Source organism: Phocoena sinus, chromosome 4 (assembly GCF_008692025.1).
Source record: "Phocoena sinus isolate mPhoSin1 chromosome 4, mPhoSin1.pri, whole genome shotgun sequence".
In the NCBI taxonomy this organism is placed as follows: domain Eukaryota; kingdom Metazoa; phylum Chordata; class Mammalia; order Artiodactyla; family Phocoenidae; genus Phocoena; species Phocoena sinus.
In genome coordinates, this window is record NC_045766.1 from 19374627 (window position 1) to 19494243 (window position 119617).

Below are 119617 nucleotides of genomic sequence, written 5' to 3' on the forward strand. Positions count from 1 at the left end.
TTTCTATCTCCTGACCTTGACTAAGTGTATATTAAAAATTTTAAGATAACCAATAAAATAGAGTAACAATAGAAAAATCAACAGAGCTGAAATATAAAACTTCCAAATCAGTAGTGAAGAAGAAAAAAAAATAAAGAAATTCAATACCCCCCAAAAAAATAGGAAAGAAAAAAGTAGCATAGAAAAATATAATAGAAAATACAAAAGAAGATAGGCAAAAGACTTCTAAATATATTTGTAATCACAATAAACCCACTATTAAAACCTGCAAGGGGGTCAAATTCCATGAAAATAAAAAGTACAGCTATATGCTATTTACAAGAGGTTCACTTCAAACACACAGAAGTGTTGAAAATAAAAGGATGAAAAAGATATACTCAAGGGTAGTTTAGATTTGTTTATAGTAATGGTAGCAAACATCATATTTAATGGTGAAACATTAAATGCTTTCCTTTTGAAATCTGGAATAAGAAAGGGCTGCTTGCTATCACCACTTCTACTCAGCCCTGTATTGTGGCATATGTAGTTGGGCAAGAAAAAACAGGTATATCTGACCAAAACTGTTGTTATATACAAATGATATGATCATGAGCATAAAAATCCAAAATAATCTAAAGATATACTGCTAGAGTTAATCAGAGAGTTTCTAGCAAGACTGCTAACTGCAAAGTTAATATTTAAAAATCAACTGTAGTTCTCTGTTCCTGAAATAGTTGGAAAATGAAATTTTAAAAAGATAATTTATAAATGTATAAAAGATCAAATACTATGAATACATCCAACAATAATCCCTACAGGAAAATTATGAAACTTTATTAGAAATGTTAAAGGGAATCTAACCAGATGGAGAGCTATGTTGTATTTGGAGTTTGAAGACCCAACATTACAGATGCTGATTTTCCTCACTGATCGTATCTTTAATGAAAAAAAACCTCAATATGTAGTGTGTGTGCGTGTGTGTGTGTAACTTGATAATCTGATTCAACACACATGGAAACATAAAGGGTGGGAGGCCATCAACTGGATACCAAAGTTTATTTTAAAGTTAAAATAATGAAAACAGTGGGGTACTAGTGCAGGGAGCGACAACTGGACCAAAAGAATAGAAAAGAGAGTCCAGTAACAGACCCATTCACACACAGATATTCAATTCATGACAGAGGTAGCACTATGAGCAGAGGGGAAATCGATTTTTCAATAAATGGTGCTGAGATAACTGGGTATCTATGATGGAAAATGTAAAAATGGTCCTTTACTTATACCACATTCAAAAAATCAAACAACTGCAGGTATATTAGACTAAGTGTGAAAGGCAAAAGTGTACAGCTATAAGATAATATAAGAGAATAACTTTACACTTGTGACTAGAGAAAGGTTTCATAAGACACTTAGAGCACTAACTATAAATCTCTACATCTTTAACTATACTCTCTATATTAAAATTAAGTTTGTCAGTTCATAAAAAGAAACTAGAGGAAAATGGAAAGAGGACATAGAATGGAAGAAGACATTTGCAACACATATAACTGTCAAATGGCTCATGTCCAGAATATATAAATAACTCTTACAAGTCAGTAGGAAAAGACCGACTGTCCAATAGAAAAGTGAACCAAAGATACATACAAGCACTTCAAAAAATAAATACAAATGGCCAATAAACAAAGGAAAAGATGTTTAACTTCATTAGTAATCAGGAAAATAAACATTAAAACCACACTAAGAGCTCTACACACTATACTGGCAAAAATAAAAAATCTGACTTACCCAAAATTGGTCCAGATATGGAAAAATGGGAACTCTCATACATTAATGGTGGGAATATAAATTGGTACAACCACTTTGGAAAAGAGTTTGGCATTTTCTTCTAAAGTTGAAATATACATTCTCCATCAAAGTTGCACACTATACAACCCCAGAGGCTCCATTCACATGGTTAGATGTGTTTTACTCTAGGACCCAGCAATTTTATTTCTTGGATATTGCTTCTAGAAAACCTGCACACAAGCGAACGAGGATGCACATACAAGAATGTTCACAGGGGCTTCCCTGGTGGCGCAGTGGTTGAGAGTCCGCCTGCCGATGCAGGGGACGCGGGTTCGTTCCCTGGTCCGGGAGGATCCCACATGCTGCGGAGCGGCTGGGCCCGTGAGCCATGGCCGCTGAGCCTGCGCGTCCGGAGCCTGTGCTCCGCAATGGGAGAGACCACAACAGTGAGAGGCCTGCATACCGAAAAAAAAAAAAAAAAAAAGAATGTTCACAGCAGTAGCTCACAACAGCCAAGAACTAGAAACAACCTAAATGCCAATCTCTAGTAGAACAGACAAATGGATTATGGAACATTCATAGAGGAATACTAGACACCAATGAAAACAAATGACCTAGACCTACACACAACAACATAGATGAACAGTACAAACAATGTTGAACAAAAGAATTAAAAAGAACATATACAATATGATTCCATTTTTATAAAGTTCAAAAATAGGCAAAACTAAACTATCTTGGTTTAGGCGTACACACAAAACTGGCAAAACTATTTAAAAAAACAAGTAAGTGATTAACATAAGTCAGGCTAATGGGGGAAGACACATATGGTATGTGGGGGAGGCCTTTTGGAGTGCTGGTGAATGTTCTGTTTCTTGATTGTTGCATGGGTGTTCACTTTATAATCATTCATTATACTTGACATTTATGGTTTTTATCATACTTAGCATATGTGTTATATTTATAACACACAAAAAAGATTAGTGAAATAGGACTTCCCTGGTGGCACAGTGGTTAAGAATCATCCTGCCAATGCAGGGGACACGGGTTTGAGCCCTGGTCTGGGAGGATCCCACATGCCGCGGAGCAACTATACATGTATGTCAACTATACATAAATAAAACTGTAAATAATCAAGAGCTAAACAATGGTTGCAGTACTTATATTTTAAATAATTAAAACTGGATAAAAGTAGACCTGATAGAGAGGGCCTAATGTTCTTCCTACTAGCAGCACTGTCCCTTCTCAGTGGCCCTCCAAAAAAACTCCTAGGCCTCTGAGGAAGAGTTTGAAAACCTCTGTTTTAAACTAAGAGTTAACCACAGGCTCTTAAACTAGCTGACAAAATTTAGATGAACATAATTTTAAAATTATATTTCTTCCATGCAAATCAAAACTATAATGAGGTACCACCTCACACCAGTCAGAATGGCCACCATTAAAAAGTCTACAGGGCTTCCCTGGTGGCCCAGTGGCTGAGAGTCCACCTGCCGATGCAGGGGACGTGGGTTCATGTCCCGGTCCAGGAAGATCCTGCATGCCGTGGAGCGGCTGGGCCCGTTAGCCATGGCCACTGAGCCTACGCGTCCGGAGCCTGTGCTCCATAACGGGAGAGGCCACATCAGTGAGAGGCCCGTGTACCACAAAAAAAAAGTCTACAAATAACATGCTGGAGAGGGTGTGGAGAAAAGGGAACCCTCCTACACCGTTGGTGGGAATGTAAATTGGTGCAGCCACTATGGAGAACAGTATGGAGATTCCTTAAAAAACTAAAATTTTGCCATACGATCCAGCAATCCCACTCCTAGGCATATATACAGAGAAGATGATAATTCTAAAAGATACATGCACCCCAATGTTCATAGCAGCACTATCTACAATAGCCAAGACATGGAAGCAACCTAAGTGTCCACTGACAGATGAATGGGTAAAGAAGATGTTACATACACACACACACACACACACACACACACACACACACACACACACACAATGGAATACTACTCAGCCATAAAAAGAATGAAATAATGACATTTGCAGCAACATGGATAGACTTAGAGATTATCATATTAAGTGAAGTAAGTCAGACAAAGATAAATATGGCATCACTTATATGTGGAATCTAAAATATGACACAAATGAACTTATTAAAGAACAGACTCATAGACATAGAAAACAAACTTACAGTTACCAGAGGGGAAAGGGGGTAGGGGAGGGATAAGTTAAGAGTTTGAGATTAGCAGATACAAACTACTATATATAAAATAGATAAACAACAAGGTCTTACTGTATAGCACAAGGAACTATATTCAATGTCATATAATAAACCATAATGGAAAAGAATATGAAAAAGAATATGTGTGTGTGTATATGTGTATATATATATACACACACACATATATATATCTATAACTGAATCATTTTGCTGTACATCAGAAACTAACAAAACATTGTAAATTAACTATACTTCTATTAACTATTAACTATACTTGACATTTACTCTCTGCATTCCACTATGCTGCTTCTTGGAAATTCTTTCCAATATTCTACATGGCAATGAACAAGAATAACTGAGAAGTCTCCCAGGCCCGTTACTTATAAAAGTGGGGGGCTTCCCTGGTGGCGCAGTGGTTGAGAGTTCGCCTGCCGATGCAGGGGACACGGATTCGTGCCCCGGTCCGGGAAGATCCCACATGCCGCAGAGCGGCTGGGCCCGTGAGCCATGGCCACTGAGCCTGCCCGTCCAGAGCCCGTGCTCCGCAATGGGAGAGGCCACAACAGTGAGAGGCCTGCGTACCGCAAAAAAAAAAAAAAAAAAAAAAAAAAAGTGGGGGTAGGGGGTGAGGGAGCAGTAACCAAAAGTGGCCCGTACTCACGGATGTGAAGCCAAACACCTGTCCTTTAAGAAAATCAGAATGAATATGGAGAACAGAGGGTAAGTAGAAAGCATCAAGAAAGCTACTCTTATGTAAAACGCAGCAAAGGTGAACCAGGAAGGGTGCCCAAGGAAGGCTCAGCCTAGTAAGAGAATACGACTCATTATTGGTGAGGAATACAAGTAAGTCACTGAGAACATTTACGTTTGGAAATTCATTACAAAAATTTTATTTAAGATTTCATGCCCTTATAAAAAGTACATCACATCAAGATAGCAAAAAGGATACTTTATGAGAGACTCACATCCACTCATCTATTTTACCTCATAATTCATTTCCTACCCTAACACGATAAAAACTTTTTTCCTTCTTCCTTTTGTTCCTTCTGCTCTGAAAGGGCAAGTGTCATGAGGGATATCTTAATAGAATGTGCCATTTCCTTGCCAGGAAAGCAACAGCTTCCTGCTGGCTGGACTAAAGAGAGCCACTGGCATTCCTTGTTCCCAGGCCAAAAAACTCTGAACTTAAATGCAACGTTTCTATTACTTGCACTCTCTCCCTGAGTTTCTCTCTTACACACTGTACTTTAAAACAATCTTACATTTTAAGCACTCAAGAATTGCTTAAGAAATGATTAAAGGATCTAAAGTTAATTTAGTAATTAAACTTAGCAATGTTTTCTATAAAAGAATCTCAAAGTTAATAAAAATTATATGGATGGAGAAGGACCCAACAGAAAGAAGGGGGTGAATTCTGAGAGTATATACATTTTATAACCCTTGTCTAAGATCAATCCTACAAAATATTTAGAATGTTAAGAATGCAATTTACACAGTAAAAATGATTTGTTTTCAGGATGAAAGTATTTTTAATTTCCTTACTGCAGGTACAATGGCATCCAAGTCATCAATTTCTGTAATAGAAAAACAACAATAATAAAAGAATAGCTTTATCCACTGTTAGGCTCAGATGAAATGAGAATCTCTATTCAGAGGCAAACTTCAGACACAAAGGCAACATCACTAGTGCTTTCATGCACATGAAACTTTTCTCCAATAGTGGTGATGAGTGTATCACTGATTCAGACACAGATGCTTCACAGGGCAAAAAAAAGGGTAAAAGCTACCACACACCTACAAAAGCACCCTCTGACTCTGATATTAATCTCATTAGCAGTGTGCTCTTATTAACAGATCCTACCATCAACATTTATGATATTATGTTACTGCCTCTTTAACTACATGGGTGAGCCTACATGGTGAAATCCCCAGTAGAGGCACTCTCTCTCATGGGCCCCCATCTAAGGACTTAGGGATTTCTTCTCTTGGAACACAGTCCTGTCCTAAATCTATGATAAAGATTTCTCATTAGTAGGATGGCTCTTAGGTCTACCTTTTAGGATGAAGCCTATCTACCTAACAAAAGGTGTGAGGTGTCTCAGAGTAAAATCTCAGATGCAGTGTATTATAGAGCTTAGCCTGGTCCAGCCTACAAGATAGTTCAGGTTCTTCTCTGCCAGATTCCTTCCGAATTTGACTTCTCTTCCTAAGACTATCTTCTTCCAACCAGCCTAAGTTAGAATTCACCATCTGGAAGCTCCTAGCCACTAAGGAAGGTCCTTTCTCTGATTATGTAGACTCCAGCCCTACTTAAGGTAAGCCCCAGTGGCAGGTTCTCTAAATTCTCACCACTTTTTTCTAGATTATTCTGCTAGTTCACTGTTCATAAACTCACTTCCTTTACATAAAACATGATTCCTTGGATTCCCATCTCTCTCTCCCTCCATGTTTAGCTGGATTTTGATTGTTCTTCCTTTAGCCAAAACACATGACCCAAGCTGTTTAAGCTCCTGACTTCAGTCAGAATCCTTATCTGAATCCACTTATCAAAATATAGGAAAGGAAAAAAATATGAGCAAATCTACAGCAGAGAATTTGGTTCACATCTTACATTGTGGTAAGGTACAAAGGTCAAGTTATTCCCTGACCCGCATTCTAAAATCACACCTGTTGAATTGAAGCAAATGATCCTACATGAACCATGCTGAGTATCCTATCTGAGGGGAAGTTTCTATAGAAGGATTCTGAAATAAGTGTTGCTAGCACACCTATTAAAATGTTTATTAATGACAAGAAACTCATTGTTTAATTGCTACGCCAAAGCAAGTAAAATCATATTATTGCAGGAAACAAGGCTCTTTGAGATACAAGGCAACACATTTATACAATTCCACATCTCAAGTTAAACTTTCAAATTACATTTTCCCAAACAACAACAAAAAAAAAACAAAAACAAAAAAACACTTTCAATTTCAAATAAGCTATATGGAAAAAAAAAGAATTCATTAATAAATAAATCACTTTAACCTTTTTAAAAAGTGGGGGTTTTTTTGGCCACACTGCGCAGCTTGCGGGATTTTTGTTCCCCTGCCAGGGATTGAACTTGCACCCTCGGCAGTGAAAGCCCAGAGTCCTAATGACCACTGGACCGCCAGGGAATTCCCTAAACAGTGTTCTTAACAGTAAGATAAATTATTTTTATAGCCACATATAATCACACTTAAAGAGAACTGGGTTTCTATTTTGCCTATGATTCCTAAGCTAATTACATTTTTTTTCCCTTTAAGAGATATTACTACTGACGAATCCCTCAATCTGACCAAGAGTGTAAAATGTAACTTTTCCCTTCAACAGATTTATAAATTTATCTCCTTTCCACAGATGTTTACTTTATATTACTTCTCATCACCTTAGAAGGAAATTTAATTTGTATATCTAAAAAACACAGTAAGTAGGAACTATCTTTAAAAAAAAAGAGAGAGAAGAAAAAGAAGGAGAAGGAGGAAGAAGCAAAAATAAGACACCTTCCAAGATCATAAATTCTGAGGACATTTCTCATTAGCCAATGACAGAGTCAAGGTTACACTGGGCCTAGCCAGAGTAATGTCATTTCTCATTTTAAGGTCCTAAAACAAAGGCAGCCCCCAGCTCCTTAAAGGATATATGTTTCTCTGTTCTGCAGACTAATCCCAACCAACTTTAACTGCAAGTTAGAAGTTTGTTTCCAGAACTGTTAGTGGTTTCCAGACACTTTCTATAACTCTGGGTAAAAACACTAATACAGTGACTAAGGAGCACCGTTTCCTCAAACCCACTGACATCTTGAGACTCAAAATTTAACCACCAACAACAAAGATCTTACCTAAGATTTCAAGTAGATCATTAGTAAATGCCTGAAATGCTGGGAAGAATTCCTCATGTTCTTCCAATTTGTTGATAATGCTTTAAAAAAAAATGCAGTTTACACTGAATTTCCAACTTGCATCTCACTAGACATAGAACATTTCAAAATGGAAAGAAATTGTCCTGCTAATTTAAATATAAGTTTAATGATCATTTACTGCAATCCATTCTTTTTCAGCTCTTTGTTCATCTAGTAACACTTTTCTAAAAAAAAAATCTATTATCAGTGTAATCATCTGTTCTAAAGTTAAATCTATATAACATTCCTAATATAGGAATTTTCTATTTAGCTTGAGGATTCTTAAGAGACCATGCTTTTATAACGTTTTCTAAAAAGAATTGGCTTTTATATCCTGTATTCTATTAAACATTAAGAATAAGTATCAGTAATCAGTAAAACTGTGGGAAGGAGAAAAAGACCAATAGTGAGACATACATTCCTTTTAAAAGCATTAAGTATCAGAAAACTCAAGGGTCAGGTAAGGGTTCTTGGAAAACTTGCAGAACATATGTTGAAGTATAAAATCTGGGGAAGGAGGGAAGAAGAGTATAGCTATAACATTTTGATATTTTAAAAAAACATTAGGTTTTATGTCAGAGATGCCTAGCTTTTTAAAAAAATCCTTAACATCTTCTTATCAAATAATACACATACTCTTAGTGATTATTTAGTGATCAGTGATTGATGGTAATGTACTAAAAATTGGACTTATACATTCTGAATTCACATAAAGTTGCTAATAAAGTATGAATTTCTCCATATATAATTTGGAAACAAGCTTATAGCAATAATGCTGGAGTCCTGACCCACCCTATGTAAACCTATAGGCCCTAGAGTCTACTTTTATCTTGAAAATACTTGACATTCTCTCCATCCCTAAGGTGTGAGATTATTTTAGATTGTCAAGTTATTTTAAAAAATGCTATTCCAAACAGGAAAGGTAAATAACTTATGAAGTTTTGGAAGTCTTTAATTTTACCACTCCAAACATTCTGGATGGTACTTTGCAACCTTTTCAAAATAAATACCTTTGGAGGTCTTCAGGTCCCAATACCTGCATAACCTGTATATTCACATCTTCATTAACCAGCCTACACAATTTTCCAACTGTGCTCACCAGCACACACAATGAAGATGAACTATCTGCAAAAGAGAAATAAAAGGATAGGATATTTTAAAAGAGAGTTTTCAAAATCATTAAATCAAACACTTTATGCTTCAGTTAGCCTTGATTTTTTAACTACTTTTTGTTGATTTATTAAAAATAATTCTTAAATGGGGGGCCAAAAAACAAAGGGTCATCACCTAGTTCTAAGAGTTCCTGGAGGTTTCTCACAGCATTGTTCACTTCTCCAAGCCTAGTATAAACTTCATTCATTCGGGGATAGACTCCAGTTAAAGAAGGCACATCAAATAATTTTTGGAAGTGAGAAACAATAGCTCGCAAAATTTGAAAGTCTGGCATATTGCTGTCCTGCCCAAAAGAGAGGAAGAAAAAGATAGTTTACATCTTAAAATTATTCCAAATCTTTAATAAAAACTTTCAAAAGAGAAATAAAGTTCTAGTAGAATATCTATATCCATATTAGTTTCTAAGATAAAGAGTACATTAAAATGTGAACATTTATGTAAGTATTAGGTAGTATTACCTTTTCCTTATTTTCCACTTCTTCTAACATGGTATCTACTATAAACAACAGATCTTCAACTTTGACACCTTCATTTTCATCCTGCTTCTTTAAATTATGCCAAGGCACCAGTTCTGCAGATAGTATTTTCAAGGACTTATACAAATCCTTTACGAAAGAAACAATATGCTATTACTGATTTTTTAAGTTTTCATAATAATGCTAATAAAATATAATTATCCAAGCAGGTTTAATATATATATTAACCATCATCATTATTTTTTTAAAAAATACCATTATCAGTTTAGAAAAAGTCTGTTAAATTAGTTTTCTCCAGGCCTTACATATATATATATGTTGATTATCTGGAATCTGGATGTTTAAAGTAATTCACATACCATAAAATTCATCCTCTTTAAATGTGCAATTCAGTAGTTTCGACTTATTTACAGAGATGTGCAATCATCACCACTATCCAACTCTAGAACATTTTCATGACTCCAAAAAGAAACCCTGTATCCATTTACAGTCATTCCCCATTCTCTCCTGCTCTCAGCCCTTGGGTAACTACTAATCTACTTTCTGTTTCTATGGATTTGCCTATTCTGAGCATTTCATTAAAAAAAAATGGAATCATATAATAAGCGGCCTTTTGTGACAGGCTTTTTTCACTTAGGATATTTTCAAGATTCATCCATGTTATAGTATGTATCTCCAGGAAAGTTTTTAATTCGAAAGGACGCCTGAAGTAATTCGACTTGATTTTGATGACAGCCTACTTAGTTTTCCTGGCCTAGATATGTTGTCCTAATCTATTTAAAACTGTGCACAAGGGCTTCCCTGGTGGCGCAGTGGTTGGGAGTCCGCCTGCCGGTGCGGGGGACATGGGTTCGTGCCCCGGTCTGGGAGGATCCCACATGCCGCGGAGCGGCTGGGTCCGTGAGCCATGGCCGCTGAGCCTGCGCGTCCGGAGCCTGTGCTTCGCAACGGGAGAGGCCACAACAGTGAGAGGCCCGCCTACCGGAAAAAAAAAAAAACAAAAAACTGTGCACAAGAGGCCAGGCTCCTGGAATTTTAGAAGTCTAAGACTGGTCAATCTATAAACAAATATTTACTGAACATCTACTATGTGCACGGCACAGTGCTTGGCCCTTTAGAACAATGCCATCCAGAAGGAATGTAATGTGTGTCACAGTAATATTGTCTAGTAGCCACATTTAAAAAAGTAAAAAGAAGGAGGTGACAATTTTAATAATATATTTAACCCAATATATCCAAAATATTATCATTTAACAGATAATCAATATTTTAACTATTTTTCTCCATAAGTCTTCTAAATCCAGTGTGTATTTTTATACTTGCAGCACATCTCAGTTGGGACTAGTCACATTTCAAGAGATCAAAAGCTACTTGTGGCTTAGTGGTTATTGTATTAGACAGTGCAACTCTAGAATACAGAAAGAAATACAGGAAATTCTTACTTTTCTCAACTTCTTATTTTAGTCCTCCACTTATTTAACACTCTCCAATTAATACCCAGACCTCACATATTAATATCTTTAATCTTTCATTTGGTAAGAAGGCAGTTATCTATTTTAGCAATTCAAGGCAACACAATTCAGTGCCAAATAAATGTATTAAACAATAAGTGCCACCAGAATTTGAAAAAAAGTCAGGAAGTCAGAGCATAATGATACTTTCATTAACCAACGTAAGGTGCAATTATAAAGAAAAAGTCTATGGTAAAAGCACACCAAATATAAAACTTTGCTTGAGAATAGAAGTATATAAAGCCCATGGACTCCTACAGATTTTTAAAGCCTGTAAAGAATATTCAACCCCTTACCTTTAAGGAAGCCAGCTGATCTGCCCACATTTCTATTATAGGAACAAGATGCTCAAATCCACAATCTTGAACAAGATCTTTATTAAAATGTTGGGCTCCTCCTTTGCTCTGTTTATAAATTATTACTGGAGCTCTTGGATTGTGAATAATTGAATTGATGCTCCTTAATACCTTTAAAAAAGACAGTGTTTTTAGTTGAAATGTTTATCACAGTCCTATCAAAGTGATATATGTTAAAGGAGTGCTTTACATATCAATGTAACATCATTACCGAGTTAGAGATTCATTGGACAGGATTCACCAAAACAAGTGTCTTTCAAAGGACTGTACAGAACAAGTGAGTGAAAAATGCTGTGTTATTTTTCTTTTCTTCCCATAGAAAGCTACAGGTCTCCTGAGAATTTGATTTCTGATGCTTATTAACAAGCAGTTTTGTTGTTGCTGTTGTTTGGTTTAGAACATGCCTTTCAAAGTTTTGCTTCTATTATATTTAAACCCTACTTTGAATTCCATTTTAATGGAAAAAAATAATTAATTCGCCTTCATTAAATTATTAATGAGCACAGGAACATAGTCTTTCTTCTCCCTCTGCCTCACACCAAAGATTAAGGAGGGCAGCAGAATTCCTAAAAGAAATCAGGGAGCTGATATTAGCTGAGTGCCAGAAGGTCATAGCAGAATTCCCTTCCATGAGGGTGGCAGTGAACCAAGGGGGATTACATACATGTCTAGCAGTATGTATCCATACCTCGTAGTAGATTGTTAGCAAAAATTACTGCAATTATTACTCTTCCTTACATCCTCTCCCCTTGGCAGTATGACACTGCAGGTTCTCCCATCAAGAGGTAGAGTATTTCCTGCTCCTTGAATCTGGGGTAATCTTGGGCCTTGCTTTGGCATACAGAAAAGGAAGTTATGGTGTGCCAGCTTGAAGCCCAAGACTCAAGGGGCCTTGATTATTTCTGCTCTCTCCTGTTGAGCTCTGCTGCCACATGGACCAGCCCAGGCTAGATGGTGAATGATGAAAGACACATAACCCAGTCAACCCAATCACTCTAATACAACTCCAGAGCCACTTAGCTGACTTGTACCAGATTGCAGATGCATGAGGGAGCCCAGCTGCAATCAACAGAACTGCCCAGCTGTCCGAGCACCGTAATATTAAAGGGGTGTTATTTTAAGTCACTAAGTTTTAGAAAGGTTTGTTACACAGCAAAAATAAACTGATACGTATATAAAGTCAAAGATAGAATAGAGCAAGGAGAGGAGGCAGCAACAAGTCTGCCCTTTTACTTCTTCTGGTATGGTAAGAATATACCCTGTGACCTAGTGGACACTTTGGAAGACAGTCAAGCTTTGCTTTCATGGAAAAAAAAAAAAAAGCTACCTATAGCTGGAGGACCCTAAGGGAGTGTCACTTGAACAAGAGGAAGAGAGGAATTCATAAGAGATCAGCTGGAAAATGCATTGCCCACAGAATGAATGGTACATTGCCAAGGTCCCTAGTTGGTAGGGAGGAAATAACTGCACATACACACACACACACACACACACATTCCGTGATAGAGAAAAACAGGCAGTATTTGGTCATTAGCCACACAAAGGGTACCAGTGCTAGATTATACCAGCACCAGTCAAGAAAGATTCTACCCTTTTGCTTTGTGTTCTCACTCAACATTCACCCTCACTGACAACCTGGAAGAAGCTAGATATGCAGAGGACTAGGAGCGAAGGGGAGCAATGAGAATAAAGAAACAGATCACACCCACTTGCCACACTGCTTATTTGGAGAAGCATAGGTCAGACATGAGATAAAGTAAGCATAAGGTAGAAGCCTTGAACTGGATGAGAGACTGAAGTTTTGACTGAGATTTGAATGACATTTTCTCCCAATTTTTCAACAAGGAAATTTTGAAACATACAGAAAATAAAAAGAATATAAACAATAAATACTATATTATATAGTCAGTGTTCACCAGAAACAGAACCAATAGGATGTGTATGTGTGTGTGCAAATGTCTGTGTATTTATTTATTATAAGGAATTGGCTCACACAATTATAGGAGCTGACAAGTCCTGAGATCTGCAGTCAGCAATTGCTGAGATCTGCAGTCAGCAATGCAACAATGCTGCAGTTAGCCAATGGCATAGTTCTAGTCTGAATTCCCACAAGCTTGAGACCAAGGAAGAGCCAATGTTTCAGTTCAACATTTGAAAGCTGGAAAAAAAATTGATGTCCCAGCTCAAAGGCAGTCAGGCAGGCAGAAAGTTCCTTCTTCCTCAGCCTTTTTGGTCTACTCAGGCCTTCAGGTGACTTGATGAGACCCAGCCACCACGAGGAGGGCACTCTGCTTTACCCAGTCCACCATTTCAAATGTTACTCTCCTCCAGAAACACCCTCACAGACACACCCAGAACAAGGCTTGACCAAATTATCTGGGCACCCTCTGGCCTAGTCAAGCTGACACATAAAATTAACCATCACAAGTCTACCCCTTGTCAACTTGGCACCCATACACTTTGCCTTAAACTATACTTAATCTCCAAATAAAGACAATAACAAGATCATGGATCACCTAATATGATACAACTGTGCTGTGTACAACCAAAAATGTACTAACCCCTTTGCCAGAAGAGGAGGTAAAGTCCTAAAGTGAGGATTACTCTTCTCCTTGATATGCTGTAACTTAAAAACTATGATATAAAAATAACAATACTCAAATATGCTGACATAGTCATTATATGATAAGAGAATAAGAGCAGGAAAAGAACAAAGATATTTGCAATATATATATGTATTTACAAATATATACATACACCCATGTGAACATATTCATAACCAAATAAGGAGGAAATACACATGATAATTATAATCCTCATTTCTATAAGTCATCATATGGTCACAGCTGGTATTTATCACTACTTTCTTCCATTACCTTTTTTTTTTTATTATGTTTGCCTTCAGCAAGCACCTCAGCTGGTCCTGGTCCTTCACTTGCTGGGGTAATCCAAATCTTCATTCCTGAAGGGTCTGGGCCATTAGTAGTTCTGCCTAGACCAGGTTGTTGGAGTTTTCCATTGACCTTTATCACAAGGCATGGCAATACTAAGAGATGCCCTAAGGGATGGCCTGTATTCGAGACATTCTCTTCCTTTCCTTCCTTGTGGAGTGGTAGTACACTGCTCAAAGTTCTGCCCAGTGGGAGGATTTCCCTTCACTACTTTCCTTCAGGGATGTCCCAGACAGAAGCTGTAGTGTTGCAGTTGTCTACTTTAATGTGGTCCCTACAGATTATGCAGAGCCACCTGTAAATCAGGCCTAGGTCTCCCCTTCTTATGTCAATTGATCATAGGGAACTCCCCATGAGGCCACAGGTGCAGGCTGGGGGAGAGAAGGTAGTGCAGCAAGAGTGGGAAACCGCAGGCATTTGGCCACTGCTTCATGTAATTTATTGTGCCTTCAGGGCCCGCTCAGGCCCAATTTCACATGTACCACCTTCATTTGATGACAGAGTGCTGCTGTGCTCACCCAATTTTATGGCTTGGTGGGTCAGATGACACCCAGCTCATGACGGGTAATTCAGATCACATGGTAACTTTGTGGCCCACCGTTAAGCCTTCTACTCAGGCCCCGCAGCAGGCCAAGAGTTATTACTTAAAAGGAAAGTAGTTATTTGCAGAGGATGACAGGATTTTTCTCCAAAATCCTAAGAGCCTGACTTATGATTCACCTACAGCGGCCACCAAAGGCTCCAAGCAGCATCCCTACCTGCCATGACAGTCTAAGCCCCATCAGATCTGCTGGATCCTGTGGCCTGAAAGGCAGAGCAGCTTGCATGGCAGCCTGGACCGATGCAGAGCCTTCTCTTGTTCTGGGCCCCACTCAAAACTAGTGCCTTTTCAGATCACTCAGTAAATGGGTTGGAGTAACACATCACATGAGGAATATGTTACCTCCAAAATCCTAAGAGGCCTACTAGGTGCTGTGCCAGGTTTTTGGTTGTAAGAGGTGCCAGAGCAATAACTTATCCTTTACCTTAAAGGGAGATCTTGACATGCCCACACCACTTGAGCCCTAGAAGTTTCACTGAAGTAGAAGGCCCCTGAATTTTTGTTACATTTCTTTCCCATCCTTTAACATGCAAATGTCTTACCAATAAGTTGCTACTTCTTGCTCAGTAGGTCCAATCAGCATAACATCATCAATGTAATTGGCCAGTGTGATATCTTATAGAAGGGAAAGGTGAACAAGATCCTTGTCAACTAAATTATGATATAGGGCTGGAGAGCTGATATACCCCTAAGGCATGACAGTGAAGGTATATTATTGGCTTTGCCAGTTTAAGCAAACCACTAGTGGTGGTCCTTATTGACAGGTATGGAGAAAAAAGATTTTCTCATATCATTCAGAAACATTCTCAGAAAAACCCAGAATAATGTTTGACCAAATATCTGGGCACCCTGTAGCCCAGTCAAGTTGATACATAAAATGAACCATCACAAACACCCATATAATCACTACCTAGATTCAATAATTGTTAACATTTTGCCATATTTGCTCACTCTATCTATATTTTGAGCTGAACCATTTGAAGAAACTGCAGACATGATAACACTTCACTCTCATACATACTTAAGCATGCATCTCTTAAAAGTAGGCATATCCTTCTACAAAGTCATAATGCCATTATTATAAATAAGAAAATTAACAATAATTTCCCCCCACACACACCTACAGTCAGTATTTGACAAAGAAGGCAAAATACACAATGGAGGAAAAAAAGTCTCTTCAGCAAGTGGTGCTGGGAAAGCTGGACAGCTGCATGTAAATCAATGAAGTTAGAACACTCCATCATACCAGAAACAAAAAATAAACTCAAAGTGGCTTAAAGACTTAAATATAAGACAGGACACCATAAGACTCCTAGAAGAGAACATAGGCAAAACATTCTCTGACATAAATTGTAGCAATGTTTTATTAGGTCAGTCTCCCAAGGCAATAGAAAAATAAAAGCAAAAATTAACAAATGGGACCTAATCAACTTATAAGATTTTGCACAGCAAAAGAAACCATAAGCAAAATGTACAACCTATGTACTGAGGGAAAATATTTGCCAATAATGTGACCGACAAGGGCTTAATTTCCAAAATATACAAACAGCTCGTACAACTGAATAACAAAAAAGCAAACAACCCAATCAAAAAATGGGCAGAAGACCTAAATAGACATTTTTCCAAAGAAGACATACAGATGGCCAATAGGCACATGAAAAGATGCTCAATACTGCTAACTGTTAGAGAAATGCAAATCAAAACTACAATGAGTGCTCGCTTCGGCAGCACATATACTAAAACTGGAACGGCACAGAGAAGATTAGCATGGACCCTGTGCAAGGATGACAAGCAAATTCGTGAAGCGTTCCATATTTTTTTGTTATAAAGCAGAAACTAACACACCATTGTAAAGCAATTATACTCCAATAAAGATGTTTAAAAAAAAGAACTACAATAAGGTACCACCTCATGCTGGTCAGAATGGCCATCATTAAAATCTACAAATAACAAATGTTGGAGAGGGTATGGAGGAAAGGGAACCTTCCTACACTGTTGGTGGGAATGTAAGGTGGTGCAGCTACTGTGGAAAACAGTATGAAGGTTCCACAGAAAACTAAAAATAGAGTTACCACATGATCCAGCAATCCCACTCTTGGGCATATATCCTGAGAAAACTATAATTCAAAAAGACACAGGCACCCCAATGTTCACAGCAGCACTATTTACAACAGCCAAGACATGGAAACAACCTAAATGTCCATCGACAGGTGAATGGATAAAGAAGACATGGTACATATATATACACAATGGAATACTACTCAGCCATAAAAAAAGAATGAAATAATACCATTCGCAGCAACATGGATGGACCTAGAGATTATCATACTAAGTGAAGTAAGTCAGACAGAAAAGACAAATATCATATGATATCACTTATATGTGGAAGCTAAAATATGATATAAATAAATGTGTTTACAAAACAGAAACAGACTCACAAACATACAAAACAAACTTACAGTTATCAAAGGGGAAAGTTGGGGGAGGGATAAACAAGGAGTTTCAGATTACCAGATACAAATTACTACATATAAAACAGATAAACAACAAGGCTGTACCGTATAGTACAGGGTACGGTACTATATTCAATATCTTGTAATAACCTATAATAAAAAAGAATATATATGGATATATACGTAACTGAATAACTTTGCGGTACAACAGAAACTTAACGCATTATAATCAACTACACTTCAAGAAAAAATAATAAAAATAAAATAAAAACCCAATAATTCCCTAACATCATCAATGCTTGGACTGAAGTTTAAATATACTGATATGTATAATATGTGACTATAACCCCCTTGCCAAAAGCTTTGAGTTCTACTTTATATATTATTCAAGAACGGGAAAGGGAGACTCAAAACAACCACTTTAAAGAGAAAAGAGTTGGGGCTTCCCTGGTGGTGCAGTGGTTGAGAATCTGCATGCCGATGCAGGGGACACATGGTTCCATCCCCGGTCCGGGAAGATCCCACATGCTGTGGAGCAACTAAGCCCGTACGCTACAACTACTGAGCCGGCGCCCTAGAGCCCATGAGCCACAACTACTGAGCCCGCGTGTCACAACTACTGAAACCCGCATGCTTAGAGCCTGTGCTCTGCAACAAAGAGAAGGCACCACAATGAGAAGCCTGCACACCGCAATGAAGAGTAGCCCCCACTCGCCACAACTAGAGAAAGCCCACGTGTAACAACGAAGACCCAACGCAGCCAAAAATAAATTTAAAAAATACTTCAAAAATAAACAGAGAGAAGAGTAAAGCCATTTCCTTTGTTTCCACCATCAAGCCCAGGCGATTTGATAAATAAAAATAAAAATAAATAAAAAACGAGTAATTCCCTAATATCAGGGAATTATAAAGTATAAAGACAACATACCATTTTCATACTGAATTTTTGTCCCTACTCATACTTCAAGTTACAATTCACAGGTCTCCTGGTAATATGATTTGAGATGTTTATTTTGGAGCTTTTTTATTATTTATTTAGTTAGTTCAACAGAGTGTATTCAACGTTTCACTTCTATTTAAACACATTCCAGGGCTTCCCTGGTGGCGCAGTTGTTAAGAAGCCACCTGCCAATGCAGGGGACACAGGTTTGAGCCCTGGTCCGGGAAGATCCCACATGCCGCAGAGCAACTAAGCCCATGCGCCACAACTACTGAGCCCGCGCTCTACATTTACTGAAGCCCATGCACCTAGAGCCCATGCTCTGCAACAAGAGAAGCCACCACAATGAGAAGCCTGTGCACTGCAACGAAGAGTAGCCCCCGCTAGTCACAACTAGAGAAAGCCTGCACACAGCAACAAAGACCCAACACAACCAAAAAAAAAGACCCTAAACACATCCCTTTAATGGAAAAATTAATTAATTCCCCTCCACGGAATTATTATTGACAACCGAGTATATTCTTCTTTTATTTTTGGGGGGGGGCAGTGCTGAAGTATTAAAGGATAGCTTTATTACTTTGCCAGGCAATGGGGTCATACTGGACTTCTGCCTCGAAAACCTATGTGTCCTAATCCAGGAGGATTTTTTCTTTTTAATCTTTTTTTATTTTTTTAACACCGTTATTGGAGTATAATTGCTTTACAATGTTGTGTTAGTTTCTGCTGCACAACACAGTGAATCAGCTTTACATATAAATATATCCCCATATCTCCTCCCTCTTGCATCTCCCTCCCACTCTCCCAATCTCACCCCTCTAGGTGGACACAAAGCACCGAGCTGATCTCCCTGTGCTATGCAGCTGCTTTCCAGTAGCTATCTATTTTACATTTGGTAGTGTATATATGTCAATGCTACTCTCTCACTTAGTCCCAGCTTCCCCTTCCCCCTCTCCATGTCCTCAAGTCCATTCTCTACATCTCCATCTTTATTCCTGTCCTGCCCCTAGGTTCATGAGAACCATTCTTTTTTAGATTTCATATATATATGTTAGCATACGGTATTTATTTTTCTCTTTCTGACTTACTTCACTCTGTATAACAGACAGACTCTAGGTCCATCCACATCACTACAAATAACTCAATTTCGTTTCTTTTTATGGCTGAATAATATTCCATTGTATATATGTGCCACATCTTCCTTATCCATTCATCTGTCGATGGACACATAGGTTGCTTACACGTCCCGGCAACTGTAAACAGTGCTTCAATGAATATTGTGATACATTTTTTTTTTTTTTTTTTTTTTTTTGCAGTACACGGGCCTCTCACTGTTGTGGCCTCTCCCGTTGCGGAGCACAGGCTCCAGATGTGCAGGCTCAGCGGCCATGGCTCAAGGGCCCAGCCGCTCCACGGCATGTGGGATCTTCCCGGACCGGGGCACGAACCCGTGTCCCCTGCATTGGCAGGTGGACTCTCAACCACTGCACCACCAGGGAAGCCCACATGTCTTTTTGAATTATGGTTTTCTCAGGGAATATGCCCAGTAGTAGAATTGCTGGGTCATATGGTAGTTCTATTTTTATTTTGAGGAACCTCCATACTGTTCTCCATAGTGGCTGTATCAGTTTACATTCCCACCAACAGTGCAAGAGGGTTCCCTTTTCTCCACACCATCTCCAGCATTTATTGTTTGTAGGCTTTTTGATGATGGCCATTCTGACTGGTGTGAGGTGATAGGTCATTGTGGTTTTGATTTGCCTTTCTCTAATGATTAGTGATGTTGAGCATCCTTTCATTTGTTTGTTGGCAATCTGTGTATCTTCTCTGCAGAAATGTCTATTGAGGTCTTCCACCCACATTTGGACTGGGCTGTTGTTTTGATACTGAGCTGCATGAGCTGCTTGTATATTTTGGAGATTAATCCTTTGTCAGTTGCTTCATTTACAAATATTTTCTCCCATTCTGAGGGTTGTCTTTTGGTCTTGTTTATGGTTTCCTTTGCTGAGCCAAAGTTTTTAAGTTTCATTAGGTCCCATTTGTTTATTTTTGTTTTTATTTACATTTCTCTAGGAGGTGGGTCAAAAAGGATCTTGCTGTGATTTATCTCATAGACTGTTCGGCCAATGTTTTCCTCTAAGAGTTTGATAGTGTCTGGCCTTACATTTAGGTGTTTAAACCATTTTGAGTTTATTTTTGTGTACGGTGTTAGGAAGTGTTCTAATTTCATTCTTTTACATGTAGCTGTCCAGTTTTCTCAGCACCACTTATTGAAGAGGCTGTCTTTTCTCCATTGTATATTCTTGCCTCCTTTATCAAACATAAGCTGACCATATGTGCATAGGTTTATCTCTGGGCTTTCTATCCTGTTCCATTGATCTATATGTCTGTTTTTGTGCCAGTACCATACTGTCTTGATTACTGTCACTCTGTAGTATAGTCTAAAGTCAGGGAGCCTGATTCCTCCAGCTCTGTTTTTCTTTCTCATGATTGCTTTGGGGGACTTCCCTGGTGACACAGTGGTTAAGAATCGGCCTCCCAATGCAGGGGGCATGGGTTCGAGCCCCGGTGTGGGAAGATCCCACATGCTGCAGAGCAACTAAGCCCGTGCTCCAAAACTACTGAGCCTGAACTCTAGCACCCACAAACCACAACTACTGAGCCCATGTGCCACAACTACCGAAGCCACACTGCACAACTTCTGAAGCCCGTGCACATAGAGCCTGTGCTCCGCAACAAGAGAAGCCACTGCAATGAAAAGCCCACGCACCACAAAAAAGAGTAGCCCTCGCTCACCACAACTAGAGAAAGCCCGCACCCAGCAATGAAGACTCAACACTGCCATAAATAAATAAATTTATAAAGAAGAAGAAAAAGATTGCTTTGGCTACTTGGGGTCTTTTGTGTTTCCACACAAACTAAAATTTTTTCTTCTAGTTCTGTGAAAAATGCCATTGGTAGTTTGATAGGGATTGCACTGAATCTGCAGATTGCTTTGGGTAATATAGTCATTTTCACAATATTGATTCTTCCAATCCAAGAACATAGAATATCTCTCCATCTGTTTGTATCTTTAGTTTCTTTCATCAGTGCCTTATAGTTTTCTGCATACAGGCCTTTTGTCTCCTTAGGTAGGTTTATTCCTAGGTATTTTATTCTTTTTGTTGCAGTGGTAAATGGGAGTGTTTCCTCATTTTCTCCTTCAGATTTTTTGTCGTTAGTTTATAGGAATGCAACAGATTTCTGTGCATTAATTTTGTATCCTGCTACTTTACCAAATTCATTGATAGCTCTAGTAGTTTTCTGGTAGCATCTTTAGGATTCTCTATGTATAGTATGTCATCTGTAAAGTGACAGTTTTGCTTCTTTTCCGATTTCAATTCCTTTTATGTCTTTTTCTTCTCTGACTGCCATAGTTAAAACTGCCAAAACTATGTTGAATAATAGTGGTGAGAGTGGGCAACCTTGTCTTGTTCCTGATCTTAGAGGAAATGGTTTCAGTTTCTCACCACTGAGAACGTTGGCTGTGGGTCTGTCATATATGGCCTGTATTATGTTGAGGTAGGTTCCCTCTATGCCCACTTTCTGGAGAGTTTTTATCATAAATGGGTGCTGAATTTTGTCAAAAGCTTTTTCCGCATCTATTGAGATTACCATATGGTTTTTATCCTTCAATTTGTTAATATGGTGTATCACATTGATTGATTTGCATATACTGAAGAATCCTTGCATTCCTGGGATAAACCACACTTGATCATGGTGTATAATCCTTTTTTTTTTTTTTTTTTTTTTTTTTTTTGCGGTATGTGGGCCTCTCACTGCTGTGGCCTCTCCCGTTGTGGAGCACAGGCTCCGGACGCGCAGGCTCAGCAGCCATGGCTCACGGGCCCAGACGCTCCGCGGCATGTGGGATCTTCCCGGACCAGGGCACGCACCTGTGACCCCTGCATCGGCAGGCGGACTCTCAACCACTGCGCCACCAGGGAAGCCCTGTATGATCCTTTTAATGTGTTCTTGGATTCTGTTTGCTAGTATTCTGTTGTGGATTTTTGCATCTATGTTCATCAGTGATATTGGCCTGTAGTTTTCTTTTTTTGTGACAACTTTGTCTGGTTTTGGTATCAGGGTGATTGTGGCCTCGTAGAATGAGCTTGGAAGTGTTCCTCCCTCTGCTATATTTAGGAAGAGTTTGAGGAGGATAGGTGTTAGCTCTTCTCTAAACGTCTGATAGAATTCGCCTGTGAAGCCATCTGGTCCTGGACTTGTTTGTTGGAAGATTTTAAATCACAGTTTCAATTTCAGTGCTTGTGATTGGTCTGTTTATATTTTCTACTTTTCCCTGGTTCAGTCTTGGAAGGTTGTACTTTTCTAAGAATTTGTCCATTTCTTCTAGGTTTTCCATTTTATTGGCATCGAGTTGCTTGTAGTAATTACTCATGCTTCTTTTATTTCTGTAATGTCAGTTGTTACTTTTCCTTATTCATTTCAAATTCTGTTGATTTGAGTCTTCTCTCTTTTTTTCTTGATGAGTCTGGCTAATGGTTTATCAATTTTGTTTACCTTCTCAAAGAACCAGCTGTTAATTTTACTGATTTTGCTATTGTTTCCTTCATTTCTTTTTCATTGTTTTCTGATCTGAACTTCATGATTTCTTTCCTTCTGCTAACTCTGGGGTTTTTTTGTTCTTCTTTCTTTAATTGCTTTCGGTGTAAGCTTAGGTTGTTTGAGATTTTTCTTGTTTCTTGAGGTAGGACTGTATTGCTATAAACTTCCCTCTTAGAACTGCTTTTGCTGCATCCCACAGGTTTTGGGTCATAGCGTTTTCATTGTCATTTGTTTCTATGTTTATTTTTGTTGTTGTTGTTGCGGTATGCGGGCCTCTCACTGTTGTGGCCTCTCCCGTTGCGGAGCACAGGCTCCGGACGCACAGGCTCAGTGGCCATGGCTCACAGCCCCAGCCGCTCCGCGGCATGTGGGATCTTCCCAGACCGGGGCACGAACCCATGTCCCCTGCATCGGCTGGTGGACTCTCAACTACTGCGCCACTAGGGAAGCCCTGTTTCTATGTATTTTTTGATTTCCTCTTTGATTTATTCAGTGATCTCTTGGTTACTTAGTAGTGTACTGTTTAGCCTGTGTTTAAACTATTTTTTAGTTTTTTTTTTCCTGTAATTGATATCTAGTCTCATAGCGTTGTGGTCAGAATAGATACTTGATACTATTTCAATATTCTTAAATTTACCAAGGCTTGATTTGTGACTCAAGATGTGATCTATCCTGGAGAATGTTCTATGAGTACTTGAAAAGAAAGTGTATTCTGTTGTTTTTGGATGGAATGTCCTATAAGTATCAATTAAGTCCATCTGGTCTATTGTGTCATTTAAAGCTTATGTTTCTGTATTAATTTTCTGTCTGGATGATCTGTCCATTGGTGTAAGTGAGGTGTTAAAGTCCCCCATTATGAATGTGTTACTGTTGATGTCCCCTTTTATGGCTGTTAGCACTTGGCTTATGTATTGAGATGCTCCTATGTTGGGTGCATAAATATTTACAATTGTTATATCTTCTTCTTGGATTGATCCCTTGATCATTATGTAGTGTCTTTGTCTCTTGTAATAATCTTTATTTGAAAGTCTATTTTGTCTGAGTATTGCTACTCCAGCTATTTTTTAATTTCCATTTGCATGGAGTATCTTTTTCCCTCCCCTCACTTTCAGTCTGTATGTGTCCCTAGGTCTGAAGTGGGTTTCTTGTAGACATCATATATACGGGTCTCGTTTTTGCATCCATTCAGCCAGTCTGTGTCTTTTGGTTGGAACATTTAATCCATTTACATTTAAAGTAATTATCAATATGTATGTTCCTATTACCATTTTCTTAATTGTTTTGGGTTTGTTTTTGTAGGTCTTTTCCTTCTCTTGTGTTTTCTGCCTAGAGAAATTCCTTTAGCATTTGTTGTAAAGCTGGTTTGGTGGTGCTGAATTCTCTTAACTTTTGTTTCTCTGTAAAGGTTTTAACTTCTCCTTTGAATCTGAATGAGATCCTTGCTGGGTAGAGTAATTTTGGTTGTAGGTTTTTCCCTTTCATCACTTTAAATATGTCCTGCCACTGCCTTCTGGCTTGCAGAGTTCCTGCTGGAAGGTCAGCTGTTAACCTTATGGAGATTCCCTTGTATGTTATTTGGTTTTTATCCCTTGCTGCTTTTAATATTTTTTCTTTATATTTAATTTTTTTTTTTTTTTTTTTGGTGGTACGCGGGCCTCTCACTGTTGTGGCCTCTCCCGTTGCGGAGCACAGGCTCCGGACGCGCAGGCTCAATGGCCATGGCTCAGGGGCCCAGCCACTCCACAGCATGTGGGATCTTCCCGGACCGGGGCACGAACCCGTGTCCCCTGCATCGGCAGGCAGACTCTCAACCACTGCGCCACCAGGGAAGCCCTATATTTAATTTTTGATAGTTTGATTAATATGTGTCTTGGCGTGTTTCTCCTTGGATTTATCCTGTATGGGACTCTCTGCCCTTCCTGTACTTGACTGACTATTCCCTTTCCCACATTAGGGAAGTTTTCGATTATAATCTCTTCAAATATTTTTTCTTTTTTGTTTTTTAAATATCTTTATTGGAGTATAATTGCTTTACAATGTTGTGTTAGTTTCTGCTGTATAACAAAGTGAATCAGCTATAGGTATACATATATCCCCACATCCCTCCATCTTGCATCTCCCTGGAACCCTCCCTATCTAGGTGGTCACATAGCACCAAGATGATCTCCCCATGCTATGCAGCTGCTTCCAACTAGCTATCGATTTTACATTCTTCAAATATTTTCTCAGACCCTTTCTTTTTCTCTTCTTCTTCTGGGGCCCCTATAAGTCAAATGTTGGTGCGTTTAATGTTGTCCCAGAGGTCTCTGAGACTGTCTTCAATTCTTTTCATTCTTTTTTCTTTATTCTGCTCTGTGGCAGTTATTTCCACTATTTTATCTTCCAGGTCAGTTATCCGTTCTTCTGCCTCAGTTATTCTGCTATTGATTCCTTCTAGAGAATTCTTAATTTCATTTATTGTGTTGTTCATCATTGTTCATTTGCTCTTTAGTTCTTCTAGGTCCTTGTTAAACGTTTCTTGTATTTTCTCCATTCTATTTCCGAGATTTTGAACCATCTTTACTATTATTATTCTGAATTCTTTGTCAGGTAGACTGCCTGTTTCCTCCTCATTTGTTTGGTCTGGTGGGTTTTTACCTTGCTCCTTCATCTGCTGCGTATTTCTCTGTCTTCTCATTTTAACTTACTGTGTTTGGGGTCTCCTTTTCGCAGGCCGCAGGTTCATACAGTTCCCGTTATTTTTGGTGTCTGCCCCCAGTGGGTAAGGCTGGTTCAGTCACTTGTGTAGGCTTCCTGGTGGAGGGAACTGGTGCCTGTGCTCTGGTGGGTGGGGCTGGATCTTGTCCTTCAGGTGGGCAGAGCCACATCTGGTGGAACACCTGTGTATCTTTTTTTCTTTTCCTTTGTGTTTGTCTAGTTTCACTTGAATTGCACCCTGCTCTTCAGATGAGAGTTCCTAGTGTAAAACGGCTGTGCCCATCACCTCAGCTTGGCAGGCCATCTACTGGAGCACTATGCTCCACACTGCAATTGATCTGGGAGGATTTGATCAGGGGGTTTATAACAGTGGTTCAAAGGTGGGGTCTCTGACAAGATTAGGGTGTGAGCCGGGCCTGCACTCCTTTAATCTCATCTCAGGTCTCCTAACCTTGATGATCTTCTCTGGCCCCTTCAATCCTGCCTCAGGTGGTTTGTTGGCTACTCCTCCCTTGATTAGCAACTGTTCTAATCTGCCCTTTGGAATTCAGGGAAGGTCATGGATGCTGGAGTCTTGCCTTGGTTTGTAGAAGCCAAACCTCTAGACGGACAGATTAAGGGAGTGAGCATGTTGGGAATATCCAGTCTCAGTCTTCTCACTTGCACATCCACATAAGAAAGACGAAGGATAAATAAAAGGAAGATCATTTAAAATCCAATTTAGTGTGAATTTTGTTATAATCTTGTGTCTTGAAGAGATGCAAATTCAAAGGAAAAAAAAGGTGGAATTCATAGGTAATTCAGGGTATGGAGACTAGCTCACAACGAGGAATCCAGAGTGATTATTCCATTTGCATGTGAGGTTAGTGGCTGGACTTTTTTTTTTTAATGCTTCTTCTGGCAATTACGGTATTTGATTTCTGGAGCTTTAGTGGAGGGGGCTCTGTGTAAAGAAGCTGGGGTTCGGCTCTGTCCCTCCACGGAGCATGGTCATTCCCAAAAAGTGCCCTTCCGGCTTGGAGCACCTGGGCGATAGCAGGGCCTCCGGAGAGGGGTGGCCAGTGGTTGAGAATGGAGAGCTTTCCTTTCCTGCAAAGCAGGATTACTAATCCATCTTGGAGGGTTTTGAAGTGCACGACTCTTCATTGCAAAGGAAAATGCATCTGGACACCAGCACTTCTGGATAGTGGTGCCCCAAAATCACCCAGTCGAGCACTTTCAATAGAGCAAAGCCCCAAGATTTCCTAGAGGTATATATTCTTCTTTATAACTTAGCCACACTCTGATGATTGACAGCAAAAGATGTATTAACAATGAATAAAAGGCAAAATTAAAAATTCCCAGAGAGACTAGAATTTATGAAAGAAAAGTCACAATACAGGCCTCATCTTATTCAGAAAGAGTTTGCAGGTACTGACAAACTCTTGGTATGGGTAAAAAAAAAAAAAAAAAGTTTTTAAGGGTAATCATTAAAAGAATAGAAAATAATTAAGATGATGATTGTCCTACCTACTTGAAGACAAAAAAAGAGCAAAGGAATCTCCACCTAGCAAATGTCAGGAAGGAAAAGAATGGAACAAGAAACCATGTAAACAGAAAACAGAAGGTAAGGTATCAGGAATAAAAGCAGATATATAAGTTGGTCTCAGTGTCTATGAATGGTTTAATTTCCCTGATAAAAGAACAAACCCTCTCACAGTAAATCTAAGAAACAAAAGGAAATTTAGTTATATAGTGGATACAAGAGAGTTATCTAAAACAAAACAGTTTTCACAAAGGTGCCTGAACATAAAGTCAACACAGAGATGTACAATGAACCAGCAACAACCAATTAGAAACTGTAATGGAAAAAGGATCCCATTCATAATAGCAATAAAAGTTATAAGATAACTAGATAACCTAGGAAATAAACAGAACAAAATATATGCAAAAGCTAAATTAAAAAATATATAAAACTTTATTGAAAGCTAGAAAGGAAGACCCAAAGAAAATTAGAGACATATTTCCGAGTGAGATGATTCAAAACTGTAAATGTGGTGGCTTCCCTGGTGGTCCAGTGGCTAAAACTCCATGCTCCCAATGCAGGGGGCCCAGGTTCGATCCCTGTTCAGGGAACTAGATCCCACATGCCGCAACTAAGAGTTCTCATGCCGCGATAAAGATCCCACATGCCGCAACTAACGATCCCGCATGCCGCAACTAAAGATCCCACATGCCGCAACTAAGACCTGGCGCAGCCAAATAAATAAATAAAGTTTTTTAAAAAACTGTAAATGTATTATTTTTCCAAATATTAATCTAAAACATTAACTCAATTTCAGCTCATCTCAATGGGATCTATTTTTGAATTTGACAAATTATTCATACAGGAAAATAAATGTGCTAAAACTACATCCAAGGAAAAAATTTAAAAGAACAATAACAAGACACTTACCTTAAAAGGTATCAAAACCTACTATAAAGCTACAGAAATTAGTATAGAAATGGAAGAGACTAGAGAGTCTAGAAACAAACCTATGCATCTAAGGGCATATGGTATATGATATACGTTTCAATTCAGTAAAGTAGAGAAAGAATGGTCAACTAGAAGCTGCAAACTCAAATGCCTATAGAAGCCAGGTAAGAGCATAAATGAGTGAAGCAAGGACGGGGTGGGACTGTAGCTAACTGAAGAGCACATGCCCATATGTGACAGGGGAAAGGTCTAATTCTGTGCTGATAACGACTATGCAAGAATTTGCTGCCAGATTCTTTGGCTTTTTAAGAGAAACTAGAAATAAGCACTTAAATAAAAATCCCTTAATTAAAAAAAATTAGTAATTAATTCAAAGTTTAAAAAAACCTGTATGGGCCCAATAAAATATGAGTGCAGGCCCAGTTCAGTCAGTAAACTACCAGGCCTACTTGCTCATTTATTCAATAATAAATGGTCTATAAATCAAGTAAAGTTAGATCTTTATATCATACCACATAGAAAATTAAATTTCAGATGGACTAAATATCTAAATTTAAAAAAGCATACAAGGACCTTAAGAAATAGATTTACTTATGTAATAATATCAACAACAGCAAAAACAAAAACAATAAAAAGGGAAATGGCTTAAGCAGGTAGAGAAAAGGATTATAAAATCTGTTAAAATCTTACCAGCTTTTCACTACCCTACTTTGAACAGGCCAAAGTCTCTTTTCAAGGGTAAGACAAATTCTCAGTCAAGTTACCAACTTTTAGCCAAGTAGCATGTCATGGCAAGACAAAGACAGGCTAAGCAACACAAATAAAGGATACAAGTATTCCTTACCAATTGATAATTTGTTATACTGTGATTGTAATCAAGGTTCACTGAAAACACCAGTCTTTCTGTCAACTGTTCAATACCTGAAAGTATCTCTGGTCAATTAGGGTCTGCTGCTGGTTATCTTTGCTGGGCTCATCTTTTCCCTCTTTGTCCTCAGCTTTTTTTGGACTGATAAGATCCTGTAATCTAAAGGGGAAAAAACCCAAGATAATACAAAATGCTTTACTAGACACTGGATTAAGATGACAAAAATAAGCCAATGATCCAGCTACCCTCCCAAAAGCTTTGTCATTTTCCATATATATGCGTGTTTATGTGCATGCACATACATGCATATATGCATACATAAATTTTTTTAAAATTTTAAGCCATGTTGTCACTGGAAAACAAGGAGACCCTCTTAACAGACACAATATAGAAGGAATCCCTGAAAACTAAAGGGATCAGACTGATGAAGAAAGTTCTAACCAGTCCCCAGCACTTATAAAAAATAGAATAGGAAAGAACTACAGTAAAGGATGAAAGCAACTTCCGAGGTACTCCAAGCTTGATGCTGTAGGTAAGGGAATCAACAAACAACGGGTAGGGAAAACAGTTTGGGCACTGCAGCAGCAAGAGCTAGGCAGTTTGGTCCTTCCTTCGTCATAGTCCTCTTGTGCCGAAGAGAAGACAACAGTGATACCTGCCTGTCAAGAGGGCATGAAAACCCAAGAGACCATTGTCCCAGGTGGCTACCAGAACTCTGGGGGAAAGTCTCTTTGTCCAGAAACCTAAAAACACGAGTGTATCCACCTAGTAGCCCTTCTCCAAATATCTCTGAAGTCAAGGCTGTAGTAAATATTTCTCCCCCACCCACCATGCCTTAGAAAAAAGTCTCTTATTAAACCCACTTCAAATTAACCAGTATGCCTATCAGTTTCCTGTGGAACTCTGACCCATTAAAACTGATTCCATGACTCGTTAGTAAGCTTTACTTGCTGTTTGTAAAATAGAATAGCGACATTCTATCGTGTCATTTGCCTACTAAAAAACAGTGGCTTCCCACTACTTTTAGAACTAAATCCAATCTCCTTGGGTTAGGTTTGAACTTCTCCATGCTGGTAGTCCTAACCCAATATTCCTCTGGACTCCTTTCTTACCTCATCTCTTATTACCACCTTACAATTATCTCCTTCACTCACATGCATTCCCCTTGATCTTCACTCAATTGCTTTTCTCTGCTCTCTGGTGAGCATATGCCAGAAACAAAATAAACAGAATTAGCTCTAGATAAAAAGTCAACTTCCTTCCTCTAATAGACACAGAGACCTCACAATCTATTTTCCACTTGACTTCCCATCTATTTACCATATTCACATATTTGACAGTTTTGCCTAAAGGCAGTGCCAGGAGCATACTGTCTAGAATACAAAAGTGACACAGAAAAGCCAACAGCTCTATAGTGGGACTACAAGTCAACTGACATATCTGAATTTAAATGTTAGTTAACCTTTCATTCAGGTGGAAAAGTTTAATTTATCAATGAACTGTTTGCAAGTATGATTAATAAATATTATACTATGGATATATAATATTTTAACTGTCAGTATATTAACCTGAATATATATATCATTGCATGTACTAGCTTACAGTCACTCTGGGAAATGAAATGTGATTCAATTAATTAGGTGAATAAAGAGATACCCTCAATGTAATAACGATAATAACTAACATATATTGGGAGCCTGGTGATGATGATAATTAGTATTTATTGAGAAACTTCTCTATGCAGAAACTCTTCTAAGCACTCACATGTATTTATTTAATCCCACTGTTTTTCTAAATTTACAGAAGGTAAGGATTAGTAAAAGCTAGGGATTCATGGGGAATTGACCTTTGGTTCACCTAGTCTCACAGTAAATATCGGCCACAGCATAATACTCCTGAAAACTTTTGTATTCTGCAAAACCACACGTGAAAATAACAGGGTTCAGGAGAAAAGTAAGTGTTAGCAACCAGACTATTTAAAACTGATGCAGCTTTATAACTAGACAGCTAACAAAAACAATAACTGGTGCCTCAGGAGATAAGTTAGACAGCTCAAGTATGTCTGGAGGTTGCCTCAGGCGATATTACAAATGCACAGCCAACAGAGCAGAAACGTTGGCTTGAGGATACCAAAACTATGAAGATGGAAGTGGAGCTCCTGGCCAAAGAAGTCGACGTTATAATAGGTGAGGAAAGAAGTGCAACCTGCTCCTGGCCAAAGAAGCTGAGGTTAAAATAGGTGAGGAAAGAAGCTCAACCTGCCTCCAGCCTATAGCCTGTCTAATGCTGAGGATCAGGGAGGGAGCCCTGGGTGCGGTTTCTCATTTTAAATTTTCTTAAGATAGATCTGAAAGGGCAGGTGCCTATGTACTAGCAAAGCTTTCCCCTTCCTGAAGTCTATACTATACTGCTAACTCCTTGTACCTAGGAAAAAAGTGCATGTAAACAATGCAACTTCTATGTTATACTATTAATCATTCCCTTATTTTCCAATTGCATATGACTTAATCGGTGTTTTAGAAACTCATGTTTGAACAGAATATGCTGTACTCAGAAATATTCCAGGGTTGTTTTATAGTCTCCAGAGTAGTGAGCAGAGCCTGAAGGCCATAAAAGTCTCCTAAAATGGCTAAGGAATTCTTTACATATTTAGCAGACACCCATTCCACATAGCTAGCAGCAACAGCTATGTTTCTTTGTGGAGTCTGGAAATCCAGAAAACTGTACTCCCAACTTAAAAACTATGTTGATAAGTTTCTATGTGCAGACACTTTATAGCTTTTAACTGTGTCTGTTGAAGCCTTTCCATAATCCCATGGTGACTCCTGTTCTGGAGTTCTCTTTGGGGGATAGATGGGGAAGCCTTAACTAAAACACTTTTTCCACTCTGACTCAGTATTTTTCCACTTCCTGCCCTTCCCCTAGGCCCATGAAAAAACAGGAGTCATCTGTGCAGCATGTCATTGATTGACCCTTACCTGGTGCCATTCTATGGGGAAAAACGGAACACCGAGGAGCCAGTCCTGTTTTGGCCTCTTTCCTATATTACTGCAGTAAGTCAGTAAAGCCTTGATTGTTAATTTCAGTTTGGCTCATTGTCCTAACTGACCACCTCAACTCCTGTCAGCTCAACACTAGGGTGATGAAATTCTGATTTTATTTTCTTCTAGCAAAATATAAATACTACTGAAAAATTAAATGGAATTAGTGTAGTACCTTTGGTTATCTTGCACTGGCAGACCTATTTGATCACTTCCCAGCAACAGAATTTTATAACCAACTTGTTTGTAATATTAACTCAAACACGAAGCTTTCCCATGTTAAATTAATTTGATATTTGAAGACTGGTTAGTTGAAAGGTAACTACAGACTAAAGAAAAATATTAATTTTCTCTAGTTATAAAAGGGAAAGAGGGACGTCCCTGGTGGCGCCATGGTTAAGGATCCGCCCGCCAATACAGGGGACACAGGTTCAAGCCCTGGTCCGGAAAGATCCCACATGCTGCGGAGCAACTAAGCCTGTACGCCACAACTACTGAGCCTGCGCTCTAGAGCCCGCATGCCACAACTCCTGAAGCCCACGCGCCTAGCCTAGAACCTGTGCTCTGCAACAAGAGAAGCCAGTGCAATGAGAAGCCCGCGCACCACAACAAAGAGTAGCTCCCGCTCGCTGCAACTAGAAAAAGCCTGTGCACAGCAACGAAGACCCAACGCAGCCATAAATAAATAAATAAATAAATAAATTTCTAAAAATAAGGGTGGGGGGAGAGACTTTCCTCTCCTTTTCTTGTAGCATTTCTTTTGGAAAACCTGTAGTTATAAATCCTAAGAAGTATGTAGATCTTGTTAAAATTTACGTTAAGCCTCCTGCCAATTTTATATCCTAGCACTGTCTTTCTTGGGAACCTTAGAACCATCTCTTCAAAGGTGGACATCAGGAAAGAGGGTACCTTGTCTCCTTTTCCCTGTTGGAGCTTAGCCTATGCTCCTGGCTCTAAATTGTAACTTCCTCCTTGTCATGAAGATACGTTTCATTTTTCCTTTGGCTAAAGACAATTCCATGTATGTAATGGACTGCATATCTGCCTGGCTATATTAAAGGGTGAGATTTCTTTCGGTCTTTGAAATCTCTTTAGCAGGTTGCCTCTAATGCACACTGCAGTCTGGCTGGATATTTATTCCAACTGTTATATAAAACTGTTTCTTTTTTTTCCTACATATGTGGAGAGGATTCACTGGGTTGACAGGAGATTTTTTTTTTTAATTTTTTGAGTAAGTCATACTTTTATTTTTCAGAAGCGAAAAGGACAAGTGGCAACTTGCCTTTGGAAAATACATTAATAGCAGAGTAATAAGCTATCTATCTCATAGAGACAGTAGCCTAAGAAAGACTGTATTATCATATAAATCTCAAAGTTCTATTAAATAAATCGCAGAATAATGTTTTTAACTGACACAACAAAACAAAAACAGCAACAACAAAAAATTAAACAGAATCCATAATGTGGTATGTGAAGACGGAAAAAGGAAAATCTGGAAATCTACACACAGAGAGCTCTCTATTAAAATCAAGGAGGCCCAAATCTGTTTCTTTTAAACAATATTCATGGATATAACTGCATTTTTCTAAATGTCTCATTGGTAATACTCAGTCTCATAAGTCTGGTTCCATAATAATCTATAATGTAACTATTTCCATCTGAAGGTCCAACAATCTGCATTGAAATAAGAATGAAATCAATTAGGTTCCCAATTCCACAAAATCCTACAGTGTAAAACTTTAACAAACACATTTTGGCAATATATGGACTTGAGAAAACCAATTTCGTTTCCAGTAAAATGTGTTTCATTGCCACCAAAATCCTTACAAGTTATGCTGGGTGCTGGAAAACATGGAACATGAGCGTTGTAGTTTGTACAGTTAACTGGTTCTTGTGTAGCATCATTTATTTTTGGATCTTTACAAATATACTGTCCCACTTTGAGGTCCTCACACTTAAGTGACTCCTTGCTGCCGCCGGCGGCAGCTCCCCAAGGTCCTGTGGTTACTGACACAGCCCACAGGACAGCCAGGAGCCGAGCAGCAGCAGTCTTGGAAGCAACCAGCCCGGAGGGCCAAGCGGCCACCATGCTGGGGACCAGCGCATCCCCTTGGAGATTTTTATTTTTGATTATTTCCCTAACATCACAGTAGTTCTTTGAAAAAAATATTCTACCTCTGCCCCAGCAGAAAATAAAAATTTGAACATTTTTTACATTGAAAAAGTTTTTTTCATTGGTGTTCTGTTTGGTTTTAATTATCAGTGTGGTGGTTAAGAGTGTGAGCTTGAGAGTCCAAATGCTTGGGTATGGACCTGATTTCTTTCCAAGTTCTTCCACATACCACCTCCTGTGCAATATGGGCAAGTTATCTAATATTCCTAATTCTCTGTTTCACATCTAGATACTACAAAAGTTCCAAACTTAAAAACAAATTAATGACAGATTTTTTTAAATTCCAAATGTAAATTTCTAAAAAAAAAACACAAATCCTTTATTCAAAATGCAAATCATTTCTTCAAAATTCAACAGGAATACATAGCAGGGATTGGTTCTGAATCACAATTTTAAAGTCTAATAGTGAAGTCACTCTAAAAACCAGTTCCCAAATGAATAACAAAAAACATATACACAATCAAATCTCATTATTCATGGTAGTTATACTCTATAAAGTCACCATGTACACTGAATTAGTGAAGACTGAACCACTGCTGCTAGGGGAAATACAGCATCAGGTTCCTGCATGCCTCTGGTCACATTTTCCTCAACTGATCAATATATATAACCTCGTTTTATGTGTGTTAATGTTTATAAAGACATCTTTTTAAATATTGTTGTTTCATTAACATTGGACTCATGGCTAACAGCACTATAACTCATGCCTAAATGAAGTTTCTCTAACACATGTATATTCTCTGCAAGGTACATCACAGCCTTCTTGTGTGTAGAACACTACACAGCACTTCAGTACCATGCTTGGGACCATCTTGGAGAAATCACCAACAAAAAGCAAAAAATGAAAAAATAAAAGTGGCACTGACAGCAAAAAGAATGACTATTTACATTATGAAAGCTGAAACAAAAGGGCAGAGCATCACGTCGCTCAGCAGCTGAAAATGTGTATACTGGGCACATCCATGAATGGTTGTGCAGGTGCCACCACTACTGATTTGGGGATTAAAAACGAATTTTAGCAGATAGGCAAATTCACAAATATGCAATCTGTGAATAATGAGGAAACAACTAGATATCTCTATGAATATATGTGCATGCCTTTATGTGTGTGAGTATCTTCACTGATACATTTACATTGAAGTCCTAAGATTCCTTTGAAGGGGATCAGGATATGCCACTCCAAAATATGCCACTTTGAGGGATGGCCTAGTGCTTAGGATTCCGGGCTTCACTGCCGTGGCCCAGGTTCAATCCCTGGTTGGGGAACTAAGAGCCCACAATCCGCATGGTGTGGCCAAAAACAAAAACAAACAGAAAACCCAAAATATGCCACTTTGACATAAGAAATGTTTTAAGCTAAAGGAATTTGAGAAATGGCAGGAGCAGGAAGGACTCTGACCTCCCCCTTCTCCCCTGAAGCAGACCATAAGACCCTCATGCAACAGGTGCCCTCCCTGTACCCAGAGGAAAAGAGCATCTTTATCTCTGAAGACGAGGAATCTGAATTTCCCCCAGTTTATTACCCTTAGCTCATACCCTTTTGTACTATCACATTTTCCCACAACTTTCCACTCTTCTTCAAACCTAGTAAATGCTCAAGCTTAACAATTTCTTCAAGTCTTCATTTCTTCTCAGGTCAGGTAAAACTTACATTAAATAAATTTACATACTTTTCTCATGTTAATCTGTCTTTGTCAGTTTAATTTTCAGGCCCAGCCAGAGACCCTAAGAAGGCTGAGAAGTTTTCCTCCCTTACACCTTCTCTGACTTTTTATCTCCCTTACATCCTCCTTTTCCCAGCTGCTCCTTGACCAATTTTCCTATCTCAGTTAATGCCCCAACAACTACCTAGTTATTCAGGACTAAAACTTAGTCTTGATTAGTTTTTGATTTTTTAAGTTGACTCTTGATTTTTCTCCCCCCCGTCAGCTGCCTATATCCCCAATCCATCACCAAGTCCTATCAGTTCTATCTCCACTACTGCCACCTTCGACCATGTCACTACCACTTCTTGTCCAAACTCATACAATAGCAACTCTCACACTATTTCACCTTTAGTACTTATACTATATCTAAATTGTCATTTATTTTTTCATTGCCCTTCCCCCTTCACATAACCTTCATGAGAGCAAGAACCTTTTCTATTTGATTTACCACTGTAATTTCAGTATGCAGAATGCCAAGCAGATAGGAAGAGGTACTACAGGTACCTAAAATATCAAGCAATAGTAGGAAGGGAAAAAATATTAATTGAATGAATGAAGGCAACCTTTCCAAACCTTTCACTTCTCTTTTCTTTTTTAGTTTTCCTTCCTTAATTTAACTCAATATGTAATTCCTGGATGGCCAGAATACTATACTTCCCTTTCACTGTGGCATGTGCTGCCATAAGGAGGAAACAGCTGTCACTGAAAATTGAATCAACATATGCTAATACAACTGATTTAATACACCTAATGCATATTTTAACTCATGTCATTTTTAAAATATTTCATCTCAGTGCTCACTGCACTACTTCAAGTCCCATTCCCTTGAATCAAAGAGTACACATAGCTAATCTTCAGAAAATACTATCACTGTTTGAAGACCAACTTTTTGAAACTCCTGAGTACATGCTTTTCAAAGTCATAAAAGAGAGGTGGTGGATATGAATGACACACTGCATTCATTCTGGGACCTTTAGTTTTTTTTTTTTTGTGGTCGCAGGCCTCTCACTGTTGTGGCCTCTCCCGTTGCGGAGCACAGGCTCCAGACGCGCAGGCTCAGCGGCCATGGCTCACGGGCCTAGCCGCTCCGCGGCATGTGGGCTTCCCACACCGGGGCACGAACCCATGTCCCCTGCATCGGCAGGCGGATGCTCAACCACTGCGCCACCAGGGAACCCCAACCTTTAGTTTTAAAATACGATGAGGCTATATATTATTCATGTCATAACTACCACCAACAAAAATTTGGGCCTTGTCACCTCTAATTTCAATGATTCTCTTGCAATTCCTCCATGATTTTCAAAGACAACTTTCTAATTAAAATCTTTGCCTTTTATTATATCAATTACCTTTTCCTTGTTCTTATTTAAGATGCATATACAGCCAAATCCAATACAGTAGAAACCTTTAAAACTGTAGAACCAGAAATATCCATTTTTAATGTCATTTCCCCCCCATCAGCCTGGTAATTTTGAGCCACGGTCACTATGGGGTAAGCTGACAGGTAATAAAAATAAATAATAAGATACAAAATCTTAATAAATTTTAAACTTTGGTAAAATATAATTACTTGATGCTTTTCTTAAGGGCTTTCTCCAGCTTCTTCACCTGTTGTTGATAAAGTCTTAATTCATGCTGTGTGGGCCTGTAGAAGATAAATCATGTTGAACGCACTTATTTTTATTTAATAAAACTATACCGTAAAGATATTTAATAATAAACAATAGTGTATACCCTGTTACTTGTCACAAGTATGCTTAAAAATTCTTAAAATATTTCATGATTGCTGGGCTTCCCTGGTGGCACAATGGTTAAGAATCCACCTGCCACTGCAGGGGACACGGGTTCCAGCCCTGGTCCAGGAAGATCCCACATGCCACGGAGCAACTAAGCCCGTGCACCACAACTACTGAGTCTGTGCTCTAGAGCCCGCAAGCCACAACTATTGAGCCCGCGTGCCACAACTACTTAAGTCCACATGCAGCAACTAAGACCCAACACAACCAAAATAAATTAATTAGTTAATTAAAAAAAATTTCATGACTGCTAATGAGGTATTTATTGGCCATTGGGTTTCTTCTTCTGTGTATTCCTTGTTCAAAACTTTCTACCCATTTTTATTGTTATTAATCTATTACTTGTTTTTATAGTGAATTATCTCAAATGTACGGACAAGAATAGAGAATAGTAAGACAAATAGTACTGTGTCCACCCCTCAAGCTTTATCAAAGTTGAATAGTAATTTGTTTCAAATATTTTAACTAAAACATTATATATGTACTTAAAACTCCATGTGTGACCCTGATTACTGTCATTGCTCTCCTTCCCATACCACAGGTAACCACTATCTGAAATTCATTCTTCATTCTTCCCATGCATGTTTTATAAATTTTTACCTCATATTTATATAACCATAAATTTACACATTATTATGTGGCAGGCTTTTAAACTTTATAGAAATGGTTTTTACTGTAGGTATCAGTCTCCTCTCCATTAAAGTATAAGATTTACAAGAACAAGGTATTTGTTTTGCTTATTATATATTATCCCAGAACTTAAGGCCATGTCTAACTTACAATAGGTATTCAACAAATATTTGTTGAATAAAGAAGTCTCAGCAGTGTGCATTCCTTATTACTCTCTGTTAACAGGTAGAGTGCCATCCTTTTGTGGTTGTATGATGTACATAAATAAACCTTTCTGTTGTATGCCATTTAAACTTTTTAATTCCCCCCCCTTCCCACAACACAGGCATATGATGAGGTAATAAGACATTCTAAAGTAATTTGGAAAAAACAATTAAAATAAAAAATAAAGTTATTTGGGAAAGGGAAACCTGCTGGCATAAGACTGAATATATTCTGAGTTCCTATCCAGTTTTATCTTCTTCCTATTTTCTCACTTCCCTTGCCTATGTATGTATTTTTGCTCTTTCCATGATATGAGAGACAAATGACTAAAATAAGTATGAGTATGAGGTCCCCAACATTAGTTTTAGAGTAAAGGGGACAGAATGATTTATTTAATATTCAAAATTCCAGTTTATGCTTAAATGGAAGTTAAATAAAAATGACAAGTTTCTCTCACCTGGTTTCCAAATCTTTTTGGAGATTCAGCTTTTCACTTAAAAGTGCATCTATCTTAGATTTCGATTCCTTGAGTTGATTCTGTAATGACTGCAACACATTTCATAAAAATATAGTTAACTTTCCTGGGAGATTATTTAGATTATCATTTTGCTTTATAAAAGAAGTATTTATCAGTCATATAGCCCCCATACCATTAGAAGGCCTTTATAAGTAGGTGAAGCACTCAGACTTCTGTAGTCTTCTTCTGACTGACTTTCATCTTCTTCATATTGCCTATGAAAAGATACGTGCAGTGTATTTATGAAAAATTTATCTTCAAAGAAAAAAAATCTAGCTAACAAAAAATCAAATCAATACAATAAGGGTTTGATAACCTAAACATGAACTAAAATTTAAGCTAAATTTCCTACTTATTCTCACAGAAAATGGTATTAGAACATACTACTTACTACCTAGTGCTATAGTATATATTTGTTCACTAATGCCTTAATTGGAAGGTAAGATCCATGAAGACCAGAACTTTGTCTTGTTCACCATTGTATCTCACTGCCCAGAAGAATATGGGGCATAAGAGGTGGTGAAAAAACACTTCTTGAGTGAATAAACAAACAAAGCATATTGTTTTTTCCTTCTAGTACTTTTAGGTCACAAAAATATCTATATCAAAAAATGCAGGGACTTCCCTGGTGGCACAGTGGTTGAGAATCTGCCTGCCAATGCAGGGGACACGGGTTTGAGCTCTGACCTGGGAAGATCCCACATGCTGCGGAGCAACTAAGCCTGTGTGCCACAACTATTGAGCCTGCGCTCTAGAGCCCACAAGCCAAAACTACTGAGCCCACGAGCCACAACTACTGAGGCTGCGTGCCACAACTACTGAAGCCTGTGCACCTAGAACCCAAGCTCTACAACAAGAGAGGCCACCGCAATGAGAAGCCCACGCACCGCAATGAAGACTAGCCCCTGCTTGCCACAACTAGAGAAAGCCCGCGTGCAGCAACTAAGACCCAGCAACAAAGACCCAATGCAGCCAAAAATAAATAAATAAATTTTTTTTTTTAAATGCAGAGTATAAGTGGACAAGGCCACAGACTTAGTGTCCCTGATTCAAGTCTTGACATCACCATTAACCAGTTGTGTTATTTGGGTAGGTCAGTCTCTCAAAATTTGTTTTCTCATCTATAAAACAGAGATAATTTCTGTCACACCTACCCCACAGAATTGGTGTTAAAAGTTAAAAAGATATCAAAGCATTCTGTGAGCTATAAAGTACTAGAAAATCAGTACTAACGTTTTTAAAAATCCTGATACACTAACACAGGGCTGTCCGATATGGTAAACACTAGGTACACACGGGCAATGAGCACTTGAAATATAGCTAATGCAACTGAAGAGCTAGACTTTTAATTCTATTTCATTTTTTTCTTTTTTAAATTTATTTATTTTTGGCTGTGTTGGGTCTTCGTTTCTGTGTGAGGGCTTTCTCTAGTTGCAGTGAGCGGGGGCCACTTTTCATCGTGGTGCACGGGCCTCTCACTGTCGCGGCCTCTCTTGTTGCGGAGCACAGGCTCCAGACGCACAGGCTCAGTAGTTGTGGCTCACGGGCCCAGTCGCTCTGCGGCATGTGGGATCTTCCCAGACCAGGGCTCGAACCCATGTCCCCTGAATTGGCAGGCAGATTCTCAACCACTGCGCCACCAGGGAAGCCCAATTCTATTTCATTTTAATTAAAATTTAAAAACTGAAGCAGTGTAAAATATTCTTCTGTTAAACACGACTTTATTGTTTAGGACTACATACCACTACCATGCATCATGTTAAGGTATTAATGTTGTGGCCTAGTTGTGCAATGGGTGCGTGGGTAGTTTGTAGTACTATATACAAACACACCACCAGTGTAGTCAGTATCAAAGGACTGATTCAGTTAGAATGTTTTTTTCCTATATACCAATATAACATTGTAAGGTGTTTGTTATGATACTATATTTATGGTGATGCCTATATAAATCATAATTGATAATTAATATAGTTATTATTTTAATTATAAGAACTAAACTTTTTTAGTTTAAAAAATAATTATGGACAGATTTTTAATAGAATCAAGTGGAGATGATAACATCTGAGACAGTACAATAATTGGAACAGTAAAGAAAAGAGACTGAAAGAACGTATGCCACAAATTTCCTAATGAATGCTACTATAATTTGCTATAAAGAACTCTTACAATTCAACAATAAAAGACAAAAAAGTCAATTTAAAAATGGGCAAAGGATGTGAGTAGGCATTTCTCCAAAACAGATATGCAAATGGACAATAAGCCTATAAAAAGACACTCATCATTAGTCCTTAGGGGAACACAAATCAAAACCACAATGAGATATCCCTTTAGGATATTCACAAAGTTGTGTCACCATCTCGACAATCAATTTTAGAACATGTTCATCACCCCACTGAGAAATACCATACCCATTATCAATCACTCCCCATATCTCCTCTCTGCCCTGAGTCCCTACTCTACTACAATCCAATTCCTAGGCAACCACTCATCTACTTTCTGTCTTTATGGACTTGCATATTCTGGACATTCCATGTAAATGGAATTGTATATTTTGTGATGTTGTGTTGCAGCAGAGTAGGGGCTCAGGGCGGGGAGTGACTGCCAACAGGGTTTCTCAATGGGGTGATGAACATGTTCTAAAATTGATTGTGGAGATGATGACACACTTTGTGAATATCCTAAAATCATTGAATTGTATGCTTTAAAATGGTGAATTTTATGGCATGTGAATTATATCTCAATAAAGCTGTTTATTTTAAAAAGTTGTTATATAAAAAATCTTTTAGGATAATAAAGTAGATGACGATAGGACGCATTTTCAGCAAATACATAATGAACATATTAAGAAGTTTCCTTTCAACAGTCAAAAAAGAATTAAAGTCACCGAAACCAAAATTAACCATACAACAAAAACTTTTAAAATAATTTTTTAGCAAAATCTGAGGTTATAATTTTGGCCACCTATAAAACATTTTGAAGTGTTGCACAAAAACAGAAACTGTCCTTACATGAAATAAATTATTTGTTATGGAAATTTTGTTGGAAAATTATGAGAAAACAAAAGTTATTTTTATAAAAAAGTGAAAGATCTTCAATTAAGCCCATGAACAACTGCCTGGAGAATACAAGACCTTTCTTATAACATCAAAGACGAATTGATTTAATTTTAAAAATTGCAAATACGTTTCTTTATCTTTAGATGAATCATATCTCAATTAACACTTTGGGAATGTTCTGTCTCAGAGGACTTCCAGATTTACCAAGAAATGTTGACAATTTGAGGTCTTAAAATAAAAATATCACACTTACGGTGTGTCTTTGAATTTTACATATCTATCAAAGAAGAATTTCAGCTAGATATGAAAAAATCATTTTTTTCCACAATGGAAGGTGCTCTAGCTTTGTAACATCAAAAATCCAGATTTACTGGAATGTTCAAAAGACTGATGTTTCTCATTGCTTTGTTATACTGTATAATACATATTAGAAATGTGCTCAGTTTTCTGAAGCAGACTATGACAGTGTCATGAATATAGTTGTTAAAATTATACAGCGCCTGTGTAAATGCTATACCAGTTTGCAGAACCACTGAAACAAAATGACTTTAACAATCTTGTGTTTTTTGCCAATGCTTATTGGTTGAGCCATGGAAGGGTTACAAAGACTAACTGTACTGTTAACCTGGATATTAAATAAAATATATTAAAATGTATTTCATTGGTTTCTTTTTACTTTTCAACTTGGCTACATGAAAATGCGAAATTATATATGTGGCTTGCATTACACTTCTATTCGAGACAGCTGTACTAATATATCCCTCAGACCTTCTTCTAAAACACATGCCAGCCTTGAACAAATGACCATTTTAGGAAAGATGACTAAAATAAGGATGACTGAGTAGCCTCTATATAACAAGTACTAAAATAGATGTTTTATACAAACGATTTCACATTTAACAGGTGAGGAGTTTGAGTAGTTATTTAACTTGCTCAAAGTCACGCAAATAGTTAGTAGTAGTAGTGAGATTCAAATTGAAATCTCTCTGGTTCCAAAGCCTATGCACTCACATCATTCCCTATATATACTCTAAAATACCTGCCACTATGGCTATACTTGTTCTCAAGAGAAACCTGATATATGAATATAGTAGAGGAGACCAATTTTAAATGTATGCAGACCTAAAGGGAAATGAGTTTCAGTAAAGAATCCTCACTTTCTTTTCCTGTAGTCCTTTATTTAGCAGACAGATTTTGTGGTTTTCTTGGAGTAAAAACATAATTCTAAGCATCCACAAACTCTCATTTGGACATGGGATCCCCACAGCCAAATTCCTTCCATTCTTTCTCCAATGGCCTCCAGAAGCCTCAGGAGGGACCCAGTGTCGACGATCGTGCTCCTTAGGGGTGGGGAGAAAGAGCAAAACTAGGGAAATCCTGTGTTTTATTTTCTTCCCTAATCCAAACCATGTTCAGTCAGAGGTTAATCTCAAATCCACCTGCCTCCATTTCCCAAGACCAATTTAAAAATTTCTATCTAAAAAGAAGGATGGAATTAGACAAGGGGACTTCACTTTACTAATTCATTATAGAACTATTTTCCTTGGGGTAACTTTCCAAATGTCTCTGACATCTCAGAAGAAATTCAATCTGAGGCCTGTAGGTTTTATTCCTACGTTACTTTCCTTGGCTCCTTAATCTATCTACCAAGCCAGGGAAATACTAATAGAAAAAGCCAGCAATATATTCCATGTAATCTACAGTGATATATTAATCTATATTACCATGTAGTGATATAGTAATCTACAGTGATATATATTTCTGGGTAAAGAAAGTAGGTAGGGGCTTCCCTGGTGGTGCAGTGGTTAAGAATCCACCTGCCAATGCAGGAGACACGGGTTTGAGCCCTGGTCCGGGAAGATCCCACATGCTGTGGAGCAGCTAAGCCCGTGAGCCACATCTATTGAGCCTGCGCTCTAGAGCCCGCAAGCCACAACTACTGAAGCCCACACGCCTAGAGCCTGTGCTCCGCAACAAGAGAAGCCACCACAATGAGAAGTCCGCACACTGCAACGAAGAGAAGCCTCTGCTCGCTACAACTAGAGAACGCCCGCGTGCAGCAACGAAGACCCAATGCAGCCAAAAATAAATTCAATAAATATTTTTTTAAAAAGTAGGTAAAGTAACAACATAGCTTCGAGAGCCTATCGTTTTAAAATTTACTTTTCCTCTGTTTCAGAGGTTATACCATGTTTGCAGTTTTCTAAGATTTCCAACTGCTTAACACTTGTATTCAAATATCTGCTGCCTTGATTGCAGCTTCCTTTGCTTTCCCTGAGTTTTCTCATGTATGGAGGCAGAAAGGAATACCAGTCCATAGTATTCAGAAACTGCCTTTCATGAGCTCTCTGGAGGCCTTCTCAAGCCTGCGCCCTAAAATGAGGGTCCAGATGGTGTGCCATAGGTGTGCTGTGCAAAGGTATTACAAAGGTGCCAAGATATTCATCTCTCTCAGCCCTCAGGACAACTGGACAGACCCCAGTGTGGTACACAAACATCACTTTCTGTGTTTCATGATGAGAAAAACTTTGGACAACACTGCCCTTAAAAAGTGGGTGTTTGGGCTTCCCTGGTGTCGCAGTGGTTGAGAGTCCGCCTGCCGATGCAGGGGACACGGGTTCATGCCCCGGTCTGTGAAGATCCCACATGCCGCAGAGAGGCTAGGCCCGTGAGCCATGGCCGCTGAGCCTGTGCTCCACAACGGGAGAGGCCACAACAGTGAGAGGCCCACGTACCGAAAAAAAAAAAAAGTGAGTGTTAAACAGAGGGCTTCTACCTCTGCAAGAGGCCCATGTCCCATCTGTCTTCCTCCTTTGGTCTTGCTCCCCTAGCTCTACAGGTGTATGCGTCCTCCTCCTGTGCTTCCTGTTTATCCCACTTAGGCCTCCAAATCACAGCCCATCTTCCTTCATTTTCCCTTCTCTTTCGCCTTCTTTTTATAGTAATATAATACTTGTCAGTTAATTCTACACCCTCCTTTTAGAGTACTCCTGCTTCTTCAGGTGATACTAATATCCTATTTGCAGATCTCAAAATCCACCTTGAAGTTCCTACAATCTATCAAGTTAGTATTTACTCTTAGAAAAGAGACTGATAAACTTTGTTCAGTCAATGAACTATGAAAAACTCTCCTCAGGGCAGACCCTTCATCACTGCAAAGTATAAGTGACTTCTAATTTTCCACCTGTGAGAACATTATGTATAATGCAGCCCCTATTTTCTTCCTATATCCTTCTCCCTTAATGAGACATTCAGTCCAAGTATCTGACCTGAGCGTAGTCTGCACCGGCCAAAGTATTATATTTCACTTAAGCTAGACCAATGATGATAGGATTGCTAAGCAAAAAAGTAATTCCTTTCCTCCAAGGTCCTCATTCCTCAATCCCAGATTTTCACTACAAATTCATGACAACCAGATTCAACACCACCCCCCACCAATGGCCTCAATCCTTTTATTATTTTTAGTCAGAGAATGCCAGTTTGCACAACTTCAGAGGCAACCTCTCACACCACATTCTACACAAGACATTTCAATGATGGCTATACTAAATCTTCTCTGTTCTTACTACAAATCCCAAATGTTCTCTCTTCATCATCTAGATTGGTGGTCAGCAAACTGTTGCCTGTGGGCTACATCTAGCAGGCTTTTTTAAATTAATGTTTTATGGAACACAGCCATGCCAATTCATTTACTTATTGTCTATGGCTCATTTCATGCTACAACAGCAGAGTTGAGCAGTGGTGAGAGACTATACAGACTAAAATGCCTAAAAACATACAGTCTGGGCCTTTACAGAAAAAAAGTCAACCAAGTCCTGAATCCAGATTACAATTTATTAAAGATATAGAGCAAAGGTTTCAAATAATATTCAGCCTGGACTGTATAATATGTTGTAGAGCACTGAGTTTTAGTTGCAAACATTAAAAGCCTGATTTCATTTATAAACCTAACATTCTAACTTCTCAAAAAAGCAGATTTAGCTACAGTGGGCTCACATTCCTCACAGAGTATACAGTTTAACTGCCCCCTTGAGACTGATGGTACACAGCTCTCCAATTTGCCACAGTTCCCACCTAACCTGCTTTACTCATTTTCATTATTTTCCTGATTCTGCAAGCTTAACTGTTTACAACCTCTCAAATGAAATTATTCATTTGCCTTCTCTTTACTCTTACATACTATGATTGTTCATTTTAGGCTAGGCTATGGTGCCCTGCTACTTGGTCAAACACCAGTTTAGATATGGCCATAAGGTATTCTTTAGATGTGATATTTAAATCAAGAGACTTTGAATAAAGCAGATTACCCTTCATAATGTGGGTGGGCCTTGTGCAATTAGTTAAAAACCTTAAGAGCAGAGACTGAAATCTTCAAGAAGGGAGGTATTCTGCCTTCAGGTTGCCTTCACCCTCAACACTGCAACATCAACTCTTCCCTGGGTCTCCGGCCTGCATGCCAGCCTCACAGATTTCAGACTTGCCAGCTTCACAATCGCAGGAACCAACTCCTTTAAAATAAATATCTCTCTGCATATAAATGTACATTCTATTGGTTCTGTTTCTCTCTAGAACCCCACCTAATACACATACCTACAACCTCATCACCAGCTTTTCTGTATCAAAGGAAAAAGCGCCTTCCTTCTTTCCAAGGCAAATGACGTCTTTTTGTTCATTTATAGCTCACTCTTGGTATGAAGCCCAGCCAAACTGGCTTATAGTACTGTAAAAAAGTCTACTCTCTTACATCTATGAACTTTTGCTCAAAGCATACAAGCAGTGGGGTTTTTTTGCCTTTCTGCTTTCCCAAATTTTACTTATTCTTCAACTTCAAGCACAACCCCCATCTGCTTTGTAATGGCTTCCCTGGTTACTCCATCTAAAACAAATTTGTTCCTGTTATCGACTCCTGTATTACTTACTGTCTGTACAGTTTTTAGTAATTACTCTACTGTGACATTATGCCTTAGTGTCTTTTAAGTCTCATATTATTTTTAACTATTAATGTGTTTACATTTAATTTCCCTTACTAGATTGCAAATTCCTGGAAGCTAAGAATTGTGTTCAAAACGTTGTCCTAGGGACTTCCCTGGTGGTCCAGTGGTAAAGAATCCAATCAGCCTTCCAATGCAGGGGACGCAGGTTTGATCCCTAGTGCGGGAACTAAGATCCCACATGCCGCAGGGCAGCTAAGTCTGCGTGCCTCAACTAGAGAGCCCACGTACTCTGAAGCCCACGCGATACAAATAAAGAGAGAAAAAAACCCAGCACGCCACAACTAAAGAGAAGCCCACATGCCTCAACGAAGAGCCTGTGTGCTGCAAAAAAAAAAAAAAAAAAAAAAAATCCCGTATGCTCCAAGGAAGAGCTGATGCAGCCAAGATAAACAAACAAACAATTGTCCTATCTCTAGAATCTATCTAACACCATGCCTACCATCTAAAAGACACAGTTTTGAAAATCAGAAGGTCCCTGAAGTTAATTGGTATAGTACTACTTTCTGAATAGAACAAAGCAAGGAGTTGCTCTATCATTAGTTGTTCTCTTCTCATCTTCCCTTCCTTTTTCACTTCTTTCTTCCCTTCTTCCCTCCATCCCGCTCTTTTTTAAGAGTCCCCAAGGTGCTAGAAGTTATCAGCAACCAGCACAGCTCTGTCATCAGTCCTACTGAGTTTCTGGAGTCAGTACTCTTGGGGCAAGAATACTAGACAATGTATGCTTAATGAAAGCAGATACGCTTAATGAAAACAGAGAACTTATCTGCTTTATTCTAGTTTATCTATTTTATCTGTTCAGTAACAAAAACAGAACTTGGCAGAAAGTAGGTACTCAAATATTTGTTAAAAGAACTGTTCCATTTATAAACAATGAAACAGAATAGCCACTGTTTTAATAACTATATTAAAGCACTTTAGATTATTTGGCCTTAGATATCTTTCAGCTATTTTTGGTTAGTCAAAGACCATTATTTTTAAACTTTACCCTTTAATTTCTTTAATCAGAGGTGACAACTGTGCTTTACTCTATATACTTGATTTTTCACTATGACATTTTATCTTTATCTCATATAAATCTGCATACTAATTAGGCTGTACTTTGGCAGGCAGCTAATCCAACCCTACACACTTTGTGGATATACTCAGTAACTATCTAGTGGTTAGATGACATCAGTAGAACAAATTATAATACTTCAACAGAAGAAAAATACTATTTCTTCTGTGACCGATACTTTGGTGATTATTAAATATACATATTTTAATATAAATGCAACAATATACTTTAACATAAGTGGTAAAGTACAGTCTTGAAGATCTTTATAAAAAAGGAAATTTGTAGTTAAACATATTAGGTAAATTACACATATATCAGGTAGATTTCCAAAGCATATTTGTTTCAAAAGCCCATAGAAACTTTTGTTGTAATTCATGACTAGATAATAACTTTAAAAATTGTAATACAGGACTAGTCATACCTTTGTTTATGAAATTTTCTAATTTTAGATTCATAGTAATCAATTAGGCAAAGCAACCTAGAAAACAGATGAGTTGGATTATTTTCAAAATGTGGTATTGGAACATTTACTATTCTCTCTATACAATTTCAAATTATAGTGATAAACATACATGTTATCTGCAAATTTATAAAAAATTTAAGTGATTTTTGCCAGAAGCAAGTATCACACTATGCCATATATTTTAATTTTAATGTATATATTTTTAAATAACCACAGACATTAAATCTCAACATATTAAATGCATATTGTCCAAACAGTTCTACCTCTAGCAATCACTCCCACATAAATGTGTGCCTAAGGCTGTAACTCAAGATGAACGAAGTTGCTTGATGCACCATTATTTATGAGTGAAAACTCAGATACAATCTAAATATTTGTCAACAAGGGAAAAGTTAAATAAATAATGGCACATCCATATTATAGAAAATGATGAGGCATGAGAAGAGACAATGTAAATTTGTACATCCTAATGAGAATTGATAAGGTTAAAAAATGTTGCATAGCAAAATGTATAATATTACTCTATTTTTTTAGGAAAATAGTTATAAATGAATCTGTATATGTATTGAAAATGAACTCTATGGGTTCTTAGCTGAGGGATAATACCACAGCTAGGGGACAGTGTTGGTTGTCACACTGAATAGTTGGGGAGGGGGCGACGATGCTTAAAAGTTCATCAATGAACATGATGAATGCTCATCATGCCCTACACAATGAAGAATGGTCCCACCCAAAAGCCAACAGCACTATTGCTGTGAAACACTAGGAAGGACAAACACCAAAACTGTTAAAAGTGGTATCTCTGGGATGTGGAAATTAGGAGGGGTAAGCAGGTCTATAACATTTTACTTTACATACTTTTATATTGTTTGAATTTCTAAAAGCACATATTGCTTTTGTAATTCAAAAAATCCTCAAAGAAAAATAAAATAACACTATACTTTCACATATTATTCTTTTTAAAGCAAGAATGTATAGTATTTCACTCCTACCTTGGGAAACTTACCCATCTCCTTTTTTTCAGAGCTAATTCAACCAACTATGCTTTTAATATCATAACTTTCCAGATTATCCTTTCTCTTCAACTTTCCCCATCCCAACACGTACCAGCTTTCATATTATCCTGCAAATATGCTTTAATTTCTTTTATATACTTCACAAGCCCTCTCACCCCTTCCTTCCCCCATGCTACCATTCCATTTCTATCTTTTTCCTTCATAGCAAACTTCATTCATCCTGAATGACTGTTACCTCTACCTTCAATAAACTTTTAAAGAGGACTTACCAGGAATTCTGAGTAAATAAGACAGTGGGAAGGCAAACACAAACCAATGAGGTGGCATGTAACACTTCTTACCACCCTCTCCTTCTTCAAACACTCTTGTTCCTTGGTTAGCCTGACACCCAAACGTAACTCCTCTTCTGTCTCTTCTTTCTCTCTCTAAATTTTAAAGTTCTCCGGAGTTCAGCCTTTCTAACTGTAGGCCTGATATCTCTCTGTGGCTGACGTAAAGTGCCTAATGTTCGTAAATGAACCCATTATCCTCCTTCCCCATTCCCCAAACGTAGCTTGAAATCTGGCTATCTCTGACTGCTCTCCTTCTTTCAACATCTACAGTCAGTCAGTCTAGACAATTCCTGTCCATCTCTGCAGTATCTCTCTCCTTTCTTTTTTCTTTATAGACCTCTATTATCTACCAACTAGACTATTAAAACCGATCACTAATTTTGTCTATCTCCTTTGCTCATAAATCCTGGGCTTTTTCAATCCTGCTACACAGAAAGTAGAACCTGAACTCTTCAGCCTGGAGTTGAAGCCCCTCAAAGTTTCAGCACACCTTTCCTTCCGTACTGTCTCCTAAGATACCATCACCTTGTGCACCCTACACTCCAGACCTCTCGGACTACCTGGACTACTTGCCACTCCCAAATACGTTTTGTTTCCCAGACACCATATTTCTCTAACTAGAATACCCTTTTCCTCATTAACGTCTATTAAAACTCTACAATTCCTCTTGGACATGCACTAGAACACAGCAGGGAATGACATGGAGTCTTTGGCGTCATTGAGCTTACAGCATCATGGGGAATACAGATGCCAGAACAAATTAATACAAATGTAATGAGAATTACAACACACAAAATTCAAACTACCATCAACTGCTCCCTTTAAGGAACATGATATGTCTTCCCGTCTGCAAATAAATCTTAAAGCATTCGTCTAGAACTTCAACACACCTCAGGAGAATTGTTCCTGGGTATTGCATATTTACTGTTATGACTGTGTATGGAATTTTCCTCCCATTACATTTTCTGCCAGGTTATTATTGGTGTAAAACAAAAGCTATTGATTTTTATAGATTTATTTTGTAAACTGGACACCTTATTAAACTCTTTTATTGTGTTTTAAAAAAAATTCTACAGTTCCTAATAATCTAGTTTACAAGTTACCTCCTTCATGAAGTCTTTCTGGTCATCCCCATCTTTCTCAGTGGAAACTAAGCTCTCCTTATGCCACGCCCAGTTAGTATCCTGTCTGCCTTACCATTACAGCACATACCAATGTGCCTTTTATTTTACTTACCTGAGTATGTGTCTATCTACCCAACAAGCTATCAGGTCCATAAATGCAGCAAACATCGCTTTACTCATCTGTGTATGTCCTATACTGTTTTGTCCCAATGCCTTTGTAACTTTTGACAATAGCTGTAGTGGCTACAACTGATGCATTTTTATATAAGGGTTAATTCACAATTTTTAAGTTTTGCGCTCAAACTGAAAATTTGTTTTATTAAAAACCAAATAAAGCGGAGAATCTCTAGGCCATCAGACAAATTCACACCTGAATTAGCTTGGCTTCATCTGGTACTTGGTAAGTTTTCTCAATGCTTCTCTCCCTTTTTCTTGCCCTCTCACTCATTCAAAGTGCCTGTTATTTTGTTTTTGTTTTCATTCCTCTTCCTCTATCTCTCTTCTTACCTTATTCTCCCACTGTAATTACCTCTCTCCTTCTTTTTGTTCTTCCTTACTCCTATTTTCCTTTCTTTGTTTTTCTATTTATTCACACCTAGCTCCAACTACATTTTGTTATTTAAATTATTTATTATTTATATTTTTATCCTAGTTCGTCCTTCAAAAGGATAAAAATTGTATATATATATTTGTGTACATGTATATGTGTGCATTATCTCTCAAATAATTATTGAAACAATCTATAGTTTCAACTTGTTTTTAACTTATATGTGACTTCATTTATTTTTATAGTATAAAACAGACATACCTAGTTAGTAGAAATCCCCAATCCTACTATGTAAACACATAAGACTAGTTAAAATGTAACTAGTTTATACTATTAAGTGAAAAGAACAAGATGCTATCTTTTATACAAAGAAATATAATATCCATACTGTTTGTATTTGCTAAAAATAACACTAAAAAAATTATCTATAGGGAGAAGTAAGGAATAGGTTAAGGGGATGGGAATGAAAACAAAACCTCTCCAAATATAAATAATTACAGTTTTGACTTTATAACTGTATAAACGTCTTACATATTCAAAAGTAAATAAATTTTAAAAGCCAGCCCTAAAAACTGAAAACAAACTGAAACAAGTAAACTTAACTGTATATTAATTTGGTGCCACAAACACACAGAAAAGAAATATTTCAAGATATTTTAGAACACTATATTTTGACTGTACCCATAGTGGAATATATTATTAATGTCGAAGATAATTGCAAAGAAATTTAAATTTCATTCAGTTGGCTTATTGTTAGTAGCAATACTGGTAATTATTATTTTGAAACTTTTTCTATATTATAGGATAAAGCAAATAAATAATTATGATATTATTCTTAGGAATAAGGATTTTCAGTGTAAAAGAAAACCATTACAAATGTAAAATCAGAGTTTAAATAAAAACCCAGTAGTGTTAACTTCAGTTAGAAATTTTTCTCAGAAATATACATAGTTCCTGGTACTTGCCACTAAAAAGCCCTAAAATCAATGACAACGTAAGATAAGCAACCTAAACACTCAAACTGTGGTCTCTAAAATCTATTCTTGACTAAAAGGAACCAGAGCTCTTTTGAGAAATGTCTAATTAATTCATTTTAAATGAGCTAATTTTAAATATTTAGTGTTAGTTTTAACAAATACCTAACTCCATTCCTCAAAAGAGTTCCTAGGGCAAAACAATGTACAGGATGTATCTTCTGCCTAAAAGTAAGAAATCTAACAAAGATTAATGGAGTTGGGTCTAAGGGATATAATACCAACATGATAAAGATCCCACCGGCCAAAGACAAGGTAATTTGATCATTGAAAGCCCACGAGTTAATAACAACCTTTGAAAAAAGAGAGATAGGCACAAACAAAAAATCTTATTGCTTATCATTGGAGATCATTAGGGCAACCACTGCTTACTCTAAAAAATTAGAATTAAAATGAAAGAACTGAGCATTGCACTTCCCTGTAACAAACCATAGGGCAACCAAATAGCCCCTATTCAAAAGGAAAGGTTCTTTTTTTTAATGGAAGACTTCTGGGAAAAAAAGAAATAGGAAAAAAAGGGATAGCAGAATTGAAAATAAGATCATCAATGGGGGAAACCATTAGATGAAAGGATGATGAGAAATTTTATAGTGGAAGGATCAGATTGTTATTATTTAAACCCCTGAACAATCTCATCATCCCTGAGAGTAGGTCAACTAGACATTATGTGCCTCCTGATATGTTATAATTAGAAGCATAAATTACCACCTATGAAGTATTTCGCCAAAAATACTTGCATCTGAATTTAGCTCTAACTTCCAGTTTAGAGGGAACATAGGAGATAGAAGAATAAATTAAATGACATAGTACGGAAGCAAACAGACAAATCTAGCATGTACTTCTCCAGGACAACTGACCATTTTCTTCAAAAAGTTAATGACATTTAAAACAAACGAACAAACAGCAGAGAAGAGGGAGAGGAATACTTCACCAGTTTAAAAGAGATATAACCACACCCAAGATGAAATCTGTTTTTAAAAAAGTGATGACTCTAGCTACATATCAATTTACGTAGCAAACATTACTGTCTATCCAAGATGGTATGAGGAACTCTCTTGCAGAGATAAGAGAACACTCTGTTTTGAGTGATGATGCGCTCTTCGTCCTCCTTTGTTAATCTACAGACATCCTTCTGCAAAGAAGCAATAGTCTCTTGTTGCTCCATTCGTTTTTTCTTATAATGCTCACATTTTGCCTGTAAGAAATTTTTCAAAATATATAATTATGATATATACATCAAGGACATGCTGTCCTAACAATATTGTACACAAAGCTATCCTCACAATTTCTATCAGGCTGCTTCATTCTAGAACTTCAGTACTGAGCCTGTCTTTAAATGGGTGCAAGCTCCAGGAACACTGATATGTCAGAAATGCAAAAACTATAACAAGTAAAATCAGTGTAAAATGGGGAAAATATAGCTTATAATTGCACGCATTCAAGGTTTCATAGTAAGTAAAAGAACTCAATCTCCATAAAACTGATATAATTTTATATGTTTAGATGAAAATAATAACCAGAAAGAGACCAATATTAAGGATGTCAAAAAGAACCAAGAATTAAAATTAATATTCTTAAGTGATCAACGATAATTCAGGATTTCAGATGGTTTAATCACCTTAGGCATTCATGTAATGTGGTAGACTACAAACTCAGAGAAACCAGGAATTTGTTCAGAAATAATATGTACCCCAAGATTTATACAAGGGAATGTAAATCTTGAATACACTCTTGCCTTCAGTGAAATATCACCAGCCTGGTTTTCCTTTATTCGATAGTTTCCATCCCTCAGTGTCCTTAGAAAGCTCATAATCAACAGTACCATCATTGTTATTATTAATACACTTTTTATAAAGCTCAGTGAGAAACCCTATCCCCATCTGGCCTGCACAATACTAAGACACACCACTTTCAGAAGACAATGCCATATCTAAGCACACGTTCACCTGCCGATAGGGTCAAGTTTGCACAGACTTAATAGACCCTCAGGGGAAAAAGGAGACTCAGCTCCTGGTACCATACCATCTGTCAGTAACTACCAGCTATACCCAGAACTTATCCTCTGCCTCAGCCCCACCTTGGAAGCCAGGCAGGAGCTCTACAGCCAAGTGACTTGGGTCCCAATTCCATCTCTATAAATTAGCCATGAAACTAGAATGATTGAATTTTTCAAGGTTGCAGGGTGTAAAAGCAAGATACAAGAATCAACTGTATCTCTCCTAAGACATTCTATGAGGTTAGTGTTACCCTAATACCAAAACCAGACAACACACAAAAAAGAGAACCACAAACCAATATCCCTTAAACAATGATGCAAAAACTCAACAAAATACTAGCAAACCAAACTCAGCAGCATATTAAAAGGATGATACACCATGACCAAACGGGATTTATTCCTGGAATGCAAGAAAGGGTTTTTCATACGTTGAACCAATGTAATAGACTACATTAACAGAATAAAAGGAAAAAAAACATGATCATCTCAATTGAGGGGGTCTGTGTGCTGCAACTACTGAGCCTGTGTGCTGCAACAACTGAAGCCCATGTGCCTAGAGCCCGTGCTCCACAACAAGAGAAGCCACTGCAATGAGAAGCCATGCACCGCAACGAAGAGTAGCCCCTGCTCGCCACAACTAGAGAAAGCCCAGGCACAGCCACAAAGACCCAACGCAGCTAATAAATAAATAAATAACAAAACGAAAAAAACACAAAACGAAACAAAAAAACCCAAATTGCCTAAAGGCTTGGGCCTCTGAGATAATACCAAAAGACCCACAGGAATAAAAGATTATCTCTGTTCCACTGATGTTATGTACATAGTTTCCAAAAGACAAAAGTGGGACTATAAATCTGCCACACAGCAGAGTCACTGAACTCCCAGTTCCCTGACAGATACAGATAAAGGCCTGACACACATTCCTAAGTTATTTTTGCAGGAAGCAGACCCCCGCCAGAGGAAAACTGCTGACTGCAAGCATGTAGACACCAGACTGGTTGAAACTAGAAGGTTGATGATACTTGAAACTTCACCTTGATGCCAACCAGTGCAAGAATTGAGCACAAGCGGATCAGGCACTGTGCGGCCCCCTCCCTCACCCAGCCTTTAAAACCCTTTCCCTGAAAGTCCTCAAGGAGTTGGCACTCTTTTCCACCTTCTCCCTTGCACTCAAGCTATCCTTTCAATAAAAAGCTTTGCCTGCCTAAGAATCTTGAGGGAGCAATATTCATTTCTATGGTATTACTGTCCAAGAATCTGGAGAGGGCGCAGTAACAATTTTAACAGCCCATGCCATCCTTCCTATATCTCTTTTCTCCCTACCTAGATATCAGTTACTTATAAGGCAATCATGTATTAGGAATGTCTTGCTGACTTTAATATACATTAGATCTATTTTTTCATTTGGCCCTAAAAAACACTCAATTTCATAGCTCCCTGTGTATTTTAGAAAGCTAAAGCCAACAGAGGAATCCAACACAAAGTAAAAAAAAAAAAAATTGAAGCTAAAGAACTTGTGGAGAAGTGTAAAAAAGAGCTTGGTGGCTTTACACCAGATAGTTTGGATAATACATAATAATTAGAGCACAGAATATAGAGCTAAATTTTTTTCCTGCTTTTTAAAAGTTTAAATAATAACAGGAAGGAAGTATTTTGTGCTATTTCAACTGTCAGCAGTAAATACATGTATGGAGAGAAAATAAAAATAAATATGGAATTGAAATATACAATAATATAAGTTGGAGAATGTCAAAAATTGTTTTATGATTGTTACAATGTCATGGAATAAGGTAAAAAATACAAAGTAAAATTACATTTTGAGAAGTCAAGAGTGCATATTTTAATCTTTGAGGTAACCACTAAAAGAATAGTAAAAATCAGTTTCCTGATCCATATACTCTCTATGAAGAAAGAAGAGGGAGAACTATCTGATACTGTTCACGTTGACTTAAAACTGAAATTATCTGCTTAGATCTTTAGAGGACCCAAAAGTTTATCAAACTTTATCCACAGAAGCTAAGTACAGAAAAAGGGAAACTGTACTGAAGAACAAAGAAACTGCAAATACAATGTTGTCTTTTAGTTTCTGCGTTTCCCCAGCAATCTCTCAACAGCAATCTCTCAAGAGCAATCTTTCAAAATATTATTGTCAAACATCTGTTAATTTCCTAGATCTCTTTGCCACATACACACAAAATCAATGTTTCCTTTCTCTCAACTGCAAAATATGCAGCACTAAACCATTCTAAAATTGGAAACAAGCATATGCCAAAAAAAGAAAAATGTGCCTCAAACTGTGAAATAATTTTTCTCCAGGAGCACTTCCATCTTCCCCAAGAAAGCACAGATTAACTAGTACAGTACAGAATATATGACTAGTCTGTAACAGAACTGGACAATCAGGCAACATTGAGGGGTAGCAGTTCCTTGGGTTTGCCAATTTCTGTTACATTCTATAAAAAAGTACCCTTTAGAGGCTTCCCTGATGGCTCAGTGGTTGAGAGTCCGCCTGCCGATGCAGGAGACACAGGTTCGTGCCCCGGTCCGGGAAGATCCCACATGCCGCGGAGCGGCTGGGCCCGTAAGCCATGGCCACTGAGCCTGTGCATCTAGAGCTTGCGCTCCGCGATGGGAGAGGCCACAGTGGTGAGAGGCCCGCGTACCACAAAAAAAAAAAAAAAAAAGTACCCTTTAGGTACTTAAAAAACAAACAAGCAAGCAACTAATTTCAGTTGAGCAAAATAGCATAGACACCCTACCCCAACACCAGGTTTTCATACCCCAATCCTAATTCTGTCTGTCCCCCACGGCAGACTGGAACATGAGACCTCCTCTGTACCAATTTATAAGCTACATAACAAATCTCTGGGACCTGAAACAAAAAGTTAATGGCCCATAATTCATTTAAAACAGATGAACTACTTGACAGAAAATACATGCCACTCCAAGTCACTTCTTACCAATGAATCCTCAAGCATCTATTCTTTCAACTGCCTAAAACCCTGGTACATTCATAAGTCTTGTATTTTAATAATTTGACTTTGTGATTTTTTATAGATCAACCTCTCTGAAAAAAAAATAGGCATTGTCCTTAAAAAAAAACAACACTGCTCTCCCCTGCCCTCATCTCCCCCTCTCAGTACCACCTGATGGCTGCTTTCTCACATCAGTAAGTTGATGAGTTAAAGAGCTTCAGGTTTCCACGTGGTCCTATATCTGAGAGCAAGGTCAAAATCAAATGGATACAGAAATATTTCCAAAATCCCCCTCCCTGTAGAGAGTTTGAATGTACCGTTGATGAGGAAAGCAACCTAACAAAGCAAACCTAAAACTGTAAAGTTCTGGGCTTCCTTGGTGGAGCAGTGGTTAAGAATCTGCCTGCCAATGCAGGGGACACGGGTTCAAGCCCTGGTCCAGGAAGATCCCACATGCCGCGGAGCAACTAAGCCCATGCGCCACAACTACTGAGCCTGCACTCTAGAGCCCGTGAGCCACAACTACTGAGCCCACGTGCCACAACTACTGAAGCCCGCGTGCCTAGAGCCCATGCTCCGCAACAGGAGAAGCCACCGCCATGAGAAGCCCGTGCACCGCAATGGAGAGTAGCCCCCGTTCGCCGCAACTAGAGAAAGCCCGCACCCAGCAACAAAGACCCAACACAGCCAAAAATAAATAAATTAAATAAATAAATTAAAAAAAAAAAAAGTAAAGTTCTAACAGTAAAAGATTTTGTTGACTGATGAATAACAGAAACAGACTTGGCCATCAAAGAATGACAGTGCCTTCTCCAGAACGATGATCAATACCAGCAGGTAGAGCACTGTCCACCCCAAGCTGGCAGCCTAAATGAGGGCAGAACAACAACTGTCTGAGGCCTCATACCAGAACTTCTTAGTATCTCTGGCTGATTCTCTCTGGCTCCTGAAATTTATATTAACTCATCAGATCCTTCCAATGCTGCCAGTATAAATTGAGGGGACATCCAGATGCTGCCTTGAGGAGTAGTGGTCCCTTTTAGGCAGCCTGAACTCTCTGTGTGCAATAGTGTTGTGCCGACAAAAAGGATTTATAATGATATAATGTTTCTAAGTATCTGTAATGTCTCATAAAACTAAATACTGGTTATCACTACAAAAAATTTATTTCATTTAATCATAATAAACACCAGAGGTTTGAAATAAGAGGTTTTTTACATTAGGAAATTAAGTATTCAATGTTATAATATTGTTATTTCAATAAAAAGTAATAAAACAACTTAAAATCACAAAGTATATTCCATATAAACATTATGTAAATTTAACTCAATAATTCAAGTATTTATTGAGCATCTACAACTAATAAAGCAGACACTTCCTTAGCCCTAACCAAAATAGACAAAAATATTTGCCCTCATGGAGCTTACATTCTAACACAGAGATATATAAACAAAACAAAGTGTATATAGTATATTAGCATGTTAGATGGTGCTAAGAACTATGGATAAAACAAAGCACGGAAGGCAATATGATATGTGGGGGACAGGACTGCCAACTGTAAGCAAAGTAGTCAAAAAAGGAATCCCTGAGAGATTGTGATGTGACACTTGAGTAAGGAGACAGAAAACAAACCATGCAGCTATCTCTAAAAAAGCATGCATGGCAGAGGGAAAAAGAAGAACAAAATGTACAAAATCCCTGAGGTGAGAATGGTCAAGGAAAATTTCAAAGAAAAGCAAGAATGTCATCGTGGCTGGAGCAGAATATGCAAGAGGTATAGTAGATGAAGTCAGAAGGTAACACGGGGCCAGATCATGTAAGGCCATGGTAAGAGTTTTGGATTTTCCTCTTAAAAAACAAAAAGGAAAGTCATTGGAGTGTTTTGAGCTACTATGTTGAGAGCACATTGAAAAAGGCAAGGGTGGGAGTAGGGAAACCAAGAGAGAAGCAGGAAGGAAATGAAGGTGACTTGGACCAGAATGGAGACTAAAAGAAGAAAGTTTGGGAAGGAAATTCAGGAACTCAGTTTTAGACATGTAAAAAAGTTCTAGATGTCTATTAGACATCCAGTAGAGATATCAAGTAGGGTGCAGGATGTGAGTCTGAAATTAAGGGAAGAGGTGTGCGCTATGGATTTAAAAGTGCTGTGAATTAGACTGAGCATCACCAAGGGAGTTAGAATTTATAGGCAAGAGAAAGGTCTGGGGAATCCAACACTAAGAGGTTAGGAAGATGAGAAGAATCAGCAAAGGAGCTGAAAAATAACCAGTGGGGTTGAGGAAAACCAGAAGAGAGGATGTTCTGGAAACGAAGCAAATAAAGTATTTCAAGGCAACAACGATAGGTCAAGTAAGATAAGGACCACTGAATTAAGCAACATGAAGTCACCTGTAACCCTGACAAGCTGTCTTAATACCATCATGTAAGAAAATGTTTAGCTCAGTACCTGTAAAGCTTTATGCTCCTTTTGAAGTTCTTTTATTTTATTCTGTTGCTGGCAAACCCTATTTAGGGATTCATCCTCCATTTCACCAATTTTGGATTTCACACTCTCCATAATTTGTTCCAAGTCATTAGCTCGTTGTTCCTGATCTGCTGCTCGGCTGTGTTGTAGCTGAAGTTCATTTCTAATAACACATACACAATTCCTCCCTTAGTAATAAAAATAAAACATATCAACAAACATATCCATCTAACAACACAATGAGTTTCTAAAATTTCTTTGCATTCTTAAAATTTCTATCCTGTAACACAAACCAACTGAAGAAATATAGGATACCATTACATATCTAAGCTAAGCTATTACCAAAAGATTTACCTACTAAAAACATTTTTAATTTAATATTTAATCACAATGGAAAATTAAATTTCAAGATTTTTTTCAAGGGAGTTATTTTTAGAATGCATACCACTTGTACACAAACAATTGAAAAGAGATCTTTTTTTTCCATTTTCTTACTTAAGCTGCTTATTAGTTTCTATGAGCTCCCGGATCATGTTCTGTTGACGTGATGTTTCTTCCATCAAAGTTTTTAAATTCTCCCTCATCCTTTGTGATGACTGTTTGTCAAAAATGATGAGATCTACATTTTTTGAAATGTAATACACATAGTAAAAATAAAGATAAGGAAAAAAATTTAACATCAAAAATTTTTTAACAGAAAAAGAACATTTTTATCTTAAGAAGCAAGAATAGGACCTGATTACCTTTCGTATCTGTTCTTTTGACTAGAGATAAAGGTTTTAAGCCATGCATCAGCAACAGCACGTTTATGCTTTCCCATTCTGCTTCTTCCCGCTACAATTACGAGGGAGAAAAGGATCAACTTCAAGATATAAGGTGAAGAAATACCCTTGTATATAATTTCCTTTGTTTCCAAAATAACAGACTTTTTCTCCAAAAGCTTTAATAGGAATTTTTATACACATATAATGATTAAAATTAAAACAAATTTGTTTCTAACAAAATTAAGAGACTAAAAAGGATGCAAAGAAGCACAGATAATTACATTATATAATTCCAGAATACTCATATATAGGCCTTCATGGATAAATTAAATAAAAATAAAAAACCTTGTAATTTCAGTGAAACAAACAGAATTTAGGTTTTTTGTTTTTTTAAAGTCTTTATTGAATTTGTTACAATATTGTTTCTGTTTTATGTTTTGGTTTTTTGGCTGCGAGGCATGTGGGTTCTTAGCTCCCCAACCAGGGATCGAACCCACACCCCCTGCATTGGAAGGCCAAGTCTTAACCACTGGACCACCAGGGAAGTCCCGCCCTTAGGTTTTTTATTTAACTGAACCAGACCAGGCCCCAATCAAAATAAAAAGCTGCAAATTAGGTTATATTAATTTAAGAGTAAAGGAAGGTTGAGTCACTAAGAAACAAGTGTCACTTTAATCCTGACCAGGGTCACAACAAAATCAAAACATATCTGACTTGACAGAGCCAGTAATTTAGATAGAACTTGTCCATCATACAAGGAACTAACTATGAAAAGGAGTCTGCCCATCCAGGTAACTGATTCTAGTAGAATCATTCTGAAAGACACTCAAGTTTTGTATTGCTGATTCTAAATATGTATTTACACCATAAACCTGAGAGGGTAACTCTCACTCTCTAGATTAAAAAAGAATAAAAACTAAAATAAATAAAAACCTAACAATGGGAAGAAAAATAACATAAAATACAGATAAGAACAGAAATGGAAATTTTTTTAAATGATACATTTAAATCCATGATCTTAACAGTTTTATAACAGGCTCGTAATTTAAGTACAATGATCAATTTTGAAATCACTGTGTGAGGTACTTTGTGTTCTTTTTAAAAATACCTTAAGTATCTTATTTATTTGTGAAAACATAATTTGAGTGAATTTTCAATCTATTTAAATGCTTGAAAAAATATATTTTATACATTTTCATTAGTGTAGAGTATGTAAATATCATAATAACTTCAAGATTAATAATTTAGACAACTTCTCCCCTCCCACCCACCTAGACAATTTTTAAAAGTATTCTCCACATCCAAATGCCCCTCAGACATTAAAATATCTACCAAGATAGATAAGCAACAAGGATACACCATATAGCTAGAGAATTATAACCATTATCTTATTTTATATATATATATATATATATATATACACACACACACACACACACACACACACACACACACACACACACACACATTTTTTTTTTTTTTTTTTTTTGCGGTACACGGGCCTCTCACTGTTGTGGCCTCTCCCGTTGCAGAGCACAGGCTCCGGACGCGCAGGCTCAGCGGCCATGGCTCACGGGCCCAGCCGCTCTGCGGCATGTGGGATCTTCCCAGACCGGGGCACAAACCCGTGTCCCCTGCATCGGCAGGCAGACTCCCAACCACTGTGCCACCAGGGAAGCCCTTATAATATTTTTTAATGGAGTAAAATTTGTAAAAATACTGATTCACTGTGTTGTACACCTGAAACTAATACAGTACTGTAAATCAACTATACTTCAATTTTAAAAAAATCTATCAAGACAAAAAACGAATTATTATGATGACTCTCTGATAGCACTATGACTCACAGTGCCAAACAAATCTTTCCTTTTGACTGCTGACTTTCTTCCCTTTCTTTATCCTTTCTATAATCCTCCTCCCTCCCACAACCTTCTCCCTTATTTATGTCTTCTGGTCACAAAGATTAATGACACAGAACTAAAATTATGCTGATAAGCCAAAAGCTCTGTGTGGGTATATAAGTAGATGCCTACTATGACTCATAAAAACAAAATGCTCTATAAATAACAATGTCACACATTCTGAATGACCCAATTACACATATCGTTCTTTGATAGCTCTTTCAAGAGAAAGAAAAACATAACTGTTTGCAAATTCTGAAAATAGTTGAGAATGGTATTTTCCAAAGTATGTGCTGCAGAACACCAGTCTAATGAAATATTCATCAGATCAGTGTTAAATAAGTAGGAAATACTGTATACTAAAGCCTCTTTTTGGAGACTGATAGTACAGTAAGTCCCCTACATACAAATGAGTTCTGTTCCGAGATCATGTTCATAAATCCAATTTGTTCTTAAGTCCAACAAAGTTAGCCTAGGTACCCAACTAACACAATCGGCTATACAGCACTGTACTGTAATGGGTTTCTAATACTTTTCACACAAATAATACATAAAAAACAAACAAACACAAAAAATAAACATGTTTAATCCTACAGTACAGTACCTTGAAAAGTACACTAGTACAGTACAACAGCTGGCATCCAGGGGCTGGTATCAAGTAAACGGGCAGGAAGAGTTACTGACTGGAGGAGGGGGAGGAGGTGGGAGACGGTAGAGCTGAACAATCCTCAGCAGCAGGAGACAGAGGGCGAGCTGCAATGTCACTCACGCCTGACGTGGATGGCACAGGTTCTGGTTCCTTGCTGGCACCAGATGCACGTTCGCATCTTTGAAAGTTCGCAACTTGAAGGTTCGTATGTAGGGGACTTACTGTATTGTGAAGTCTTAGAATAATGCTATCACTTAATAGTCTTTAACTCATCATTTCCCAAAATGATTTTACTAAAGCAGCCTTTGAAAGTAAGATTTTTCACATTTGTAGATGTGGTATTCTTTGACATATAGTTTGACAAACACTGGCTTCAAATATTTTAGGTTTACCTGTTTTTCAGTCATGAGTCCGTCTGATGATTTGCTGGACTCCTGGGCTTTAGGGGCTGCTGTAGATACAATTTTCTTTGTAGAGTCAAAGGAAGTAGAGGTTGGCAATAAAAATGTGTGAGTTGCCTAAATTAAGAAAAAAGTGCAGCAGTTGTTAAAGGAAATTACATCTAAAAGAACCTACTACTCTTAGGCAATTTAAGTATTCCTGTGTCAAAACTTTTATGACCTCTAAGAAAATTGATTTCAAGAATTTTATAATGTTCTCCTCCAGAAATAAAGTATTATGGGGTTTTACATACATACACACAAAGAAAACTATTTGTTTTAACTAGATAATATGAAAAGCAAGTGATGCTAATAAATAAATTGATGTTTTTTGGAAGCTGCTTCCCCAAAAAACTAAAAGAACTGTGTCTGACCCAAAGTTACAGGCCAGTCTAACAATTCACTGGACTAATTCGAAGGGTAAATGACGTGCCCCATTCTTAGGTGGTCTTTATTTATTAAGTAGCTAAGAAGCTAGCAACAAAGGATTCTGTATGGCACACACAAAGGTTTATATTCCGTTTACCCTCCCATCACTTGCTCTTGTTGTCTAAGACTGTGCCACTCTGTAGGAAAACATTTCCTTGGATTTTTTGATATCTAACTGCTCCTTTGCAGAGGCACAATCACACACACACATTCATTAGCATCATGGAATCTCAGAGCTTGAGAGACCTCGGAAATTGTTTAATCCAAAATCTACAGCTGCCCAAAGCTGGCAAGAGAGTGTGCTGGGAGAATTGTACCAGTATATCAGATGCTAAAACCATCTGAGACCCAGAGAGGTAAAACGATCTTCCCAAGATTCCTTAGAAGTAGGTCTCCCCGCTGCTAGTTCAGTATTTCTTGCAAAGCACCATTCTGTCCTTTTATATCTGCTTCAGGTAGTGAAATCCAACTAAACAATTTACTAGCCACCAATAATTCATTTTCAGCTAAACCTAGTAACATGTTACAAATTCTCAAATTCTGCCATTTTTGCTGCTTGACATCAGAGAGTACTCTCTCCCCTTTAAATTCTGGTCTCCAACAACTAAGTCACCCACTATGTTCACCCCTCCCACCTTTATTTTAAATAAAGATACTTCTCAAAAATATCAGCCAACTTCAACGGCTATCGCCTTTCAGCTAGTTTTTAAACTTTTCATTAGAGAAATTTTCAAAAATACATAAAAGTAGAGAAAGAGTACAATGAACCCAAGTATCCATTAATTCAGGTTCAATGATAACTAACATTCTTCCATACTTGTTTCATTTCTTCCTTACCCACTTATATTTCAGTATTCATCTCTAATAAATACAGACCCTTTTTAAACATAACTTCAATACCACTGTCACACCCAATTATAGTAATAATTCCTTACTATCACTTAATATCTAGCCCATGTTCAATTCTCCCCCAAATGTCTTAAAAATGTCTTTTGGGGTTTTTATTCAAGGAATGCATATAGCATTCCTAAATTTCTTTTAATCTGTAACAATCTCACTCATCTCCCCCACCCTCTTTTTTTTTAACCTGACATTTATTTATTGAAGAAATAGGCCATTTGTCTTATAGAGTTACTCACATTTCAGATTTGGCTTATCGTATTCTTATCATTTAACATATTTCTTCATCCCCTGTATTTCTTGTAAACTAGTTACATCTAAATTCAGGTTCAGTATTTTTTGGCAAGAATACTTCAGAGGTGATGCTGTGTTCTTCCTACTGCATCACCATCAGGAGTCAGCCAGTTTTAAAGTGGGAAGAATATGTCTGTAGCAGACATAAGGGGAGTAAATATCAATGTAAGAGAATCCCCCAAGAGTGTGGAGCCACACAGTCTAACAATCTCTCTAACAGCCACACCAGACTTCTTTCAGATCTTCAAAGTGTCATCTCCCTCCAGGTTCTAGGCCTAGGCACTCTTATCCTCTTCACTTAGTTAACTCATACTTGACCTCCAGCTCTCGACTCATATTTCCTTCTTCAGGAAAATCTCCCCTGATCCCATGACTAGATCAGGTCCTCTTTTTATATGCTCTTCTAGCACTACAAAGAGTAAAGTATAAAGGTTTAGAGGTTCAGAGTCAGGTGGCCTGAGTGACTAGCAGCTTAACCATTTATTAAACTGTGTGACATGGACAAACTCAACATCTTTGAGCCTTGATTCCTTCATCTGTAAAAGAGAAAACACAGTAATACCTATATCTCATAGGTTGAATTAAGTCAGACAACATATAGTAAGTACGTAGAACCTGAAACATAGAAACTTATAGATAATTGGTGTCATTGCCATATATTAGTATGCTGAATGAAACAGATCTTACCTAATCATACCACTGTATATTATCTTAGACTTTTTCTACAAATTACACAGCTTAGTTATCTGTGTAATTTGTTTTATATGAACACGTCTACATAAGACTAAATTCCATGAGGTGAGTAGCCTACTTTTTGGTAATAGTACAGCAGAAAACTCTGCCTCCAAAGACAATGAAAAAAGCTGAATAAACTATGTTAAAGAAATGTCTTCTTCTTAAAAGCATTAAAGAACTAATAAGATAATGACGAATTATCAAGGGAAAAAAATCTAGAAGATTAAAATTCACTTTCTCCCTGAAGGCATTTGCCAAATCCAAAGAAAAATCTGTGAAAATGAATGCTAAAATCAAAGTCACTCCCCCATTTAAAATTGTTACCTAGATGGGCTATAACTCTCAGAATAAGGGTGAACCAGATGCAAACCACCTCTGAAACCTAGCTTCCTCTCCTCTGGGTCGTTCTTATATGTCAAGAAGGTCCCACATTAATAGTGCTTCCATTGATTTACCGATTTTCAAGAAAATGAATTGGTTCCTTATCTTCTGAAGATAATCCTGTTTTAAAAATCTAATATTAGTATGAGGTTGTGAATTTAAACATATTTTATACATTTCAGTTCACTGCAATTATTATTATTAATAATAATATGAAAATGGATTATAGACCTAAATGTAAGACCAGATACCATAAAATTCTTAGAGGAAAACATAGGCATAACACTCTGACATAAATTACAGCAATATCTTTTTTGATCCATCTCCTAGAGTAATGGAAATAAAAATAAACAAATGGGACCTAATTAAACTCAAAACCTTTTGCACAGCAAAGGAAGCCACAGACAAAATGAAAAGACAACCCACAGAATGGGAGAAAATATTCACAAACAATGCGACCGACAAGGAATTAGTCTCAAAAATTTACAAACAGCTCATGTGGCTCAACATCCAAAAAACAAACAACCCAGTGTAAAAATAGGCAGAAGACCTAAACAGACATTTCTCCAAAGAAGACATACAGGGACTTCCCTGATGATGCAGTGGTTGAGAGTCCGCCTGCCAACGCACGGGACACGGGTTCAAGCCCGGTCTGGGAAGATCCCACATGCCACGGAGCAACTAAGCCCGTGTGCCACCACTACTGAGCCTGCGCGTCACAAATGCTAAGCCAACATGCCACAGCTACTGAAGCCTGCATACCTGGAGCCCGTGCTTCTGCAACAAGAGAGGCCACTGCAATGAGAAGTCCGCACACAGCAACAAAGACTAGCCCCAGCTTGCTGCAACTAGAGAAAGCCCACATGCAGCAACGAAGACCCAACGAAGCCAAAGATAGATAATTTTTTTTTTACAAAAAGAAGACATACAGATGGGCAAGAGGTACCTGAAAAGATGTCCACCATTGCTAACTATTAGAGAAATGCAAATCAAAACTACGAGATATCGCCTCACACCAGTCAGAATGGCCATCATCAAAAAATCTACAAACAATAAATGCTGGAGAGGGTGTGGAGAAAAGGGAACCCTCCTACACTGTTGTTGGGAATGTAAATTGATACAGCCACTGTGGAGAACAGTATGGAGGTTCCTTAAAAAACTAAAATATAAAGCTATCATATGATCCAGAATTTCCACTCCTGGGCATATATCTGCAGAAAAACACAGTTCGAAAAGATACATACACCCCAGTGTTCATTGCAGCACTGTTTACAATGGCCAAGACATGGAAGAAAATCTAAATGTCCATCAATAAAGAAGATGTGGTATATATAAAATGGAATATTACTCAGCCATTAAAAAGAATGAAATAATGCCACTTGCAGCAACCTGGATGGACCTGGAGATTATCATACTAAGTGAAGTTAAGTCTAACAGAGAAAGACAAATATCATATGATAACACTTATATGTGGAATCTAAAAAAAATGATACAAATGAACTTATTTGCAAAACAGAAAGAGACTCACAGACTTAGAGAATGAACTTATGGTTGGGGGAGCAGGGATAGACTGGGAGTTTGGGACTGACATAAACACACTGCTATATATATATATATATATATATATATATATATATATATATATATATATATATTTCTTTTTTTTTTTTTTTTTTTTTTGCAGTACGTGGGCCTCTCACTGTTGTGGCCTCTCCCGTTGCGGAGCACAGGCTCCTGACGTGCAGGCTCAGCGGCCATGGCTCACGGGCCTAGCCACTCTGCGGCATGCAGGATCTTCCCAGACCAGGGCACGAACCCGTGTCCCCTGCATTGGCAGGCGGACTCTCAACCACTGCGCCACCAGGGAAGCCCCACACTGCTATATTTAAAATAGATAACCAACAAGGACCTACTGTAAAAAAAATTTTTAATCTAATATCAGTATGAGGTCATTAATTTAAACATATTTTATGGATTTCAGTTCACTATTATTATTATTATTATTATTGAAGCTTATGTGGTCTCATCTTTGGCTGGGGGAAGGCTATTCAAGCCTATCCTTTTGATATGACTCCACTAGTAGCTTCCTTGTTGTCTGATATCTTGAACCAGTTCTGCTCCAAATCTGAAATCATCCATTTCTTCAAGATCAGGAAGAGATGATTCTGGGAAGATGGCAGCGTAGGAAGCATAAGGAATGAGTCTCCCCAACTAGAAAAAAACTTCACTGGCAGAATCTGTCTCATGTTAACTATTTTGGAACTCTGAGTCTATTGAGGCTTGCAAATTCCACTGAAGTATTAAATGATGATTTGTGGTTAATTTCAGTCTATTTCACCTCTCAGCAGGGTAAAAGTTACCTATTCCCCACCCTCAGCTTTAAGGCAGGCAGCTGTGCACAATGTACCAGGAGCAGGTTATACCCAGTTTGTGTGAGTCAGGGTGGGCAAAAAGGATCTTGTCCTCCAAATTCTGGGGTTCTGTGATCTGACTGATTGCTGCTTCTGATCTCAGAGGAGCAGAAAAAGAAGCAAGGGTCTTATTGTACTTCCTCCCATTGTTATAAGCTCCTCTCACGCTGGTTAAAGTGATGTACAGGGGATTTAAAGGACCACTGTCCTTTTCTTCTCTTCATTCTTCTCTTTTCCCCTTTTGGAAACCATACATTTAAAAACTAGGACATTTAAAAACAAATGCAGGGACTTCCCTGGTGGCGCAGTGGTTAAGAATCCGCCTGCCAATGCAGGGGACACGGGTTTGATCCCTGGCCTGGGGAGATCCCACATGCCGTGGAGCAACTAAGCCCATGCACCACAACTACTGAGCCTGCACTCTAGAGCCCACGAGCCACAACTACTGAGCCCATGCACCACAACAGAAGCCATCACAAATGAGAAGCCCGCGCACCACAATGAAGAGTAGGCCCCACTTGCCGCAACTAGAGAAACCACACATGCAGCAACAAAGACCCAATGCAGACAAAATTTTAAAAATAATAATTTAAAAAAATAAAAGTAAATGCACATATGGGAAATTAGAAAGTCACTGCACATGACCGAGAAAGGTGTAGGCTAAAAAAAGACCTTAAGTTTATACCTCAGGCTGATCCTCAGCACAGAGACAGCCATGACAATTTAAAACAAACAAAAACAAAACCCAGAAAACCTTGGTGAAGGAAGAGAATCTTACTTCCAGACATACCCAATTATTAGATTGAAATGTTTAGTTTTCAACAAAAAATAAGGGATACAGAGAATCTGGAAAGTATGGCCCATTCAAAGGAAAAATAACAAATCTACAAAAACTGTCCCTGAAAAAAAAGACCTGATGGCAGAACTACTAGACAAAGATTTTTAAAACAACCATCTTAAAAATATTCAAAGAACTGGGCTTCCCTGGTGGCACAGTGGTTGAGAGTCCGCCTGCCGATTCAGGAGATACGGGTTCATGTCCCAGTCCGGGAAGATTCCACATGCCGCGGAGCAGCTAGGCCCGTGAGCCATAGCTGCTGAGCCTGCGCGTCCGGAGCCTGTGCTCTGCAATGGGAGAGGCCACAACAGTGAGAGGCCCGCGTACTGCAAAAAAAAAAAAAAAAAAATTCAAAGAACTAAAGGAAGATGTGGAGAAAAATTAAGAGAAAAATATATGAACAAAATGGAAATATCAATAAAGAGATGGGAAACCTGAAATCAAAAAAATTCTGGAGTTGAAAAGTACAATAACTGAAATGAAAAATTCACTAGAGGCATTCAAAGGCAATTTGAACAGGCAAAAGAAAGAATGAGTAAAAGTGACAGTAAGACAATATAAAATATCGACTCTAAGGAACAGAAAAAAAAGACTGAATAAAAGTCAACAGTGTGGGACCTCCCTGATGGTCCAGTGGCTAAGAATCCATCTTTCAGGGACTTCCCTGGTGGTACAGTGGTTAAGAATCCACCTGCTAATGCAGGGGACACAGGTTCAATCCCTGGTCTGGGAATATCCCACATACTACGGAGCAACTAAGCCTGTACACCACAACTACTGAGCCCATGTGCTGCAACAATTGTAGCCCGCAAGCCTAGAGCCTGTGCTCTGCAACAAGAGAAGTCACCACAATGAGAAGTCCGTGCACCACAACAAAGAGTAGCCAGCACTTGCCGGAACTAGAGAAAGCCCGCGTGCAGCAACAAACACCCAATGCAGCCAAAATATAAATAAATTTTTTGATTTAAAAAAAAAAAAAGAACCCATCTTGCAATGCAGGGGATGCTGGGTATATCACTGGTCAGGGAACTAAGATCCCACATGCCGCAGGGCAACTAAGGCTGCGTGCCGCAACTAGAGAGCCAAAGTGCTGCAACTACAGAGCCCACGGGCTTTGGTGCCCACGCACCACAACTAGAAAGAAGCCCAAATGTCGCAAGCCTGCATACTGCAAAGAAGAGCCCGCACACTGCAACAAAAGATCCCACATGCCGGGGCTTCCCTGGTGGCGCAGTGGCAGAGAATCTGCCTGCTAATGCAGGGGACACGGGTTCGAGCCCTGGTCTGGGAGGATCCCACATGCAGCAGAGCAACTAAGCCCGTGAGCCACAACTACTGAGACTGCGCGTCTGGAACCTGTGCTCCGCAACAAGAGAGGCCGCGATAGTGAGAGGCCCGCGCACCACGATGAAGAGTGGCCCCCGCTTGCCACAACTAGAGAAAGCCCTCGCACAGAAACGAAGACCCAGCACAGCCAAAATAAATTTAAAAATAATAATAAAATAAATAAATTAAATAAAAATAAAAAAAAAAAGATCCCACATGCCACAACTAAGACCCAACACAGCCAAATAAATAAATAAATAAATATTTCTTTTAAAAAATGAACAGTGCCTAAAGGACTGTGAGACACCATCAAGCAGGGCAACATACAAACTGTGGGAGTCCTAGAAGGAGAAAAGGGAGAGAGTGGCAGAGAGAATATTTAAAGAAATGATGGCTGAAAACTTCCCAAATTTGTTGAAAGATACAAATACATATATTCAAGAAGCTCAACAAACTCCAAGAAACGTAAACTCAGAGAGACCTACACCAGGAAGTACTATAATCAAACTTTTGAAAGACACAAAGAGAGGATCTTGAAAGCAGCAAGGGAGAAGTGACATATCACATACAAGGAATCATCGATAAGATTACCAGCATATTTCTCAACAGAAACTTTGGAGTCCAGAAGGTAGTGAGAGGATACATTCAAAGTGCTGAAAGAAAGAAACTGTCAATCAAAAATCCCATATCTGGCAAAACTGTCCTTCAAAAGAGAGAACAAAATTAAGACATTCTCAGATAAACAAAAGCTGAAGGAGTTTGTTACCATTAGACCTGCCCTACAAGAAATGGTAAAGGGAGTCCTGCAGGTTGAAATGAAAGGACACTAGACAGTAAATTGAAGCCATATGAAAAATTAAAGCTCTCAGTAAAAGTAAATGGCATGGTAAATATGGTAAATACATGGGCAATTATAAAAGCTACTATTATTATGACAAGGATGTGTAACTCCTCTTTTTGTTTTCTATATGACTTAACACATTACTGACCAGGGGAGTTTTATAGAAGCTAACGTCTGTGGCCATCAATTTGTTATGTAAGTGAATACTGAAACACCCGTGTTTGAGTAAATATCAACAACTTTTTTTGCACTTAATGTATTCATTTGAAACTAAAGCATCCTATTATTTCGTTAGAGTGTGACAGGGAGTATAGTAGGCATCTCTGTGCAGGGGAACAGAACATCTATTACAAATACACCATGTTTCACTGCACTTTCCCCTGGAAGAGCAGACTCTACACTATCTGGCAGCATTTTTTTTTTAGTCCTGTGGGGATTATTTCCTCTAGGATATGTTCTTTTATTTTACCTGAGAATTGACAAGGTGGATCTTTGTGCGGGGGCTCTTTTAGAAATGCCACAAGAAGGACCAGGTGCAGGACTACCACTACCTTCACCAGAATGGTGAATGAATGAACTACATTCACCAGTTACCCATTCTCTAGTTACTGCTAACAAAAACTGCTTGTAAGTAATTTTATTCTGTGCCTTAAGGCTACAATAAATTTTAAATGCATTGAATAAACTGAAATTACTCAAATAGAAACCCACTTTCTTATACCATTTTCAAGTTTTCCAGAGGATATTGAAGTTTGCCAGATATTGAATGGATCAATCAACTCCTTTCATACATTATACTCTAATACACAAGTAGGCTTACTTATCTGATGGCCAGTCCTCCTGTCTTCCTTTCCTGTAGATGCTATGGAGGCATCATGAATAGTTGTCACCATGCGGACTAGCTTCTTATCTTTCCATATAAGAATCACTTCTCCCTTCTGTAAGAATGTCATTTCTCCCCACTGTAGATTTTTAGATTTCTCCTTTAATTCGTTTGGTAGACAGGATTCTCTCCTATGGTCCCACAAACTCTGGTTTTATTTTTCAACAATATTTCAGATGTGGACACACTGTTGTAATAATTGTCTTAGTAAATATGATGCCATAAATCAAGATAAGGTTGTAGGACCCATAATATTGTTTCTTGCAGTTTCTTTCCTTCACCTGTGTAAATCTCAAGGTTGCACAGATATCCGATTTCACTTTCACTAACCATCCTGACCAAAATTTCATGTTTTGTAAGTTTTCTGGGATTACAGGTTTTGAATCTGAGCCGTCCTCTCCACTTTATGATTGCCTCATCAAGTGATAGTTCTTGTTTGGGTATTATAGATCGATTGAAATTTTGGTAGAAAATAATCCAAAAGAGGTTTAACTTTTGAAATTCTGTCTGCAGGAAGTGGAGTTTCTGAGTTATCATTAAAGTGAAGAAATGCCATTATTTGTTCAAACCTTCTTCTCGTCATAATCTTTGGAAAGATAGGTGTTTCAAGTAAGGGATCAACCAACCAATATTCTTTCCAGTGTGACTTTCTTATTTGTCCCACCAAAATTATTAATCCAAGAAACTTCTTCATGTCACTATCAGTTACATCAGTCCATTTTGAAGCCTTATCACACTTTTTATACGATTTTTCATTCTGTTGGTGATACAAGTTTGTCTGAGAAGTGACCAACTCGAAAAAGTAGTTACCAAAAATTAATTCTGTTATTTCACTAACACTTTGTGGGTTATTACACTCAATAGTTACACCTGACACATCTGTAAGTCTTCTAATTTTCGTGAAATGTTGTCTTCAATCCACTCTTCTGTAGAAGCAAAGCATTCTCCAGCACCATGAGCTTCATTTTCACTTTCTGTATCAGAATCAATCACTAAGGTTTTTTGTCTTTTTGTTGGCCTAATATTCACATCATCTAAATCAGAACTATATTCTGAAGAACTATCATCTTCTGAGACACTAGTATATACGTCACTCGGAAAATCAGAGAAAGTACCTGCATAAATTCATTGAAAAATTCTTCTTCACTCAAAATTTCACAATGCATCATTTTTGAAAATTTTACCATAATAAAATTGCATTTATAATATACACAAGATTGGAACAAAAACTTAAAGGAGCAAAATGTGAATGATAATGACAATCATAAGTTGTATAAAGAACCTTTGATCAATTTTAAGTTCTAACAGCTTGGCACAGTGATGTTAATTGTATCACTCTCTAAAAACATATTGATACATCTCCAGTCAATAACATTTGGGTAATAAAAGACACATTAATAAGTCTCCAGTCAATAATGTGTTAAGAAACAGATAATTTTTAAAAAAACAATCACTAGTCTAAAAGCTAATATTATTGTAACTTTGGTATGTAATGTCACATCTCATTTTCCACCTAATTTAGGAGACTAGGGTCTTCCCTGGTGGTACAGCGGTTAAGAATCTGCCTGCCAATGCAGGGGACATGGGTTCGAGCCCTGGTCTGGGAAGATTTCACATGCCGCGGAGCAACTAAGCTTGTGCACCACAAATACTGAGCCTGCGCTCTAGAGCCTGTGAGCCACAACTACTGAAGCCCGCCCACCTAGAGCCTGTGCTCTGCAACAAGAGAAGCCACCGCAAGGAGAAGCCTGCGCACTGCAATGATGAGTAGACCCTGCTCTTCGCAACTAGAGAAAGTCCACGCACAGCAACGAAGATCCAATGCAGGCAAAAATAAAAATAAATCAAAAATAAATAAGAGACTAAATTAATTTAAAATAATTATTAATTTATGTTTTGGGGCACACATGTATAAAGATGTAATTGTGCAACATCGACAACTAAAAGAGGTGGGGGAGTGTTATAATTTATAATGTTAAATGTAATCTCCATGGTAACTGCAAAGAAAACAGTGATAAAATATACAGAAAAGGAAATGAGAAAAGTGAAGAGAAAAACATTTCACTACAAAAAAATCAACTAAACACCAAAAGACAGTAATACAGGAAATGGGAAAAAAAAAAGCCATAAGATATTACTAACAATAGCAAAATGAGAGAAATAATCCCTACCTATGAGTAATCACTTTAAATGTAAATGGGTTAAACTCCTGACAGATTGGCAGAATGAATTTAAGAAATCCAACTACATGTATCTAAAACAGGACCCACTTTAGATCCAGCAACACAAAGACATTGAAAGTGAAAGGATGGTAAAAGATATTCCATGAAAATAATAACCAAGAGAAAGCAAGGGTAGCTATATTAGTATCAGACAAAATAGACTTTAAATCAAAAAAGGTTACTAGAGACAAAGAAGGACATTACATATTAATAAAAGATTCAATACAGCAAGAATATATAACAGTTACAAACACTTATGCACTTAATAACAGATCACCAAAACATATGAAGTAAAAATTGACATAATTGAAGGAAGAAATAGTTCTACAATAGTAGTTGGAGACTTTAACACCCCATTCTCAATAATAGATATAACAACCAGATAGAAGAAAAGTAATGAAACAGGAAGAAAAGTAATGAAACAGGATGTGACACAGTAAACCAACCAGATCTAACAGATTTATAAAGAACACTCTGGGGAATTCCCTGGTGGTCCAGTGGTTAGGACTCTGAGCTTCCACTGCAGTGGTGTGGCCAAAAAAAAAAAAAACAACAACAAAAACATTCTACCGAACAACTACAGAATACACAGTCTTCCAAGTGCACGTGGAACATTTTCCAGGATAGACTATATGTTAGGCCACAAATTAAGTCACCACAAATGGATGAAGTTAGAAATCAATAACATAAATAAAAAATTCATAAATTTATGGAAATTAAATACAACACATTTGTAAATAACCAATGGATGAAAAAAGAAATCACAAGAGAAATTAGAAAACACTTATGATATTAATGAAAATGAAAACACAAAACTTACGGAACACAGTGAAAGCAGTGCTAAGGGGGAAGTTTATAGCTGTAAAAGTTTACATTAAAAAATGTGAAACGTCTCAAATTAACAACCTAACTTTACAACTTAAGAAACTAGAAAAAGAATAACAAACTAAACCTAAAGCTAGCAAAGGAAAGAAAATAATAAAGATTAATTAGAGCAGAAACAAAGGAAATAGAGAATAGGAAAGCAATAGAGGAAGTCAATGAAAGACAGCTGAAAAGATCAACAAAAATGACAAATGTTTAGCTAGATGAACAGAAAAAAAGAGAAGATTCAAATTATTAAAATCAGAAATGAAAGTGGGGACATTACTATCAATTATACAGAAATTTAAACTATAAAACAATACTATGAACAATGGTATGCCAACAAATTAGATAACCAAAATGAAATGGATAAATTCCTAGAAATACAAAACTTACCAAGACTGAATCACAAAGAAATAGAAAATCTCAGTACACCTATAACTAGTAAGGAGATTGAATCAGTAACCAAAAAACTCCAAACAAAGAAAAGCCTTGGACATGGTGGCTTCACTGAGGAATTCTACCAAAACATCTCAAACTTTTCCAAAACATTAAAGAGGAGGGAACACTTCCTAACTCATTCCTGGAGGTTAGCATTACCCTAATATCAAAACCAGACAAAGACAATACAAGAAAAGAAAACTAAAGACTAATATTCCTTATAAGCATCAATGCAAAAATCCTCAACAAAATAACTAGTAAACCAAATTCAGCAGCGTATTAAAAGGATTACACACCATTTCCAAGTGGGAGTTATAGTTGGAATGTAGGAATAGTTCAACATATGAAAAGAAATCAACGTATTACACTACATTAATGGAATGAAGGAAAAAAAATATCATCTGAACTGATGCAGAAAAAGCATTTGACAAAACCCAACACCCTTTCATGATAAAAACACTCAACAAACTAGGAATAGAAGGAAACTAATTCAACAAAAGCCATATATTAAAAAGCTACAGTAAACATCATACTCAATGGTTAAAGACTGAAAGCTTTCCAAGATGAGGAACAAGGCAAGGATGTCCACATTCACCACTTTTTTTTTTTTTTTGGAGTATAATTGCTTTACAATGTTGTGTTAGTTTCTGGTGTACAACACAGTGAATCAGCTATATGTATACATATATCCCCTCCCTCTTGGACCTCCCTCCCACTCCACCCCATTCTCATCCATCCAGGTCATCACAGAGCATGGAGCTGAGCTCCCTGGGCTATACAGCAGGTTCCCACTAGCTACTTTACACATGGTAGTGTATTTATGTCAATCCTAATCTCCCAATTCGTCCCACCCTGCCCTTCCCCCCACCATGTCCACATGTCCATTCTCTACAACTACATCTCTATTTCTGCCCTGGAAATAGGTTCATTTGTACCATTTTTCTGGATTCCACATATATGAGTTAATATACAATATTTGTTTTTCTCTTTCTGACTTACTTCACTCTGTATGACACACTCTAGGTCCACCCACATCTCCAAAAATGACCCAATTTTGTTCCTTTATATGGCTGAGTAATATTCCATTGTACATAAGTACTACATCTTCTATATCCATTCATCTGTCATTGGACACTTAGGTTGTTTCCATGTCCTGGCTATTGTAAGTAGTGCTGCAATGAACATTGGGGTACGTGTGTCATTTTGAATTATGGTTTTCTCAGGCTATATGCCCAGTAGTGGGATTGCTAGATCATATGGTAGTCCTATATTTAGTTTTTTAAGCCACCTCCATACTGTTCTCCATAGTGGCTGTATCAATTTACATTCCCACCAACAGTGCAAGAGGGTTCCCTTTTCTCCACACCCTCTCCAGCATTTATTGTTTTTAGATTTTTTGATGATGGCCATTCTGACCAGTGTGAGGTGATACCTCATTATAGTTTTGATTTGCATTTCTCTAATAATTTAGTGACGCTGACCATCTTTTCATGTGCCTCTTGGCCATCTGTATGTCTCCTTTGGAGAAATGTCTATTTAGGTCTTCTGCCCAATTTTTGATTGGGTTGTTTGGTTTTTTGATATTGAGCTCCATGAGCTGTTTGTATATTTCGGAGATTAATCCTTTGTCCGTTGCTTCGTTTGCAAATATTTTTTCCCATTCTGAGGGTTGTCTTTTCATCTTGTTTATGGTTTCCTTTGCTGTGTAAAAGCTTTTTAAGTTTAATTAGGTCACATTTGTTTATTTTTGTTTTTATATTCATTACTCTAGGACGTGGGTCAAAAAAGATCTTGCTGTGGTTTATGTCACAGTGTTTTTCCTATGTTTTCCTCTAAGAGTTTTATAGTGTCTGGTCTATTTAGGTGTTTAATCCATTTTGAAAACTTTTGTGTATGGCATTAGGTATGGTGTTCTAATTTCATTCTTTTACATGTAGCTGTCCAGTTTTCCCAGCACCAATTATTGAAGAGGCTGTCTTTTCTCCATTGTATATTCTTGCCTCCTCTGTCATAGATTAGGTGACCATAGGTGCATGGGTTTATCTCTGGGCTTTCTATCCTGTACCATTGATCTATAGATCTGTTTTTGTGCCACTACCATACTGTCTTGATTACTGTAGCTTTGTAGTATAGTCTGAAGTTGGAGAGCCTGATTCCTCCAGCTCTGTTTTTCTTTCTCAAGATTGCTTTGGCTATTCAGGGTCTTTTGTGTTTCCATACAAATTGTAAAATTTTTTGATCTAATTCTGTGAAGAAGGTCATTGGTAATGTGATAGGGATTGCACTGAATCTGTAGATTGCTTTGGGTAGTACAGTCATTTTCACAATATTGATTATTCCAATCCAAGAACATAGTATATTTCTCCATCTGTCTGTGTCACCTTTCATTTCTTTCATCAGTGTTTTATAGTTTTCTGTGTAAAGGCCTTTTTATTCCATGTAGAATTGGAAGTTCTCACCAAGCAATTAAGCAAGAAATAGAAATAAAAGGCATCCAAATTGGAAAGGAAGAAGTAAAATTACCTCTATGTGCAGATGATATGATTTTATATGCAGAAAACCCTAAAGAATACACACACACACACACACACACAGAAAACTGTTAGAATAAATGAATTCAGCAAAGTAGCAGGATACAAAAATCAACATATAAAAATCAGTACATTTCTACACACTAACAATGAATAACCCAAAAAGGAAATTAACAACTCCATTTACAACAGCATAAAAATGAATAAAAACGGCAGTAAACTTAACCAAGGAAGTGAAAGCCTTGTACGATGAAAACTACAAAACATTGCTCAAAGAAATTAAACAGACATAAATAAATGGGAATATATCCTACGTTCATGGATCATAAGACTTAATATTAAGACATCAGTACTAACTAAAGCAATCTACAGATTCAGTGTAATCCCCATCAAAATCCCAATGACATTTTTTGCAGAAATAGAGAACCCATCCTAAAATACATAGGGAATCTCAAGGGACCCTGAATAGCCAATACAATCTTGAAAAAGAAGAAAGAAGCTGGAGAAGTCACACTTCCTGATTTTAAAACTCACTGCAAAGCTATAAAAATCAAAACATAGTGGTATTGGCATATAGACAAATGGAGGAGAATAAAAAGCCCAGATATAGTTCCCCACATTTATTGTCAAATGATTTTCAACAAGAGTGCCAAAAATCCAAAGGGGAATGGTCAGTCTCTTCTTCTTCTGGGAAAACTGTAAAAAGAATGAAGTTGGATCCTTACTTAAGGCCATACACAAAAATTAACTCAAAATGGGGCTTCCCTGGTGGCACAGTGGTTGAGAGTCCGCCTGCCGATGCGGGGGACACAGGTTCGTGCCCCGGTCCGGGAAGATCCCACATGCTGCGGAGCGGCTGGGCCCGTGAGCCATGGCCACTGAGCCTGCGCGTCTGGAGCCTGTGCTCCACAGCGGGAGAGGCCACAACAGTGAGAGGCACACGCACCACAAAAAAAAAAAAAAAAAAAAATTAACTCAAAATGGATCAAAGATCTAAATGTAAGAACCAAAACTATAAAACTCTTAGAAGAAAACATAGGGTAAAAGCTTCACAATCCTGGATTTGGCAATGCTTTCATGGATATGACAGGAAAGGCGCAGGCAACAAATGTAAAAACAGACAAATTGGACTTCACAAAAATTTAAAACTTTTGTGCATCAAAACATATTGTCAACAGAGTAAACAGGCAATCCATGGAATGGGAGAAAATATTTGCAAATCATTTGTGATAAGGGATTAATATCCAGAATATATAGAGAATTCCTGAAACTCAACAACAAAAATTCTGATTAAAAAATGGGCAAGGAACTTGCACTTATCTAAAGAATATATAAAAATGCCCATAAACACATGAAAAGATTTCAATATCACTACCCATTAGGTAAATGCAAATCAAAACTACAATGAGATACCACCTCATTCCCATTAGGATGGCTACTATCAAAAAAACAGATAGTGAGGATGTTGGTGAGCATGTGGAAAAATTGAAACCCTTGTGCACTGTTGGTAGGAATGTCAAATGGTACACCTGCTGTGAAAAATAGCATGGTGGTTCTTCAAAAATCTAAATGTAGAATTGCCCTTATGATTCAGCAATTCTACTTCTGGGTATATTCAAAAGAATTGAAAGCAGGGTCTTGAAGAGATATTTGTACATCCATGTTCACAGCAGCACTATTCACAATAGCTAAAATGTGGAAGCAACCCAAGTTCCATCAAAAGATGAATGGATAAGCAATATATGGTGTATCCATACAATGGAATATTATTTAGCCTTAAACAGGAAGGAAATGTTTACATATGCTACAACATGGATGAACTTTAAGGACATTAGCTAATCTCAAAAAAACAAATGCTGTATGATTCCACTTATACAGAAAGTAGAATGGTGGTTGCCAGGGTCTTGGGGGGATGGTGAGTTATTGTTTAACGGGTATAACGTTTCAGCTTTACAAGATGAAAAGAGTTCTGTGTGCGTCTATAGATAGAGCTAGGATACTTATATCTGCCTGTCTACTGAAAGCCCTCAAACAGTGACTGACTCAGTATCCCTAGAATACAGATTATGATCTTGAAATGCTATTTCCTTCTTTAAAAAAACAGAGTTTCTTGAAGAAATGATGATTTCAGATTTGGGACAGAATTGATTTAAGATATCAGACAACAAGGAAGCTATTAAAGACTAGTAGGGTCATATCAAAAGGATAGGCTTGAATAGGCTCCCCCCAGCCAAAGATGAGACCACATGAGCTTTGATAATAATAATTGCAATGAACTGAAACACGTAAAATGTTTAAATTCATGACCTCATACTGATATTAGATTTTTAAAAAGAATTGTCTCAAAAACAATACAAAAAAGAATTGTCTTCAGAAGATAAAAAATCGATTCACTTTCTCAAAAACTGGTAAATAAATGGAAAGAATCAAAACACTTATGTTGCCTTTCCTAAAGGAATTGTACTGCTGCATATTCAAATGATAGATAAAGGACTAATATTCCAACTAATAAGTAAAAAAGCCACAATAGAATACCACTATTTTGCAACCTTCAATGAACAGATATAGGCATCAAGTACAAACAGGTGCTGAAAACACAAAGAGAAACAATGCGACATTCCACACCTCCTATGGTCTTGGCAAGCACCACCTAGAGAATTACCAAAGGGATTGAATCTGAGTCTGATCCAGTCTTGGATCCAGCTACTAATATACAGGAATTACCCAGGGCAGAGAAACATAATTAACTGTACATGAGTGTGCAATCTGCAAAATCCAGACTGTAGGGTATACACGTCAAATGACCCAAGTTCTTCATCAGATAAATTGTAAGAAAAGAAAGGAATAGGGAGAAAACCTACAGATTAAAAGAGATTTTTTTTAAATGTAATGACAAGACTACATTATAGTGCTGAAGAATACAGATTTATGAAAAAACTTTTTTTAACACAAGGAAGCAATTACTATAAAAGTCAGAAGAATGTCTACTAATGGGAGTACACAAGTAGTTGTAATTGGGATGGAGCGAAGTTTTAACACAGCTAGCATGGTTCTTCACCCTGACCTAGGTGGTATCGTCTTTCAGTAATTCATTAAGCTACACATTTTTATGTATGTTCTTTTGTTTGACTTCATAATAAAAATTCACTTTTTAATAAAAAGATTTTGTTAAATAACAATAAAAGCAAAAGGAAAGGAAATACTAACTAAAAGAAGGCTGGTAGAGCCAGAATGCCTAGGTTCGAATCATGGATTCTGCCAGGCAACCAAGAAAGTACTAATCTCTGTGCCTCAATTTCCTTATCATAAAATGAAGATAATAAAAGTACTTAGCTCATAGGTTCTTGTGAAGATTAGGAAAGTTAATATAGAAAGGACAAATAGAACAGTGCCTAGCACACAGAAGTGGTGATCAGAGTTGGTGACCAGCTATCTGTGTTATCTTAAAAAGTTATTTAACCATTCTGGGCTTCAGTTTCCTTAATTGAGTTTAAAAAATCTGATAGGAGGGACTTCCCGGACAGTCCAGTGGTTAAGACTCTGAACTTCCAATGCAGGGGCATGGGTTCGATCCCTGGTTGGGGAACTAAGACTCCCACATGCTGTGGTGGGGTGTGGCCAAAAAAAAAAATACAGTATCTGACAGGATTATGAGGAGGTCAAAATATACATATAGTATTCCATAATTAGCGGATCCTTTCCAGTCTCTCAACATCCAGAGAGAGTTGTCTGTCACATCAGACATACCTCAGTCATAGCACAGTCCTCTTGCACTTTTCACCTGGTCATTCAAGTTGATCTCAATGAAATGATCACTCAGTGACTCTCATATCTGAAACGGGATCTTCATCTAAGTTTCAAAAACATAAAGAGACCCAAATCTTAAAAAGTTCATCTCCTAGTAAGAATGGTCATGTGTTATTCCCAGAACAGGCATCTGTCTTACTGGTGGTAACCACTAAACAGAAGCTGGAACAACTGAATTAGCTAATGGACTCCGATGCTCACCACCACATGCCTTCACCATTGTCCTCTTTGTCTTCTTTCCCCTTATCTTTCCTGTCCCCGCTCTGTTGAAACATTTACCTGGGAGTCCAATTCTATCGTCATCTAGCATCAATTCTGATTCTGGCTTCAAAGGTAGAATGTGGGAAGCAGTCAGCCTTGAGAGCAGGCTGCAGACATGCCAGGCATGCCGCTGCTGCTCGAAGGGACTGTGCCTACTTGTTCCCCTCCTTGTTCCATTCCATGGGAGATAAATCACCAGGGCCCAGAGACCAGAAAGAATGTAAAATGAGACAAGCAAAGCTGTCTCCCCCCTGCACGTGCAGGTTATTTTTGATGATTCTGGGTTTATGGGTTTTCTCCCAGGGAAGTTAACCTTGAGCCGAGACAGTCTGTAGATAATGTAAACCACCATCTGGCAACCTTCCTTTTTCTAGTCTAGATAATCTGCAACTGTAGCATAATAAAATTTGCCTTGCAACCATCAGTTGTCTTGGTCCTTCTGACCCCATTCGTCGGTGCTACTTCAGTTCCTTACCCCTTCCCTTCTTACCCAGGGCGGTGAAATCCTCTTTCTCTGGCTGGTCTGCGGCAGTAGAATAATTCTCATAGGCAGGCGTACTCTCAGACAATACCACTGAACACAAAAAGCAAAGGCAGGGAGAACAACTTTCACAATTTCACCTGTGACCAAGCCCTCCTTTTTCAGAAGTCCATACTGTGAAATTAATGTGCCAATAGTTTGCAGCTGCCTTTACCCCACTACAAGCTGTAACAGGACATAGGTCTGGAACTCTGAGTCAGAAGAGACCCAATGCTTCCCAAAGCCAAAGCAGAAGGTGCAGCTTGCTTTAATCAGTGTCATAACACACCTAAAGTAAGACTGTGAGAATAGGAGTTGCAGGGTTGGAGTTCATTTGTACACAGCATAGAAAGCCAAGTGCATAGAAGCAAAACACATTTCTATCTCCTTGCACTGAGATCTCCCAAGAGTCCTTTGGTAACTTGCCCTTTATAGGTCTGAAGCCCCTGTAACATGCACCATAAATTAAAATGTAATCATTTTTCACTACTTTGGGGGGGGGAACTGGAAATAAAGCATGACCAGTAGCTGTTCTTTCTCAAGTGAGTCACATCAAAATGTGGAATTAGCTTTCTCAAAAGTACGTATTTCACTTTACTACAATAAATGGAACATCCAATGCTTTCAAAGTCTCTATTGTCTATTAAATGCAAAAGCTCTATTCCAAAAATATGCCAACATGCTGTTTAACTTCCTAAAAAGAACTGAATCTACCACAAATAAGGAAACGGAATTAGCACTGGATCTCATCTCAACCAAATCATTCTGCCCCCACGAGGTTACATAAAGGGTCAGAACACGCCTCCAAACAGAAGCTGCGGGCAAAACCCTAGTCAGCCACCTCTTCCCCAAAGTGGGGCGGGGAAGGCCCGGGCCTACTTGGCAATACCAAAAGTAAAACAACACAACAAAACAAAACCTCATACAGAGGACTGAAACCAACAGAGGTAATGCGTGCCCAGTGTTTAACATTATTACGTTTAGAAAATAAAGTGGTACAAAAACCTGTTTGGTCTGCGTGTCACGGGTCTCTTAGCCTTGCAGTATTTTCACCTCACTGATTTTCTTAATAAAATCAAATTAGGCTTACCATATGACCCAGCAATCCCACTACTGGGCATATACCCTGAGAAAACCAAAATTCAAAAAGAGTCATGTACCAAAATGTTCATTGCAGCTCTATTTACAATAGCCCCAAGACGGCAACAACCTAAGCGCCCATCATCGGATGAATGGATAAAGAAGATGTGGCACATATACACAATGGAATATTACTCAGCCTTAAAAAGAAATGAAATTGAGCTATTTGTAATGAGATGGATAGACCTAGAGTCTGTCATACAGAGTTAAGTAAGTCAGAAAGAAAAAGACAAATACCGTATGCTAACACATATATATGGAATTTAAGGGGAAAAAATGTCATGAAGAACCTAGGGGTAAGACAGGAATAAAGACGCAGACCTACTGGAGAACGGACTTGAGGATATGGGGAGGGGGAAGGGTGAGTTTTGACAGGGCGAGAGAGAGTCATGGACATATACACACTAACAAACGTAGTAAGGTAGATAGCTGGGGGGAAGCAGCCGCAAGGCACAGGGATATTAGCTCGGGGCTTTGTGACAGCCTGGAGGGGTGGGATGGGGAGAGTGGGAGGGAGGGAGACGCAAGAGGGAAGACATGGGAACGTATGTATATGTATAGCTGATTCACTTTGTTATAAAGCAGAAACTAACACACCATTGTAAAGCAATTATACCCCAATAAAGATGTTTAAAAAAAATAAAATAAAATAAAGATGGGACTGTGCTATCAGAACCACCAAAAAAAAAAAAAAAATCAAATTAGGCTCCGCATAAAGAGGCCCCTCCGATTCTGAAATGGGCCTAATAAACCGGAGAAGGAGATATCTACTCTACCCGTCCGCGGAGCCCCCACCTTTTGCTACGGGCCTTCACTAGCCAAGCGACCTTCTCAAACACCTTGACAACTGCAAAGTGGAGCGGGTCGGACCTAGTGGACGCTTGGGAACGGAGTAACTACAACCTATCCAGAATCCAGGCTGCGCCGGCAATCATTCCACGCTTCACACTCACTGCCTCATTTAACCTTCTCAACCACCATATAAGGCAAGAATTACCAGCTGTGTCCTACAAATGAAGAAACTGAGGCGCTGAGACGTTAAATGGGAAGCCAAAGATCACAAAGGGCGGGAAGCCAGACTTGAACCAGGTTTCTCAGGTCACCCCGCTCCCCCCGGCCTTTACACTGGGATTTTCATTGCTCCTCTCTGGGAACCCCAGCAAGGGTCAGTCTGACCACTCGCAGGGCGCAGGTGTGGTCAGTTCCCGGGGCTCCTCAGGCAGGGGCTCCAGCCGCCGCTTCTGTGAACCCCGAGAGCCGCTCACCTTACTCAGCCGCCACCGTCCTCCAGCAGCGCGCCCAACCCCGCCGGCTCAGCGGCCCGGCCCCGCCTCTGCGACCGTTACCACGCCGTGGGAGGCCGGCCAATCGAGCCCGAGCGCGTCGAGGAGCCTGCCTCTGCTCTGGCTTAAACGCCGGAGCGATTTTCTCGGACCGCCCGGGAAGGCTGGGCCTGCCCCGCGCCCTCTGGTTGGCTCCGCTTCTGGGGGTGGGGCCTAACTTTGACTTAGACCCGTGTGTGCCGGGCTGGTTTTGTCGTCTGCGCCTGCGCACTTCCATTGCAGCTGAACATAGGCTCTGGCTCAAGTTGTCTCTCTCACTTACCTGGATCACACACGCACACGCACACACACACACATACACACGTCGTGTCTGCTAGCTTCTGCGGGTTACGTCAGCGTGTTCTCTATGTTCCAGACCTGGCTGAGCGGTGCAGCGCCTGGCATTTGGAGGACGCAAGTAAGTGTTTGTTGATGACGTTTTACCCTCCCATTAAACATTTTCCAAATCTCCACGAAGTGTCAGGCCATACATCGAGCTCCAAAAATGCAAAAGTATCTGGCTGGAGATGTTCAAAATCTAGTTAGGGAGATAGGTATACACCCTAAAATTAAGGTGCAGTGTGATAGGCATGATCAAAGAAAGGTGTCTAGGGCACAGAAGGGAAAGAAAAGGATTTACCTAGGTCCCTGAAGTCTTCCTCGACCAGTGCGTCTCAACCCTGGCTGCACATTAGAATCACCTGGGGAGCTTTGGCAACAATGTTCAGACCCCAAGTTAAGTATATCAGAATCTGCTGGGTAGGACCCAGGCATTGGTAGTTTGTAAAGCTCCCCAGGTGATTCCAATGTGCAGCCAAGGTAGAGAACTACAAACCTAGAGAGATGCATAAGAAGAATGATTCTGAATGGTGAAGAGTTCCCCAGCAATACAGATAGGAAAGGCAGAAATGCGTGGAGGGAGAGGGGGTTCAAGAACCTGCTGTTCTTTATGTCTCAGCACAGAAAGAATTCATTGAGAGGCAAAGTGATAGATCAGAAGTGTTTTATTAGGGTAGGACGCTTGTGAGGCTTACAAGCTGGTGGGCAAGGGAATGCCGCTCCGAGAACTTAGTGGGCTACAGTTTTATAATCAAAGAAAAAGACCACCTTCTTCCTCATTCTTGAGTAGATATCAAGCTTCCATCATCAGTTCCACCTCCACATCAGGTGGAGGAGTTTTCTTGTCCCCACATGGTCGAACTGGGACTGTCATGGTGCAATGGAAATGAGCAAAAAGGCAGTAACATTTACTAAAATATGATAAATCATCTCGGGTTTCAGTATAATGTCACCTTTTCCTTATATTTTTGTTTTTAGTGTGCAGAGAAGCATGTCCTAGGAATCATTAATTTACTGACCTCACTGGGCAGGATGTGTGTCTCATGCCACCACTGTTTTGTTTTGGGGCAAGTCATGCTTCTGTTGCATGGTTTTGTTGCTAAGCAAGCCTGCTTTCTTGAGTGATCATTAACTTACAGGGGTCTCCCCTACTTTTTCCTTACAATCCCCTAGAGGAATTAACTATTTAATCACCTACTTTGGCCATTTACTCTGTCCCTATCAGTATTTAGAGAAAACTTCATGTGCAAATTAAGATAATAACTCCAAAGCACGTTATTATAATGCCTAGTTCACAAGTGCTCAGTAAACCTTACTTTTTTTTTATCTTTCTGTAATTAAACCTGGACTCCTTTGGTACAGCTCATATCTGCCCTCCCCCAAAACCTAACTCCCAAAGCATTGGCCAATATAATGGGCTTCCTGAGGAAGCTGAGGAGTATGTTGAATCATCGGAGAATCAGAGAAGGAAGGCCTTTAGCAGGTGTGCTAAGGAGCTGGGACTTTGTACTGGAGGCGATGGGCAACCATAGATGAGTTTTCAAAAGGAGTATAAAATGGAAAGGCTTTTGTTTGGGTCTTTTCAAGCCTAACTTTCTTGCATCCTGATATATAAGTAAAAACTGTAAAAAAAAAAAAAAAAGGGGGGGGAGGGCTCCACAGTGTACAAATATGATCAGTGTTCTTTTTTCTCCACAAAAGGAAATCATCTCAATCCTCTCTGTATCACTTTAATAAATTCAGAATCTACAAATAGGGCCCCTGCCCACCTTTTTCAAAAACTCATAGCAGGTTAAGCGATCCAAAAATTCCCAAAGGAAAATCCGGCTGTGACACACCTGAAGGGAAGGCCTGGTGGCCTTTGTCATTGCATCTTATAGCCACACGATGTCACTGTTTGCAACCTGTACTTTCCAATTGGTCAAAGGATGCAAGTCTGTAGCACAGCAGGTCACACAAAGGCCAACAGGGATCTCCCAAGGAGGGCATGGTGTCTCTCACAAGGAGGTCTCAGGGTCACAGCTTTTAGGGTTCAACTTTCAGGCCTATACTCAGCCTTCTTCCAGGCAGCTGGAGCCACTATGAGTTTGATCTCTGTGTCTGTCTGCCCCATGCAAACATGTCCTCACCCCACCGCCACCCCCTGCCCTTTCCATACTTAGCTATTCACACTAGCCTGGTTGGCAGATTTTCATTTTCAACACTTGGAACACAAAGAGTCTCACTGCTTGACTTTTCCAGGGTAATATGGTGACTTACCCACTTTTCTGAGTGTAGCTGCCCTAATTATAGCTCGGAGGCCAAACATCATTGGTCAATTAGGATTATTTGCCTGCAAATAGAATAGAAAATCTGATTTAAAAAAAAATCTGATTCAAACTGTCTTCTTAAGCAATAAGGAAATTGATTATCTCACATAACAGGAAGTCCAGGGGCAAGACAGACTTTGGACTTGTTTGATGCAGTGGTTCAACAAGTTACCAAGACAAGTTATTGGAAAGTACAGGATATCAAGTTTATCAAGTTACCAAGGAAAAGTTTACCCTCTGGTGTGGGTGCTCCTTGAGTCACATGGATTACAAGAAGGAAACATGGCTACTTGGGTAAAATTGGAGTTCTGTAAGGATCAAGAGGAAAATGGACACTAGATGGATGATCACCAGTATCCTTCACAATCTTCAAAGCAAAAAAGGCTGTTTATTCTCTAATTCCTAACAATAGAACCTCTCTCCCATCACTCCTAGATTTTGTATGTAGCAAGTGGAGGGGAGGAAGCTCTAGAGCACTGTCCTCCAAAGGAATCCCTTCTTCTGAACCCCTAAGGCTTTTCTAGCACCTCTCTGCCAGAAAAGGAAAGGGCCCTGCACACAAGTTCAGTCTTTAGGTCAGCATCCTGCTGCACTGGTCTCAAGAGTCTTCTATGGACCTCATCTACCCACCAGGATTCAGCACTCATTTAACATTCGTTCATTTACAAAAACTTATTAAGCACCTGTTACGTACCACGGATTGAACTAGATACTTTCTACGGTGGTGAGTAAACCTGCTCTCATGGAGCTTACAGTATAGTTGGGAAGAGAAATATGGAATACAAATAAGCATATAATTATAATAATTGTTATGAAGGAAGAGAATAGAGTTACATACAGGAGACCTCCTTGAGGAAGTGGCATTTAAGCTGAGATCCAAAGCCTGTCTTCATTTCGTCGTACTGCTTTCCTCTGTGTTTTGACTTCCCAGTATAATTTTTTTAAGGTTTTATGTATGTATGTATTAATATGGCTGCATCGGGTCTTAGTTGCAACACGTGGGATCTTTGTTGCCGTGTGCATGATCTTTGTTGCAGCATGAGGGATATTTTAGTTGCGGCTTGTGAACTCTTAGTTGCGGCATGTGGGATCTAGTTCCCTGACCAGGGATCAAACCCGGGCTCCCTGATTGGAAGCGCAGAGTCTTAGCCACTGGACCATCAGGGAAGTCCCCCGCAGTGTAATTTATAGCCTACATTAGCAATTAAAACAGATCTATTTTCTAAATTGATTCTCAAATTTTCTCCTGAGTATAAAACTATCCGGTGCCTCCCCACAATAAGAAGTATAGCAAATATGAATGGCATTTGGTGAAGAATTCTTGCAGATTCTTCGACTCACAAGTCTTTTAGACTTAGAATCCTTTATTACACTAATACATTTGCTCTGCCTCCCCTGGGGAGGTATGATCCATGGGGACATGGATCATACCTCACTAATCTTTTTCCAGTACCTAGCTTAGTCCCTGGCACATAGTAGGTGCTCGATACAGTGTTGAATTACATTGTTAAATCTGAGTCAGATTTATACAGCAGCATTCACCTTCAGTAGCCATTTTCCAGTATGAAAGACAATAAGCAAACAGCTCAGGCAAATATATTAATAACAAATGCTTAAGAATCCATACAGCATAACAACAGTTAAATGAATTGAGCCCTTAAAATGTGTCAGGCTCTGGGCTAAGTACTTTCATTTTCTAACTTGTTGACGCTTCACAACTTTAATGTAAGTACCGTTATTATCTTTGTTTTACAAATGATCAAATTACAAAATAGAAGTTTAGAGAAATGACTTGCTACGGTCACACTGCTAGTATGTGGCTGAGCCAGGATCCAGGATCTGAAACCAGCATTCAGGCTCCAAGAACCACTTCTCCCAATGGGCATCTGCTCTACCGTAAGATTGGTGTAGGCACTTATTCCAACTTGCAATTATTTCATCTGTCTCTGTATTAGTTATCTATTGATGCATAACAAATTACCCCTACTCATAGCAGCTTAAGCCAAACATTTATTACCTGGAAGTTTCTGTGGGTCAGGAATACAGGAGTAGGCTAACTGCATGGTCTGGACAGACTCTTTCGTGATGGTGCACTCAATGGGTTGGCCGGGGCTAGAGTCATCTCAAGGTTCAAGTGGACAGAAGGATCCATTTCCAAGCTCACTCATGTGGTTGCTGGCTGGCCTCAGTTCATTCCTTGTCAAGTGGACCTCTCCACAGGCTGCCTGAGTGTCCACATACATAGCAGCTTCCCACAGAAGAAGTGATGAAGAGAATGTGTGAGCACCTAAGACAGAAGCTGAAGTCTTTTTTATAACCTGATCTTGGATGTGATATAGCATCACTTCTGCTGTATGCTACTGATTGCACAAACCAACCTTGCTAACACTTGGACAAGGGCTATACAAGGATGTGAATACTAGGAAGTAGGAAGCTCTGGGAGCCATCGTGGAGGCAACCTACCTCGTTGCATCCGTTTGCTAATTTTTGTGACTGTCTTCTCCACTAGAATGTAAACTTCACGGGTGGGGAAAAGCCATCAGTGCTTCTCGTTGTCATATCCCCTCACACGCTGCCTGCCATATAACAGATTGTCAATAAATAGTGAATAAATGTGATGATGATAGTGATACTGTTACTGAATTAAGTTGTATGGACCCTACTCAGGCCATAGCCCGGCCAAGGCCCTCTGCCTTGTCAGGGGAGGGTTCTTTTTCCGTTTGGGTTCGAGTGAATAATGAAACGGAAGCTGAGATGAACACAGCACAGGCTTTATTCAGTGGCCAAAGAATAGAGAAGCAGGGAACTAAGTTCACAGATCATCTTCTCACCCACCTGGCAAGAGGGATTTAATGTTAAAGAGTACTGTAGGTCTTCCCTGGTGGCGCAGTGGTTGGGAGTCCGCCTGCCGATGCAGGGGACACGGGTTCGTGCCCCGGTCAGGGAAGATCCCACATGCCGCGGAGCGGCTAGGCCCGAGAGCCGTGGGCGCTAAGCCTGCGGGTCCAGAGCCTGTGCTCTGCAACGGGAGAGGCCAAAAAAAAAAAAAAAAAACAGTACTGACAAAGGGAGGAGGAGTGAGGCTAATGATAGGGAGGCATATGCATAAGTCTACCAGGGAAGGGGCAGGGCTTTTTCCAAAGGAGTGGCATACCACCTGTTTTGATCGTTTTTGTTGTATAATGTCCAGCTTTGGTGGCTGGTAGGGTGTGTCATTTAATATGCTAAGGTAGTTAAATCAACATATAATGAGACTCAGGGTCTGTTGTAGGTCAGATTCATCACCATCTTGGTCCCAGCTGGTTCCATCTGTTTTTTTTGTTTATAGATTCCTTTCTTATCTCTGGACCCTTTAACTTAAAGATTTAGGTGAACTCGTGCTAAAGGTGGGGGGTTGAAGGGTTGTGAGCAGAGACCAGGATCAGCTCTGGCAACAATAGGAATTCCAAAGGGTGGCTTCCTATAATCCCGTCCCGCTCTCACACAAATTCCCAGTTGCCATGCATGGTACCATGTAAATACTTTTTTAAGGCAGAACTATATCATGCCCTAAAACATGTACTCATGTATATAATTTCTATATAACTATAGAAGGTGGACTTGGAAGCAAATGCACCAAATCCATGAGAACGCTGGCCTTTGGGGAGGAGAAGAAAGTAATGGTGCTGCGGGTGAAAGTCAGATAGGGTTTTATCTTCTACTGGGATTTCTTTTATTGAGCCAACATTTAACGATGGTCAATTCTGGGTGGTGGGAATATGGGTATTTTTCTCTGTACTTTTCCATATTTTTAAAATTTCTCAAAATAAACTAGATATAGATTTGTAGTCTTAAGCAATTGGAACATGTGCCTTGGAATGATCCTTAGGCACTTAAAAAGTGCCTTCCTTTGGCTCTTTGCTCTAATTAAGGGTGTATCTACAAACCCCACTCTCCAGATGACTCAGACCAAAACCTCTTTTCTCCTGAAATTGTCAAACTTTTCTGGTTTGAAGTTCTACAAACTCACCTTGGTTCGCTGCTTCTCCACTTTCTGTGTTTTGTGTAGATAGAGCCAGAGCCTCCATGGGCTGAAGGAGAGAGACCCAAGCAGCAGCAGCAGCCTGGCTGGCAACAGGAGGCTGTGGTTCCTGGCACTGGTGCTGACATACAATCCTCTAAGGCCAGAGTCCTGGACCCCGGGCTCGTTTGAAAAGCACTGGTGCCTCTTCCTTTAACACACAGACAACAGTCACGCTGGACCAACACTGGAAGGGTGCATGGAAAGTTTTAAACCTGTAGGTATCAGATTATGCAACTTTTCCCTTTTTTTTTTTTTGTTTTGTTTTTTTTGCGGTACGCGGGCCTCTCACTGTTGTGGCCTCTCCTGTTGCGGAGCACAGGCTCTGGAGGCGCAGGCTCAGCGGCCATGGCTCACGGGCCCAGCCGCCCCGCGGCATGTGGGATCTTCCCGGACCGGGGCACGAACCCATGTCCCCTGCATCGGCAGGCGGACTCTCAACCACTGCGCCACCAGGGAAGCCCCTTCCCTTTTATTTTGATGTCCATTCATGCTGTTTAAGTAGTAAGTTCAGAAAATCAGTCAATCCATTAACAATTTCCTTTTCCAATGGAGGCCCGACGAAAACATGGACTATTGTGAATGAAAGCATTTTTAGCTGCTGTCTTAAGATAAATCACTGACGTCCATGGGCAGGTTGGTGAGAGGCAGCTTAAGAGGTTAGAGCAACATTTAGGTACTTCTTGGGTAACAAGAAGACACTCTGAGAGTGGAAATAAAGTCAAAAGCAGGATCAGCCAGATGAGTACGTTTCACACTCAGTTCAATACCTTTCACAGTATTTTGTTCAGACTTTCTTTCTTTCCATGACAATCCTGTTTGATAACAAGCGACTATTCCTATCTCCAGTGTCCTGGACCCAGCGAATGAGTAGGTAGAAAATACAGCCCAAACTGGTGTGTTCCTTAATTCCAGGTATCCCAGAACCTATACCCAAGGAGGAAACAGTGGCACAGAAGAAGCCAGCGGAGAAATCAGACTGCCTCGCCTATTCTGGGGACAGACTTGGGTACACTTCACGAGTGGGCTGACCCCCACTACATTCTGGGGCCCCTGGGAAGAGGGGCTCCTCAGGCCTCTAAGACAGGACCTATATTTCTGTTCATGCAATTAATACTTTTCTAATAACAGGCCTTGTTAATATGAACTTTTCAAATCCCACAGGCCTGGCTCCACAACTTCTGAAGGGCTTTGGGTCTCTCTGCAAAATGGGTGTAAGTATAATCACTGGACTGTTGTGAGAACTACAGGCGATGATACACAAGGCACAAAGCAGGCATTCGATGAATTACACATCATTGGTCTTGTAAAAGATATTCTGATTCCCAAAGTTTTACAAGAAAATATGACTCTTCATTAAACAATACTTTAGAGCTGCTGCCCAACCAGGGTTTCCTGGTCCTAGCCCAACAACTCACAGCTGTTTCTCAGAACTAAGGATTGGGAGAAAGGAATTAGGGAGGTATTTTTAGCTAGCCTTGTCTCATCTCTGGAAATCACCACTCTGAGGCCTTTTACCTTTGCCCCCTAATTCATTCTTTTAACAATCATTTATTGAAAACTCTCTTTTCAGGACATTAGTGCAGAAAAAAATACAAATATGAAAAGTCTTTGTCTTCAGGGAGCTTTCAATAAAGGGTGGCAAACAAGAAATCAGTGCTTTCTGTGATCCAGTCTACTACTCTGCAGAGAGGTTGACCTAATCAATAGATTGTTCTTTATTGTTTCTCAACTCCCCTTCTCTCACATACTTGCTCAGCACCCTCACTACCAATCCCAGAGGTGAAACAATCCTTTTTAACGTTAACATCAAGCTGCAGGAAGAAATTACACAATGGGGCCTAGATGTCCCTGTACCTCCAAATCTTCAGAGCCCCAGGACCCCCGGAGAATCACTTCACATGTCTCTATTTTGTTGCTGGGACCCACTCTCCACAGGGACCACTCACTGCTCTTCTCAGATGGCCCACTCACCCACGGTCCTCCTTCCCTGCAGTGATGCTGTCTGATGTTTAAAGAAATAGCCAGCAGCCTTACAGGGTTTCAAGGAGCGAATGCCACAATCGGATTTACCTGCCCCGCGGCTACAGAGCAGGTAGGGTTTGGCCCACCTGGTTTTCCCCGGCGTCCGACCAGCGCTGGCTATCCGCTGGCTCTTACCGAGGAGCCTAGGGAAGGGGTGAGAACGCAAAGCCGGCGGCGGGAGCAGCGGGCGGGGTTGGGTCGCCGCGCGGGGAGGAGGAAGGCGGCCTGCGCGGGGCACCCCTGGGGACCTGAAGCGCGACAGAGAGTCGGCGCGCTCGGGACTCGCGCCTGCCGAGCTCTCGCTTCCGCGGAGGCTGCGTCTGGTTCTCGGCGACGGGACGAGGCCACGCGGCCTAAGTGGCCGAGTCGGCGGAACCCACCGGCCTCTGGGCCCAGAGCCCCGCCGCGGCCCACAGCGCCCAGGTGAGCCCCGCGCTTCAGGTGGGGCGGCCCGGCCGCCCCGGGAGCCCTTGACCGCAGCCCCAGGCGACCCCGCCGCGGCGCTAGCGGCCGCCATCTCCGGGCGGCGGCGGCGGCGGCGGCGGCGGCGGCGGCGGCGGCGGCGGCGGCGGCGGCGGCGGCGGCGGCGGCGGCGGCGGCGGCGGCGGCGGCGGCGGCGGCGGCGGCGGCGGCGGCGGCGGCGGCGGCGGCGGCGGCGGCGGCGGCGGCGGCGGCGGCGGCGGCGGCGGCGGCGGCGGCGGCGGCGGCGGCGGCGGCGGGCGCGCCGAGCGGTGGGCGGTGTCTCGGCGGCCTGGCGACCCTGCGGTGAGGCCCGGGCCCGCACGGGGGGCGGGGAGGGGGCTCCTGGTGTCTCCCGGCGGCCGGGCCGCGGGCGGGGCGGGGCAGGGACCGGGGTGGGCGGCGGGGCCCCCCTACCCGGCCAGACCCCGCGACCCGCGGCTCCGGCCTCTCCCCGAGTATAAATTCATACTTGTCGCCGTCGGAAAAGTGGAGCAGAAAAGCACAAGCAAGGAAGCGCAGGAGCCGAACCCCCTCTCCCGGGAGACACTCGGGTTAACATTAAAGTGTATTTCCTTCCAGTCCCCTTTTCCCTGCAAGCATGAGCGAGCTGCAGTTTTGCTGAACCTGGATCATAAAATGCCGCAGCTCGGCTTCTTTGTCTTACTAACACATCCCACGCGTCTGCGCGCGGCTTTCGATGTTTTTCTCCATCCTTTTCATTGGCCGCACTAGGCTGTGTTGGGGCCAGGTTGACCGCGCCTGGCCGGGGCTTGACGCTCGCTGAGTGACAGGACTGTGATTTACATAATGGATTATCTCTCTGATGGTGAACATACAGGTGGTTTTCAGTTCTTAGCTATTACAAAAAGCAATTCGTTGAGCACTGTTCCGTCTGGTTTTTTGAGCACGATTATTTGTTTAGAGAGAATCCCTCGTAAGGCTTGTATACGTTGCAAAAATGCACCTCGGAAAAGTTATTTCCGTTTTTGTGCCTCGCATTTGGGAACACCTGGCTTAGGGAGCTTTCTGACAGACTTTGCTGGAGATCCCAGTGCTTCACAAGGGATCCGCCGGACGGTGTCAACACCTCTTTAAGTTTGACCTGCCTTGTAGCTGGCCTTACCTAGAGCTTTGCTGAAAAGGAACTGTGAGTACCTTAGTAATTTTTAAAACTGACTTAGGTTTAGCTTGGATAAACCATTACAGTCTCCAATACGACTAAACCTAAGTTAAAGCAAAATTCAAGCTGGGGTTAGATGAACAGTGGAAACTGTTTTATATTTAAGTCATACTCTCTGATACATGGATGCTGGGTTGCTAGGGAAGGGATTTTAAAGGATTATGCTGATGGGTATGTCACCAGATACTCAGAAAGCTTCCTTTGAAGACATGTAAAGTTTCAAGTGAGTGAGTGACATTGCCCTTGTCAGTGAAAATAAATGGAATTTGTTTCTCCATCCTTTTTATTTACATCCTTAAAACTTTGTGTTGAAACACAGGGGATTTTTCTTTGTAATAATCATTTTCCAGTTTGGTCACATGGTCGTGATAATTAAATGTATGTATGGTGGATGAATTTAGAATATGACATGTGTTTATTAAGTCCAATTTGTAGCTTAGAGATCTGTGTGAGACAGATATTTCTCATTATTCATATGAGTAAGGTAGAAATCGGGGACATGGACAGCTGTGATCATCTCTTGGTTATAGGTGTAATCATATTCCAAGAAACACTACTGGCAGGGCACCTGGGATTTTTTTTTTATATATAGTAATCTTTTATTTATTTATTTATTTTTATATTTATTTTTGGCTGTGTTGGGTCTTCATTTCTGTGCGAGGGCTTTCTCTAGTTGCAGCAAGCGGGGGCCCCTCTTCATCGCGGTGCGCGGACCTCTTCAGTATCGCGGCCTCTCTTGTTGCGAAGCACAGACTCCAGACACGCAGGCTCAGTAGTTGTGGCTCACGGGCCTAGTTGCTCCGCGGCATGTGGGATCTTCCCAGACCAGGGCTCGAACCCCTGTCCCCTGCATTAGCAGTCAGATTCTCAACCACTGCGCCACCTGGGAAGCCCTGGGTTTTTTTTTAAACAGTTTTGTTGAGATATAATTAATATAGCATACAATTCCCCCATTTAAAGGGTATAATTCAACGGGTTTTTTGTGTATTACAGTATTAATTTTTTAAGTTGTGGTAAAATATATATGACATAAAATTTGCCATTTTAAAATGTACAGTTCAGTGGCATAAAGTACATTCATGATGTTGTGCAACCGTCACCACTATTTCCAAAACTTCTTCAACACCTTAAACTGATACTCTATAAATAAATGTTGAATGTATAAGTGAATGTTGATAGTTGAGGGAAAAAGTTTTTTACTGTGATCTTGATTTCTAACCTTTCTAATTTGCTGTGTTGTCTTTTATACTTTATATGAAATATAATTATAATTAATATGGTACCATGCCTTATGTTAGTGTGATAATATTTGAAGTTCCTTATAATGGAAAATTGGGCAGTTCTTTCAAGTTCGCTGAATTACTGAACTTTCTAGAGTCTCTAAAAGTTGTAGAGCAAATTTTGAATGATATCCCAAAATCTACTCTGATTTACAAAGGATGCTTATTTAAGTTTATATTATGCTGTTGGCTTACTCTATTGCTATGTATTCTCTTTGCTTTGATAGTTGCAGGATACCCTCCGCTTTCATAGGAGATATCCTAAGAATTTTTTTTAAAGATTTTTTTTGATGTGGACCATTTTTGAAGTCTTTATTGAATTTGTTACAGTATTGCTTCTGTTTCATGTTTTGGTTTTTTGGCCATGAGGCATGCAGGATCTTAGCTCCCCGATCAAGGATGGATCCCGCACCCCCTGCATTGGAAGGCAAAGCCTTAACCACTGGACCACCAGGGAAGTTCCCCTAAGAAATATTTTTAAGACTAGAAAAATCCACAAATATATAAGGTGCTAAAAAAAAGAAGGATTTATTTTAGGTACAGTGTGTTTTGAATCTTTAGCTTTCATTCCAAAATGCTTAGCTTTTCTTTGCCTGTTGGATCGCTTTTATGGATGCTAAGGTCTTTAATATCTTTAAATTTTTTAAATTAATTTATTTATGGCTACGTTGGGTCTTCGTTGCTGCGCGCGGGCTTTCTCTAGTTGCGGGGAGCGGGGGCTACTCTTCGTTGCGGTGCGCAGGCTTCTCATTGCGGTGGTTTCTCTTGTTGCGGAGCACGGGCTCTAGGAGCACGGGCTTCAGTAGTTGCAGCACTTGGGCTCAGTAGTTGTGGCTCACGGGCTTTAGAGCGCAGGCTCAGTAGTTGTGGCGTACGGGCTTAGTTGCTCCGCGGCATGTGGGATCTTCCCGGACCAGGGCTCGAACCCGTGTCCCCTGCATTGGCAGGCGGATTCTTAACCACTGCGCCACTAGGGAAGCCCTTAATATCTTTTAAAAAACAATTTGTGGCTTCTGGCTGTTTCCAGACCAAAACGATTGTCAATCTCCCGTTTTTTACAAGGAGTGAGCACCCTTGGACATCTATACAGAAAAGGCTAGACTGGAGTAGATCTTGGGAGCAAAAAATAGTTGAAATTATTTTGCAGTAGGTTTGGCAGGGGTACAACTGTTAATCCCAAATATTCAAATGTGGGGGGTTTCCTATGTGTGTGAGTATTATGTGTGCTTCTGATTTTAGCATTACAGCCCAGATACTGTTTAGTTAATTACACAGGAGTTCTGGACTTTAGTTTTGGCTTGGGCTCTTCTAGTGACCTGAGCAAACTACGTAACTTTTATGGATTCATTATTGGCACTAGTAAATTAAGTGGGCTTGAGTAAGTGGGCAAATTACGTTTGCTCTTAGGAAGCAAACTGGCATATCCCTGGATGCTTCTTGCAAGCTTAACACATATACCATACATTTCACCCATTTAAAGGGTATAATTCAATGGGCTTTTTATATATTACAGTATTAATTTTTTAAGTTGTGATAAAATATATATGACATAAAATTTGCCATTTTAAAATATACAGTTCAGGGGGCTTCCCTGGCTTCCGTAGTTCAGTGGCATAAACTAGAGTTTATTCTCCGGTTTTAGGAAATTATAAATCCATAACAGGTAAAAATATGATTGGCTAATTTGCGTGATTTAACTTCTTTCCCTGAAAATTAGATACTGCAATTCTATTGTATGTAAACGCCGTTTCATCAGAAACTGCGTGCAATTTAAGAAATGGATTGCAGGGTTAGAAAAACTCTTTGCAGATGTCGTCTTTGTTGCTCTCAGTCTTTCTTTGCTGCAATTCTCCTTTTCTCTTTCCTGGCTGCTAATTGGATTAAAGACTGTTTTGCCAACCATGGCATCTGGAGATGACAGTCCTATCTTTGAAGATGACGAAAGGTAAATGTCTTGCATTGCAATAAAACTAGCTTATGAAAATTTCAAGAAGGTTTTAATCATTCAGGAGAGGTATTTATCCAGGCTACTTTTTAAAGGACACATTTTGTAATATTGCAGAACACATAGTTTTGCTTTTCTGTGATTTTGAGCAAGGGTGGTACACACCTGGCATGGAGGTAACCAGCACTAATGTGGCATCCTTTCCCATAGGACCTGGATGTAAGGTCTCCAAATCCATCTCAGCACAAAATTCTTGGCAGTCACTTCAAAATGATATAAAATCCATTTACTGTCTTTGACTTAGACCCTACAAAGGAGATTAGAGTGAATGAAGAGTAGGATGTAGTTAAGAGACAGACTCTGGAGCCAGAGTCCTAAGTTTACATCCCATCTGCCACTTACTGTCATTGTGACCTTAAACGAGCCCTTGGCCTCTCTGAGCCTCAGTTTCCTCATCTATAAATAGAGATAATGATAGTACCCACCTCATGGTGAGGATTCTTTGAGTTAATATATATAAAGCTCTTAGCACAGTGATTGACACACAGTAAGTACTAAATAACTGTTAGCTATGATCATTATTGCTGTAATAAATGTTACTTCTCTCAAAGCTAAAGATCTATATCAGTATCAAAATAGTACTTATATGTTACATATTCATTATACATAACAGGTTATTCACATAGGACACACATATAATATATATTTTATATTAAATTGTGCCAGAAACTTGACAAAACAGAATCCTTTATATTTTTAATAAGATTTCCTATAATAATGACAAGATTACTATCTTCCATAACATTTCTATATCTATTATAGAACATTTCTTCCACGACTTCTTTTTTCCTCAGTCTTAGTATTATAAATTAGAACCTTTTTTGTTAAAATTAATCCCTAGTTATTGGTTTAAGTATAAAATGTTTTGAGAATTCTTGCTTTAGAGTGATTGGATCTGAAAAAGTAAAACCAAAATTAAATACTGTGCTTTTTAAGTGATGGGAGGGAGAAGTAGAAACTTTTTACTGACCTTTCCAAGCATTATTCTGTGGCCTAGCTTAGAATACTGTCGTGGATAAACTGACTGATTCTTAATCCTATTATATTAAGGTGACTTTGGAATTATCTGACTATATACCCATATATAGTAATTTCATCTTAAAAGAAGAATGCATAAGAGGGAGAAGATAGTTACATGTACTGTAAGTAGGCTTTCTTAGCTAATATCACTTTAATATTTTATAATTTCAGGGCTTTTTGAAATCTGATATTTTCACCTTGGAAGGATTAATTGGTTATTCTATTACTGTTTTGGCCTATTATAATTGCTTAATTTTATTCCCTTAGCCCTCCTTACAGCCTGGAAAAAATGACAGATCTCGTAGCTGTTTGGGATGTTGCTTTAAGTGATGGAGTCCATAAGATTGAATTCGAACATGGGACCACATCAGGCAAACGAGTGGTATATGTAGATGGGAAGGTAGGAAAAACTGTTACTTCGTAAAATATGGTGTACAGGGAAGCTTGATTTTGCTAATGTAGATTCTTCATATGTGAATGCAAGGCTTTTCTCTTACAGTGGTTATCTTTATATATTGGCCTGTATCATTTTGCCATACAAAGTAAACTAATAATAGTTGTGCAATTCATAGACTATAACATCTAATATTTAAACTTAAAATGACTTTATTTTCTAAAACCTTTGTATCGTGAAAATATTAAATTTTCTTCCATTTATGTGTTTTCAACTTTTATATTTTATTACTTAGGAAGAGATAAGAAAAGAATGGATGTTCAAATTAGTGGGCAAAGAAACCTTCTGTGTTGGAGCTTCAAAGATGAAAGCAACCATAAATATAGATGCTGTCAGTGGTTTCGCTTATGAATATACTCTGGAAATTAATGGGAAAAGTCTCAAGAAGTATATGGAGAACAGATCAAAAACCACCAATACTTGGGTATTACATTTGGATGGTGAGGACTTTAGAGTTGTGCTGGGTAAGTGAGAGCCGTTTCTGCAGAATTTGTTGGCTTTTTATGGTGGCCATTTAATTAGTTCCTCTAACTGTCCAGACCTTTTATGGGAGCTTTGAATAGGAGAGAATGTTAAGTGCAGTTATATTTCTCACGTGTCCTGTGGAAATGAAGTATTCATTAAATCGACTGATTTAGATGGAAAATATGAGAGCCAGATTTTATAGTGATGGATTCGAGGATTATAAACTTGGGTTTAAGAAAAGAAATATTGATATAGACATTTGTTATTATTTGATATTTCTCTTTAAAACTACGTCTAAAGGCAGTTGGAAATTAAAGATTCATCAGTAAAAAGGGAATTTTTCTCTAGATAGCAATAGGTTTAGGACTGCAACAGATCAAAATCATCAGTCCAGATAAAGTAGATTAAAAAATAAAAAGTAAGCCATTGCTCTTTGAGCTAAGTTCTGCTATTACAGATTGCCATCTGTGTTCTCAGTTTCTTTTGGGCCTACAAAACTTGCAAGACAAATATTTACTACCTTTTCACTCTTCTGGTTACTCTTAGTATTTCCTGCTTCTCATATCACTAAGTTAAGACTATGTAGATCATCTCATTAATTCATTGATTCATTTATTAGGTAATATTGAGAACCTCTTAAAGGGCAGTTTGTGTACCAGGCCTTGAGGATCCATAAATGAAGAGACTTTGTCTGTGTCTTTTAAGAGTATATAGTCCAGGGCTTCCCTGGTGGTGCAGTGGTTAAGAATCCGCCTGCCAAGGCAGGGGACACGGGTTTGAGCCCTGGTCTGGGAAGATCCCACATGCCACGGAGCAACTAAGCCCACGTGCCACAACTACTGAGCCTGTGCTCTAGAGCCCGCGAGCCACAACTACTGAGCCCACGTGCCACAACTACTGAAGCCCTTGCACTTAGAGCCCGTGCCCCTCAACAAGAGAAGCCACCACAATGAGAAGCCTGCGCACCGCAACAAAGAGTAGCCCCTGCTCGCCGCAGCTAGAGAAAGCCCACATGCAGCAACGAAGACCCAACACAGCCAAAAATAAATAAATTTATTTAAAAAAAAAAAGTATATAGTCTAGTTGAATGCTAGAAAATACCTTAAAATTTTTTTTTAAGAATGAAAAATGTTTATCAGGTAATAAATGCACATAGTTGGAAAAAAAGGAAACCAAAAACTCGTGTATGGTTTATTTATTAAAGAAATTGGGTCAATTTTTCTTGAAGAGGATAGGAAACCACCGAATTGTCTTCCAAAATGGCTGTACCATTTTGTGTTCCTCCCAGCAATGAGTGAGAGTTCCTGTTACTACACATCTTTGCCAGCAGTGTTGCCAGTGTTTTGGATTTTGGTCATTCTAATAAGTGTGTAGTGATATCTCACTTTTAACTTGCAAGTCCCTAATAATATGTGGTGTTGAGCATCTTTTCATATGCTTATTTGCCATCTGTGTATCTTCTTTGGGGAGCTGTTTCTATAGAGCTTTTGCCCATGAGAGCCAGATTTTATAGTGATGGATTCAAGGATTATAAACTTGGGTTTAAAAAAAGAAATATTGATGTGGTTTGTTTTCCTACTGTTGAGTTTTAAGAGTTCTTAGTATATTTTAGATAACGAGTTAAAAAAAGTTGGAACCATAACTTTAGTGCCTTATGAGATTTATGTATCATGAGAAAAAAGCAGATTAATTTTTTCAACCATTTTGGCTTCAGTTATATTTAAAAGACTATGTCTAGGTTGCCATTTAAATACTTCTTGTCAGTCAATAATTCTAAAAATGTAACAAAGATATTTAGATACACATTCTTTATCGGATACGTTTTGCAGTTATTTTCTTCCAACCTGTGACTTGTACTGTCATCTTTATTTCTTTTGATTTAAAAAATTTTCCTCCTCTTCATTTTCTGTTTCTATTAAGGAATTATTTATTATGTTTGTTTTGTGTTCCTTTTAGTTGAGTCCTCATTTATGAAATTATTTTTATTTCTAATTTTTACTGAGTTCTATACTTCATTTCTCAGTTTCTCTAATCATTGTTTAGTCACTTTCATATCTTGTATGATTTTCTTAATTTCTTTCAGCTCGTTTTGAAATAGTATTTTACAGCTTTACCTTTCATGTAAGCATGTCTTTCTGATACTTCTATTATCTATAATGATGGCAGTCTGTTCTTTTTTCTTAGAATTTTGTGTGGATCTAGAGCTCAGTACCTCTCTTTGATAATTCTTATATGATCTTAGTTTTTCTGAATTTATAGAAGGGAGTGTGGTTTTGTGTAGCTTTTTAAACTTCAGGTTCTTGAGTTCCCTTTTCTGTCATTTTTGGATGATGTTAAAAATCATTGGGGCACATTTTCTGAGATGGCTGCTGTTTCCTTACCCTGTTTTTTCTAGATTTTCTCTTTTACTCTCATTTCCCTGGGTGCTCAGTTTGGATTGTCTTCCCACCTCCGTGTGGGGTTTGTACTGGAAGGGAGCTTCGGCGGGTTGGTTTGAGGGTTCCTGGGGCCCAGACTGCTGTAGCCCTTTCAGACCCCTCCCGCTGCTCCCACACCCCATCCACTGTCAGGATGTAAAACCCCTTATAGTTCAGCTGCTCTTCACACATCCCCACTCCGAATGCTCCAGTTAGAACTGGGACTGCTGTCTGGGGATTCTTAGGTCCACCAGAGGCTCTGCTGCTTCCCTCTGCTTCCTTCTGCATGGTTGCTGATACTACAGCTACGGTCTTGGAGTTGCCGGTGGTTCCCCCACCTATTGGTACTGTAGAGTTTGTGGTGTAGATACTGTCCATCGGGTCTTTGGTTCTGTTCTGTTGCCCTGTCTGTTTTAGCAGGGGAAATTTGGAGACTGTAAAAAACTCATGCCTCTGCTACCACTACCACCATCTTCATCATCAGCTTTCAAATTTACTTCATCCCCTGTTGAGTAAGATGAGGCTGTGAACATATACTTCCCCCGCTGCTCCTCTCCCACCTTTACCACCTTCAACTTCTGTCTTCTCTACCTTTTCTTTGACATCATCAGAGTAGTTAATATTTTTATTCTGTTCTGTAGCCATAACTGTGTTCTCCTGTGTTTTTTCTATAGGTTGATTCTAAAATTAAAAATCAATAAATAACATTTATATTATTGTGATTTTGTAAATATTTTTGGAGTGGGCCATGGTTACATTCTTTCTCTATATTATTGTCACACCCCCTGTGCCACTCAAAGGAAGTTGTTTTCAGTGTCAAGGTCAAATGAGTTTTCTGTTCTATAATCTACCAGTTTCTCAAAATTATACCTCATTTTTTGTTTACTTCACAATTGGACCTTGTTTTTTTTTTTTTTTTTTTTTTTTAAGTCATTTGTTTTTCTGGGCTCTTCTGGTGGCTTTTCTCTTTTCTTGTTGGAAAGGGAAATATATCTTCTTTGCTCATGTTCCTAATGTCTGTTTGCATTTTTTACTCCTATTATCTATTGCTTTGAAAACTTCTCATGCTTAATGACAGTATTCTTGGGCGTCTGTTGACTTCCTGTTCAAAACTAGATAGTTGCTTCCCAGGCCTGCTGCTCAGTGGCTGTCCTGGGCTTGCTTTCATGGAACCCTGGCTTTAGTTCCATCAGTTATTGAATCCCACAGCTGCCAGTTTTACCTTTGTTTACTGGAAAATATCCTTAAGTGATTTCCTAATAAAGGGTGTCTAGGAGCTAAATATTATATGAACCTTATACGAAGTTGATACTTTTGTGGAGTATAGAGTTCTAGCTTTAAAATATGTTTTTTTTTTTCCCCTGAGAAATTTTGAAAGCCTTGTTCCATTGTCTTCTATTCTCCATTGTTTTGAATGAGAAGTTCTATGCCAGTCTGAATCTCATTAGTTTTTTCTTTCTGGAAGCTTTTGGGGGCTCATCTTTATATTCCAGAATTTTACAGTGTTGTGTTTAGAAATGTAGTGGCTCACCAGCTACTTTACTTTTAGGTGAAAAATGGTATTTCAGCATGTTTTTTATTTGCCTCTTTCAGAATTGGGTGAGGTTGAGCCTCTTTTCATGTGTTTAAGGTCCTTTTGTGTTTCTTTTCTGATAATGCCTGTACGTGTCCTTTGACCTGTTTTCTCTTGGGTTGTTGGTCTTTCTCTCCTTGATTGCTAGGAGTCCTTCTATTACTAAAATTAGCTCTTTGTATTGTGAGCTTCAAGTATTTTTCCCAGTCTGTCATTTATTATATGACTTTGCTTATACGTATGCATGTGTTTTTTTAATCATGCAGAAATCTTTTTTACTTTCATGTAGTCAGATTTCATTACCCCTTTTCTTTTATGGCTTCTGGATTAGCAATGTTCTTCAGAGGCATGTTAATAACAGCTATTATAGAAAATCTGAGTACATGTACACATTCAGTTGGCCCACTAAATAAAATTCCGATTGTCACCACCGTCATGGTTTATTTGAGCACCCTGTGCTCTGATCCAGGTGGCTGAGCTGGTTTTCCCCACAACTGTGGCCGTAGATGCTCCCCACTCAGGCTGCCATTGGGCTTCCCCTCCCATACCTCCTGGGCCCCTCTGCTCTTCTCTTTCCTTCTAGCCCAGTTCAAAGTCCTTTCTCCACTCTCTAAGTGAGGCTCACATCTCGAGGTGCAGGGAGAAGAGACCGTGTTCCTGGAGTAGACGGCTTGTCAGTGTCAAGGCATCCAGCCTTGACACCCAGGCGGGTTTGGTTTTTTTTTTTTTTTTTTAATATGAATAGTACCTTTTTTTTCTTTTTAAGAAGATGTTGGGGGTAGGAGTTTATTAATTTATTGTTTTTGCTGTGTTGGGTCTTCGTTTCTGTGCGAGAGCGTTCTCTAGTTGTGGCAAGCGGGGGCCACTCTTCATGGCGGTGTGCGGGCCTCTCACTATCGCGGCCTCTCTTGTTGCAGAGCACAGGCTCCAGACGCGCAGGCTCAGTAGTTGTGGCTCATGGGCCTAGTTGCTCTGCAGCATGTGGGATCCTCCCAGACCAGGGCTCGAACCCATGTCCCCTGCATTAGGAGTCAGATTCTCAACCACTGCGCCACCAGGGAAGCCCGTGAATAGTACTTTTTAATGATTTGAAATTTAAATGCAAACAATTACCAGAAGAAAGCATGTAATTTTTTTTTGAATTGAATTTTTAAATTTAATTAATTTTTTATACAGCAGGTTCTTATTAGTTATCTATTTTATACATATTAGTGTATATGTGTCAATCCCAATCTCCCAATTCATCCCACCACCACCCCTCCTTTCTCCCCTTGGTGGCCATAAGTTTGTTCTCTACATCTGTGTCTCTATTTCTGTCTTGCAAACCAGTTCATCTGTACCATTTTTCTAGATTCCACATATATGCGTTAAAATACGATACTTGTTTTTCTCTTTCTGACTTACTTCACTCTGTATGACAGTCTCTAGGTTCATCCATGTCTCTTCAAATGACCCAATTTCATTCCTTTTTATGGCTGAGTAATATTCCATTGTATATATGCACCACATCTTCTTTATCCATTGCTTCCATGACCTGGCAATTGTAAATAGTGCTGCAGTGAACATTGGGGCCCAGGCAGGTTTTGACCCCTGGGCTCCGTAGGCACACACAGGTCCCGCTTCTCTCTAGTCTTCGTTATAACACCCAAAGCTCGTCTTCTGGCTGCTTAATGAGTGCAGTCCTCCCACCTGCCACTCCCTGGGACATTGACATTCACAAGTGGCTCTAGGGATCCTTCCCCAAAATGCATATGCGTTTGTGACACGCGCACACATGTACACACCTCCCTGGAGTGAGCTGCGGCCGCTTAGCTAATGCCCAAGTGTATCGTGGCAGCATTTCGCTCTATCATGTCAGCACTGTGATCTGAACAGTCTGTCAAGTACTATGCCTATATTTTTTTCTTATGATCCAGTAATTTTCATCAAAGTGAAACCATAACAAAATGAATAGAGATTATTGTGCTATCCAGTATGAAATTTAAGGCTAAATTGCTATCTATCCTGTATGAACAGCAAGGTAGCCTTTTTTGGCAGTCTCTTTGTGCCATCATCCAGTCGGGTTAGTGAGAGGCAGGAGGAATCATCTAGTCACTGATGTTAAAGGACATTCTAGGAGGGATAAATTAGGAGTCTGGGATTAGCAAATACACACTACTATATATGAAATAGATAAATGACAAGGTCCTACTGTATAGCACAGGGAACTCTACTCGATATTCTGTAATAACCTATAAGGGAAAAGAATCTGAAAAAGTGTGTGTGTGTGTAAATGAATCACTGTGCTGTACACCTGAAACTAACACAACATTGTAAATCAACTATACTCCAATAAAAAAAAAGAAAAGCAATACTTGCTATAATCCAAAAAATAAAAAAATAAAAAAGGGATAAGGTCAAATATTGCATTACTTAAAGTACGTATGTTTTTTAAAGGCCAAAAGCACTCTTTAATTTGCTAAAATATATTGGTATCCTAAATATATTGTAATATATTACAATATATTTGTATATATTGTAATCCTGGGAGTGTGTAAACCCTTCTTTGATTCACAACCAGACCTTAAAATTTTATTAAAACATTTCAGATGATATGAAAAAAAAGATACTCTGTGTGGAAAGGTCCCTCTTCGCATTCATTTGTCTGCATCCTCCTTTAAAGATTTTCTTTAACAAGTCTTCATTAATTTGTATTGGGATCATGATTTTTTCTTAAAAGATTGCTTTCATTTTTATTTCGTCTGCGAACAAAAGATAAACACAGTTTCTTCAAATTTGGAAGAATTTCAAAGCCATGAATGGAATTAATGGAGTTTTCAAAATCCAGTGTAACAGACTCTTCTTAAAATAATAAAGTGTTAACTTTAAATCACAGATTATAATTTTTTTTTCATCTGTTACTTTTACAGAAAAAGACACTATGGATGTATGGTGCAATGGTAAAAAAATGGAGACAGCAGTAAGTTGACCTTTTGATTACTCTCACCATGTGTGTGAGTGACCATTGAAATGTTGCTGTGTTTCCTAACTGGAGATTTTATAAGTAATGAAGGTCCTCTTGGTTAAAAACAAAAAAGAGATGAAGTAATACTGACTCCAAAATCTGAAGAACTTTCCTGGGCAGTGCCTGGGGCAGTGAGAGTTTGGTAACAACTTATGTGTGGCACCAAGCTCATACTCTACCTTTCCTCTCCTGGACCAGCCTCTACCCTGAAAAGAGTTCCCACATTTACAAAATCCTCCCCGGCGCAGTGCAGCACAGCACAACCTGCTGCACGTCGGGACCGGGGTCCGGTGCGGAGAATCCTTCGTCCTGGGACACGGGCGCGCGGCTAGAAAGGTGGCGCCCCCTCGCCCATCACGCCCGTTTCATGAGGACCCTGGTGCTAAACCATTCAAAGATGATCTCCTTTTGGGTCTGGGTTTCGTACCTAGCAGAGCAGCTCCCTTGCTGCAAACTTATTGAAAGTCCTCGACAAAAGGGTTTGTAAAAAAAAAAGAAAGAAAAAAAAGTCCTCCCCAAAGGTTGAGTCCTCCTGTGTTTATCCAGGTTAAAGAGTTGCTTTATACCACTGCTTCTCAAACTTGCATGCATAGAATCAGTTGGGATCTTGTTAAAGTGCATATTCTAACACGTCCTCAGTTGTTGCCAGAGCTGCTGGTCCACAGGTCACACTCTGAATAGGAAGGCTTTACACCATACACTCAAAAAGCAGATAGTACTTTTCTAAAAGCAAAGACTGTGAAAAAGAAACGATGCACACAATGTCAGGTGACACGAAGGCAGGTAGGAAAGGGCACTGTCACGAACCCCAGAAGACAAGTGGAATTTGTAGAGTAGCAGTGCTAAGAGGCTACCCCACCCATTGAAGCCGAGCACAATGAAGTCCCCATCCAAACCCCAGTGTGTTGGGCTTTTGCTGCTTGCACTGTTAGGGCTGTGGTGGGATGAATATAGGAGTGCATCTCAAGTGGGAAGGAAATAATAGTGGTATGTACAGCAGGGGAGGAAGTGAAGCAGAGGAGGTGGTCCTGGACAGCTGGGAGTGTGGAAGCAGGAGCTGAAATCTTTGGGTGGAAATTCCCATGTGTTCTGGGGTCAAGCAGGTGGTATACCAGCCCTGGTGTCCCCTTTCATGGCTTCAGACGTGAACACCAGGGCTAGAGATCGTGAGAAGCTCTCTTCCCCTGGCACAGTTTAGCTAGTTGCAAGTTGTGGTTGCTGCTGTTATCTCCCTTCTCTGTTGTAAGGTCTGGGAAGGTGAGGAGATGTGCTTGGAGGGAAGGTCTGGGATGAATGTATTCAGCAGACTAGCTGGGTCTTATAGCCAATCTGCTTCTAAGGAAGTGCCCAAGCCAGAAATCAAAGGTTACAACGATTAATGCTTTTCTCTTTATTAATCCTAGTTTTAATTCTTGAAGGGAAATGTAACCAGGGCTCACTCAAAATTGATCCTCCAGAGTTTGATCCACCCTCTGGGTTAAACCTACCCATCGAGACTTTTATGCAGAGAGGCTTGGAGAGCTCTTCAGTATTTTATGTCTCCTTTTGGACCAGCTTAAGTTTCCATGCCTACTGTGTGCCCGATGCCACATCTACTAGTCCTTCCTATTCTCTCTTTCCTACCCTGGAATTCCCTAGATGGAGAGTCTGCAGTTTGGGATCACATTCCTTTCACCCTCCAGGAATTCTCCAGTGCAAATGTAAAGAGAGACTTAAGAATGTGGTTGTAAATAAGTAGGGAGTTGAAAATAATGTCCATCCACAATGTCTTTGTTCCTCAGTAATTGACAAGAAAGCACAAGTGTTTGGACAATAGCTCTGTCTCCCCCAGTTGCCTCCTCATTGTAACTACGACCTAGTTTGCTGGGCAGTCTTCCCCAGCACTATGCACACCAGCTCTTGCTGCCTGTGAGTTACAGCTTATTTTCTCCATTTCCTTTTCATCTCAAAGCATCGTGACCAAGACCATGTATCTGTCAAATTACCAAGAAGCTACTGACAAGGATTGTATTATTCAACCCTTCCTCTGCCCTCTAAATTGATTTTTTTTTTTTTTGCGTTATGCGGGCCTCTCACTGTTGTGGCCTCTCCCATCGCGGAGCACAGGCTCCAGACGCGCAGGCCCAGCGGCCCAGCCACTCCACATGTGGGATCCTCCCGGACCGGGGCACGAACCCGCGTCCCCTGCGCGTCCCCTGCATCGGCAGGCAGACTCCCAACCACTGCACCACCAGGGAAGCCCTAAATTGATTTTTACAGAAGTATGACCTGAGGGATTTTTTCAAAGCTCAATGTGAAAAGGGGTAAAAAGAACACACTAGACTCCAGGGCCAGCACCCCCAGTCCTTGTGGTCAGTACACCTCCGTGTTGGCCAGATTCTTCCCAGAGCGAAGAAAAAGCTTCCCTCTCTGATGCCTCCTGTGCTTTCTTTGGTTAGATAATGTTAGCTACGGGGCCTTGCTCTGTCTGCTTTGGCTGCCAGGAAGCTCATAGCCAAGTTGTGAGTCTGATGGTGCTTCCTTGCATAATTCACTTTTATCCTCTAAGCCTCCTGTTCTTCCTTCCTTCTCCGTACCACTTGGCCCCTGTCTTTTTACTCTAGATCAGTGCTCTTCAATAGAAATATGAGCCACAGGGGCTTCCCTGGTGGCGCAGTGGTTGAGAATCCGCCTGCCAATGCGGGAGACACGGGTTTGAGCCCTGGTCTGGGAAGATCCCACATGCCACGGAGCAACTAAACCCGTGTGCCACAACTACCGAGCCTGCGCTCTTAGAGCCTGCGAGCCACAACTACTGAAGCCCGTGCTCCTAGAGCCCATGCTCCACAATGAGAAGCCACGGCAATGAGAAGCCCGCGCACTGCAACGAAGGGTAGCCACTGCTCACAACTAGAGAAAGCCCACACGAAGCAACGAAGACCCAACACAGCCAAAAATAAATAAAGTCTTAACTTTAAAAAAAAAAAAAAAAAGAAATATGAGCCACAGATATGAGCTTCATATATAACTTTTCTAGTAGCCAGATTTCAGAATTTTTACAGTGAAGTTCATCTTAATAAAAATTTGACTTAAATCAGTATATCAAAAATATTATCATTTAACATGTAATAAATATAAAAAGTTTCTACTGAGTCATTTTACATTCTTTGTTTCATACTAAGTCTTCCAAATCCAGTGTATATTTTACCCTTAACAGAGTATCTCATTTTAGACCCACCTCATTACATGCTCAGTTGCCACATGTGGCCAGTGGCTACTGTACTGGACAGAGCAAGTCTAGACTCAGTAGTGTTTGGTTTTATGTTATTTTTTATGTATTTATTGTAAGCCACCTTATACACTGGGGAATCAGATGTTCAGAGTGGTTAAGAACACTCCATCCCTTACTGACTGGGGCCTTCACCAGGTAATTTAACCCCTCTGTGCCTCAGTTTCCTCACATATCAAATGTGGATAGTAATCGTACTCCAATCAGGTTATTGTGAGGATGCGATAAAATGATGCATGTAAACCATTCTTTGTATAGAATAAATCACTAATAAATGTTTGCTATCAGGTTTATTATTTTTACTTTTGAAAATGGTCTACATTGTCTACATAGTATATGTTATAGACACATAGCCATTAGGTACACTTTTTTTTTTCTCTGAAACTTAAGATTCTTAAAGATTGTAGGGGGTACAAATAAGAAACCTTCATAAAAGAGACGTAAAAGCATCTAAATACAAGCTTCTAACTTTAATCTTGCAAAGTTTAACATTGAACTAATATGTACTTCATTATACCTCCCTTTTTGGGTGATGTTAATGCTCTAGACAAAGATAAATGTTTCCGGAACACTAATTCCTCCTTCTTTTGTTTGCCCAGGGTGAGTTTGTAGATGACGGGACTGAAACTCACTTCAGTATTGGGAACCATGACTGTTACATAAAGGCTGTCAGTAGTGGGAAGCGGAAAGAAGGGATTATTCATACTCTCATTGTGGATAATAGAGAAATCCCAGAGATTCCTGAATGACTTCATGTTAATGAATCTTAAGAAGTAAAGATCAGGACTTTTAAATTACTGTGGTTATTAAATACGTTCAGTATGTACTTTTCAGTACATCTAGTCGCCATGTTTTTATTTTTTAGTTACCTGAAACTGTAATGTTCCAAAGGTCAAGAAAAAAAAATGTATCATAAATATTGCAATTTATTTTGTAAATAATGTAAAATGTTTTAACATCAAATGGAAAATAAGATACGGACCAAAAATCACTAGTGTTTTACAAGAGCAACTTTTACTATAATAAATGCTATAAAATGAAATTGGTGCTGCTTGATTTGTTTCTTAAAATGGATGTCTTTGTATATTTTTAACCTGTGCAGATAGATTGTCTAGTTTAAAGCAGTTGGTATACAATGATATTATTAGTTTAACTGAAACATTTTCTATCTGGAAACAATGTTAAGGAGATGTCAAAGAGTGTCACGTAAGAATTTAATTAAAAATAGGTTTCTGAAAATCCAGTTGTTTAATCAGCATGATCAGGACAAAAAAAAAAAGGAAGAAGCAAACTTCTTTACACCAGACAGCATTAGTTGCATTGCCAGGCAGTGTTTAGAAAGAGCTGCACACCTGTGTGGAGGTAGCTAGCACCAGTGTTAGCGCTCTGTGACTGAAGCACACCCACCCAGGCAGATTCACAGAGATGCCGCCTCAGTATGGGAAGTGGTCCAGATTGTGTCAGTACTCGTTTCTGAAGGTCTTTTAGAGCAGGACATGGTTTAATAGTAGAGCCTTTTATCGGGATATTTCATGTCCATTATCACATGGGGATCCTCCATAAGAGGGAGAATTCTCCATTTTCTAGACTTGCTCTGTCCACTAGGGTAGCCATTAGTCATGTAGCTATTTAAGTTAAATTAACTAAAATGAAACAATTAAAAATTCCTCTACCACACCAGCCACATGTCGGGTCCTCAGCAGTCACACGAGCTAGCAGCCACCACACTGGACAGTGCAGATACAGAGCATTTCCACCATCATACCAAGTCTGACTGGACAGCACTGGCCTGGAGACATCGTCTCAAGCTTAGTGAGCTGTTCTGTACTGGAACAGGCAGGATTTAGACCCAGGTTTTTCTGACGCTAAAACCCACGTGCTGTACTACCTTCTTCCTGCCGCTCACGTATTTCTAAGATTTGGGGCAGAACAGAGGCACAGCCACGCTCTAACATGAGGCACGAGGAACTGAGGGGCAGGACAGCAGCGAGGGAACGTGGCTCAGACAGGCAGGGCCCTGGCAGGCAACATGTGTGGTAGCAGAGCATATTAAAATTAGCCTGTGAGTTACCTACTCTGACATTTAGTTGAAGTCTTACGACTGGAAGGTTAGCATACCACATGTATAGAAATCATCCCCCTGCTCTCCCCATGCCACCCCCCAGCCTTCCTTCACTGCCACTGGAAGATTAGGACATGAATGAACTAAGAGGGACTCTTCTGAGGCTTAAACTCATTTGGGGGTTTGCTTTCAAGTGTTTGGGTGTGGTCGTTTTCATTTCCCTTGAATAAAGGACGTTATTTATTTATTTATTTATTTATTTAATGGCTGTGTTGGGTCTTCGTTGCAGTGCGCGGGCTTCTCATCGCAGTGGCTTCTCATTGTGGAGCATGGGCTCTAGGCGTGCGGTCTTCAGCAGTTGCGGCATACAGGCTCAGTTGTGGCTCGTGGGCTCTAGAGCACAGGCTCAGTAGTTGTGGCGCACGGGCTTAGTTGCTCCGCGGCATGTGGGATCTTCCCGGACCAGGGCTCGAACCCATGTCTCCTGCACTGGCAGGCGGATTCTTAACTGCTGCACCACCAGGGAAGCCCCTAGAGGGCGACTTTTAATGGCCATATTTTATCTGGTACAAAAAATGTTTTGTGCCATGTCCAAAAGCAAAGCAATTATTTTTAGGCACTTTGTTTTGAACTCTAGCTATTAGCAGTCAGAACTGTACTTTGCAGTGTGTTATTATGTTCCTCAGCAAACACATGGGGATACAGTTTGATTCAGTCTTTTGGAGACCAAACCTTGAGAATGTAGTTTGCCTTTGACTTGGTGAACTCATGTTTTTTCTTTTGTTAATTTAAAGCAGCTTGGGGGAATTCCCTGGCAGTCCAGTGGTTAAGACTCAGCGCTTTCACTGCCAAGGGCCCAGGTTCAATCCCTGGTCAGGGAATTAAGATCCCACAAGCCTTGCGGTGCAGCCAAACAAACAAACAAAAAACCCAGCAGGGTCACGAGGAAGGTGTACAGCCTGGGTTTGAAGTTCGGCACCAAAGGTTAAGTTCTTGAGCCTCTGTTTCTCCAACCTAAAAAATAAGGCTATTTGTTTTGTTGTTTTGCTTAATGAGATATTTTAAATGTAGAAAAAATAGAAAATAATAAAACAAACACTTGTATTATTTAACTGGGTTTACCTATCATCCAGTTTAATAAGTAAGGCATTAAAATACAACTGAAGAGCCATATACCCTTGCTATTCCCATACCCCTCCCTTGCCAAAGTAATCACTATCGTGAACTTGATGTTTACCATTCCCATGCAAGTCTGTATTAACTGTGTAGGTATATATCCCTAAAAAAATACAGTATTACTTAAAATTTTAAATGTTATATTCTATGAATCCTTCCTGCAACTTGTTTTTCCATTCAATATTGATTTTGAGATTGATCTAGGTTGGTACATGTAACTCCAGTTCCTTTTAACTCTTGCATTCAACCATATGAATTTAGCCATCCACTCGCCTCAGTAGTTTTCAGATGATCATTATACCATCAAAGCTCTAATGAACATCTTTGTGTCTCTGTGTGTCCCTTGAGAATATGCTCCAGTTTCTCTAGGGCTTTGCTGTTTAAAGTGTGTCCCTGGACCAGCAGCAATGACATCACCTAGGAGTTTGTTAGGAATTAAGAATCTCAGATCTTTCCAGCCTACCGAATCAGAATCTGGGTTTTAATAAGATCCCATGGTGATTTGTATGTACATCAAGGATTGAGAAGCACTGCTTTAGGTATGCTAAGAAGTAGAATTGCTGAATGAAAGAGTAGTGCAAATCATATTAAAGATTTGCCAAATTGCTCTCAAAGGTGGTTGTACCATTATAAACTTTGGCCAGCAGCTTTTTTTTTTTTTTGTGGTACGTGGGCCTCTCACTGCTGTAGCCTCTCCCGTTGCCGGACGTGCAGGCTCAGCGGCCATGGCTCACGAGCCCAGCCGCTCCGTGGCATGTGGGATCTTCCCGGACCGGGGCACGAACCCACGTCCCCTGCATCGGCAGGCAGACTTTCAACCACTGTGCCACCAGGGAAGCCCTGACGAGCAGAATTCTTTACCTCGAATCTTCAAAGCTTGATACAGTCAGGATTTCAGAGTTTTGCCAATCCAATCGTTTTTTTTAAAATGGTATGTCATGGGAATTCCCTGGTGGTTCAGTGGTTAGGACTCCACGCTTTCACTGCCGAGGGTGCGGGTTCAATCCCCGGTCAGGGAACTAAGATCCTGAAAGCTGTGGGATGCGGCCTAAATAAATAAATAAAATGGTGTATCTTTTGAATTTTCTCTGATTACTAGTTGAGTGTCTTACATGTTTATTGGCCATTCAGGCTTCCTTTTCCAAGAATTACCTTTTCATTTCTTTTACTTATTTTTCTGTTGTCTTCATTTTCTAATAGATATGTAGTCCTTTGACTGTAGTCTTTCCCTCGAAGCAGTACAAAATGTGCAGTAGATCAGTAAGTATCCCAGTCATCCCTTCCATTTCACACAATACATCCTCTAACAAGCTCTGAGGGCAGGGACAGCATACTGCTGTATCCCCCAGGACCTAACACGCCCCTCACAGATGGCGGGCAGTGAGATTTGTATTACTGCAGCTCAGAGGAGAGGTCTGGGATGGAGATATACCTGTGAGCATCATTAACATATACAAGAGGTTTCATGCAATGGAAATGAATAACATCACCTAGGAAGGTTGTAGAAAGAGAAAAAAAGAAGGGACGGTTAAACCCTGAAGGGCTACAGCATTTAGGCAAGGGAGATCTTCATTAAGTAAGAAAATCCTGAAGCTATCAAACAACAACCTATCTGATTATCTAGAAGTTTAAAAGTTGTATGGTAAAAGATACCATAAGCAAAGTCAATAAACAAACAACAGATATGGGGAAGACACTTATAATGTAGATGACAAAGTCCAACATATATATAAAGAGCTTTTAAAAATTGATAAGAAAAGTCAGGCTAATTGTAAAATGGATAAAGGATGTTAATAGCCTATTTACAGAAAAGGAAATCCAAATAGCCAACAAATATATCTTTTAAATGCTCAAATTAATTTATAGCTGGGGGTATTATTTTAACAATGAAAACAGCAAAAAATATTTAAAAGAGCAATGACATATTACTGACTGAGATATGGAAGAAAGGGTACCCCTTCACACTTTGGTGATGAAAATAAGTAAGTTCTTAGGAAAGCAATTTATTAAATTGAAAGTTCCATTTATATAAAGCTCAAAAACAGGCAGAAACTAATATATAGTCTTAGAAGTCCACATAATGCTCACTTTAGGGGGTAGTTAGTAACTAGGAGCACGAGAGAAATTTCTGGGATAGAGGTAATTTTCTATTTTTGATGTGAATGCCGTTTACAAAGATGTATTCACTTTGTGAAGATTAATGAAGCTATATACCAATATGATTTTTACCTTTCTGTCTGTATGTTATGTTCTGTATGAATGCTTAAATTTCAGTAAAGATTTTAAAGCGTACTTATAAAGTTTTTAAAAACACAACTCACACACACACACACCTCTCACACACCCTTCTCTTTGGGAATCTATCCCATAAAAACAAAGCCTTCAGTATCAGCATAAGGATATTTTTACAAGGATGTTTACTGCAGCATTGTGCATAGTGGGGGGAAAAAACTGGAAATTGTGAATGCTTACCTACAGAGAAATGATTGAATAAATTATTATACACCATTAACTACAATTCAGCCATTTAGAAGAATGAACTGGAGAGATTTCCTTAAAGTATTTTTGAATAAAAATACTTACAGTAGGGCTTCCCTGGTGGTGCAGTGGTTGAGAGTCCGCCTGCCGATGCAGGGGATGCGGGTTCGTGCCCCGGTCTGGGAGGATCCCGCATGCCGCGGAGCGGCTGGGCCCGTGATCCATGGCCGCTGGGCCTGCGCATCCGGAGCCTGTGCTCCGCAACGGGAGAGACCACAGTGGTGAGAGGCCCACGTATCGCAAAAAAAAAAAAAAAAAAATACAGTAAACCAAAATAAAAGCAAGTTGCAGAAAAGTGGGCATAATATAGTCCAATTGTGTAAAAAAAAAAAGAAAAATAGACACCTTGTATAATGTGTGTGTGTGTATATATCTTTTTCTGTATACGATTATACAAGCATGGAGAGAAATATGAAAGGTTAGAAACAGGTGGCATGAGCTACCTAACGGGGACAGAGAATGAGGCTGACAGTGGGGTGGGGATAACCAAACAAAATTCAAGAAAAAAAAACAAGATTTCAATTTTTAAAAAGAAAGCATTTATGATCACATTTATGCATTTGTTAAAAAATTTTTGTAAGAAATGTACAAAGGAAAAACAGATTGTATAGAAGAGAAAGTGTTAGAAAAACAGACTGAGGAATGTTTTCAGACAGTGGAAAATCTTAAGGTGTACAAAGTATTACAAAACAGGAATAGTTAACTATGTCAAATTGCTGCTGAGAAGATGAGAAGCATGAGAACTGAAAAGTGTCCATTTGATTTGGCAACATCAAGGATGCTGGTGAAAAAATTAATAAACTCGGTCTCAGTGAAATGAGGAAGAAGCCATATGAAAGTGGATGAAGAGCTAGTAGAGAAAGGAGTAAAGGTGGACAAGGTAATGCTGACAAATCTCTTGCCAACAAGTGAAAAATTAGTCAAAATATAAAACATATCTTCTTGAAGGCACCAGAAAGCAAAAGAGGCAGTGATGAATTTCTATGCCAAGGTGCAGGAGGAAACAGAAACCAGAGTAGTAATCCAGGCGTTTGGATTACTAGCAATCCTGGGAATGTTTACTGATTCCGCAACAGGAGGTCAGGCATCTAAACAGCACTTTGGACAGCCTTGCAGGGCTAGGGAGATGAACGTGGGGTCCAAGAATGCCAATGTTGGAGGACTCTAGCAAAACTCCCACATTCTGGGCTGGGACCCAAAAGACCGTAACTTAAGAAATAAGAGGAACTTCCCTGGTGGTCCTGTGGTTAAGAATCCACCTTCCAGTGTGGGGGACACAGGTTTGATCCCTGGTCAGGGAACTGAGATCCCACATGCCGTGGGGCAACTAAGCCCATGCGCTGCAACTACTGAGCACACAGGCCACAACTAGATAGCCCGCATGCCACAGCGGAGGATCCTGCATGCTGCAACAAAGATCCTAATGAAGATCCCGCATCCTGCAACTAAGACCTGATGCAGCCAAAAATAAATAAATATTTTAAAAAAAGAATAAAGAGTTGATCTGTTCTTGAAATAAGAGTTACCTTGGATGTGAGTATACAGCATAAATAAATAAATGAGCAAACAAGGCAGGGCAACATGAATGGGCATCAACAGAAATAACCAACAATAGAAAGAGGCCCATAGGGTCTGCAGATTAAGAATTCATTAGATGTAAAGCTTAACATAATTATGTTTAAAATGTTCAGGGTAATGAAAAGACAACTCTGAGAATTTCACAGAGAACAGAAAAATATAAAAAGACACAGCAGAATTTAAAAAGAACCAAATAGAAACTGTAGAACTGAAAAACGCAATAATGAAATTAATAACTCAAAATCAGAGAAATAATAAACTGGGAAATAGGTGAAAAGAAAATAGGAGAAAAATACAAAGAGATTATAGAGAAAGGAGTAATTAAAGTATAGACTACATAATTAAAGGTCAAATACATGTAAATGGAGTTCCAAAAGGACAGAGAATTATGCAAAA

The 119617-nt window shown here is 39.2% G+C and overlaps 2 protein-coding genes, 1 non-coding gene and 1 pseudogene across 16 annotated transcripts; 2 read left to right on the forward strand and 2 right to left on the reverse strand.

Annotated features, from left to right (window-relative positions):
* Positions 1-4853: 4853 nt before the first annotated feature.
* Positions 4854-92762, reverse strand: CEP70 (centrosomal protein 70). 10 transcript variants are annotated; one of them, XM_032631590.1, is made up of 22 exons: positions 92664-92762; positions 91118-91230; positions 90672-90902; positions 88605-88677; positions 83515-83598; positions 82704-82806; positions 63813-63938; positions 60850-60940; positions 60602-60725; positions 60089-60269; positions 53697-53866; positions 48577-48633; positions 39185-39266; positions 38992-39080; positions 37475-37549; positions 29038-29143; positions 11358-11528; positions 9533-9679; positions 9189-9357; positions 8912-9026; positions 7842-7921; positions 4854-5553 (listed from the first exon to the last, which is right to left on the reverse strand). In XM_032631590.1, the coding sequence occupies exons 6-22, from the start codon at positions 82710-82712 to the stop codon at positions 5492-5494; spliced, it is 1854 nt and encodes a 617-aa protein (XP_032487481.1). In that variant the 5' UTR covers positions 82713-82806; positions 83515-83598; positions 88605-88677; positions 90672-90902; positions 91118-91230; positions 92664-92762; the 3' UTR covers positions 4854-5491. The 10 variants fall into 10 exon arrangements, with proteins under 10 accessions (XP_032487481.1, XP_032487483.1, XP_032487479.1 ...); XM_032631592.1 differs by lacking the exons at positions 88605-88677; positions 90672-90902; positions 91118-91230; positions 92664-92762 and adding an exon at positions 85950-86077 and having other exon boundaries at positions 82704-82788; XM_032631588.1 differs by lacking the exons at positions 88605-88677; positions 90672-90902; positions 91118-91230; positions 92664-92762 and adding an exon at positions 85950-86077.
* Positions 16682-16788, forward strand: LOC116753742. The gene has a single exon (XR_004349842.1). It is a non-coding gene; the product is annotated as a U6 spliceosomal RNA (small nuclear RNA).
* On the reverse strand, positions 33568-34114 carry LOC116753635 (annotated as a pseudogene).
* Positions 86266-112910, forward strand: FAIM (Fas apoptotic inhibitory molecule). Of its 5 annotated transcripts, XM_032631600.1 has the most exons (9): positions 86266-86424; positions 92703-92931; positions 93630-93723; positions 93879-93928; positions 94711-95162; positions 100954-101086; positions 101376-101604; positions 108505-108554; positions 112467-112910. In XM_032631600.1, the coding sequence occupies exons 5-9, from the start codon at positions 94723-94725 to the stop codon at positions 112614-112616; spliced, it is 1002 nt and encodes a 333-aa protein (XP_032487491.1). In that variant the 5' UTR covers positions 86266-86424; positions 92703-92931; positions 93630-93723; positions 93879-93928; positions 94711-94722; the 3' UTR covers positions 112617-112910. The 5 variants fall into 5 exon arrangements, with proteins under 5 accessions (XP_032487491.1, XP_032487492.1, XP_032487493.1 ...); XM_032631601.1 differs by lacking the exons at positions 86266-86424; positions 108505-108554; positions 112467-112910 and adding an exon at positions 102225-102412 and having other exon boundaries at positions 92795-92931; XM_032631602.1 differs by lacking the exons at positions 86266-86424; positions 92703-92931; positions 93630-93723; positions 93879-93928 and having other exon boundaries at positions 94064-94809.
* The last annotated feature ends 6707 nt before the right edge of the window (positions 112911-119617 follow it).

Coding starts and splice junctions, on each gene's coding strand:
- FAIM (XM_032631600.1), top strand. CDS start 94,723: ATGTTTAAAGAAATAGCCAGCAGCCTTACAGGGTTTCAAGGAGCGAAT. Junction 101,605..108,504: donor GGACTTTAGAGTTGTGCTGG/GTAAGTGAGAGC, acceptor TTACTTTTACAG/AAAAAGACACTATGGATGTA. Junction 108,555..112,466: donor GTAAAAAAATGGAGACAGCA/GTAAGTTGACCT, acceptor TTGTTTGCCCAG/GGTGAGTTTGTAGATGACGG.
- CEP70 (XM_032631590.1), bottom strand. Junction 9,680..11,357: donor ATCAGCTGGCTTCCTTAAAG/GTAAGGGGTTGA, acceptor TCTTTCGTAAAG/GATTTGTATAAGTCCTTGAA. Junction 7,922..8,911: donor GGACCTGAAGACCTCCAAAG/GTATTTATTTTG, acceptor TTTTTTTTAAAG/CATTATCAACAAATTGGAAG.